Source organism: Sorex araneus, chromosome 10 (genome assembly GCF_027595985.1).
Source record: "Sorex araneus isolate mSorAra2 chromosome 10, mSorAra2.pri, whole genome shotgun sequence".
In the NCBI taxonomy this organism is placed as follows: Eukaryota; Metazoa; Chordata; class Mammalia; order Eulipotyphla; family Soricidae; genus Sorex; species Sorex araneus.
In genome coordinates this window covers 6,498,385-6,642,563 of record NC_073311.1, presented here as the reverse complement: position 1 = coordinate 6,642,563, position 144,179 = coordinate 6,498,385, and the positions used below count along the sequence as shown (strand labels likewise).

The following is a 144,179-nucleotide window of genomic DNA, read 5'->3' as shown; positions in this document are numbered from 1 at the left end:
TTCAGTGGTTGCCGCTTATGGATCTCATGCTTTTAGTTCGGTTGAGTCTGTGTCTAGGGTATATGCCTTTACCCCGCCCTTACATCTCTGGGAGAACCGAAACCCTGATGTGCCTGTTTGCCCATTACTTCTCATTCTCTTTTCCCACTTTGAGTTCTATCCTTCTCTGTCTCCTTTCTAAACACTGGGGTAAAGGTTGGTCGAGGCACCCCCCTGTTACTACAATATATCTCCTCATCCAGTGTTCTATGTTCCACAGAGAAGTGAGGTCATCCTGTTTGTCTTTGTTCTGCCTTACTTTACTCAACACATCTTCTAACCAGGTCGCAGCAAATCACATGATTTCATCTTTCCTTGCAGCTGCACAGTATTCTATTGTGTGTGTATATATATATGTGGTATATATATATATATATATATATATATATATACCACATCTTCATAATCCATTCATCTATCCTTGTCTCCTGAATTGCCATGGTATTGAGTGCAGCAATAAATAATGGGGTGCATATGTCCTTTTGAGACAGTGGTTTGTTTGTTTTTTGGGGGGCCATACCCGGCGATGCTCAGGGGTTACTCCTGGCTCTGCACTCAAGAATTACTCTTGGAGGTATTTGGGGGACAATGTGGGATGCTGGGGATTGAACCCAGGATGTCTGTGTGCAAGGCAAGTCATTGTACTATCACTCCAGCCCCTCAGATGCCCCAAAGTGGAATTCCTGGGTCATACGACTGTTCAATTCCAAGTTTTCTGAGAACTCTTCATACTGTTTTCCACAGGGCTCGTACCAGACAACACTGGGGAACTTTTCTTCTTCTGAGGGCCATTTGGAAACCTGTCACTCCCTTCGCATGCTGCGCAATAGAGGCAGACAGGCTGTGCGCAGAGGTAGCCAAAGAGAAGCATACGTGTCTATCCCAGCTCGGACCAGGACGAGACCGTGAGGTTTTTCTGACTTTCTGCAACCTGCTGGTCAGACATTCCCCATCCCCCGGCTAATGGAGCCAGTGAAACCCAGGGGCTTCTCAGCAAGGTTATCAAGAGGTTCTTTACCAGACACAAAAACAACCCACACGGGTGCTGGAGGTTGACTCCACCGCAAAGGGCCTGTGTTGCGCTGAGGTCTTAGCTCACCCTGGTGCCACCCACATATGTTAAGCCTGGTCCTGCCTCTGGGATCCCCTGAGTCTCAGCTGAGTGCGCTGTCCAGGGCACTCAGCCGGGTGTGTGTGAGCACCCCTTAGAGCTCAGGGAGCACCACAACCAGGTGTGTGACCCCAGCTAGCGGGAGGGGCGGAGGAAGAACGCAAGGAACAAATGCAAACTTTGTGTCTTGTTTTCTCCAGGGGTGATGAGCAGCCCTGCTGAGGGGTCAAGCGCCCAGCGCACAGGCAAGGATGCCCGCAGACTCCGACGCTGCAGACCCGAGGCCCAGACGTTCTGCCACTTTCTGGGGCGCTATTTCTGCCATCACAGGCGGCCCCCCAGCTCCTGGTACTGCAGGCCTGGGGTCGAAAGGACCGGTGGCAAAGCCGGAAGGGAGCCAGCACGGGCGCGCGGGCGAGCCCCCGCGGCGTGTCTGGGGGTGGGGGGAAGCGCCCAGCCCCCATGTTCAGCACCACCGAGTGGGGCGTACCTGAGCGTGCTCGGTGCTCGCAGGGCGTCCCTCCCAGGCGGCCAGGCAGCTCGGGAGCCTCCCGCTCTGTGGGCAGTCCAGGTGCAGCAGGTCTGGGCCGTGAGAATGGCAGATGTACTTCCCCTCTGAAAGAGCAAGCAGCCACGGTCAGGGTCTGCAGGCGCCCTGTCGCTCTGATACTGCCCCGCAACCGAGGGCCAGCCTCTGACTAGGGGAGGGGGAGGCAGGGCCCGTGGGGCATGGCAGGGCGAGGAGCCCCAGCGCGGGCTCAGGCCGCTGGACCGCCCTGCGGCGACCCTCTCAGAGAAATCCACCCAAGGAAAAACATCCCTCCACCCTAGCGGCCTTCTCTGAAATCTAGAGCTGGAGTTTTTTGTTTGCATGTTTGTTTGTTCTGATTTTTGGGCCACACCCAGCGATGCTCAGGGGTTACCCCTGGCTCTGCACCCAGGAATTACTCCTGGTGGTGCTTGGGGGACTATATGGGATGCCGGGGATTGAACCCGGGGTCGGCGGTGTGCAAGGCAAATGCCCAACTGATGTACTATCGCTTTGATGTACTATCACTCCAGCCCCTTGTTTGCATGTTTGTTTTGGGGCCACACCTGGTGGTGTTCAGGGGTTACTCCTGACTCTGTGCTCAGGAATGACTCCTGCTTGGCTCTGGGGGCCAGATGGGATGCTGGGGATTGAGCCATGGTCGATCATGTGTAAGGCAATTGCCCTACCTGCTGTACTATTGCTCTGGTCCCTTTTTCTTGTTGCTTTGTATTGCTTTTTTCTTTTAAAAATTTTATTATTAATGATTTGGTTTGGGCGCCATACCTGACAGTGTTTAGGACTTACTCGTGGCTCTGCACTCAGAAGACCATAAGGGGCACTGAGGGTTGAATCCCGTCCAGCCTTGTGCCACTGCCTGCAAGGCAAACACCCTGCCTACTGTAGCATCCTCCAGCCCCTTCATTGCTTTTTTCTTTTTGGTGCCAAGGACAGGACTCAGGGCTCGCTGCTGGAAGACACACACTCAACCACACTTGAAACGCAAGACATTATCATGAGGGCACTTCACAGGCAGAGTTTAGCCTACTAGACATTTGAGGGGGTGTTAAATGGGATAGAAGTCACACACTGGTTGCCATGCTCCCACACTTGGCTGTTGCGCAGGGATCCCAAATGACGTTTCGGGATCATGCAGAGTGAAGTGAGTCAGAGGGGAGTCTGAGGGCACAGACCCAGAATGGTGTCTAACATGTGGGATAGTAGGTGAATGGCTAATGCCCAAAGACAATAGGAATGACGAGAGGAGAAAGTCTGTGACTGTGGGGAGTGGGGGATAGGTCACTGGAACAGAGGTGGAGGGAAGTGCACAGATACCTTGGAGGACGGGGTGCAGAAAGGAGGCAAAGGATATGATACCCTACAGTAAGAGTACGTGAACCACAGTGGGAAGAAGGAGAAGAAGGAGAAGGAGAAGGAATAACTTTATAACTTTGGAATTCACTGTGACTCAATTAAAAAACAACAACAAAAACAAAATGACCTTGTGCCTGGGTTGCCCTTGGGCACATTTGATGCCAATAAGATGCAAAGCCACCCTCACACTATAGGCAGGTGCTCTACCACGGAGGTACTCTCCAGGCTCCTCACATAATAAAGAGTATTTAGCCTGTTTCCACGTCCTGGCAATTGTATTAAGTGCTGCAATGAACATAGCTATGCAAATATTCTTTTTTTTTTTTTTTTTTTTTTTTGCTTTTTGGGTCACACCCGGCGATGCACAGGGGTTACTCCTGGCTCTGCACTCAGGAATTACCCCTGGCCGTGCTCAGGGGACCATATGGGATGCTGGGATTTGAACCCGGGTCGGCCGCGTGCAAGGCAAACGCCCTACCCGCTGTGCTATCTCTCCAGCCCCAGCTATGCAAATATTCTTGTACTGTGGGGTTAGATGCCAAGAAGTGTTATCACCGGGTCATCTGGAAACTAATATTTTTTGCAAATCAAATTCATATTTTTCCAAATCAAATTCACCCTGGAGGGCAATAGAATGAAGTAACGTAATAATCTCATTTTTTTTTCCGTGATCATATTCCTAGTTACATGTGTGGTCAGGTGATCTGCCCCTGAAACTGGTTCAACAACATACACTGGTAAAGCTCTGTGAGTCTGTGTCCAGCCCCAGTGAATGTGCGTCATCTCATCAGAATTATCAAGAAGTTCCATTGCACAACATAATGAGATCAGATTCTTCATGATAATAAATGCTTTAATAAAATGAGGAAGGAAAAATAGTGAATGAATAAGCCAAAACCTCTGGTATTAATATGAACATGGTGAATTCCACCATAAAACAGTATAACATAAGTGGTGATGTAGTGATAGAAAAAAATGTGGCAGTAATAGGAGTATCAAATTAAATGCTTCAAACAGAACTGACTAAAGAAAATTCATGCATAATTTAAAAGAGAATTTATGACAAGATTCTTCAATTTGGGTATTTTGGGTTTTTTTTTGCCTTTTTGGGTCACACCTGGCAATGCTCAGAGTTTACTCCTGGCTCTACACTCAGGAATTACCTCTGGTGGTAATCGGGGGACCATATGAAATGCTGGGAATCGAACCTGGGTCGGCCGCATGCAAGGCAAACGCCCTACCCAATGTGCTAGCTGTGCTATCGCTCCAGTCCCAAGATTCTTCAATATGTACAAGTAGGATTAAGCAGAAGTTCTTTAAGTAATGAACAGAAATACTTATGAATCATCAAAACTTAGAAAGAACAATTAAGGTGTGCAGGATTTACTTGATGAATTTTCCCGAAAGACTCTTGAAGCAAGAAAAAAAATCATTAATGAAACTGGATTTAATTGCCATTTTCAATAAACAAAGCTGTGATTAGAGTTAATACATTGGCTTGTATTCTTTTGCAATTTTTCAGAGATTATTGCAGAAATTGGGTGAAAATGATCTAGAAGACGTGTAGTTGGTTTGAACAACCTAAGTCTTCATGAAACCCATGGTCCAGCAAAACACACTTTATTAGTTCTGTCTTCATACTCTCAGTGGAATGAGAACCCCACTAAAACCCATTCAGTGATGAACCCCATTGAAAGCATTTTATTTTATTATTATTATTTTTTGCTTTTTGGGTCACACCTGGCAATGCACAGGGGTTACTCCTGGCTCATGCACTCTGGAATTATTCCTGGCGGTGCTTGGGGGACCATATGGGATGCTGAGAATCGAACCCGGATTGGCTGCATGCAAAGCAAATGCCCTACCCGCTGTGCTATCATTCCAGCCCTCGTTGAAAGCAAGCTATGCCTTCAAGAGTCCCAATCTCACAGGGCCATTGGAAGAGAAAAGTGGAAGACGCTCTCCCCATCTCTCTTGTGCTGTTCTGCTTTGGGGCCACACCTGGCAGTTCTCAGGGCCTACTCCTGGCTTGACACTCGAGGGTCACCCCTGACAGGACTTGGAGGGTTATAGGAAGTGCCAGGGATTGGATCCAGGTTGGCTGCATACAATACAAATATTCTACCCTCTGTACCGTCTCTCCAGCTCCAAGACCCCTTTTATTGAATATTTAAATTTTGGGTCCAGGGCGATGGCCCATATAGGTGTGTGTGTGTGTGTGTGTGTGTGTGTGTGTGTGTGTGTGTGTGTGTGTGTAGAGGGGCGGTAAATGCTTTGTGTGCAGGAGTCCTGGGTTCGCGCCCCGGTTACTGTTGGGAGTGGCCCCTGACCATCACTGGATGTGGCTCTACCAAAAATTGACTTTTTCTTAAATTTTTACTTAGATTTTTGGGGCCCACACCCAGTGGTACTGAGGGGTTACTTTCTACTTGGTACTGGGTACTGGGGTGTTCCCCCATAAACAGGGGAGACCACTCGGTGCCGAGGACCAAACCTGGAATTCCTACATGCGTAGCACGTGGCCTGTCCTTTGAGCTCCCTGCAATCCTGCCTTTGTTTAGATTTGGGGGCATAATAACTATCCACCCACATTTTGAAGTTATTAGACCCCCTGCTTCCCCCCTGCGTTTCCTTGGGGGGCTATTGCGTCGGGGCGTCTCCCTCCCTCTCCTCCAGCTGCAGGCTTGAAGGCACTTTCTGTTGCTTCTCAAGAAAATGGGGAGCAGAGAGCAATGCCGGGAGGTCCTCGAGCCCCTTCTGGAAGACTCTGCCCAGCAAAACACATGTCACTGATATTTATAACTGGCCCCAATAGTGCTGGCATTAGTGTGACATCTGTCGTGGAAAATTAAACCTCCTGTCCGATAATAGCAAGAAGCTGCAGGGCCCTCCCGTCCCTGTCCTTTGTCTGACACATGCAAGAGTGGACAGCGCATTGGCCCTGGAGACAGGCTCCTCTCGGAGGCTTCTAGACCAACTCAGAGGACACACACACCGAACAGCCCGTTGAAGCCCCTGTCCGAGCCTCGGAGGCCAGCTGGGTCTTTCTGGAGCACCAAAGGCACAAACAATTGAACCCACATGGAGATTCTGGTTCCTCCCACTGCCCGGCTGCCGTCAGCCTGTCCCAAGCAGGTGTCACCTACCGGGTACGTGCGTTTTCTTCACCTGAAAGTTGATCTTGCCCGAGAGTTTGTAAATTGCAGTTCCCATCTCTGCGCCTGGGCTGTGCGCTGCGGCAGAGACAGCTGAAAGGGGCAGGCTCGGGGGGCCAGCCCCGGTGACCTGTGTGACTCAGAGACCACCAGGAGGCCGTGTGGTGCCCCCCTCCCCCAGCTCCATTTATTTTTCCAACAGGCCACCAGCAAGCTCAGATGCTCTGTTCATCAGGCTGTCAAGCTACTGCAGCCCTGCCCATAAATCACCGAGGAGGCTGGCGAGCATCTCCCAGGCCACGGCAGTGACTGGCGATGCCTGCAGAGTAAGCACACACACACACACACACACACACACACACACACACACACGCACAATGTGACCTTTGGCAGGTTGGGTAACCTCTCTGTGCTTCCCCTGCTTCTTTGTAAGTTGGGGAAGGAGGGGGAAAGAGGGCATCAGGGAGATAGGAAAGGGGGTAAGGTGCTTGCCTGCATGCAACTGACCTGCTGGACTGGGCTTGACCCCCAGCGTCCCATATGGTCCTCTGAGAACCTCCAGGAGTGATCCCTGAGCACAGAATCAAGAGTAAGCCCTGAGCACAGTTGAGTGTGCCCTCCCCCCCCAAAATAGAAAAGAATAGGGAAGAACATGAGTGCTTTTGGTGAGTATGAAGAGGGCTTGAACTAGAAGCTCAGAAGTCAGGTCGGCCATGGATGGCATCCTTGCTGTTGAGACAAACCCTGTGTTTTTCCTGCCCAGGGAATGGACGTTTAGGAGGCAGAGCAGGTGACAGATGGCTCGTGGTTCCTAATGGCCTCCAAAAATATAAGGAAGCCCCTTTTCTATGGTGGACTGGATCCTGCTCCCTCCTGTTTGGGGCTAAAGACCGCTGTACAAACAGGAAGATGGGCCCAGAGTGATAGCACAGCGGGGAGGGCATTTGCCTTGCCTGAGGCCAACACGGATTTGATCCCCAGTATCCCATCTGGTCCCCTGAACACCACCAGCAGTAGTTCCTGAGAAAAGAAAAGAACAGGAAAATGAAAAGAAGAGGTGTGGTTTCCATGAGCTTTCTCTACCCTGTCCCTAAGCCAGACTATTATCTCTGCACTGTCACCCGCACTGCCATGCCGGGAGCTCTGTGAGGACCTCTAGGAGCGGCCTCCTTCCTACCTGCAGCCCTGACTCTCACCCAGGGTGGCTCGGAGGCGCATATGAGATCTCGGTGTGGCTCCGGGAAGGCTGCGCTGGCCCCGCTGGCCCGTGGAAGGAGGCGGTCAGACCCGTGCAGAAGCCCCAAGCAGCACTGAAATAGCACTGAAATAGCACTTCCACTGTTCGGGGGCCGCTCACCCACCAGCAAGTAGCAGCACGCAGCAGTCACTTCTGTAACAGGACGGGATACTTCCAGGAGACCCCAAAGTTCTCAAGGGGATTCCCTGGTTTCCTCTGAGATTCTCAAATTGGAGCCTGCACACAGGAGAGGTGTCTGGGAGGTGGTTCACGGAATTCCCCCAAAGCTACAGACTAAGCATTTTCTCTTTGCAGAAGATGAGTGTTTTTGGATACAGTTGTGTTTTCCATGGCCAGAGATCATATCTAGGACCACATGCATACAAAGTTCTCACGCTACCATGGAACAACAGTAATTTCTTGTTGTTATATTTTGTTATATGGAGACTTACTCCTGGCTCTGCATTCAGGGATGACTCATGGCAGGGCTTGGAGGACCATATATGGTGCCAGGAACTGACCCTGGGTCAGCTGCATTTGAGGCAAAAGCCCTGCCCACTATACTATCGCTTGGGCCAGACAACATTTATTTTTATATAAAACAAGCTGGGAATATGAGGGAACGCAACAAGTACATTGACACCAGAACACAACACTGTGGCTCATTTTAATGACACTTACATAGCACAAATAGCAGTGCCAGGTTTTTTTCAAGTGCCCCCCCAGGAAAAAAGTGATTGGGAGGGTGTCAGAGAGATAGTACAGTGGGTAGGGCTCTTGCCTTGCTCGTAGCCAACCCGGGTTTGATCCCAGACACCCATATGGTCCCTTGAAGTCCCTGTCAGGAATGATCCCTGAGCACAGAGCAAGGAGTAAGCCCTGAGCACTGACCAGCGTGGCCCCAAACAACAACAACAAAAAGTGAGATTAAAAGTATAGATTTATTTTGGACAAAAGAGTAATGACTCTTGGACAACTGTAGCACTGTAGCACTGTCGTAGCACTGTCATACCGTTGTTCATGGATTTGTTCGAGCGGGCACCAGTAGCGTCTCCATTGTGAGACTTATTGTTACTGTTTTTGGCATATCAAATATGCCATGGGTAGCTTGCCAGGCTCTGCCGTGTGGTGGGATACTCTCAGTAGCTTGCTGGGCTCTTCAAGAGGGGCGGAGGAATCGAACCCGGATCGGCCGCATGCAAGGCAAATGCCCTACCTGCTGTGCTATCGCTCCAACCCACTGTTGGACAACACTGTGAATATAACAAAAATGCCACCAAACTATACATTTGAAAATGGTTAAAATGCTACACTCTCTGTTAAATGCTTATCAGCACAATAAAAAATTTTAAAACACTATTTAGGTAGAGTGGTAGAAGAAACCGAATAAACCCAGGCATATATGGTCACCTGATTTTCTGCAAAGGCAATTTAGTGGAGAAAGATTAACAAATGGTACTGGGGGCTGGGGGATGGAGAGATAATACAGGGGCGAAGGGGTTTGCCTTGCACGTGGCCAACTCCTGTTGTGTCCCCAGCACTATGCATGGTCCCCTGAGCACTGCCAGGAGAGATCCTTAAGCACAGTGAGGAGTAAGCCTGGGCACTGCTGGATGTAGCCCAAGGCCCTCCTCCCAGGGCCAAAGAAATAGTACAGTGGGCAGGGTGCTTGCCTTGCATGGAGCGGACCTGGGTTCGATTCCCATAAGTCCTCTGAATCCCATATGTCCTCTGAGCCCATCAGGAGTAATTCCTGCAAAACCAGGAGTAAGCCCTGAGCACTCCCAGGTGTGACCCCCTCAAAATGGAAAAGCCCCCCTGCCCCTGCCTCTGCCAAATATAAATGATGCTGTGATTATTGTAGTCTTATATGCCTTCTGCATATTTTAAAATAAATGTTGATTTTTTTACCCCTTGCTGGAGTGATAGCACAGTGGGTAGGGCGTTTGCCTTGCATGCAGCCGACCTGGGTTTGATTCCTCCACCCCTCTTGAAGAGCCTGGCAAGCTACCAAGAGTATCTCGCCTGCACAGCAGAGCCTGGCAAGCTACCCATGGAGTATTTGAGATGCCAAAAATAGTAACAAGTCTCACAATGGAGACGTTACTGGTGCCCGCTCAAGCAAATCGATGAACAATGGAATGACAGTGACAGTGACAGTGACTATACATGAGAATTACTTCAAAACAAATCACAAATCTAAGATAAATCAAAAGCTATAAAGTTACTAAAAGAAAGCACAGGAGGGACTGGGGAGCAAGCTCCGAGGAATCAATCACTTTCATTTCGTCTGTTTGATTTTGGGCTTTGGTTCTGCACTCAAGGATCATTCTGAAAGGAGTTAATATTGTGCCATTTGATAGCGCTCCAGAAAAAAAGAGGGTTCTGCTAGATGCACACCTGGTGCCTTGGGAAGTTCCTTACCACGTGGAAGGAGACCTTCCTGAAGATGAAGACACTCCAGAAGGGCAGAGAGCAGAGAGATGGCAACAGATCAAGATCTCGTCGGCGACCCTGAGCACAGCCATACCTGACAGCACTTCTCAGTATGAGAGCCAAGATACTCCCTGTTGGTGAGTCAGTTTGAGATTTTTTGTTTGTTTATTGGGCCACACATGGCCACGATGCTCAGGGGTTACTCTGCAGTCAGAAACCACTCCTGGCGCTGCTCAGGGGACCCTATGGGATGCATAACATGGAACCTGGGCCGGCTGCGTACAAGGAAGCTTTGCTATCTCTTCAGTGCCTGGAGTTTGTTTTTGTTGTGGGGCCATACCTGGCGGTGCTCAGGGCCTTTTGTGGAGGTCACTAAAGGTAGCGCTCATGTTAGGTCCCAGGGATGGACCCTGGGTCAGATGCACACAAGGCAGCTGCCTCACCTGCTGTGCTATTTCTCTGGACACAAGATCAGCTTTTCATAGTAGAATTAAAATAGTCTCATCAATAAAATGGACAAATTGTATAAAAAAATACAGCAAAACCTAATCAACAGGTTATTCACCCTGATCATTACTGTGGCTAGTAAAGGGAGATGCGAGCTCTCCAAGGACGCGGCTTCATAGCTTGCAAAACTCCTTGGTTAATGGTTTCTGCTCTAGGATGAGGCATTTACCCTGCTACTTAAGACCCTGCAAACATTTCTCCCAACCTATTCCCAACTTGGGCCCATAACTTTGTGATCACTCCAGTGATGGTAACGAATATATTCATCACCCCCAGGTTTCCATGGCCCTCAGTACTCTTTCCTTTCCCCCCCACATTGGCCTTCTGCCCCATCTAACCCTTCAATTGCTTTCTATCACTAGTAAACATTTTTCTGTATCCCGCCCGCACGGCAGAGCCTGGCAAGCTACCCATAGCGTATTCGATATGCCAAAAATAGTAACAACAAGTCTCACAATGGAGATGTTACTGGTGCCCACTCGAGCAAATTGATGAACAACAGGATTTCAGTGCTACAATGCTACTGCATCAATTGAATAATACCAAATGTACTCTTTTATTTTGGTCTGGCATCTTTCATTCAGCACAATTATTTGGAAATGCATCCATACTAACCTTTAGAGAATACTGATTGGTCGGGCTGACAAGAGGAAAAGAATGTATCCTCAAAGAAAATCAGATCTGCACAATCCTTCAACAGTAACTTCAACTTTGTAGGTTTAGCTCCTACAAAGAGCTAAACCACTAACGATGTGGTGCTTAATTCTATTTTCTGTCCATGAAATTAAGAAAAGTAAGCCATTTTGCATGAAAGTTGCCTAGAACGGACTGGAGACAGCTCAGTATCTGGCGTGCAGGCCCTGTGTGCGGGAGCCCCGAGTTTGATCCCTAGCACTACGTGGCCCGCTGACCACCGCCACCAGGAGTGATACCCAAGCAACCAGCTGGAAGTAGCCTTTCAGCACCTCTGTATGTACCCTACTAACATTTAAAAAATGCCTAGAATTATGCACTCACATTCCAGTTCAGGAGCATAGAGAATCTCGTATGGGAGGTTTTCTATTCCCCATTAGTTTATTAATTGGGGGCTCCCCGGTGGTGTTTGGGGGTGCCAGGCAGGCTCTGGGAAGCTGCTCCAGCTGGCACTGCTGGGGGTCACCTGGGCCCCATCCAGCCTTTTGAGCTGTCACTTCAGCCCCCAATTCTTTCATAACTGTGATTAAAAAGACCGCCAAGTCTCGGAGAATACACAACAAAGTGAAAGCAAAGGTCTCCCCTGCTGCACTAAACATTTTCTTCCTTGTTTTTTTTTTTTTTTTGTGGGCCACATGCGGCAGAGTTAGGACCTGGCCCTGCACTCAGGAGTCACTCCCGGCGGTGCTCAGGGGACCATGTGGGATGCTGGGGATCAAGCGTGGGTTGGGTGTGTGCAAGGCAAGCACCCTGCCTGCTGTGCTGTTGCTCCGGCCCTGAACAGATTCTTGGTGTTCCTGGTCCTTCATGCTTCCAGAACCCCTGTGAGCATGATCTGTGCAGACAGGGGACCTGGCTTCAGCAGACCAAGTCTTTGCCCTGAGGGAAGTTTGTGACAGGGAGGGACTAGGTCAGTCCCAGATGCGAGGGCCCAGCCCTACTTGCCTGACCTGAGCACTGTTTTCCGGTGCCGGCCAGGGGCAGCTGGGATGAAAGCAAGTGACACCACACTTTGCTGTCCCTGTGTCTTAGTGTTAAGGGGGAGTTTCCTTTGTAGCCGGGTTATTTCTGTCCCTAGCCTCAGGCCAGCAAAGGATGTTCTCTTTCAGCGCTTTCAGTGTCGCCTGTGAGAACACTGAGACAGCAGGCGGGCGCAGACGGAAGGCGCTGCCCCAGTTCCAGGCGCCCAGTGTTTCCCCCACTTCTACCGGCTCCCTGTGCGTCCTCTGAAACACCCTCTTCATCTCTCCGACCTCTGTCCCTTGATCTGAAGGTGGTGGAGGTCAGCAATTCCCGCGGCAGGACACAGACCCCTGCCCTGATGCATGTCTCCAAATATTGTCTTAAATTTCAGTAGTTGGGGCCGGGGATGTAGCTCCTGCCTTGCATGTGTGAGGATCCCCCGCCTCACATAAAAATAAAATAAAATTTCAGGAGTTAAATGTTATGACATGTAAGAAATAGGACAGCACACCACATCATTGGTTTGTCATGTAACATTCTGTAGGATGATACAGTTATGTCCCTTCCTCCCTCTCTCTCTCTTTCCCTCCTTCTCTCTACCCGACCCTCTCTCTCCCTCCTCTCTCTCCCCCTCCCTCCCTCTCTCTCTCCTTTCTCCCTCCTCTCTCTCCCTCCCTCTCTCTCTCCCCCTCTCTCTCCCCCTACCTTTCTCTTCCCCTCCCTTCCTCCCTCCCTCCCTCCCTCTTTCTCCCCTGTCCCCCTCTCTATTCCTCTCTCTTCTCTCTCTCTCTCTCTCTCTCTCTCTCTCTCTCTCTCTCTCTCTCTCTCTCTCTCTCTCCTGCCTTCCTTTCTTCCTTCCTTTGGTGGCTTTCCGAGCAATGCTGGGGTTAAGGGGTCACTCCTGTGACCTTGAGCTCTGTGGACAACCTTGGTGTCTGACTCAGGGACTCCCGAGACGCAGTGCTGCATTCCCACGGGTGTCAGAGAGACGGCAGCACAGCCCGGGTGACAGTGCAAAGGCAGCCATGTGGGAGCACTTTGGGTGAGCAACGGCCACAGGTGGGACAATGGCTGCTTTCCTGGTGGTGCTGGGGATGCTCTGGTGCTGCTCCGGCTCACCTGGCCTGTCACTCTCACGGGCCCTCGGCAGCCCGGGTCTTCGCGTCTGTGTGAAGCTGGCGCGCTCAGCTGTTCCTTGTCGCACAGGGAGCAGCAGTGGGTTGCCCGGCCTCTATTTTCAGTTGTTCTGACGGCAGATCACTACGTTTCTTTTTTCTTTTTTCTTTTTGGGTCACACCCGGCAATGCACAGGGGTCACTCCTGGCTCTGCATTCAGGAATCACTCCTGGTGGTGCTCAGGGGACCATATGGGATGCTGGGAGTCGGCCGCGTAAAAGCAAACACCCTCCCCGCTGTGCTACCACTCCAGCCCCTACATTTCTGATCAGAACAAACGGAACCAAAGAAACTCCAGAGCAGAAACAGCTGAACGGGCGACTGAAAACATTCCAGGTCAAGCCCCAAACACACGCTGGCTCTGGGGTCCGCCCTGGCCCTGTGCTCGCCTGCACACCTTCCCTTACAGACGACATGGACTGTGGGCCTTCAGAGCGAGAGGCTCCAGACAGGAAGGGAGGAGAGAGGCTGGAGTCCCAGGCACAGGGCTTTGTTTTGTGGCAGAGTCAGGGCCACGCCCGAGGGTGCCCAGAGCTGAACTCCCAGCTCATGCTTCATGCTCTAGAGCATCCTCTGGCAGTGTGTGAGTGTGTGTGTGTGTGTGTGTGTGTGTGTGTGTGTGTGTGTGTGTGTGTGTGTGTGTGTGTGTGTGTGTGTGTGTGTGTGTGTGTGTGGCTGGGGGGTGGAGTTTGGGGGGAGGGGAGCCTGCACCAGCCACACCAGCTCAAGCACTTTAGCCAGATACCACGGATCCAGCCCTTAGCCTGGGGGGGGAGGGCTAGAAGGGAGAGTGGGGGAGGGGGAAGGCGGGCTGGAAGGGGGAGGCAGAAGATGGAAAATGCTTTCAGAGCTTTTAAAAAGAAGGAGGAGGTGGTGGAGAGGGGAACTGGGACCACAGGTGGTGGGAAATGAACGCTGGTCAAGGGGCGGATGTTGGGACATTGTCTGACTGAAACCCAATCATGAACCACTTTATAACTGTGTCTCACTGTGACTCGGGGAAAAAATAGATAATTGAATTAAAATAATAAAATAAATAAAAGAGGGAAATGACTTTTTGGTTACATTTTCCCCAGATCCACTGCCTGGAAATGGTAAACCATGATAAACGAACACAGTAAACCATGATAAAAGTCCAAGATGTTAACAAGACTCACAAGAGAAATTCAAATATTTCCAGACGCCCAGAAAATAAATTTGGTGAGCTAATGAATGAGAATATTTTCAAAACTCAGGGCTGGAGCAATAGCACAGCGGGTAGAGCGTTTGCCTTGCACGCGGCCGACTGGGTTTGATTCTCAGCATCCCATATCCCTGAGCACCACCAGGAGTAATTCCTGAGTGCAGAACCAGGAGTAACCCCTGTGCATTGCCGGGCGTGACCCAAAAAGCAAAAAAAAAAAAATAAATAAAAAATAAAAATTTAAAACTCTAAGATTTGGAGGCCAGAGAGATAGTACAGCAGGTCGGTACTTGCCTTGCATGTGGTTGAGCCAGGTTCAATCTGGGCACCACACATGGTCCCCTGGGCACTGCCAGGAGTGATCCCTGAGCCCAGAGCCAGGAGTAAGCCCTGAGCACCAGTGGGGGCGGCTCCCCACGAAACAAAACAGAAAAGGAAACAAAACTCTGAACAGAAGTTCTGAAGCAGGGGAAGTGGCCCCACACGAGTCTGGCACAGGCGGGACCTGGAGCAGATCCCTGGCACCGTCAAGCCCTCTAAGGCCGGAGATACAGCAACTGCATGAAGAGCTCGAAGCCGGACTGTCGCTCCTCTAGCCCGTCCTCGCCCCGCCCCTGTGGTCCCCTGAGTCCTGGGTTCCACACATGGACGCGCCCGCAGGGCTGCATAGCCAGGCGCTGGGATGGCTCCCACGGACCACAATGTGTGTGTGTGTGTGTGTATTTGTGTGTTTGTGAGTCCACGTGAGCGTTTTGAGTGTATGTGTATGTGAGAGTGTGTGTGTATGTGAGAGTGTATGTCTGTGTGAGAGAGTAGAGTGTATGTGCAAGAGCGTGTCTGTGAGACAGTGTGAGTATTTGAGTGTACATGTGAGGGTGTATGTGAGTATATGTCTGTGTGTGAGAGTGAGAGTGTATGTGAGTGTGTGTCTGTATGAGAGTGAATGCTTGAGTGTATGTATGTGTGAGTGTATGTCCGTGTGTATGTCCATGTGTATGTGTGTGTATGTGTCTGTGTAACAGTGTGTGTGACTGTGAGTGTATGTATATGTGTTATGTGTGCCTGAGTGTGTGTGTGTGTGTGTGTGTGTGTGTGTGTGCTGCTGGGGACTGAACCAGGGCCTTACATATGCAAGGCATGTGCTCTATCCCTGAGTCCTGATCCTCTTTTGTTGCATCCTAGATTGCTGCTGGGACTGAGACTGTCTCCCCAACCCCTTTAACAAAGTAGGCATGTGGCAGGGCCTCACAGCCAAGGGGTGCATTTGTGATGGGAACGGGGGGCTGGGGGGGAGATTCACAGACTCTTAACTTCTGCCTTCTCTTTCTCAGTAGATCCCAAGGGCTTCAATCAGAGGCTGAATTACAACAAGAGACTCAGTTCCGCGCTGGTGCATGTGTGGGCATAGCTGCTGGGCTGGGAGGCTGAAATATTTGCACTGCCGAGTTCATTAATAGCACAAGTGTGCTCCTCAGAGCTCCTGCCCTCGCCGGAGGGGCTGGGACCAGAGGAAGCTGCAAACAGTCTCTCCCGATTCTCTCAGTAGCCCCAGCAGGAGCCGAGATGAAAATAACAACTCAACATCTGCAGAGCAGAATTTTGTTGCCATTTCTGTTTTTATGCTTATGTCCTCAGAAAAGAAAGAATCGTGTTGAGTCTGGAGACGCTCCCTCCTGTGACGTATTTTGGTCATTCCAAAGGTGTTCCACTTTGAATTTTCCAGATGGTCTGGGAAACCGTTTCTGAGGAATGCAGCTCATTTACGAAGCTGTCCAGCCCCCAGGTGTGCCAGAGGGCTGCGGTCCTTTGTTCAGAACCCCTTGTTGTGCAATTAAAGTGCTGGAGCTTCACAAGTGAGATCCATAAAATCTCAGATTCTCCCTGGTCTAGAGCTGAAGCAGCCTCGCCCGCAGAGAGGCTGTGCCCTTGGGACGCAGCCCCAGGAGAGCACTGAAGGTGGGTGGGTGGAGGGGAGCTTCCGCTCCTGCAAGGCAGAAATGAACATTGGGGCGATTGCAGCTGAGGGTCTGGGCAAGTGATGAAGCCTCCTGGAGCTTCCTGGTCGCGGTGGGAATGGGAATACTTTCAGGGAATACTTTCAGGATGGCCGCATGGACCACAGACAGTCAGCATCTACTCCACGTTCTCGATGATCAGGGTGGGAAATGGACAGACACAGATACTCACGAGAGAGAGAGAGAGAGAGAGAGAGAGAGAGAGAGAGAGAGAGAGAGAGAGCACTTCCATAGAGGCAGGCAGGCAGTGGGGTGGGGGGTGGGGGGAGGGAACCTGGGGACACTGGTGCTGGGAAACGTGCACTGGCTGAGGGAGGGGTGTTGGAACACTGTATGACTGAAACCCAATCATAAACAGCTTTGCAATGGTCTATCTCACAGTTATTCAACAACAAAAATAATAATAATAAAAATTTTAAAATCTAAAAAATAAATAAATAAAAAGATTGGGTTTGATTCATAGCACTGACAAACTAAGAGAGATGGGGAGGGGAGGGGAGGGAAAGAAGAAGAGAAGGAGAGAGAAGAAAAGCTCCTGCCATAGGGCCAGGCTGGGGGCGGGAAGGAAAGTGGTGGGCGGGAAATTGGGGACATGGGTGGTGGGAAATGACACTGGTAAAGTGACAGGTGTTGGGACATTTCAGGAAACCTAATCATGAACAAATTTGTAACTGTGTGTCTCATATTGATTTAACAAAAAATATGACTGGAGCGATAGCACAGTGGGTAGGGCGTTTCCCTTGGCCGACCCGGGTTCGATTCCTCCGAACCTGGCAAGCTACCGAGAGTATCCCGCCCGCACGGCAGAGCCTGGCAAGCTACTCATGGCGTATTCAATATGCCAAAAACAGTAACAACAAGTCTCACAATGGAGACGTTATTGGTGCCCACTCGAGCAAATCGATGAACAACGGGACAGTGACAGTGATATAACAATAAGAAAAACAAAAAAGGAGAAGGAAAGGAAGGAGAGGAGGTATTCTCTGATTTAATTATTATTTTTTAATTTTAGTTTTATTTTTACAAAGTTGTTCACAATACTTGATTACATTCAATATTCCAACACCAATCCCACCACCATATTTTGAATTATTCCACCTCAATCCCCAAAGGCTGCCCCCAAAACAGAACATTATTTACTTTGTGTTGCCTGTTACGAAAGATCTGCTAAAGATGATCCCAAAAAGTTTTCTGAGAGGAAAGTATGTGAAGACTGTTGTATCACCCTGGAGCCACCAAGCCCTCATATGAGAAGTCTCGAGGCCATCTAAGATTTTCAAAGGGTGATACGGCAGGCATTCCATTTTTAACAGGACGGTGACCTCGGGGTCCGGAGCATCTCTGCGGCGTGCGGCTCTCTTCCTCTCCCGAGGGTTGTTTGTGAGTCTCTGGGTCATGGCCATTCATGAACTTAAGTGGGGCCAGAGGCAGTTGATTTAAAGTTTGGCCCAGGTGGTTTACCTGCTTTGGGAGTCTCTGAAGTCAAGGACAAGCCCCTGGAGGAAGTGCTCCCTGGAGACCTTGGGCTTCCTTTACTTGCCACTTCAAGGTAAGGGGACAGACTTCCTCATCAAAGAACATTCCTGGGCCTGGGATGTGGCTCAAGAGGTGGAGCACTTGCCTTTGAGTCTGACCCAGGCATCTCTCTGAGTGTAAGTGCTAAGCCACAGTCCTCCCCTTCCCAGGCCTGACGCGCGTCTCTTACTGTTGGCATCCAGGTGTGAGGCAGAGCTGAGCCAGAACCCAACTGAGTGCAGGGCGGGGACACAGGGGCAGACCCCTCCCAGGCTGTGCACCCACCAGGTCAGAAACAGAGGGCTCCAGATCCAGCCCCTCCTGTGGGGTCCCTGTGAGCCTTTTCCTGGGGGCTGCAGGGAAGGTGGCCCCGTTCCAGCTTCTGACTGGGGAGCTCTTTCACCAGAAGGGCTGTCTGGAGATCTTGGAGAGAATATTTAACCTCTTGTTAAATTTCAAAGACTGATCGTCTAGCACCTTTGGGATCGTGAACATTAAAAAAACTTATTTTAGGGGGTGGAGAGACAATACAGAGGGCACTTGCCTTGCATGTGGCTGACCTGGGTTTGATCCAGGCGCCACCTACAGTCCCCTGAGCAGAGAGCCAAGAGTAAGCCCTGAATGCCACCAGGTGTGATCCCAAACCAAAAAAAAAAAAAAAAAAAAAAAAGGCGCAGTGGAAAGGGAAAAAGAAGAAAGTTTTAAAAAGGACTGGAATCTGACTGTGGCGGCTCAGCATGACGCTTAACCACACACACACACACACACACACACACACACACACACACGCACACACACACATGCACGTGCGCGCTTGCGTTATCAAATAGAAGGAAGGGATTGAGAGGAGGGTAGTGCTCAAGGGGCGGAGCACGTGCCTGGCTGGCCCCAAGCACAGTAGCTGCCCAGTCGTCTTCAGAGCTGTCCCTGACACCATCGTGCCCCGTCTCCCCACCAGCACTGGGCGGGTGCATCGGCAGGAACACAAGCTGGTTCCCTGGAGCAGCTCCCTGTCTGCTGAGGTGAACGTCTGGGTTCCTCTCAGGGCTCCTGGTACTTGGGGAGTGACACGCGTCTCCTCCCTCTTAGGAAGGGGAAGGAAAACTCCCCAGACCCTCGCAGGATGAATCAGAGAGGAGATCGGTGCCAAACACACAGAGCACTGACATGGAAGGAGACCGGAAGGTGCCAGAGGCTGAGACACGGCGGCCGTCCAAAGAGACTGGCGTGGGACGCAGGAGGGAGCCCTCTCGGGGCTGCCCAGCCTGGCCAGGAATTTGATTGATTTCACCTTGTGTTTTTGCTTTGTGGTCACAGAACCTGCAGTGCTCAGGGCCTAACTCCTGGCTCTGTGCTTGGGGGTCACGCCTGGTGGGACTGGGGACCAGACCGGGTGCCAAGGATGGAACCTGGACCCACCAAGCAAGGCGAGAGCCCTTCCTGCTGTCCTATCTCACAGCTTCAGTCTTCAGCTTCCGATTTTTGTTAACGGGTTCAGAAAGCTCTCTTGGCGACCAGTGGCCGGCAGACTGGAAGGCCATGGCCTCAGGGTCTGGAGTCATGGGAAGGGTTTTACAGGGAAGGAGCCGCGAGGGAAGGGCCAGTGCAGGGATGAGCGGTAAACTGCCCTTTGGAAGGTCCCCTGAGCACACCCCTTCTTCTCCATCAACCTAACAAAGGGGACACAAACAGCCTCTGTCTCTAGCTTTGCACTGCCCTTGTCTAATCCTGAGCTTTGGGTGGCTTCACCCTACGGTCACTTCTCCCTTCATTTCTGTGGAAGTTGGGGTTTAGAACCCAAACCAGCTGCTTCCTGCTGACATAACACTTTATCTTTTTTTCAAAAGAAGACTTCTTTTTATTTTTTTATTACAACGTGCTCTTCATGTTCCTGGAGCGAGCAGACGCCATCGGGCTACACTAGCACTCGACAGGGACAAATGAAGACGTTACTGGCTCCCACTCGAGCAAATCGATGAATAACGGGATAACAGTGATACAGTGATTTTTTTTTTCTATTGAATCACTGTGTAACAGACCCTTACAAAGCTGCTCATGATTAGGTTTAAGTCATACAGTGTCCCAACACCCATCCCTCCACCAGTGTACATTTCCCAGCACCTACCAGTGTCCCCAATTTCCCTCCCACCATCACCTCGACCCCCACCCCTCACCCCCAGCCAGCCTCTATGGCAGGTGCTTTTCTTCTCTCCCTCCCTCTCCTTCCCTCTCCCTCCCTCCCTCTGTCTGTCTGTCTGTCTCTCTCTTCTTTGTCTCTCTCTCTCTCTCTTTCTCCTTTTGGGCATTGTGGTTTGCATACAGATACTGAAAGGTTATCAGGAATATCACTTTATCTACTTTCAATTTCAGTTCTTTTTTTTCTAAAGCGGGCAGGGCCGTCACAGAGTTCAGGGCTTCCTCCTGGCTCTGTGCTTAGGGATCACTCCTGGTGGGCTTGGGGAACCGTATGAGGTGCCGGGGGTTGGACTCAGGCTGGCCACATAGAAGGCAAGTGCCTTAGCCACTGTGCTGTTTCTCTGGCCCCTCTGCCCAGGGTTTAAAAGGACACGCCACTGGGCATTTGGGCTCTGAAGAAAAGACAGAGCAGCCAGAAAGGTGTAGGGAAGAGGTCAGATTAAGAAATCACATTGAGGTGATGCATTAGGAGCAAAGACCTTTACTTGGCAGCCCTGACTCTGCATGACTTGGGACTTGCTTAAGTTCCTTTTTCTCTTATCTTAAAATCTGGCCTCTGCTTTAAAAAATAAGATAAAAAGGGGCTGGAACAATAGTACAGTGGGTAGGGCATTTGTCCTGCATGCAGCCGACCCAGGTTCAATTCCCAGCATCCCATATGGTCTCCTGAGCACTGCCAGGAGTAATTCCTGAGTGCAGAGCCAGGAGTAACCCCTGAGCATCGCCGGGTGTTTCCCAAAAAGAAAAAATCAAACACGCAAAAAATGAGATAGAAGGGTTGAAGATGCTTTTCGTAAATTCCCTTGGAATGCTAATCCCCCAAAAGATGCTATATGAGGGTATATATGCCCTGTGGGCACTTGGTCTGGATTCAGTTCCAGCACCACAGGCGGACGTCCTGGGTGGGCTGTATGTGGTCCTGGTGGTGCTGGCCTGGGGCCCTGAAGCACTGCATCCTCCAGCTGTCACAGTGATGTGAGCCCTGAGCCCCCTGAGCACTGTTGGGGAGCCCCCTCAAAAAATGAAAATGGGGCTGGAGTGATAGCACAGCGGGTAGGGCGTTTGCCTTGCACGCAGCTGACCCGGGTTTGAATCCCAGCATCCCATATGGTCCCCTGAGCACTGCTAGGGGTGGTTCCTGAATGCACAGCCAGGAGTAACCCCTGTGCACCGCCAGGTGCGACCCAAAAAGCAAAAAAAAAAAAAGAAAAAAGAAAGAAAATGGAAATAATTATGCTGCTACATTAATGAGGAGCTCCGAAATAATGTAACTATCCTACATTTAAATGGTACAGGGATACGGTCAGAGCCCGGTAGGAAACACACAGGAATATGGGAGAGTGGCTAATGCCTGTCTTGCACGCGGCCAACCTGGCTTCCAGCTCTGAGCCCATCAGATCCAGGAGCACAGACTTAGGAGGAAGCCCTGAGCACAGCCAGGTGTGTCTGCTACCCCTCAAAACCAAATGAACAAACGGAATAGTGAAGGTGACAGTGAGAAGAATAAAAGGAAATTTGAAAGGAAAAATTAAAATTCAGTACTAAGCCTTCATTTCAATTTTTCTGGGGCTTGGGGCCACACCTGGGGTGCTTGGGTACTGCTGTGTTCTTAGCCCCGTGGGCCCTGTGTCCGGCCCCAGCCCACACTTCATTGTCATGGGGACCTCTAGGTAGGGTGGGGCGGGGCATCAAACTTGCAGCTTCATGCTCTCGAGGCCCCTGCCACTGAGGTCTCCCCAGCCTCATCGGCTGTTTCCAGGGAGGCCTGGCTGATGACCGTATCTTCACATGCTGGACAGTCTGTTGGGATCAGGGCTGACTTATGGCTAATCACTCGCATAAGGTGCAGTTCCGTGGGTGATGAAGAAACAGAAGCTCAGTTCTGCACGATGAGGCATTTAAAGAAGAGCATCGGCTTCCCTGAGGTCTGCGCAACACTGTCCCAGGGAGTCCAGAGAGAGCCAGGCCCACGCAGGGAGCCCGGGCTTGGTTACCTTTCGCCACCCCGAGCCCCTGCACGCCCCTCCACAGCCCTGAAGACGGGCCCGACCCTAGCTGCACGTAGCAACATCCCACGCACAGGCGACAGCCGCTGATCAGCCAAGCCAAAGGCCCAGTGACAGTCTCAGCTTTCCAAGGACGAAAGGGGCACTCTTTGTGATTTCTTTTTTTTCTTTTAAATTCCAAGATGTTTTAATTCCATGAAGAAGTTAAAGTTCACTGAAATGAAGAGCTGTTTAAATTTTTTTAAAAAAGGGTTACCCATTCTCTCTCTAGAAAACTTTGAAGCCAAATGCCTAAGATTATAAAAACAGCCATGGTTTGTAATACCTTCAATTATTCTTTTATATTTATATGGAATTTTTCTTTCCATTTTCCCTCAACCAAGTTAAATCGCGTTTTAAAAAATCTTTCAGAATGTGATTTCTACCGCTAAGCCCATCCTCATCCTTAGTAGCAGAAAATAAAACTGTGGTGGGGGGCAGAGTGGTGTTTGCCTTGCACGTGGCCCGCCTGGTTTGGTCCCCAGCACCAAATATGGTCCCCGGAGACCTCCAGCATGATCCCTGAGCACAGAGCCAGGTATGAGCCCTGAACACTGCTGGATATGGGTTAAAACCCCAAAAAATGAAAAAAGAAAAGAAAGCTGTAGGTAAAACAAGCCACTGGCTGAGAGAACTTTATCTCTATCACTTCTTTCTCCTTTTCAAGTGTGTGTGTGTGTGTGTGTGTGTGGTGGGGGCGCTGGGGTGGACAGGAGCAGGGGTGAACACACCTAGAGGTGCTCAGGGCTCTGCACTCAGTGATCACTCTGGGGGGGTCCAGGGAACCCTGTGCAGTGCCGAACAGGAGCCTCTCTGCTGGACTCAGCCCTGAGAAACTCGGATTTCTGATTCTTTGAGATCAGGAATGCGAGTAGGGGAGCTGGTTCTTCTTAAAGTATTGTCAGTCATTTCAGGTGACCAAGACTGGAACTATGCGTGTTTGCAGACTCTCTCTGGAGAGCATTGATGAGAAAAAGTCACACCCGCATCTGACACTTGAGCTGTGAACTGTCTTTAGGTTGGTGTGTCTGAGAACCACCTGTTCGCCCTAAATCCCCTCCCCTGCCATGAATCACTGGCGCTTTAGACCTTAACCCTCAGAGCCAGAAGCTATATTAATAGACATTCTTTCTAAAAAAAAAAAATGTTTTAAGCCCAGAAACTCTGACCTCCTATAGCACTCGACAATTTCTAAGAATAGACACTGTCTCTTCAGAAGAACACAGTTGCTTTATTAAAGGGCAAAGAAATCAGCATCCAACACAACCGTTAACAACCTCTCGAAGGACACACCCGACCAGTGGCCAGGGTGCTGTCTCCTTTGTCCATTTTCCACTGGAAAAATAAAGCAGCCTATTTTAAAACTCAGCAGTAATTTAATGCAAATAATTTTATTCTTCCAAGTGAAGAAATGTGCCAAAGAATGTTTTCTTCCACCTTTGTTTTTTAGTCCTTGATGGAACATTTCTCTATGAACACTCAGTGAATTCCTTAGAGAAAGCTGATGTCTAATCACCTACTAATTAACTGGGACCTTGGTTTTCCTCATCGCTGGAACTAACGTTTAGCCCTAATGCACTGTTTGCATCAAAAGCTCTCTCGCTTCCTAAAACAGGCTCTTTGAGCCAGACAGAACATTTCAAGAAGTCTTTTTATATATTTCGCTAAATATGAGGGATTGATTTATACTCTAAAAAGAAAAAAAAATCAAAGGATCTGGATATCTTACCAGTTCTTATTTCTATGTCAATTTTTTCCCCCTAAATGTCATTTCCAGTGTTTCTTAGGAATCTGGACTTTTAAGGAGGAAGTCCAGCTAAGATGATAATATTGACTTTTCCAGATACTTTTAATCTTCTTTAAAAGTGGACTATTGGATGGTAGATACAGCTGTGTTAAGATTTTGGTATATTTCTGACCAGCCCCTCCCACCGCTGCCGAGATGTGACCCCGGGGCCGCACGCGTGTGCGGCTCCTCTGCAGCTGCACCTGCGTGAATCCAGACCCAGCTGAACCAACTACAACATGGACTGCTCCTAGCAGATTGTTTCCTGCCAGAGAACTAAGCTGCGACCCCATGCCCCCGCCCGGGAGGGGAAAGGTATTTCTCTCTCTCGCCTGTCCCTTCCCGGGGATGAAGGGCGTGGGGGCCGCCATATTATGACGACCACAGATGGGGTTTACAAGCTTGCAATGATCGAATATCTGGAAGAAATCTCCCTGGACTTAGTTGTTAAAGTACAGAAATAGAAAACCGCATGGCCGATACTGTGGCCGCGCGACCTCATTTCTCTTCACAACAGGTCTGACTCTAGTGGGGTGCTCCTAATAATAATGGTGAGGTTTGTGTTGAAATATTGAATGTAACCAAAGTAAACAGAAAGTAAAGTGAAATTTATCAGTTACAAGGCGGGGGGGTGCGGGGGTGGGCGGGATGGGAGGTGTACTGTGGTGTTTTTTTTTTTTGTCTTCGGTGGTGGGATATGGGTACTGGTGAAGGGATGGTTTTTTCAGCATTGTATGACTAAGACTTAAGCCTGAAAGCATTGTAATTTTCCACATGGTGATTAAATAAAATAAAATTAAAAAAAAAAGATTTTGGTATATTTCTCTCCTAATAGTATCTAGTCTAGCACTTCTCACTTTAAAATCCTGAGAAACTGTTTTCTGAAGCACTCACTGAATGACCAAATGGCAGAGGAAGTACATAAAATGTTCTTCTGATAAACAAAATAAAAAGACTATCTCCAACTGTTTGTGATTCTGAAGAGACTGGGTTTTACACTGACATTCAGATTGCTTATTCTGAGTGAAAAAGAAAAAAGGTGAAGTGCTTTACAATAGTGAAGTTGGGGTTTCAGCATAGAGCATTCAAGCCACAACCTCCACCACAGTGCTCCCCCCAATTGTTCTAGTGTCCCCCTCCACCTCTAACCTGTTCCTCCTCTGCCCAATAAGCTTCCAGGAAGACCAGCTGGTTGTCGCCTCTGGGCATGCTATTTCCTTCTATTATTCCCTTACTCTCTTTATGTCCCACATTACAGTGGTATACATACATACATACATACATACATATATACATACTCAGTTTCTTTATCCAATTGTCTGTTCTTTTGAGCACAGGCTGTTTTCAGACTTTGGCTAACATGAATAGCGTTGTAATAGTGTAGTATAGAACTCCTATGTTCTATAATGAACATGGGAGTGCAAATGTCTTTTCTGGAAGGTTTTTAGCCCTTGGGGTAGATGCCAAGAAGTGGAATTGCATCACATTGAAGCTTAGTTCTTAAGCTTTTTTCAGAAGTGTCTATAGTTGTTCTTCTAAGAGGCTGGACTAGTTAAACATTCCCACCAGCAGTGAAAGGTGGAATTCTTTCCCGCATCCACGCCAACATTGGTTGTTTTATTCTTTGTGATGTGTCACTGGTAAGAAATGATATCTAATTGCTATTTTGAGTTGCATTTCCTTGATGATAATATAGAGCATATTTTTTCCATGTAACTTTTGGTCATCTGTATGTCTTTCTTGAAGAAGTTTCTGTTCATCCTTTTCCATTTTATTGATGGGGTTGTTTTTTCTTGTGAAGTCCTACCACTGATTGTCTTTTTTTTTTTTTTTCTTTTTGGGTCATATCTAGCAATGCACAAGGGTTACTCCTGGTTTTGCACTTAGGAATTACTCCTGGAGGTGCTTGGGGGACCATATGGGATGCTGGGAATCGAACCCGGGGTGGCCGAGTGCAAGGCAAACGCCCTACCCGCTGTGCTATTGCTCCAGCCTTCATCACTCACTTTATTCCTTTTAAAAGTTTACTTTTTTGTTTGTGGTCCATGCCATACCCGGTGGTGGGCTCACTCCTAGCTCTGTGCTCAGGGATCTTTCCTGGCAAGCTCAGGTAACCATGTGGCTGACCAAATCCGGGTCAGCTGCATGCAAAGCAAGTGCCTTACCCACTATACTATCTCTATGGCCCCCACTCTTATTTTTAAAAACTATTTCTTTTTTGGGGCTGGAGCGATAGCACAGCGGGGAGGGCGTTTGCCTTGCACGCGGCCGACCCGAGTTCGATTCCCAGCATCCCATATGGTCCCCTGAGCACCGCCAGAGGTGGTTCCTGAGTGCAGAGCCAGGAGTAATCCCTGTGCATCGCCAGGTGTGACCCAAAAAGCAAAAAAAAAAAACCAAAAAAAAAAAAAAAAACTATTTCTTTTTTTTAAAATTTAATTTAATATTTTATTTTTAATTAGTGAGTCAACGTGAGGGTACAGTTACAGATTTATACATTTTTGTGCTCATGTTTCTCCCTTACAAAGTTTGATAACCCATCCCTTCACCAGTGCTCATTCTCTACCAAAAGTAAACCCAACATCCCTCTCCCCCCACCCCACACTGCCACTATGGCAGGGTATTCCCTTTTGTTCTCTCTCTCTGATTAGGTGTTGTGGTTTGCAATAAAGGTGTTGAGTGGCCATTCTGTTCAGTCTCTAGTCTATATTGGGCCCGCATCATCTTTCCCCTACATGACCTCCAATCACATTTTACTTGGTGTTCCCTTCTCTGAGTTGCCCAAAATGAGAGACCAGCCTCCAAGCCATGGAGACAACCTCCTGGTACTTATTTCTACTATTCTTGGGTGTAAAAACTATTTCTTAAACAAAAAAATACAAACTCTTTACATTAAAATTGAGAAATTTATTGGTACTTTTTCATGAGGTGATAAGCAGAATTAAAGAAGAAATATACAGCTTTAAATAGTTGAAATCATCCTAAATCTTCATGACAATTATACATTTATGGCTAAAAATAAAAAATAGACTTTAATAATTAAATCGTTAAAAAAATTTGCTCAATAATTTATTTGAAATTAAACCAATACAAGGATAACTGGGATCTGGGCATTTAAAAAAAAATGAAATGATGTCATTCATCCTTCTCAAAAAAATTGTGACCCTAGTAATAAACAGTGGTTCGGTTTGGTTCCTCACTCACAGAAGCAACCTCTCCTTTCTACCACTTAAAACTGTCAACTGTCAGTTTTTTTCTGATGTGTAAGGATGCCAGCTTTGGCTCCAGGTGAAATGTTTCCAGAAGGCAATCAGAGACCTAAGACATAGCCCTACTCAGAAAAGCGAAGGATCAGTATCTCGAGTGTAACTGTCATGGCTTTCTTGAGTGCTCACTGAGGTCAAATATCCTCATATAAAGATTAAAAGGTAAAATTACATCTTAACAGCAGCCAAAAATTTATATACTTTGTATGTATTTACAATACTGTACATATTTACACAATCACAACAAATACTGAATTGTAGAAACAGGAGATCACCTATAGAATTATTCATTTAACGTCTCAGCTTTATTTTCTTGTGCAAAGTGGAAGTTTTCTCAAACTCCTTAGAAAGCTAAAGACAGTCAACATTGCGAAGGCCACCATCCATTGTTAAAGAGCCAAACCTAAAATACAAAAGAAAAAAGTCAATCACAGAAAACTCATTTATTTGACCCCTTATGTATTAAAGAATATGAATACTTCCTTGGAGGAAAGAATGCTATTTTTTTTAACTCATTTGCTATATTTCTCATGGAAAACAAGGTCTTATTATTGCAAATATATAAAAAAAATATAATTCCGTGATTGAGAAGAATGCTCTGGGGGCTAGAGGTACAGCTTTATATAGCTTGCATGTGGAGCCAGGTGTAAGCCCTGAGCAGTTTGGTGTGGCCTCTCTGTCCCACCCACCCCCTGGCAGGACAGGTAGGGAGGGAGGGGAGGAAGGAAAGAAAGAAATGGGGAAGTGACAGAACCTAGAAAGTGTTGCTAAGTGCTAAGAACTAGATAATTCCTTTTTGGCAGGCTGGGATTTATGTGTAAAGATGCAGAGTTGGGATATGGGCAGTAAGAATGAAACCTTGCTAGACAGAATGCTCTTTGGGACAACAGTGGACATAAAATTAGATGAACAGACTGTACTACTTGAATTCGAGTGTAAATTTATGCCTGACTTTTGCGGTAACAAGCGTTTACAAGCCACTGAGACTAGTTAGTGGCAGGACCAGCTTAACTGTGGGCAAAGCAAGCGTGGCTGCAATCCCTGTCACAGACGGCAGGAGCCTGGGACTACGGAAATCGGTAGGAGGTTCCTGTCACAGTTCACAGTGAGGGTGACAGGAGCACCCACTGACGTGACTGTCCAAAGGAGCAGGAGAAGCATGGGGCCAGAGAAGAGGAGGTCAGAGGGGAAACTGAGTTGGGAAGGATGACAGTCAAGAGATTTTAGATATTCACAACCTGACGGGACAGAGAAGTACCCACGTGAAGACTGTACTTAAGACCTGGACTCTGTTGCTGGCACTTGTTCCTGGCACAAGTCCTTTAGCAGTCACTCAACGTCCAACTGATGACTGCACCGTGTCGTATCACCTGCAGATTGCCCAATGAACTACAAACTAAAACGTCAGGGGAGAGATTTGGACATGTCTGGGGATTGGAGGTATTTGGCTGTTTCTCTGTGCGGGGGCCAATGCTGGCTGTGCTCTTTGGGGGTTACTCCTGCTCTGGGCACGGGGATAAGTCATGTCAGAACTCAGGGGATCGAATCTGGGTTGGCTGTGTGCAAGGCAAGGGTCCTACCTGCTGTACTACCTCTCCGGCTCTCATGCCCTGCAGGCGCTTTGCAGGTGGCCCTTCAAATGACACAGCACCAACCAAGTGCTGGCATCTTAGGAACAAGTCTGGGGCTACAGTGGAAAGGCATGGTCCTAAGCGAGAAACTGTCATAAAATGTAATGTGCAAAAGATTTCATTTTCACAAAGTGATCTTAATAATTATATTTACCAATGCTTCTAGAAAATAGAATTAATGAGCTGACTTGTCTTTTTCCAAATGACTGAGAACACATTCAGAAGCAACACCAAACCCACAAAAGTTCTGACATTATATTCATTTCCTACTAGCCTACTAAATACAAGAAAACCAGATTTAAACATTCTCTCTCACTCAATGAGCGTATATAAAAATCACCAGGCAAGAATGAACTTTGTACTACTCACCTTTCTAAAATATGATTATTTTCAGCAAGTTCTTTAACCACTCCTTCCATTTCTTCTTTTAATTTCTTCATACTATACATACAAAATAAAGATAAAAAACCTCTATTTAAGAAAGTATAAATTGGGGCCAGAGCGATAGCACAGCAGGTAGGGCGTTTGCCTTGCATGCGGCTGACCCGGGTTTGATTCCCAGTATCCCATACGGTTTCCTGAGCACCGCCAGGAGTGATTCCTGAGTGCATAAGCCAAGAGTAACCCCGGTGCATCTCCAGGTGTGACCCAAAAAGAAAAAAAAAAAGTATAAATTATTTTTTCTTCCTTTCTTCTTCTTTTTTTGCTATTTGGGTCACACCCAGCAATGCTGAGGAGTTACTCCTGGCTCTGCATTCAGAAATTACTCCTGGCGGTGCTTAGGGGACCATATGGGATGCTGGGAATCGAAAAGGTCGGCCACGTTTAATGCAAATAAATGCCCTATTCACTGTACTGTACTCCGGCCCCAAGAAAGTATAAATTATTTTAGAATTGTACGTATATTGCTGTTAGCTCTCTAAATTGACCTAAATAATTTAGATAGCAAACCTTCACAACAAATATAAAAAATTCTAAATATTGTGCACTAAAATAAAAATAGCAACATTAGAGTTAGCAAACAACTAAGTTCTTACCCAAGAGTCATTTCCACTAATGTGTTGGAACATGGATAAACTGGGGTCATGGTATGTTTCATTCCACTGGAGGCGGCAAACATTTTCTGAGGTAAAGTTTCTTGTAACTGAAATATCAGAAAAACCACAACAATTACAGAACAAAGTCTTTAACTGTATGTTGTTTTAGATAAAATATTAATTCTTTTTGTTAATTGTGGATACCACACCCAACAACGCTGGGGTCCACGTGACAGTCTATCATTTATGACATTGTTCCAGGCCCTTTTTATAAAGTATTTTTCTTCTTCTTCTTTTTTTTAATCACACCCAGCAATGCTCAGGGGTTACTGCTGGCTCTGCACTCAGGAATTACTCCTGGCAGTGCTCGGTGTACCATATGGGATGCTGAGAATCAAACCCGGGTCGGTTGAGTGCAAGGCAAACGCCCTACCTGCTGTGCTATCATTCCAGCCCCTAAAATATTTCTTTTTCCATTGACTTCTCTTTGGTTCACAATATTTGGGGGACTTTCAGGGGGCTAGCTCATACCTCCACATGTGTGAACAATCATCAGTCCCATCACCACAGAGCCCCTGACTCATCCCTGCCCTCACTGTCCCACAGGGAACCGCTGGGTCTAGGAGTCAGGTTTTGTTTTCAGATATTTTAGTCGTAAACATCTAAGTTCTCAAAACATGACTCAAAATGCTTTCCACAAATGGGCAAGAAGATCTGAAAGAAGCATATTATATTCTAGTTCTACCTTGTCAATCATACCAAATATAAGCAGAATTTTTCCTACTAGGAAAATAACTTGAAAATGACTTTATATTTTCAATACTTTGGGAATTGTACCTCATTAGTATAGTCTTGATACTTTGATACTTCTTCTTCAATATCAAAACACTGATTAGTTAGTGATAATAATTGTTTCCTTAGATGAAGCATCTTTCTGAAAACCAAAAAGTATCAGTTAATAAAATTATTATTTAAAATACACAATGAACATTACAAGTTGTGCAGTCAACACTAATCACCCTTCAAGTGTTCACTTGCCTCATCCAGTCTTCTGATTTATCCAAAAATGCATCATACTTTTTAACACACTCATCTGTGAAGTGGGTCAGAGCTTTTGTTGCCTGGTAATATAATTTTTGCCTGTAATTCAGAAATAATCAGAGGTTTAAACCAACACAGCCGCTTCTATTTTCAAATATATAAATGAATGCTTCTTGTAGTGACTTGTGAGACTGTAGTATATGTGGAAAAAACAAGTTTCTAAGATAATAATTCTAGTATTATATCAATGAGAAAGAGAAGGTTCACAATACAGAACATCCAAAAAAAAGCCGAATGAGGTTAAGAGAGCAACCAAGGATGGTTTCTACCCCGTGTCCTTCTGCCACCAGAGCACCAGGGCAAAAGCTGCCCCCTCATTTTCCCACTTTAGAAACTCTCAAACAGAGATCAGAAAAGAGATCCTCAAAAACCATGCACATCAGTAACAATTCTATAAAAATCGAGATGAACAGCAGTTTGCTTTTATTTTGGGGGCACAGGTGGCTGTGCTCAGGGCTTACTTCTAGCTGTGTGCTCCTGGACCACTCCACGTGCTGTCGGTGATTAAACCTACGTCAGCTGCACGCAAAGCCAGAGCCTTGCCTGCTAGACTATCTCTCTGACACTAAAAAATTCTGAAGACTGGGATGTGGCTTCCTGGTAAAGAAATAGCTTGCATATGTGAGACCCTGACTTAAAGCCAGGCAGGGAAAGGCCACTCAGATGTGCCATGGGGAATATTCAGCTAGCAGTGAGTGACTGGAGCCTGGCAGTGTTCGTGGGGCCAGGTGTTGGATTGTGAATGTGCCAGGCAAGTGCTCCAGAGCTGATATTTTAGCTCTCTGGACCTGAAATATAATCTTTATTGTAATTTTAACTTTCAGGAGAACTGTATTACAAACATAAAAATAATTATTAAATATAACCCAGATACTTACTTATCAAATTTGTGGATTTGTTCTTCATTATAAGCTAATCCTAAAAAATATGAAAATATGTAACTTTTATAAATATAGAATCATAAGAATCAGATATGAGAAATGTTTGGTTTTTTGAAATCATTACTTAAAAAAGATAAGTCAAATGTCAAAAGTGGTGACCCCTGGGTCACAGTGGCCCACCAATGTCATTATTTGGTCTGTACAATTTTTTTTTTTTTTTTGCTTTTTGGGTCACACCTGGTGATGCACAGGGGTCACTCCTGGCTCATGCACTCAGGAATCACCCTGGTGGTGCTCAGGGGATCATATGGAATGCTGGGATTTGAACCCGGGTCGGCCGCGTGCAAGGCAAATGCCTACCCGCTGTGCTATCGCTCCAGCCCCTGGTCTGTACAATGTTAACAATAAAAATAACCAGTTGACATTTAAAAATCAGGGTATTTCTAAGAAAACCGATTTCTCTAGCTTCCCTCAAGAAGCAAGCAACAGATGAGATGAACCCGAGCAGTCCTTCCTTGACGGGGTAACTCTCTTTCTCTATTTCTCAGGCCCGCTGACCAAGCTCGTTTAGCGCTCAGGGGTCGCTTCTGGTGGGCTGGAGGATCATGTGTGGTGCCTGGGATCGAATCTGGGTTGGCCTCACGCAAGACAAAAGCCCTACCCACTGTACTATCCTTCCGGCTCCAAAAATGTATATAGAAATTGAATTAACAACCACTAAGACCAATTCATTAAATCAATAAGCAAATTCTACTTACTACGTTCTGCTTTGTCTTTTTTGAACTGATAGTAAATCTCTGTGATGCAATTTAGGAGAACTTGTAGCTTTTCAACACTATTTAAGAAAAACACATAAATTAGCTGATGTGAGAAAGAACATTAAACATGAAGAGCAAAAACTACCAACTAAACTTATAACCTACTGTCTATCTTTTGGATGCGTGCCTTCTTGATGGGCCCACGTATCCGCCAGCAGTCCACCTGGAGACAATCTGCTTTCAATATCCTGGAGACTGGTCTCTATGGTTCCCTGAGAACTGGAAAGCTTAAAAAAAAAAAAAAAAAAAAGGGCTCATCTACATCTTCCAAAAATTCAGAAATAATCCTAATACTGACTGATCATGTCTAAAGACTGAATCAGGGGCTGGAGCGATAGCACAGTGGGTAGGGCGTTTGCCTTGTATGCGGCCGACCCGGGTTCGAATCCCAGCATTCCATATGACCCCCTGAGCACCACCAGGGGTGATTCCTAAGTGCATGAGCCAGGAGTGACCCCTGTGCATCGCCGGGTGTGACCCCCCCCCAAAAAAAATAAAGACTGAATCATACTTCTTTTGTAGCGTACATCAATTCAAAGTCAATCTAATTGTTTTCTTCAAATGCAAGGGTGATTAGGTTTATTTCTGACCTCGGGTCCATGGTCTAAGGACAAGCATGCAGCTAGTCCTCATATACTTTATCGACTCGTTCTAACACTGCCAAGGATAGCTCAGGGACAGAGTGTGTGCTCTGGACCACGACAACTGGGTTCGATCCCTGACATGGAAACTGTTAAATTCATCTTACTTTTCTTCTGTGCAACACTATCTCAGAGATATGAAATTCAAAGAGGAACATTAGCACAGTTCCAAATATAAACGAAGGTATACAAGTTGTGCTTTGTTTAGAGGCTGAAGAAAAGTTACTATTTAACAATGGAAAATGAGAAGACACTTCAATTAAGAACCTGATACTTTAAGTTCAGTGAATTATCACGTTTCTGCAACATTACTGAGCATTTGTAAACCTAGTGAAGGTTATAGACTTTCTGAATAAACCTTTCTAAATATTTTCTGGCACACTTCTCCAGTGCCTGGGTTCGGCCCTGTGACAGAAGTGCTTGCCTTGTGTGAGGCCCCGGGCTGCATCCTGATACCTCCCACCTGAGCTGAGTGAGGTCCCGGCAGCTCTGCACCTTTGGGCCTCTGCTGAGTAATGGAGTACGCAATCTCTGGCCGCCCCAACCAAAGATGTGCACAAGCAGTAAGGCGAGGTTTGTGAAGACGGTGATGATGGGGTATCACAACTGAAATTTGGGACTAGGGCTGGGGAGGTAAGGCCACATAATGATCCCTTGAGCAGCACCAGGGGACACTCCCGAACACAAAGCCCTGGCATACATACCATCAGTGAACACTATGCCGCAATGTGTAAGCACCACAACCCAGAGTGAAACTTGAGCAAGCACATGTGCACTACAATCAAAGTCTATGACCCCAAATGAGCACCATACATGTTTTAGTACCAAAACCCCGGGCACTGCAACAAAGGGAAGGGGAAAAATTGGTTCCTATTTCATGCTTTTCTAATAAAGTGTGAAGTGGTAGTTTTCACTGCCATAACCAAAAAAGGTCATCCTTTATCACATCTTTAGTACTGTGATTTTTTTAATGCCTTGATAATTTTAAAGACAAAACAGTATCACATATTTTGCATTATTATCATGGCTATACAGTTTTATAAGAGCTCTATTCACCAGATCAATTCATTCCAGTTTCCGTCTGTGGGGATGTGGCCAAGAAGTTAACAATCCTTGCTCAGGGACTCTGATTTGTGGCTCTGCCTGGCCTCCACCCTCCGGCACTGCTGGGCATGAACTTGATGGCCCACAAGGCTACTGGATGTAGCACACCCAAATAAATGTTTCTAAGTGTTTTTAGTTTTGGGTCGTGCCCAGTGAATCTTGGAAAACCACATGGTGTGGGGATGAGAGTGGGTCTCCGACATGCAAAACCTTAGGCTTGTTTTCTCAGTTCAAAAAAAAAAAAAATTTTTTTTTCTTTTGGGTGACACCCAGCGATGCTCAGGGGTAAGTGACCCCTGACTCTGCACTCAGGAATTACTCCTGGCAATGCTCAGGATGCCAGGGTCAAACCCAGGTCGGCTGTGTGCTCTACCTGCTGTACTATCGCCCTCAAAATATTTTTTTGTCAACTGCAGACTTAATTTTTTTCTTACCAATTCAAGTTATTTTTTAAAAATAATGTTTTTTAATCTATTTCCCTTCCTCCCCCCCCCTTTTTTGGGGGGGGGTATCACATCTGGCAATGCTCAGGGGTTACTCCTGGCTCTGCACTCAGTAATTACCCCTGGCGATGCTCAGGGGACCATATGGGATGCTGGGAATCGAACCTGGGTCGGCCGTGTGCAAGGCAAATGCTGTACCCGCTGTGCTATTGCTCCAGCCCCCCCCCCCTTTTAAACGCAGGGTGTCTGGGCCACACCCAGCAGTGCTTGGGGCAGTCCCGGCTCTCTGCTCGGGGATCGTTCCTGACAAAGCACAGGGGACCAAACGTACTGCTCAGGGTCAGACCGGACTTGGTCATGTGCAAAGACAGCGCCTTCCACTTTTTCTTTTTTTTAAAGTCTAAAGTTCTATTATGGGTAACATAGGCAAGACAATTTTTTAATTTATTTTGGTTTTTGGTTGGGCCAACCTGGTTGTGCTCAGGGCTTACTCCTGGCTCTGTACTCAGAAATCATTCAAGGTGGCTCAGGGGACCATATGGGGTGCTGGGGATTAAACCTAGACTGGCTACTCGAGGCAAAGGTCCTACTTTGTACTCTGGTCCCAACCTAGCAAGATTATTTGAAGTCAATACATTTTTTAGTTTTTGGTTTTTGGGCGACACCTGGCAATGCTCAGGGGTTACTCTTGGTGGGTGATTGTGGGACCATAGGGAATGCCACGGATTGAATCCAGGTCGGCAGCATGCAAGGCAAACCACTCTACCTGCTGTACTATCTCTCCCCATTACATTTCTATTTAAATAATTTCCGATTGTGGGGCTGGAGCAATAGCACAGTGGGTAGGGCGTTTGCCTTGGACGCGGCCGACCTGGGTTCGATTCCCAGCACCCCATATGGTCCCCTGAGCACCGCCAGGAGTAATTCCTGAGTGCAGAGTCAGGAGTAACCCCTGTCCATCTCCAGGTGTGACCCAAAAAAAAAAAAAAAAAAAATTCCGATTGTGGTTCCTCCCCTGTCCACCTATTACTTTACTTCTCCGAAGTATGAATCTGGATCTTTAGAATGACTTACTAACAAATTCTGCTTAACCCAGTTGTCCTGTTTGTCAACTTCTGCCATCTTTTGTTTCGCTTCTCTGATCTGTACAAGTCAACACAGACAGGATCGCTGGAATCCTTTTCTGGGGCATGGGGGTCTTGGGGGCCACACCTGGCAGTGCTCAGGGCTTACTCCTGGCTGTGCTTAGTCATCATCCCTGGGAAGACTTGGGAGACCCTATGCGGTGCCAGAGATTGAACCAGGGTAGACTGTGTGCAAGGCAAGTGCCCTACCTGCTATACCCATGGAACAAGTTATTATTTTTTTTACAGCAATACAGAGAACAAAAAGCAGTAAGGAACCCAGATCAGAGGGAAGAAAAACAGCGAATGTATGTAAAAAATGTAATAAATTTATTGCTTGTAACATTAAGTCTATTTAAAAAGTACCATATATATGTGTGTGTGTATATATACATATATATATATAGTACACACACACACATACACACACACACACACACACACACAAACCCACCTTGGGAATACCTACATTGTGTTATCGAAAAGTAAAAATAAATGCAAGTTCATAGGCTAACAATCATTTAATAAAGTATGTAAAAGATGACTAAAACAGGCAGTGCTCAGAGTCACCTGGTGAGCTGACTGAACAGTGATTCCCAGGCCTCCCCTGTGACTCAGTAAGGTGGGCCTGGGCCCCCGAGCATGCACTGTGGGTCCTGTGCTGCTCTGGGAACCCTCTGAGAGTCAGTGCTATGGATACCACACAGAGCTTTGAAAAGTAATTCACTGGGGGGTGTATTATTTTTTCTTTCCCCCATTCCAAATCCTTGTCACTGCTGTCTGATGCGCAGGCATCAGACACTGTGGTGCCAGGGCCCACACCGGAAGCACTCCAGATGGCCCTCAGAATGCCGAGTGTTGCCCAGTGCATGTCTCACGGCTGCATGGCAGCTGCTCTCTCACTGGAGCCCCCACACTGTCTTTTCTATTTACAAATTTCATTTTTGTGCTGGAAAATAAAATTAAGGTTTGTTAGAAAAGGAGGCACACAATGAAATCTAGCGAGGAAGAATTAGCCTCAAGTTAAAGGTGATTTTTGTTCTGTTTTGGGACACACCGAGAGATGCTCAGGGATTCAGGAATTACTCCTGGTGGTGCTCAGGGGACTACATGGCACGCCGAGGATCAAACCTAGATCAGCAGCATGTAAGGCAAGTGCTCTACCCTCTGTACTATAGTGCTGGTCCCAATTTTTATAAGACTGATTTTAAACTAGTTAATCATTCCATGCTTTGATTCTCATAGAAATCTAAATCTTCACAAAAATATTATAAAAAGAAACCTTAGCTTCCTAAAACAGACAATCAAAAAAACACCACAACATACAATTTCAACTCAAAATGCTCAAATGATGCAAACATTGGAAATAGGCATAGATTTACTATGCAGTAGTAAAGTGAGTTAGAAAACAAGATGAAAAACAAACAAAAAACAGAATATGGCTGCCAGATAGGCAGATATAGTAGAAAACACCCAAAACATTTTAAGACATTGTTTCTTTCGGTTTTTTTTTTTTGGGGGGGGGTCACACCCGGCGATGCACAGGGGTTCCTCCTGGCTCTGCACTCAGGAATTACTCCTGGCAGTGCTCAGGGGACCATATGGGATGCTGGGAATCGAACCCGGGTCAGCCGCGAGCAAGGCAAACGCCCTCCCACTGTGCTATCGCTCCAGCCCCGACACTGTTTCTTTCAACAGCTGTATTCTTTTTGCTTCTGGGTTATACCCGAAAGAGCCTGTCCCGGGCTCAGCTGGGCACAAACGAAGTACCCAGACCGAGCTGTTGTCCGCTGCACAAAGAGCAGGTGCTGAAGTTAGCGACATTTTCCAAAGGTTTTTGATCCTCACACAATAGAAATTCGTTTTGTTTTAACCCAGTATCACTTAGATCTATAAGTGATCCAACCGGTGGAAGAGCCATTTCCTCATGTGACGCATTGTGACATTCTATTTCATTTACTCCAGTAACTGTGACTGACCGAACGTGCAGCCTCAAGCCCCAAGTGCAGTGCTCTGCCACTACCACTCAGCACACACTGCACTGCGGTCTGAAACAGGGTACATTTGTGTTCAGTGCAAAGCAGAAGATGTCACAACGCATTTCATTAGCAACAAGAATACATGAGTTCTGTAAGGAGTTCCTAAAAACTAGAAAAGGTGCCCTCTTTCAGATTTCAGCTATACCCATTTTTTTTGAAAGCTGAGATCTAATCTGGCCAGCAAAAATTAAATTATGAACTGAAGTTTGTCACAACTTTGAATACTTACTCTCAACAATTTTGTGTGTATATCAGAAATTTCCCCTAACTCTGCTGCTTCTAAATTGATTTTCATCAACTTTTCATATCTGTATGAAAAATAAGTTAGGAAAATAAAATTAGTAATTAAAATACTACTCTATATTATTCTGTTATAATCTGTTAAGAATGAAATATTGACTGTAAAGCCTATGAATAACGGATTCCAAGAAAACCCGACATATTCCTGAAGAAGAAATTTTATGTAGTTCAATTTATAAATAAAGAAAATAAATTTAAATTTAAATAGTTGAATTCCCAGGACATAAGTCAAAATAGAAAATTTCAGACTTAATGAAGGTCAATAATAAATAGACTCTATTTAATTATTATATTCCCTGTATATATAAATTGTGTAGTCTAATTTCTGCCTCTATGAGGAAGTAACTTTAATCAAAAGTTGCTCTTGAAAACAAACACTTAGAGAGCATACTACATAGTTAAGTACAAGGAAAATATAATCAAACAAATTAAACCACATGAAACAACTTTTTAAAAACATTTTAACTACTAGAAAAGAATGTACTCACACTTTCACAGTTTTTTCAATGTTTCTGATGCAGAAATCCAATGTGATCACAACTTCTGTCTTTTTGTGAACAGTTTCATTATAGTCATCTTTAACTAATTCTCTAAAAATAATTTTATTCTCATTAGTTCTCTGAAAGACTTATTTCCCCTTATCTATCACTTCTATAAATTATAACACTCCTGACATATTGCAAACTCCATTCAGACTGTCTTTCCTTTTTTTTCTTTGTCAAGGGTACAGCTGCTGGGGCTCAGGCGGCCCCCAGCTCCTTGCTTTGGATGGAGCTCAGAGAGAGGAGACACTCTCGCAGCGGGGACTGAACCCAGGACGCTCAAGCAAAGCATGTGCTCCAGCCCTTTGAGCTATATTCCAGCTCCCAATTCATACACTTTAGGACTCTTATCACAGAAAACATTTCTGGGGCATAAACTATTACTACTTAGTAAGTTAATAGTTTAGAAATATAGAACATTAATATTATGTTGAAGAATAAAAACTAATTTATAATCTCAGAAATAAGCTATACCACATTATATCTTGTACCACTAGAATTTTTACTATATATATTACACTGCTTTAAAAAAATTCATGCAATCTCTGAAGAAGTAGGACAACACAGCAAATGTATAACCAGAGGGATCCTGGACTATGTCAAAGGGCAACAAAAAACCCGAGACCTATTTTTCTCTAGTCAATGAGCTAAGAATGGGATTTACTTTTTACTAGGAGGTTGATTTTTTTGGTGGTGCCAGAGGTTTTATCTCTGGTACCACTGAACTACATCCATGGACCTGGGATTTACTTTTTGAAATGTAAACACAAAATAAGAGAAAAAGCAGAGCCTAATATAGCCCATAATACAATATTGGCTAATAGACCAAAGACAATATAGCTCCCAAGTTGATTCCTGGCACCATATATGGTTCCTTGAGCCTGGAGTAAACCCTGAGCATAGTAGGGCCCTTCCCGATCCCTAATAATAAAACAAAAGAGTAATCGACATTTTATTTTATTTTGGTGACAAAAGATAGGAATTTTTTGGGTTTATTTTTGTTTTGGGGCCACACCCGACGATGCTCAGTTACTTCAAAATGAACTCAGAGAACCATATGGGATGCCAGGGATGCAAATTAGGTTGGAGGCATGCTGTACTATAGCTCTGGCTCCGAAGTAAGATAGTTTCTATTGAAACTTACTTAGAAAAGTGTGAGAGAATGGGAGATGTGCTCATAGGCTTCTCCAGGGCGCAAATAAGCGAGCAAAGCAACACCAAGACAGGCAAGTGAGACACGTTCGGTTCGAGGGAGTATGTGGGCTTGGACATCCTTAATGACATTTTAAAGAAAAGTTTGCCAACAGTGTCTATGTTAAAAATTACTTTTGGGCACCAAAGACATATTTCTGCAATAGAGCATTTGCCTTGTGTGAGGCCCTGGATTTGATTCCTATCACCACCAAAAAATAATTTATCTTCCCCTCCTAACTTAATAAACTAAAAGCTAATAAGGTACAGAAGTAAAGGCTCCATGGAAGAATGGCTAGGTTAAGCTAACATCAAGAGCAAATGTGCGGTTCTCAGCAATACTACAGGAAAAAAATGCAGACAGCACTTAGTTTCTAGGAACTACTTAGTAAATGTGTTTAATGAAAAAAGAAGCAGAGGTTGACAAATCGGGTATATGAACACACAACAAAATAATATACATTTATGCAATAAACATGAAAAGTGACAAAAAATATATATATATTTTTTGTTACAAGTACTAAGAGCAGAACAGAATGATGGATGAAATGGCTTTGTATGTGTTTCGGAAAGAAGGGAATGCTAGACGTAAGCTAGGTGTATATAAATCATCACATGCACCAAAGCTACAGAGCACTACCATCAAGGATAGGAACTCTGAACAAAGGTCCTTACAAGTGTGTATAAAATTAAAAAGATTCTCCAAAAAGACCCTGATTTTTTTTCTTTCTTTTGTTTTTTTTGCTACACTGGACTGTGTTGAGGGCCAACTCCTGACAGGCTTGAAGAACCAACCATATGGGACGCCAGGGATTCAAGTCAGGTTAGCACATATAAAACAAACACCCTATCTGCTGTCCTTATCTCTCTGGCTGCGAGAGACCCTGATTTTCTGCTATGATGACATGCTCTGGTTATCACAGCTTAAGCTTAAAGAAAAGTTCAAATCATCCTCTTCCACAAAGCATTTTTTTTTTCTTTTAGGGTCACACCCGGCGATGCTCAGCAGACCATATGGGATGCTGGAAATTGAACCGGGTCGGCTGTGTGCAAGGCAAATGCCCTACCTGCTGTGCTATCGTTCCAGCCCCTTCCACAAAGCATTTTTAAAATCACTTTCAGGGAGAGAACTTAACTAGATGGTCAAGTATAATCAGAGGGGCTGGAGCAATAGCACAGCAGGTAGGGTGTTTGCCTTGCATGCGGCCTGACCCGGGTTCGATTCCCAGCATCCTATTGGTCCCCTGAGCACTGCCAGGGGTGATTCCTGAGTGCAGAGCCAGGTGTGACCCAAAAAGCAAAAAAAAAAAAAAAAAAAAAAAAAAAAAAGTAGATGGTCAAGTATAATCAGAGTAAGTGATTAAGTTTTTTTCTTTTTTAAAGGCAGTTAAATTGTCAGTTGGTAGACTGGCAAAATGGCTCAGGAGCACATCATCCCTGGATTCAATTCCCAGTACCACAGGAAATAAAATTAATACATACAGAAGTAAATCACTGGTCACAGAAAGTGATGGAAAGTGTGTACTCATATAGCCTGACTTCATCTGTATGAAAAATCTAGACCAGGACAATCTCTAGTCAGAAAACCTCTCAGCGATTGCCTAAGGCTGAGAAGCTTTCAGTACAAATAGGCATGACTGCTAATGGGGGTTAAGCTTCCCTTGGCTGGTAACAAAAATTTCTAAGAGCCTCGGTAATTGTTGTGTAATTTTGTGAATGTGCCAATAGTCATGACGTTGAATAAATTAAATGGTTGAATTACATGGTATGTGAATTAAGTCTCAGGAACAATGTTGAAATAGAGGAAGACTGAGGAGATAACCCCTAGAAAGAAGTACAGGTCGTACTAGATGGTAACTAGGCTAAGCCCTAGTGATTGAGAAATGACAAGCAAAACAAAACAAGGTCCTCAGAACAGTGATTCATTTATTATCACGCTGTAATGTGTGGGATATGTTTTATTTTTTTGACTGGGAGTCACACATGGGGGTGCTCAGGGCTTATCCTGCACTCAGGGATCACTACTGGCAGGGCACAGGGGGCATTATGTGGTGCTGGAGAACTGAACCTGGGTAGGACATATGCAAAGCAAATGCCTTACCCACTGTGCTCTCTCTGGCCCATAGGGATGTGTTGGATATCATTGGTTTGTCCTGCTCCCCTTGCCACGAGGAGCTTAGGTTTATCAGTCACACCCATCAAAGTGCTCCTGAGTCACTCCCATTCCTTTGTTTATCTGTAACCACTTCTACCAGTTTATCTGCTCTTCCTCTAACCAAACTCTTAATTTGTAAGGTCAGACCTTGCTAGGACAGTGTAAGTTAATATTGTATTTAAGTTAATATTGTCTTTCTCCTCTCTTATGTCTTTTGAATAGTTTACCTTAAAACAATATCCTTTTTGTATGGACAAAGAAAGACATTAATATGCTTTGGTAACATGGGATTTAATTGGCTTCAAATATTATTCATTCCCGGGCATCTGCTTTCTTGACTCAAGCCTCAGCTGGCCTTACTTCCTAGCACCCTCAAAAGCAGGGTCCCAACGGGGGACGGGACGGACCCAGGGCAAGCGGTGAGTTGTGTGCTACCCTGGCATCGAGATGGGCCTGGCCAAAGCACCTAACGCTTAACTATATGTTAAGAGCTTGGTCATGGGCTTGTCATGTCATGATCCAAAAGCAACGACGAGACTAGGGCCCTGCTAGGGATAGGAAAGACTAATCTGGCCTGAGCGCTGTAGTCTGGGATCGCTGTAGTCTGAGATCGAGGTGACCCCGGAGAGCAATTCTATAAAGCTTATAATATGAATACTTATACTAGTCTGACAAAGAGAGGAGAAACACACCCATGGGGTTCTGCTCTTGGGCGGATGTCCTGCTGAGAGAGATGCTGTCCTAGTGAAAGTATCCCCTAAGGGACAGAACTTTACCCCCTATTGACTGTAACCACACCTATTGTGTAAGCCCCGGCATCCGGGGAGGATGTGGGGGATTTAAGGTAGATGTATGAGGGGGCTGGGGGCGAGTTTGAGTGGAGGCAGAGAAAAAGAATGAAATAGCATGGGGGAGGAAGAAGCTGGAGGAGAATCAGAAGAGAATGGAGAAAGAAGTTTGGAATGAACTGCTGAGACCAACCATCTTGGCTCCGTTCCGTTCCTTCCTTCACCTGCCTCGTCATCGCCATTCAACCTCCCCGGGGTGGGGGAAGCGGCTGGAGACTACCGAACGCGGGTGGTGGGAGAGACAGCACCGCTGCCCTGGGCCCTGTGCCTGGCTCGGTGCGGTGTCGTCGCCCCCCTTTTTGTTTTTCACATAGGGATGCTTTAAAATTCAGATACCCTTTGTCCTACCTCACAAGCTACTATAGGAATACAGTGGGGAAAAAAACAGCTGTGAAATGTTTTGAAAGATAAATATAAAACATAGATATTATAATAAAAAAAAATCATATACCTGATCCTCCCTAGCTTCAAGAGCTAAAGTATCAAAGAGTGGGTTGTTAACTATCATTTAAGAGGTCTAAATGAATGTCAACTTTCAAACTTCAATTTATTACTTACATCAACCATCGTATCCCCTTCCGCATTAATTCCTGATAAAGCAACAATGTACTGGCAATTCTACATGCATAACACACAACTCCAGTGAATGCCTAATGAAGAAATACAAAATATCCATTATTGGTGCTGTATGTGGATAAGTAAAATCACAATAACTGCCAACTTCTATAAACTAATACTGATACATATAACAGAAATAAAAGTATCACAGTTAAGATTAATGTTATAAAATGCACTGTTTCCAAGGATGAAATTTCCTTAAAAGTTTAAGGAAAGTACAACGAAAAACAAAGGCAAGATAACTGATAACATATAACAATTTAAATGATAAATTACTCAAATCATGTGGGTTTACAGTCATAATATATTACGTTCACTATTGGCAGGGTAACTTTAGTTCACGGGAAGATGGCAATCTAATTAAAGCACTAACCTTTGCCATGCTAGCATCCCCATCTAAGTCATAGCGCGGATGAATCTTAGGGAGGGAAACTGAAATACAACGTAAAGTGATTAAAATGAGAAATCATTTCCAATAAAATGCCTTTTTTTTTTTTTTGCTTTTTGGGTCACACCTGGCGATGCACAGGGGTTACTCCTGACTCTGCACTCAGGAATCACCCCTGGCCGTGCTCAGGGGACCATATGGGATGCTGGGATTTGAACCCGGGTCGGCCTCGTGCAAGGCAAACGCCCTACCCGCTGTGCTATCTCTCCAGCCCCCTAAAATGCCTTTCTTTTAAATTAAACATTAAAATAGCAACATTGAAATCTAACACTAACCTCTAAAATTAAATTAAATATTACTGGGAAAACCTTTTTTGTGTGTGTACTGGGCATTGAACCCAGGATCTCACACATGAAGGCCTGTTTCTACCACTGAGCTATATCATTGGTCCCACTATCAAAAGTCTTGACTGTTCTTGGAGCTGGAGTGATAGCACAGCAGGTAGGGCGTTTGCCTTCCATGTGGGTGACCCCCGTTCGATTCCCAGCATTCCATATGGTTCCCCGAGCATAGTCAGTAGTAATTCCTGAGTGCAGAGCCAGGAGTAACCCCTGAGCATTGCTGGGTGTGACCCACAAAAAAAGCGCCCTCCCCCCAAACTTCTTTACTGTTCTTGATTTAAAAAAGCAGCAAACAACATAGGCAGTGGGGCCGGGAAGATACTTTAGGAGGTAAAGCACGTGTCATGCACACTGCCGAGGCAGCAGCAACCCTGGCTCAAACACACTGCACTCTTGAGCACAAAGCTCAGAACAGCCCCTCACTCTCCTTCAAACCCCCACCTACATGAAGTGAAAGTTTCATACAAATTATCTACACTGCTTACAGGAAGCTAATTTTTTTCTTAAATATCTCCCAGAACAACAATCTCAGCACTCAACTTTATTTTTCTGCTAGTAGGGTTACAAGTGAAAATAAGTCCAATGCAAGTCTAATCTTTCCATTGCCTGGCAAAGTGACTTATTTCCACTAGACAAATACAGTACTTATTTGCTGAAATCCATCAAAAGCTTGGTGTTAGTGGCACATTAAAAGCTGAGAGCTAGCCAGCCACGCCTACCTCCCAAAGTCGCCACCATGTGACTCACCCACTGGAGCTGCTCTACCAAACAGAACAAACTCCGAGGAGACGCAAGCCAAACAGCTAAAATTCATGGACACACGGTGTCCGGTTCATACCCTACATCATCCCTTGGAAAATTTAGGGTACCCTTGAGAGGGGAGTGGGTGGAGTCACCACCCCTGAGAGGGAAGTGGGCGGGGTTCCCAACCTGCTGAAGCCTTGCCAATGGCTCAACTTCACTATTTCGCTAATACTCACTGCAGACCAATTCAGGTACTCTGGTGTCCAGACTGGGGTCTTCTTGCCCTACTTCTGCAAGCCCAGGCAGCTCTGCCCACCCCCACAGCAGCTCCCATTGGCCCAGACACAGATCCTGAGGTCTCTAGACCAAGGGCACACACGAGCCATGCAACACCTCCACATTCCTCAATACTGAAATTGAGGAATTTCAGGAGCTCATCAAATTGAATGGGAAAGTAACATAGAAGCCAACTGAACTCAGCAAACAAAAACAGTAACACAGAAGACTCAACTAGCAACCAAGAGCTGAGTAAATCTTTAGAACACTTAAAGACCTGAAATATAACATTTTCACATAAAAAATGATTTAAAACTTATTGATTTTAATACTGGAGCTTTGTTATTCAATCAATTTTAACACTAGAATTGTATTAACAGTTGTGGCTTTTTTCTACATTAAACAAATTTGCTTACTATTTAGAGAAGACATATGACAAATTATTTTATCATGGCATAAAACAAAATATTCAAGGCTTTAAGTTTTATCACTAATCTCTTTCATCTAATTTATAAAATTTTAATGCCTATGCAAGTTCTATATTAATATCACCACCAACTTTATGAAATGACAAATCATTTTTACAATTAAGAGATTTTTCTTATTGACTAGAGAGAACAAAGCAAGAAAAAGTCCATCTCACTTTTTTCGTATATCAATCCTATGATTTTTTGAGGCTCCCGGCTTACAACGAAGATTGGATTTTCCTCAGTAGTTTTAGGAAAATTCTGTGCCAGTTTTCCAGGTTCTAGAACTAAGCGTCGTCCTTCATATATAAGTTCTTGGTTGGAAGAAATGATTTTGGTTTGTTTATATACCAGTTCATGAAATACAGTAGCACTGTGTGAGAAACAATTTAAAAAGACAATAAAATAATTGGGATAAAATAATGATAAAAAAAATTTTTTTTGGGGGGGCCCATCTGATGACGCTCAGGGGTTACTACTGGCTGTGCATTCAGAAATGACTCCTGGTGGTGTTTGGGAGACCTGTGTGGGATGCTGGAGACTGAAGCTTGGTTGGCTGTGTGCTAGGCAAGCATCCTACTCACTGCATTTTTTTTTTTTTCTTTTTGGGTCACACCTGGCGATGCACAGAGTTACTCCTGGCTCTGCACTCAGGAATTACCCCTGGTGGTGCTCAGGGGACCATAGGGGATGCTAGGAATCGAACCCGGGTCAGCCATGTGAAAGCCAAATGCCCTTCTCGCTGTGCTATCGCTTCAGCCCCGCTACTCACTGTATTATCTTTCCAGCCCTGAGAATAATTTTTTTTTTAAATGATCATTCATTTCTAGTTTTTAACCAGTCCATAGAAACACTGCTCTGATGTGGATACAATACTATAAAGACTATTAAACTGAAACTTCCATACAAGCTCTCTACAAAGCATCACTTTAAAATAATTTCTATTTATATACCTCTACAGGGTATATGCAAAATACAGTCTATTTAAAAAAAAATTAAGTTTAGCCAGCAATAGCCACACAAAACCTATCCATTTACATTTCTTACTTTTTTATATATACCAATTAATAACCCATTTCTCACAAAGAGAATTTGTGACAAAAAATTCTGAAAAGAGAATTACCACAAGAACATTTTGTCTCCACCAGAAATAATATACGCAAGCTTTAAGCAAAACCCACATTTTATTTAGGTTAAAATAAGCTAAGTAGCTCCTAGAAGAGAGCGACACAGGCTCTCTTCACTAGGGCAACTTGGTGGGGCTGGGTGAGCCCCCTCCCCATAGAACCCACCCCCGACAGAACCCAATCGCTGCCATGCTCATGGATGCTCTCCACAGGCTCGGATGAGCCTTACACATGAGTGAATCTGCAGAAAAAGCCAGGTATGCAGGACCGGTGACTGAAACCTCTAAGCTCACTGGCAGCAGGAAAAGGCCTCCTCCCCGAATCTCCCAAGTTCACCAGCAGCTTGGCAGTCACACCCACAAACTGCCTCTGACACTATATACTCTCATCACTGGCCAAGATCCAGACTCAGAAATAAAGCTTCAGGAGGAGAGTGACACAGGGCTCACCCACAAGTGAATCTGCTCTACTAGCGTATTCTAAGTTTTAGAAGTTCTGGGCCTCTCACACTCCACACCACTGATGTACTAAGAGCAGCACACATTTGATTGATTGTAATCAATCAAATCTCTTATACAAGGGTTTAATAGCTCCAGGATGAAATACAACAGTCTTCACACAGTTTCCTCTGAGGAAACTTTATTGGATCATTATTAGAAGATTATTCATAACAAGCAACACAAAATTGTTTTGGTTTTGCTTTGTGGGGGCATGGTTTGGGATCTGGGGTGGAAACATTTGAAATATGGTGGTGGGAAGGTGCAGTGGTGGTGGGATTGGTGTTTGAACATTAAATATAATGAATTATTGTGAATGAACAACTTTATAAAAGTAAAATTTATAAAAAAACAAGTTTGGGGCTGGAGCGATAGCACATTGGGTAGGGCGTTTGTCTTGCACGCGGCCAACCCATGTTCAATTCCCAGCATCCCATATGGTCCCCTGAGCACCGACAGGAGTAATTCCTGAGTACAGAGCCAGGAATAATCCCTGTGCATCTCCAGGTGGGACCCAAAAAGCAAAACAAAAACACCTCAAAAACCCAAGCCTAGTAAAATAGATTTTCTTCACCAAAAATATTTTAATATTTAATAATGGAGAATCAACAATAGTGTGCTTAATAGCATCACCTTTGTTTGTTTGGTGTTTGTTTTCAACCACACATGGCTGTGCTCGGGTACCATCTGTGCTATCAGAGATTAAATCAGGGTCCGCTGCCTGCAAGGCAAGGGCCTTAACCCTTGTACATCTCTGTGGCCCTAAGCATTAATTCCAGAATCAGACCATGTGAGTTCAAATTCCAGTCTCTTTACTTGCACTGTTTATTATCACAAAGTTCACTGTTTCCTTTGTGCTACATTTCCTAATCTATAAGGTGGAAATAATAGTACCCACCTCATAAAACTGCTGCTAGGATTAAATAACTTTTAACATTTAAAGAAATAACATTCCGTGCAACACAACTATATGTAATAGCATTTATTAAATTAGGTTTCAAATGATATTTTGAGAAAAAAGGTATATTCTGTCTAAATAGATCTGCAAAATCAAAGCAATGGTTTAGCAACATAATTTTGATTTGTCTCAGTCATAAGCCTCCACTATAATTTAGTTTGGATGGCAACATAAGCTATTATTTTTCATATGAGAATATGATTTTTCTTTTCCTTTTTTCAGGATGGTGGGTTTGGGCCACACCTGGCCGTGCTCAGAGATCCCTCTTGGCAGCGCTCAGCAAACCAAATCTGGGCTGGCCACAGGCTAGGCAAGTGCCTCACCTGCTGTACTATTCTCCTGTCTCTTCAGGACAGGATACTTGATAAATCCTGGCCATTTATAGATAGTTTGTGGTTCTAAAATTATGCAATGAGAGAAATAAAGTACAGAAATAAAGTCTTGCAGATGATGCTTTTGCTTCAAAGAAAAGTGGAAAGGATCTTAGTAAGTTCTCAAATATAATTAAGAAGGGAGGCTGGGTTCCACCCAACAATGCTCAAGGCTTACTCCTGGTGAGCTTGGGGGACCAAATGGGGTATCAGAGATCGAACTTGGATTGGCAGGATACCAGGCAAACGCTCTATAAACTGTATTATTACTCCATCCACTCAAATGTAATTTTCTAAATGAGAACTGGATGTCTTGAGTCAAGTGGAAGTATCTATCTTTGCTATTTCCTTTCATAATTTTTAATGTTTCTTTTGGCTTTGGGGCCACATCTGGTTGTGCTGGGAATTGAACCAGGAATTGAAACGTCATACTCACTGTACTATCATACCGGCCTCTGTAATTTTTATAAATATAACATAATGATACAAGAAAAATACAAAGAGGTACTTACGTATTGTAAGTATGAATATAAATCTTATGAGCTGTCATATGTTGTAGTGAAAAAACATGAATTATCATTCGGTGAAGTATATCACTTGTTTCTGCAAAAAACTGGTCAAAACCCCAACACTTTTCCTGATCTGCCTCAAGGATGTTTGCAAGAACAGGGGTAAGTAGAACCTGAAGACCCCTAAAATAGAAGCGAAAAGAAATATGAAGAGTGAACGAATTTGTTCTATTTTGTCAAGATACAAATATATAATATCTACCAGCTGCTAATATTATCAAAATTTTTTTGAGGAGTGGGGGAATCACACTTGATGATGCTCAGGGGTGGTGATGCTCCTGGTTCTGTACTCAGGAATTACTCCTGGTGGTTGTGGGTGGACCATATGGGATGCAGAGGAACTGAACTTGGGTCGGCTGCGTGCAAGGCAAGCATCCTACCCACTGTGCTATCACTCCAGCCCCCTAATATTATTCATTTTTTAAAAAATCTTTTTTTTTTTTTTTTGCTTTTTTTGGTTATACCCAATGATGTTCAGGGGTTACTTCTGGCTCTGCACTCAGGAATTAGTCCTGGCGGTGCTTGGGGGACCATATAGGATGCCAGGGATTGAACCTAGGTTGGCTGCATGCAAGGTAAACACCCTACCTGCGGTACTATTGCTCCAGCCCCAATTTTAAAAAAATCTTAATTAAACCTGTTAACCTTTCAGAAAGCCAAGTAATATTATTTTAACAGTATCTATCAATGAGTCATAGGTCACAGTATTTTTATGTTATTCACTGGTTATTTCCTGTGATTCTTTTCTCAAGTTTCCTGATTTTTTTTCCCCTAGCACATTTAATAGGACATACCTGGATACTTCTTTAGGAATGAATTAGTGCCCTTCAACTAAGAAACTTTTGACTGTATTTTATTTTGTTGTTGTTTTGGGGGGCTGGAGTGATAGCGCAGTGGGTAGAACGTTCGCCTTGCACACGGCTGATCTGGGTTCAATTCCTCCATCCCTCTTGGAGAGCCCGGCAAGCTACAGAGAGTATCTTGCACGCACGGCAGATCCTGGCAAGCTACCTGTGGCGTATCCAATATGCCCCAAACAGCAACAAGTCTCATAATGAAGACATTACTGGTGCCCGACAGAGCAAATCAATGAGCAACAGGATGATAATAACAGCGACAGTGATAGTTGTTTTGGGGACACACCCAGTGATACAAAAAAACTAAGTCCTGGTTCTGAGCTCAGGAATTACCCCTGGTGCTTGGGGGGCCATATGCGATGCCAGGGAGTGCATCAAGCTAGTTAGCAGCGTGCAGCAAAGCATCCTACTTGCTGTACTATCTCTCTAGTACTACAAACTAAGAAAAATCTTTGAGTTAGAACATTTTTCTAAAAATAAAATGAATGCCCTGTTATTTTACTTTATTTAATCTTTTTTCATGTTCTCACTGAATTGTAAACATAGTCAAACTCCCAGATATGAAATTTCAAATAGTCTTAAAATGTAAACATAACTGTGTCAGACACTGGTTTCCTTGTGTTAGTTTTAAAAGTATGCAGTGGACATTCTTTAGGTTAACAGGTAGCTGTTCTCCCTCTTCTTTTTAAACTTTTTTGGTGGGGGGTGGGTTTGGGCTTACCCTTGGATCTGTGCCCAGGGAATCACTCTTGGTAGGGTTCCAGGGACTATATGGGGTGGAGACAGAACCCAAATCAGCTGAATACAAGGCAAGCGCACCCTATCTGCTATACTATTGCTCTGGCCCTATTCTCCCTCTTCTTGTAAGAGAATTTGTATCTCTCTGCTCTCTTGCTTCCTACAGGAGATGGTCAGGTGGTAGCATCTAAGATTGTTAAACGAGAGACCAGAAATCTTTGTTAAATCAGAGAAGGATATATTTCTTCCCCTGAGCTTTCAAAACCATGAGAATGAGTCTGGAAATGCCAGATGCCACCCTGGGAGCAGCAATACCCCCAAACAAAACCCACCACGATGGAATCAATTTCTCAGAAATCAATGTACAAAAATATACTGTAGGCGCCAGAGTGGTAACATAGTGAGTAGGGCAGTTGCCTTGCATGTGGCCAACCGAGTTCAATCCCCAGCATCCCATATGGTGTCCTGAGCACTGCCACGAGTAATTCCTATGTGCAGAGCCAGGAGTAACCCTGCGCATCACTGGGTCTGACCCAAAAAGCAAGCAAAAAAAAAAAAAAAAACCATAATTGTATTAACTTGTTCTATATATTTTCTATATACATATATGTGTTACACATACAAGACAATTCTAATATTAATAAAATAATCATGAATCATCATGCAATGAGGTTGGTAAATCATAACCTGGATCTCTCTGGTTTCTCTGGTTTTGAGATTTTTTACAATCCATTACTCCTATTTATAAAGTTTTCATGGAGGTTCAATACAATAGATATCAAAGTCCTAACCTGGACCCCCACACTGTCCAGAATTCTAAGTCCAGTGAATAGTAATTTCAAACGTGTGTCCTATGTTCTCACAGAAACCTTGAAATTACTGACTTGGAACACAATCTAGCTTCTTGTCACAAAGACTGAGAACATGAACCAAAGCATACGCTTCTCATAACATCTGGTTTCCTCAGAACAGCTTGACTGAAGTGTTGTGATTCCAGTCCCGGAGGCTCCCAGAAGCACGGAGCTGAGGCGGACCGGGCCACTCACCGGGAGAGACTGCAGGATGCAGGCATGTCTCCACTCCAGTCGATCGGGCCGTTCTCGGCTTTCTGCACTCCGGATATTGCGCCTGAAGGCTTCCCTGTGATTATTTTATACCTTGGAAGTAATAAAGCAGAGTAAGGTAAGCAGTTCATCACTACACAGTCAACCAATGGGCTTTGCAAAATTATTTCCTCAGATGCACCTACAATTATCTACTAGACGAAACTTTGTGACTGATGTTCACGGACTCCATAAACAATCAAAATACTTTGAATCTGACTGACTGAAGTAGAATAGTGGTTGTATGATTTACTTTATATATGCCATAATTAATTTTCATTTGAGATTTCAGAGTGCCATATAACAGCATCTTGATGTTCACAACAAAAATATAAATTTTTCCATCTGAAAAAATCGAGCAAAGACAAAAAAAGTCATGTTACAGAATGTCTCTAGACCATGGGGGGAAAAGCATCTAATCCCTCTTTACCCATATTACCTACAGGCATAGTCAACTAGACTATGTATATATATATATCAACAAGATTCTTTGCATATCAAAAAATACACATTTAGAAAAATGTATATACCAAAATTAAAAGGCAAATAAGATGTGACACTGATGTAGGTGATAGAAGTGAAGATGAGCACTGAAGAAAGAGATGGGGGTAGGGAGGCAAAGGACTTGTAAAATGCTACAGTGAATCAATGAGAGCAGCTTATGAGATTCCAGCATTTTCCTCAACAAAATCTGAACCTAGCAGAGAAATGAGCATCATGTCCCAAGGCTGGAGAGACAGCTCAGTGGGCTGTGTGCATGCTTTGTGGGCAGGAGGACCAGGCTCAACCCCCAGCACTGCCAAGCATGACCCCTGAGTGCTGAGCCAGGTGCAGTCCCCACACAGAACAAAATAAATCCAAAAGAACATGCCTCCCCAGATCAAAGAAAAAACACTGCAGCAGAAGTTATGTTTATAGAAAGTATTTCTGACATTTTTAATGTCTATACTGTGCTCTGAGCGATTTGCTCTTTAGCAGAACAAATCAGTGCATTGATGTGGATTGCTGTGGTGTCCTCAGCTGAAGCAGCCAGGATTTCTGCCTTAAGAGATTTTTCTTCCCTTTTTTTTCCTTCGAGAAAAGCAAGTTAAGCCCAGGGTTTCAGATATACAAAGCACGTGTTCTACCACTGAGCTACATCCTCCACTCTTAAGAAATTTTCCCAAGAAGGAAATTTACGTAAATTATTAGCTGCATAGATAGGACAACGAGATAGTAAAAGGCTTAAAGTGATTGCATGCAGGCAACCCTAGTTTGAACCCAGCACTGGACGGTCCCTTAGTGGCACTGAAGGCAGCCCCACCAGCACCAGCAGATGTAGCCCAAAACTCTCAGCCCTGCAAATTATGCTGTATCCATGGGAAGGATCTGATGGCAGAGGAATAGGTAGATATTTACGAAATAATTCAAGAAAGAAAAATGAATGATGGCAGAATTCTGAAGAATGCTTAAAAATCCGAGAAAAAAGGCTTAACTAAATTTGAAAAGATCCATGAGTAACTCATAACTGGTCAACAAGATGCTGAAGAGTCACCAATGCTATAGTGTGTAACAAAGTACGTTTCCCTTTACAGTACAGTAAAACAGTCATTACTACTCTGTGCATCTCTGCACATTCACTAGCATCAGTGTTGAAATAGTTCAGTTTCTATGCAAACAGAAGCAAAATCTTGTGTTTTTTTTCTTTCTTTGCTTTGGGACCACACCTGGCAGTACTTGGGAGCTCCTCCTGGTTCAGGCCTTGGCAAAGGCTCCCAGTGGTGCCAGAGAGTGAACTCAAGGCTCCTGCATGCAGCCCTGTGAACCATTTTCTTGGACCTAAAAATTCTTTTTTTTCTTTTTCTTTTTGGGTCACACCCGGCGTTGCACAGGGGTTACTCCTGGCTCATGCACTCAGGAATTACTCCTAGTGGTGCTAAGGGGACCATATGGGATGCTGGGAATCGAACCTGGGTTGGCCGTGTGCAAGGCAAATGCCCTACCCACAGTGCTATTGCTCCAGCCCCCTAAAAATTCTTCTAATGTATCTGTTCAAGTTGTGGTCAGCCAAATCATCAAGTTTGCCTAGTTGCTTATGACTCCTAGGTTTGCATTATTAAGGAACACAACTTGCATTTAATATGCTTTTAGGACAGCAAAAGGCTGATAGTGCTTTAAATCATATTTATAAAATAGAAGTATGAGTAACTGGTATCATAGGTACCATTTTGTTTAATGAGAGGCTCTATTCAGGAAAAGGCTTTTTTTGGTTTTTAGTTTTGGGGCCACACCTGGTTATGCTCAAGGCTCACTCCTGGTGAGGCTCCTGGGTCTATGGATGCCAGGGATTGAACCCGGGTCGGCCATATAAAGGGCAAGCACCCTACCCACTGTACTATTGCTCTGGCCCTGAAAAGATTTTATAAAAACAGCCCTTCCAGGCTGAGATGTGATCCCGGGGGCCGCACACACGTGCGGCTCCTCCGCAGCTGCATGAGCGTGAATCCAGACCCAGCTGAACCAAATTCAACATGGGCAGCTACTTGCAGAATGTCTCCAGCCAGAGAACCAAGCCGAGACCCCATGCCCGCCCAGGAGGGGAAAGGTATTTCTCTCTCTTGCCTGTCCCTTCCCGGGGATGAAGGGCATGGGGACGCCATATTATGACGACCACAGATGGGGTTTACAAGCTTGCAATGATTCAATATCCGGAAGAAATCTCCCTGGACTTAGTTGTTAAAGTACAGAAATCCAAAACCTCATTTCCGTTCACAACAGGTCTGACTCTAGTGAGGTGCTCCTAACAATAATGGTGAGGATTGTGTTGAAATATTGAATGTAACCAAAGTAAATAGAAAGTAAAGTGAAATTTATCAGTTACAAGGGGGGTGGTTCGGGGGTGGGCGGGATGGGAGGCGTACTGTGTTTTTTGTTTTTTTTTTTCGGTGGTGGGATATGGGCACTGGTGAAGGGATGGTTGTTTCAGCATTGTATGACTAAGACTTAAGCCTGAAAGCATTGTAATTTTCCACATGGTGATTCAATAAAAAACAAAACAAAAAAACAAAACAAAAAAAAACACAAAAAAACAGCCCTTCCAAAGCAGTCTCAGGTAACTATCTTTATCAAGATAATTAGTAAAGTTAATGGCTAATTTCTTCCTGTGAATATCTATTATCCTTGTTAAAAAACATACTGACATCCAATTTGTTAGGGAAACTTTTATTTCTCAGACCAACAAAAAGACATGCTTCACTAAATATTCTCATATAACATTGTTAAAGTGATTATTTTAGTCATATTTGCCCTTAAAAAGGCAAGTTCAGAGAGCTAGAGGTCTGAAAAAAGTGCTGAGATTTAAAAGAATGGTGGACACATCAAGTTTGCAGCGAATTACTGTCCCTAATCATTCACTAAACAATGCTCAGAATTCCCTAATTTTGGTTTTCTATTTTTGGCCATACTGGCAGGCAGTGGCTCAGTGATCATGCTTGGCTAAGTCTGAAGGATTATTTGTGGTGCTAGGGATCGAACTGGGGTTGGCAGAACGCAAGACTGTACTTAATCACGTATACTATCTCTCCAGTCCCAACCAATTAGTTTTATGTGTATTAGTGTTAGTTTGTCATTAAATGGGGTCATTCATTACTTTTGTTTTGTTTTGTTTATAGCTGGTGGGCTCAGGGCTTACTCCTGTCTCTGCACTCCTGGCAGGGTTCGGAGGAACATATGAGGTACTAGGGATTAAACCCGGGACAGTCACATGCAACGTTAAGGGCCTAACCACTGTACTATCACTCTGGCCCCTCACTAATTTTTTAAAACAAAAAGATGTATAGTCAATTCAACAGGTGACAATTTAATTTTTTTGGTTGCATGTGGGCCACACCTAAAAGTGTTTAAGCTCACTCCTTGGCTCTGTACTCAGGAATCACTCCCAGTGGTGCCTGGAGTTTGAGCCTGGTTTGGCCATGTGCCCTACCCACTATACTCTCTCTAGGCTCCCAATGGGTGAATTTATGAATGAATTCCACATCTCGACATTCTCTTTCCTCCATTATTTAGTTTAAAAGAGTGATTTTTGTTGTTTTTTGAGCCACACCTGGCGGTGCTCAAGAATCTCTGGGTTGGGCCTGAGTGATAGTACAGCAGGGACTGTTTGCTTTGCATGCAGCCAACACGGGTTCGACCCCTGGCATCCCATATGGTCCCCTGAGCACCTCCAAGAGTAATTCCTGACTGCAGAACCAGAAGGAACCCCTGAGCATTGCCAGATGTGACCCAAAAAGCAAATAAATAAATACATAAATCAATAAATCCCTAGGTCTGTGCTCAGAGATCACCCCTGCTGGTGCTCAGAGGGGGACTGCATGTGGTGCCATATATTGAACTGAAGTCAGCTGTGTGCAGCCTCCACCCCTGTGCCATCTCACTGGCCCCTAAAGAGTGATTTTATACAAAGTAATTATTTTCTAAAAATTATTCATTTATCAATGAATATTAGTAAAACACATTCCATCTCTAAATGCATTCCATTTACTACACTAAGGAAAACAACATTATACTACAGGTTAATTTGAAATGCTATTTTTTTTAAAGGGTAAGAACATTTCAGCTCTATTCTCTTTTTTTCTGCTTTTTGGGTCACACCTGGCAATGCACAGGGGTTACTCCTGGCTCATGCACTCAGGAATTACTCCTGGCAGTGCTCAGGGGACCATATGGGATGCTGGGAATTTTTTTTTTATTACTAATTAGTCCCCATGAGGGTACAGTAACAGATTTACACATTTTCATACTTGTGTTTCCCTCATACAATGTTCGAGCACCCCTCCCTCTACCAGTGTCCATTCTCCACCACCAAGTGAACCCAGTATCCCTCCCACCTCCCAGTCCCATCCCCTGCTCCCCGCCTCTGTGGCAGGGCATTCCCTTTTTTTTTTTTTTGCTTTTTGGGTCACACCCAGCAATGCTCAGGGGTTACTCCTGGCTTTGCACTCAGGAATTACTCCTGGTGGTGCTTGGGGGACCATATGGGATGCCGGGGATTGAACCCGGGTCGGCCGCGTGCAAGGCAAACGCCCTACCCGCTGTGCTATCGCTCCGGCCCCCATTCCCTTTTGTTCTCTCTCATTTTGGGTGTTGTGGTCTGCAATAGGGGTATTGAGTGGCCATCGTGTTCAGTCTCTAGTCTACTTTCAGCATGCAAGGGATGCTGGGAATTGAACCCGGGAACGCCCTACCCGCTGTGCTATCACTCCAGCCCATCAGCTCTATTCTCTTATCAAATTTCAATTATATAACACAATGCTATCAACTGTGGCTGCCATACTTAAATAGTAAACAAAACCAGACCACTTAGGGTAAGAATTATATTTCCTTTATATCTGGTAACTATTTTCTTCAGTTATATGGAGGAAATACCCTGGTAAGTATTATGAAATAAAATAATAATTTATTTTTGTTTTTGTTTTGAGGCCCTCCAGAACTCACGGCTGCTTCTCCCGGAAAGGAGCATAAAATGAGGCCCCCATAACCATGCCATCGGACTCCGCACCAGGGGTACCCCAGAGGGGGCGGGTGAGAGTCCTCCCCACCCCAAGGGACCCAGCCCCAGCAGCCAACCTCCACTACCCAACCGCTGCCACACTCTAGGCTGCTTTCCACACGCTCGGACCGAGCCTCACTCATGAGTGAACATATTCCTGGGCACATCATCATAAGGGGAAATTATATATATATATATATATATATATATATATATATATATATATATATATATGTATATATGTATATATATATGTACACACGCACATACACATGTATATACATATATACACATACATACATATGTTATATTATATATGTGCCTCCTGGAGAGCCTGGAAACTACCGAGAGTATCCTGCCTGCACAGAAGAGCCTGGCGTATTCGATATACCAAATATAGTAACAATAACAGGTCTCATTCCCCTGACCCTGAAAAGAGCCTCCAATCGTTGGGAAAAACGAGTAAGGAGAGGTTGCTAAAATCTCAGGGCTGGGACGAAAGAAGACGTTAATGGCGCCCACTCGAGTAAATCGATGAACAACGGGATGACAGTGATGATGATGATTTGAGGTCAAAACGTAAGTTTTCAGGGGCTATTCCAGGCACCGTGATCAGGAGTGACCCCTGTAAATGCTGAAAGAACCAAAAACAGTGCCAGGGATCAAACCAGGGTTGGCTACATGCAAGGCAAGGGTATCACCCTATACTATCTCTGGTCCTAGCAGCTTATTTTTAATAATGGACTAATATTGGATACCACTGCTACTTTGTATGCAAGATCTTTAAATACTTTTTTAGATTAAGCTATATGCTTTAATAAGGCGGCATTCTCATTAAAAACTAACAGCTGAAAATATAATGATTAAAACAATTTCCATTAATGTACATCTCCAACATTATGAAACAAAGAAAAATGTTTAAAAACTACTTCTAATATTAGATGGAGAACTCACTTACATCACTTCCTTATTTCTACGTGGTCCTTCAAATGGTCTAAATGGCAGTGATCCAGTAGCTGCATGGTAAAATGTTACCCCAATGCTCCAAAGATCAACAGTTGCTCCATATTTCTTTTGATGATCTTTTCTTAGCACTGCTCTCTCATACATATCAGGATGCTTTAAAAAAAAAAAAGAAAGAAAAATTACTAACATACTATATTACTATATATACATAGTATATTACTATACTGTTGCTATTATAGGAAAAACTCCAATATTCAATAATTTTCTAATAATTCCATTTCCCCAAGACTGTCCTTGTCCTCAAACCAACACCGTCATCACTACTACCACCTACTTCTGAATTTTAATCACCCCACTTTATATTTCAAAGACAGAAACAGGAGCAAGCAAACATCAACCATCCCTTATGCCATTTACCAAATACCAATGTGAATACACACTGCAGCCTTGCCTTCCAGTTACAGCAGCACTGCTTCAGCAAAGGCCAGCTTTTCCACTATACTCATCCATCACTGTAACTCCAGAAACCAGGGCCTGCAATCATTGCTTTTATTTTATGCATTAATCCCACCCCCCACCATCAGACCAGTCCTTTCAGCTTACATTCTTTACTATCACATTGAAAAGGAAAAAACCTGAGGGCTGGAGGAAATAGCACAGGAGTCAGGGTGTTTGCCCTGTAAGCGGCCAACTCCAGTTTTATCCATGGCACCATACCGGCCCCTTAGGACTGCCCATCTGGCCACCTGCTCCTGACTAAGAGCAAAAGAAACAGAAAAAAGGAAAATATCCTAAGAGCTGGGGGGATGGTATGAAGAGCTGAAGCATGTACTTGGAACACTGAAACCCCAGGCTTAATCCCTGAGCATCGTTAGTAGTGGACTACGAACACTGTTCCAGGAGTAACCTTGAGCAACACTCTGAAAAAATTAAAGCCAACTCATCCCCTTCCCCCATCCTAAAGAGCTTGGGGATGTAACTAGAGCATCTGCCATGCAGCCATGAAGGAAGCCACAAATCTGATGCCCTGCGCCACCCTCATCCTGAGTGTGATCCCGGCAGCACTGCTGTTGCTGGGACCCTCAGTGTCATAACAAATGGCACAGTTAAGTGTGTGAGTGCTGCAACCAAGGTGTAACGCTATGACATAAGTGTGCATGAGCACCACAAGTGATCCCTCAGCAAGCCTAAGGATGTGATGTCTAGTCACTCACCAGCTGCAACATCAACGAGAATGGAAAGGGAAAACAAAAATCTTCTTTGGGGAGGGGGGGCTGGGTACGCACATCAGGTAATGCTTAGGAGTTACGTATGGTGGTGCTTGAGGGACCATATGGGGTATCAGGGATTGAAACCAGGTTGGCTGTGCAAGGCAACCACCCAACCTGTTTATACTATCTCTCCAGCCCTTACAGAAAACAAACACTTTTTAAAGTGTAGAAGCCCTTAAATTACCTCCACAACTATCACCCAGATCTCTGCATGTCCCTATTTTCTAGTTTACCATAGCAAAATATCTCTATGACATTAAGTATCAGCTAAATGCTTTATTTGTTGCTTGTTTTACCTTTTATAGGAACCACAACAAGTGATGTATAGAGACTATAGAGACTAAGCTATTTTCCTGGCCTTCAACTCTCTAATTATCTCTACCTTAAGCCCTGGATTTACACGTTTTCTTGAATGCAAAAAGAGCACCAACTTGACATACCCAAAATAGATTCTTGGTCTTCCCACCAAAGCTAATTCCTTCTAACTTTGATTTTTGACCACACTTGGCAATGCTCAGGCTTCCTCCTGGCTGTGCTCAGGCAGAGATCAAACCCAGTCAGCCTCCTGTGAGGCAAGCACCCTGCCCACTGTACTATCTCTCCAGCCCCAGTTTCTTCTAATTTTATCCTCTAAGTAAACAGTAGGTCTACCCAGGTGAACATAACCAAAATCTATCAGGCAGCCTAATTTTTTCTCTTCATTCCTCAAATGCAACCCACCAGAGCAGGTCACATAGCCTCTGAGATGACTACACTTCTTAGACCTGACCCAGAGGAGTGGCCTGACAGGATTCTCTGGGCCTCTAGTGACCCAGACCAGATGCTGGCGAGGTTAAACACAGCCGAGGCTCCGGAGCATCCATCAGCACTACAGTCCAGCTGCAATGAAGAGATGGACTGTTAGCTTAGAGCTGAGCAATCCAGAACTTCTGGTGGACATTTAGTTCTACAAGGAACCACCAAGGTTGCTTGTTTAGCCTCCTGACACCACCATGGAGGTTATATATGTCAGCTTTTAAGATCCTTCAAAGATAAAGCTGAAAGAAAGCACTCTGGGGTGACTCAAAGGACTGAAGCACATACTTTATATGTGGGAGCCACAGGCCCAACTCCCCAGTAGGGCCTGGTTTACAAAGCACCGCCAAGAGTGGCCCTCAAGCACCAACGTGGGATTAGCCCCCAGCAAGGCAAATGTGGCACAACTCCCTTCATACTTTACTCACACCCTTCCTCAATTAAAAAAGGATTAAAAAAGGAACAAAGAATGAATTTGGAGGGGCTGCAGAGAGATTATCAGTAGGGAGCTTGCCTTGCACACTGCCGACCGGGATCTGCTCCCCATCAGCGCCTCACCAGTTCCACCAGGACTGATCCCCGAGTACAGAGCCACGGGTAAGCCCTGAGCACTGTCAGGTGTGGCCCCAAAACAAGAGAGATTCCAAATCAAAACAATGCCTTAAGTGGTATTGGGCTGTGGCTTAAGAGACTATGAAAGAACCAATGCAGGTAAAACTGTGGGAAAATGTTTCCAAATGTGAGTCTAGGGCTGGGGACCTAATTTAGTGAAAGGGCACTTTCCTTGTGTAAGGCCTAGGTACAACCCTGGGGCTGGGGTATAGCTGGAGTCTATGAGTCTGACTTCCAAAGACAAAGGGTAACAAGCCCTCCCTTGATTTTTTTGTTGCTGTTGCAGAGGGAGGGAGGGATTCTTTCAGAAAATACACTTGAATGAGAAATCAGAAGAGGAGATTAAGCAGGGGTCTGAACTGGGTGCCTCAACCTCTGCCAGAGTCTGAGTGGTTTTGCTGGTTCTGTAGGCTAGCACATAAAGTAACTTGTCCAAGAAGCACTAGCCAGATCTTTGACCTAGCAATGAGTAATCAGTGTATAAATGGTGCTTTGGATAGGTGAAGATTATCTGGGTATTTCTGACATTTGGAACAAAAGGTCACAAACCTGAGAAAAGTAAATACAATCCTAGATGACAAAGAAGGGGCCTCCTCAAAAAACGTAGGGATACACTGCCTATTTGGCATGGCTGTGACAAATATTCCCGAGGTGCTGGCAGGCCAGCAGAAACATGTGGGTCTGACACATCTGTCCCCAAGGGCTCTCTCTTCTGATGCTACTGTGGCTGCTGTTGCCGAATCTGGGCCTCTGCATCCAGACTAGAATCATAAGCACAGGTGCTCTACCAACGTTCTGAGATTATATTATTGAAAAAAATATTCACCATATTGAAATAAGGTGGAAGAAAGAAATGTGAGCGTTTTCTTTGGACTTTAGCACGTGTAGGGGAGAAAATTTAGTATCTAACCTAGAAATTCAATTTCTGTTTTTGGGCCACACTCAGTGGTGCTTAGGGATCACTCCTGGAGGTGCTCGGAGGACCATATAGGTGCCGGAGATGGAACCTGGATCAGCTGTGCGTAAGGCAAGCAATTTACCCCCTGCACTATCTCTCTGGCCCTTCCAGCACATTTTTGTTGCTGTTGTTTTGGGGTCACGCCCGGAGTGCTCAGGGGTTATTTCTGGCACTGTGCTCACGAGTTACTCCTGGTGTTGCTCAGGGGACCATACTGGGCCCAGGAATCAAACCTAGGTCGGCTGTGTGAAAGGCAATTGCCTTACCCGCTCTGGCCTCACTAACGCCTTCCTTGAACAGAATCTTTTGTTTTCAGAATTATGATGGATTTGGCTCTATAAAGAAAACTGGACAATGGTTTTGGAAACTTTAGTGGTAAAGAGGTAACTGTGTATATTAAAGTCGTAAGAGGGGCCAGAGAGATAGTAAAGGGGTTAAGTTGCCTGCCTTGCATTCAGCTGACCTGGCCGACCCCAGTTTGATCCCTTTTCACCACATGTGTTCTCCCGAGCACTCTGGCTGAGCTCAGAGCCAGAGTCAGCGCCCCCGCCCCCAACCCCCTCAAAGACAACCGTAAGAGTTAAGACATTTGGAACTACATGACACAAACTATAATAATTCAATTAAAAAATAGAGTTTTCTCAGGAGGTAGGGTGGTAGAAGAGAACTCTGGGACATTGGTGAAAAGTTACTGACACTGGTAGGGTTGGAGCACTGACATTAAATGCCTGTAACTCTTACGAAAAGCTTTGTAAATCAAAATGCCTAAATAAAAACTGAAAGTAAAAAATATATATAGCAAGTGCTTTACTGAAAATGGATCCTTTATTAGCTAAGTGTTTCTTAAGTATACAAGTTTTCTTTTAATTCATACTGGTGGTATAATTACAGAATTTGAAAATGATGTAAATTAGTAGTATAAGTATTTCTATAGTGCCAGGGATCAAACCAGGGCCTCACGCAAGCAAAGCATGCACTCAACTACGAAGTTATATCCCTGACCACTTTATTAAGAATTTTTTGGGTCATGTTTTGTTTTGGGGCTACATTCTATGGTGCTCCGTAGCTACTCCTGGCTGTGTGCTCGAGAGTAATCTCTGAGCATACAGCCAGAACTAGTTCTAGCCAGTGCTAAAACTTTACACAGTGCTGGGATTGGCTGCATGCAAGGAAAGCACCTTACCTCCTGTACTCTCTGGCCCCTAGTAAAAATTTTAAACAGATCAACAGCATCCTTAGAAACCAGTATAATATCCTGTTACACCCCATTTTTATTAAAATAATTCAGAAATTTTTTTGTCATAAAAGTTATATGTATAGAGAGCTGGTTGGCCAACTATCCATATTTATAATATCTCAAATGAAATTATTAGTGATGGACTACTTACCAAATATTCTTCAGTGCCATACAGAGAAACAAATTGCTCATCATCTTCTAATTCTCTAGCTGCACCAAAATCTGTCAGTTTGTATACAGACTGTCCATCTTCCCCTATAACACGCATAATATTTCCTGGCTTGATATCACGATGCACTATGCCATTCTCTCGGAGATGATTCATTCCACCCACTTTAGCAATAAATATAAGACAAAGAAAATCATCAAGTAGTATACATGTCAAATGTACATGTTACACAACAAGGTATTTTTCCATAAATCGGTCCAAAGATATTTCAAATAAAAATAGATGGTATTTACATATCTATTTGAGAAATAAAGAATATGTATTACAATGAAAAGAAAAAGATCAATACAGCATAAAATTCAGTTTTTCTTAATTACTTTTGGGAAAATGGAACAAGATGGTCTAAAGCAGATGACTTCCCGAATGATTTTATGTTTTGTTTTGCATTAAGGAATTATGGAACCCAGGGGCTGACACGGGTGACATGTGTACCAGTGCCAAGTCACATCCTCACTCTGATTACACTTCACAAATGTGTCCTGCCTGCACAGCGCCCATGCTAGTCTCTGCTGCTCTAATTTTTGTGTATGTGCTGCATGCTTCCTGGATACTTTTGGGAAGCAATTCTTTTGGTTTTATATATGTAAGCCATCTGCTTAAACTTAATGATAAAGATTCCAAGAAAGTGTTTCATCAGTTCTAGTGTTCTTTTTTTCTCTTTGTCCACCAGAAGCATCTCATGAACAGAGCTGGAGTGGCCTCTGAGCACCACTGGGTGAAGCCAAAACATCAAAAGAAGGAAAATACCCCCAAATAACCAAACATAAAACCCCAAAGAACCCTAGAAAAGTAAACTTAATATACAACATAAAAAATAATAGAGGCAAAGTGTTAGGCATGTTAACATAGAAATATATGTATACACACATATATGCATATACATAATTCCATAAAAATGCACATAAATGTGTGTATATATGTGCATATTTAGGTGTCTGTGTGTATATATATTTTTTGGGGAGGGGACTTTTTTTGGGCCACACCCAGCAATGCCCAGGGTTTACTCCTGGCTCTGCACTCATGATTCACTCTTGATGGTACTTGGAGAACCATACAGGATGCCAGGAATTGAATACAGGTTGGCTGTGTGCAAGGCAAGTGCCCTACCTACTGTACTATTTCACCAGCCCTCAGAAACATATCTGGGGCCAGGCAGGTATATAGCTCAGCAGTACAGCACCTGCTTTGTGTATAACGAGGCTTTGGGTTTAATCCTTCAGACCCAGCATTTCTTAGGGCTGGGCTGGGGTGCACTGTTACAGCTGGTATAGCACAAGCCTCACACCTATCAGGTCCTGGTTTTGATTCCCAGCACTGGAAAAAACACAGATTCTAATGTGCTTCAGTACAATATAAAAAAGAACATTTTCCATTAAAAAAAAAAAATTTAAGTAAAGCTGATATGGTTAACAATCACTAGCAATTTGAAACATTAGTTTGACAGCTGGTAGATGAATATGAAAATACATTAAAAATAATCTTAGGGCTATCAACATACAATTATGAAAATTCAGGACTTAGGACTTAGGTATTGATGACCTGTAACTTGACTTCAAGTACACTGGTTTGTATTTCTCAGTTTATCCTCACCTAGTTGGTCTCCACATGACTTCCAGTATCAAGATCAACCCATACCTTACCCACTATACTATCTCTCCAGCCCCAAAGGTCTATGTTTTTAATGTAAGAAATTAATTTTAAAAAATTCTTATGTCATTAACTTATATGCATATTTAATATGTAAATTTATATAGATTTAAAATAATAAATAAACATACCCACATCTCGCAAAACAATTAAAAATTCAGACTCTGGTAGTCCATAGGCATTAGAAGGCTCTTCTAAAACAGTGTATAAACTTCCGCATGGACAAAATTCCATAACAAGTACCTTATGTCTTGTTGTTGTCTGGAAAACAAAAATCACTGATTGGGACTTAATATAAAAAGTCTAAATTTTATATCATACTTATCTGATTAATTTAAATGTAGGGTTTGCTACACTGATGAAGCCACTTCAACTGCTTTCCCAGGAGTCACTATTTGATGACTGTACACATGTAAAAATAAACATTTTTGAAATTCCTAATACAATGTTGGATTATTGGGGGCTGGATAGCACAGCGGGTAGGGCGTTTGCCTTGCACACGGCCGATCCGGGTTCGATCCTCGGCATCCCATGTGGTCCCCCAAGCACCGCCAGGAGTAATTCCTGAGTGCAAAGCCAGGAGTAACCCCTGAGCATCGCTGGGTGTGACCCAAAAAGCAAAAAAAACCAAAAAAAAAAAAAACCCAAAAAAAACAATGTTGGATTATTTCTTGAAGAGAAACCAACCACAGTGAAAACTGGCTATAACTGAACTATAAAATCATTGCTGATGTTACACTGGATTTGCTAAAGTTATCTTTAATTTCTAATACTTCATAGCACATTTAGGACATTAGAGCTGTTAACTAATCTCTTCAACATCTGAAATTTTTCTCCTTAAAAAGTACTTTTGCTTCAAGGAATCAGTTTCTAGTGCTAAAAACATAGGTAGCAGAATAGCTGAGGTCCCTCTTGCAGCAAAGTTCTGGTCTGCTCACTTGTATCTGAGCTACAAGATCTTAAAACTTGACTTTAAAGTGTATTTATGGGGCCGGAGCAATAGCACAGCGGGTAGGGTGTTTGCCTTGCACTCGGCCAACGCGGGTTCGATCCCCGGCATCCCATATGGTCCCCCAAGCACCACCAGGAGTAATTCCTGAGTGCAAAGCCAGGAGTAACCCCTGAGCATCGCTGGGTGTGACCCAAAAAGCAAAAAAAAAAAAAAAAAAAAAAAAAAAAGTGTTTTTATGATAAGATAATCATGAATTTGAAACAACTTTATAGTAAAAATATACTGCTAAATTACATATGCACACTAAGATACAAGCCCATTTCAGATAACTAAAATCACGAATGAGCCTTCAAATAATTATTTAACTCTAATTTTTAACTTCCAACTTTTAATCCTTTTTACCTTTTATATTTTTCTCTACATATCTCCACTTCTATAAAATATCTTGAATTTCTCTATTGAATAGAGATAAAAAAAAAAATCTTACTTCTCCTGGTTTGTTTCTGGGCCATATCCAGCTGTGTCCAAACCTTATTTCTGGCTCTGTGCTCAGGGCACACTCCTGAGGGGAGTCATACGTTGTGCCCCGGATTGAACCGAGGTGGGCAAGGCACACAAGCTACCTGCTGTACTATCTATCTCTATGGCCCCGAAGAAAAATAATTTTAAAGGAAAAAATTGTTTTTCAATAATGAAAATATGCTGATTGTAGAAAATTTGGTCAATGTCCATTATTACACACACAGATAATTATGTCAGTATTCTGGTGTTTTTCCTTCTATAACAAATCACACTGCTTGTATCCTATTCTGTTTATCTTAAGGTTATCTATTGTATATGTATTTGAATCCTGATTTTATAACATTATTTATAAGCATATTCTGAATAGAATATGCAGTAGAGTGTCTTAAAGTGGCACAAAGTATACAGAATATGCAGCCTAATAAAAAGTCCTCTTTACCCAAAGAGCAATCTGGTGTTTAACCCAGAGAGCTTGCAGGAAGTGATCTCTGGGCCTCTGGAATGTTCTCTCTGACAACTTGCCTTTGTTTGTTCGGGCTTGACCACAAGATAGTTGAACAATGTAATAAAATATGGGGATTTTAGGATATGCATATCAGTTTCAACTTCTGGAGGAAACTGAAACTAAAGAATTAACTCAAACTTCCCTATAGCAGGAGAGGTTATAGACCAAAGGTCATAGTCATACAGGGTGTGTTTTAAGAATCAGTAAAAAACTGTGTAAACCAAAGGCCCATATGAGTATTCAAAGTTGGCAATGCTCTGCACATACTGTTAATTCATCAGGCCTGGAAGAATCAAGTTTTCTTGTTTTGTTTTGGTTTTTGGGTTACACCTGGCGATGCACAGGGGTTACTCCTGGCTCTGCACTCAGGAATTACTCCTGGCGGTGCTCAGGGGACCATATGGGATGCTGGGATTTGAACCCGGGTCGGCCGCGTGCAAGGCAAACGCCCTACCCGCTATGCTATCGCTCCAGCCCCCAAGAATCAAGTTTTCTTAAGGACAAAAATTCAGATTTAGAATCCGTTAATATACTGTCCAAAATGTTTCCTCCTAGGCATTTCCAATCTTTTTTTTTTCCAATCTCATATATTTTTCCAATATTAAAACTGGAATAGTAATTAGTGTTCTTTCGGTAAATTTTCTTAATTATTCAAGGTTCTAGCGAATTATCAACGAGGGTTGTCACAGACACCCCCAAAGCTGATTTGAAGCAAAGGCAGCCCAAAGGATTCCTAAATTTGTAGCTGATGTCTAAATGAGTACAGACTTAAGAGAACCGTTTCTGCACAATTCACCAAACTCCTCTGCAACTGCCGTCAAGTTCTGAAAAGGCAAGCAGTCTGCAGGGATACACTCTCTAAACTCAAGTCTGGCAGCCTCTGGGCGAGCCTCTACCACATATTCTAACTCATTTTACCTTTCTTTACTATAAAAGGGATGGCAATGAACATCTTATGTATACACTAAAGCATCCTTCTTATTACTTCTTAGTAATCATCTATATTAGGGAGAGGTAGAAATTGCCAAAATTATTTCCCAAAGGTGTGGTTTTTATTGTCCATGCCTAAAGGTATTAAGACAGATCTCTATTTCCATTGTTTCTTTTTTGGGGGTGGGGGGTGGGGTGGAGACCACACCCAGCAGAGCTCAGGATTGACTCCTGGCCCACTGTTACTACTGCTCCAGCCCTGATTTTCATTATGTCTAGCAATTTTCCTACGAACACTAGTATTTTTGCTATTTCCTCCTAAAAACTAACATTTGGTGGTGAGGGGAGGAGGGTTCTACCTGGAGGTGCTCAGGGGCACACACTCCAGTCTACTGAGCTCTCTCGCCTGCCCCAAACCTATCTTTTGTAATTCTACTTCACACACTAATCTCTGAACACATGAAATTTTATTCTCTTACAAAATCTTTTCGGTATTGTTTCATTTTGTGTCAATATGACTAGTTTTAAAAATAAAATAAAACAGTATAAAAATATTCTACTTCCCTTTACTTCCTTCAATGGAGGCGAGTCCCCCAAGGGATGCTTAGTGGGTCCGGGGCCAGTGGAGACGCCAGGTCCTTATGGCTAGTGGTTCAATGTGGGGCCCTTCGGTGCCACGGGTCATGACGGTCACCCTAGCAATGCTCAGGGACATCCAAGGAAAAAACCTTGTGGCATTTGGGGATCCTTGTGTAGGGATCAAAACCAGGTTAATCGGGCCAGAGCAATATGACAGCAGGTAGGGCATTTGCCTTGCAAGCGGCCAACCTGGATTCGAACCCTGGCATTCCATATGGTCCCCGGAACACCTCTAGGAGTAACTCCTGAGTGCAGATCCAGGAAACAACCCCTGAGCATCGCCAGGTGTGACCCAAAAATCAAAATAATAAACAAATAAATCATAAACAAACGAACAAAAAACAAGTTAAGCACATGTGCCCTAACCTAACCCCTAACTCTATCTCTGGGGTGTTTATTAACTTCTTTGTGATTCCTTGATACTTAATAGTCAAGAATCTGAGAATAAATTTTTCTCATTTAAGGAAAACACACACAGAGGTTTGGACAGAGAGAACAGCGGGGAGAGCATCTGCTTTACATTCAGCCGACCCCGGTTCAATCCCCAGGATCACACTTGGCCCAGTCAAGGAGTGATTCCTGAGTACAGATGGATCGGACCCTCACTCCCCAAAATAATAAATATATAAGGGTCTTCAGGGACAGTATGGAGATAAGGGACTTGCAGTGAATGAAAATTACACCTGCTGGATCCTCAGCATAGACAAGGTCCCCCAAAAACCGTCAGAGTGACCCCCGAGCAGAGAGTTGGGAATAGTCATCACTGAGCACTGTAGTGTGGGGCCCAAAAAGCCCCAGACATTGTTTTTCACTCAATTATCAGATTATGTCTCCTCTAATACTGTTACCATAATGAGATGAACTGAAGTTTGACTACTTACCTCCTCTTCAATAGCAAATAATTTGACAATATTTTTGTGATTGAGTTTCTTTAACACTTCAAATTCTCTCATTTGAACATCCACTGGACGAAGGAAGCTTATGTTATTAAAAACTTTAATAGCAAATAAGTCACCAGTTTTCTGGAAAAAAACATTGTGCTTATTAATAATTTTATAAAGATAAAAATATATCAGTATAATTAGTTATATACATTTGTTTTATAAAACAGAGCTTCTTAAACTTTTTTCCACTTGAAACACCTATTTGTCTGAGAAGTTTTGTTTGTTTTGGGGTCACACCCAGCTGTGCTTTTAGCTCAGGGACCACTCCTGGAGAGGTTGGGGGGTCAGGTAGGGTGCTGGGAATTGAAAACAGGGCAGCCGTGTGCAAGGCCAGTGCTTTACCACTATAACCTCTCCAGTCCCTCAGGAAATTTTTAACATGACCCTGGGTATAGAGGTATAAAACACATGTATGTAAATCAAACACTTATTGTTTATAAACCATAAAATTTTCAGACATTTTTAATAACTTATGCAATTCTATATGGGTTTAGGAAGCAAGGGTATAGAACCCTCACTATCTCAGAAGTAAAGGTAATCTACTTTGACTTGACTTAAAAATAAAGTAAATCGGGCTGGAGTGATAGCACAGCGGGTAGGGCGTTCGCCTTGCACGCGGCCAACCCGGGTTTGAATCCCAGCATCCCATATGGTCCCCTGAGCACCACCAGGGATAATTCCTGAGTGCATGAGCCAGGAATGACCCCTGTGCATCGCCAGGTGTGACCCAAAAAGCAAAAATAAATAAATAAATAAAATTAAAAAAAAAAAGTAAATCATCATTCTTTTCAAACAGCACGTACTGGGATGTAGAAAGATTATTCTCCTCTATACAACACACAGTCTACTGATGCACACTGGAGCTATGCCCACATCTCGACCTATTACGTGTGTACTCTAGGCATTTTCCCCCTCAGGAGAAGCCCATCTCCTGAACTTTCTTTCCCTTGAACATGTATTGTTCTTTTTCTCCCTTCACATTTCTCTATGGAAACATTCTCAATAGAACCTTACTTTAAAAAAGTCCATTTATAACACCCAGCAGAAGAACCCTGATAATACCAAACACTCTCTACTTTTGTTTTACGCAAGAAATTCAAAGTGAAAGTCACAAGGGTTTCTGAAGGAATAATTTATTTTGGTTTTTGGACCACACCCTTTGGTGCTCAGGAGACCACTGAACCTGCATTAGCCGCCTACAAAGCAAGTGTCCTGTCCCCGAACTACAGCTCTGGCCAAGTATACCTCTACTGCATGATCTGCACGCAGAAGCCCTGGATTTTCTTCCTTTCTTTTTCTTCTGGACCATACCTGGTATGACCATATGGGAAGTCAGAAATCCAACCCAGGACTGTAAGGAGCTAGGCAAGTGCTGTATCTGCTGCTGTACTCTCTCTCTGGCCCAGAAGCCCTGGGTTTGATTCTCAGTACTGCCGGAAACGGTTCTTAATTATAGAGCTGGGAGTAACCCAGAGCACTAACAGGTATGGCCTTCCCTAATACAATGCAAGAACTTTTAAGATCCATTCCTTAGCTGTGACAATATGTGCATATGTGGGAGAAAGAGTTGCAGTGTAAGGTTAAATTAGACAAACGCCATTGGATTGTAGCTCTGCTAACTTGGGTGACTTTCTGCCACTGTGCCTAGATAATTAACAAACTGTAGAGAAGCAAAGACCGTTCCTCTTCTCTACTCACTCCCGCAGCACTCTTCCCTCCGGCCCCCACCAAGGACTAAGATGGAACACAGATTTACAGAGCACCACTACAAACAGGACAGAATCTGAAGAGATATATATGCTCAGTTACCTTGAGAACCGTGATTTACAAGGTTATTGATAACTAGTTGAATTTTAGGCACATAATACTGTAACACCAACCCTACCACCAGGGCCAGCTTCCCTCCCCTGGTGTCCCCATACACCTCTCCTGGCCCCCACCCCAACACATACACCTTGGCAGGCACATTACAAAGTTCAGTGGCTGCACTTTGAATCTCAAGTTTCCAGGATTGCCGAGTTTGTGCTTTGGACATACAGCTCTACTGCTCTCCCACATCACAGTCTAATCAAGGCTGACCTCTGTTCCCACAGTTTCCTTTTCTCATCTTCCTCCCCCTCTTGATTTCTTTCCTTCTCTGTCCTTCTCCCTAAGCTCTGGGGTTAAGGGCAATTTAAGCACCCCCTTCACTACAAAACATGTCCTCATGCCATTATCCACAATGGTAAATGAGATCATGCTATATCTGTTTCTTTTTCTAGCTTACTTCACCAACATATTTTCTAGTTCCGACCAGGTCGCAGCAAATCGCATGATTTTATCCTCCCGCACAGTTGCATAGTATTTCTCTTCATAATCCATTCATCTGTCACTGGACACCTGGCTACTGTATTGAATGCAGCAATGAATAATGGTGTGCATATGTCCTTTAGAATGAATGTCATTACGTCCTGGGAGTAAATGTCCAAAAGTGGGGTTGCTGGGTCATATAGCAGCTCAAGTCTGAATTTACTGAGGCCTCTCTATGTTGTTTTCCACAGGGTTAAAGCAGACAACATTCCCAACACATGACCTTCTCATGTTCTTTACTTTAAGGCTAGTTTCCAGACTCTCCCACCTCCTCCAATGACTAAGTGAGATACTCAAAACTTAATCCCATGATTAAAGGTTTACCCCATGATCCAAGCTGGCGAAAAGATCGCTTCTTTGACTTTGGGGGTCAAGCACACTCCTCCACTCAAGGATATTTTACAGTTCTCTGTATTGTTCCAACATTGGCACCCTCTAACTTTCCATACAGACTAACCACTTATAAACACTATCCTCTTCCCGTCAACATCCCAGTATCTCAAGGTCATTTCTCGATAAAACCTCACTTCCTGTAGAGCAGCATCAGAAGGCAACATCTAGAGGATCCTCCCTTCCTTCCTTTTCCCTCCCTTCTGTTGGATAACACTGGGTAGTCCATGCTCATCCTGGTCTTCCTGGACTGATGACTCGGGAAAATGAAGCTGATCTCTTGACAGCACCAATTTCTACCTCGGCTGCGGGAGAGCACCAGGCCTTACATGCGAACGCCCGCCGCCTTCATGTTCACCATCATACCCCAATGTGAGAAGCCAGGCATATTGTCCATGCCTGCTCTATCTGTGCTCCTTTACACTACACCTCCCATGTGGCCAGAGCTAATCCCTGAGGCCTACAGACCAATGAATTATGGCAAATGGATATTATGCATGTCACATTCTCTCCCAGAAAACCTTTCTCCATGTACCTATAGATTCTCATTCTCTTTTCCTATGGGCTGTTCCCACGTGTTCTGAGAGAACCAAAGCAGTTTGTTCCCTCCTACAATATTTTTCTGTCATGGGCGTTCCCTTTGCTATTAAAACTGACAACGGCCCAATCTATACCAGTAAAGCTTTTTAAGCTTTTTGTGACGAATGGCAAATTAAACACATTACTGGAATCCCTTATAACCTACAGCGACAAGGCATAGTTGAGCATGCCCACAGGACCCTAAAACACAGTTATTGGAAAACAGAAAGGAGGCATGTTCCTACTTTGCTCCTTGTCCTTTGTAAAAAACTAAGGCTTGCGGATGGGCGTGTGCACTCGTGGGCTCTCCAGGCGGCTCTGTCTCACCGCCCGCGTTCGGTGCTCTGGAACCGCTGTGTATGGGCTGGATCGGGACGGCTGTTGGTCAAGGGCAGGGGAAGGAAGAACGAGGACCAAGCTAGTTGCTGATTAGTTACCATTTATTCAATCTTGCACCGTTCCCATCTCTAGCACTTCTCGATCGGTCCTTTCTCCCGATCTACTGCAGCACCTCTCACTTCTCTAGTCTCTCCTCCTACTTCTCTCTCCCACCTTGCCCTCTAGGCTACATCCAGCCAGGTAGCAAAATCAAGATAAGGAAGCCCTTCCTGAGGGCAGGGCATTCCAAAGCTCTTCCTGACTCTTAAGGTTTTTTCCCTTTCCTTAGTCCAAACACTTATTAACATCTTAATACTAGTTGTTTTTGTATGGACATAGCAAGAGATACATTGAGGCTTGCAAGGCAGCTCTCCTGGCAACATCTTGCCAGACTCAACTACAGCACTCAGGCCAGATTAATTATTCCTCACCCTAGCAGGGTCCAAATCTAGTTATCACTGTTTGGATCATGACAACATTTGTTCATGATCAAGCGCTTAACTTATAGTTAAGCATTAGGCACTTTGGCCAGGCCCATCTCGATGCCAGGGTAGCACACAACTCACCGCTTGCCCTGGGTCCGTTTCGTCCCTCGTCGGGACCCTGCTTTTGGGGGTGCTAGGAAGTAAGGGCAGCTGAGGCTTAGGTCAAGAGAACAGATGCCCAGGAGGAAAATATCATGTAGAGTCAAATGAGTCCCAGGTTACAAACAAAAGCATAGCATTTGCTAAGTCTTCCTGTGTCCATACAAAAAGGACATGGCTCTGAATAAACTATGCAAAGGACTCAAGGAGAAGAGAAAAACAATATTTACAAGTCAACAGAACACTAAGAAAGAAATTACAAATAAACACAGAGGAATGGGAGCACTGTGATGGGAGTAACCTAATAAACCTAAACTCCCTGAGGTTATGTAATCCTACAGACCTTGACATTACTCTCTTTAGACTCTTTAAACTTCCCTCAAAGAGAGCCCTACTCAGCAGCTGAGAGGTGTTTTCAGGAAGGTGCATGGGTTCAGGACACAGTTAATTCTCCTATTTGGGTTAAAACTGACAAAGAGTGGGTAGCAGGGAAACGCCTCATTTGGGGAAAAGACTATGCTTTTGTTTCAACACATGACAACCCCACAAAGAAACTTTGGGTTCCATTATATCTGGTCAAGAATCGAATTCATCTGCCGGGTTCAGCCCCCAGACCCTCAACTCTCCAAACTCCAGCCCGCCAAACCAATTCCAGCTGGAAGTCACAAGGAAATCAGAGGAGGAGTCAGCATCACAGGACCTGTGGAAAGTTTTCTAACTCCCTTTCAAGACTGCTCCGCCATTCCCAACAATCTGTTGGGCTCCTCGAATCTCTCCCGAGACACACTGCTGTGACCGCCACCACTGCTGTTGCCGGAACAGCTCTTCACACCGTGACCCAGACACTTGATTTTGTCAAAACATGGCAAAATGACTCTCACCTGACCTTTGGACAGTGTAGGCTACTGTCAACCATGATGCTGTACCACGACTGGACACTTTATCAGACACTATTCTGGGTTCAGGGGTGGGTTCAAATTTTAAATTTTTGGGTTTTGCAAACAGAAAAGTGGGAGATGTTGGGTAACATTGGGTTGTCCTTGCCCCTCCCTCAAGGAGCTTAGGTTTATTGAGCTACTTCCACAACAGTGCTCCTGAGGCACACCGAATTCCATCAAGCACTGGTAATCTTATATTGCTTTTCCTTTTCCTTTATGTCACTTGCATGGTTCCTTTAACAATGTCCTTTTTATACAGACACAGAAAGACAGCTATGCTCTTGTAATTTACTGCTGGGCACCCGTCATATTTACCTGGGGACTGGAGTGACAGCACAACGGGTAGGGCGTTTGCCTTGCACACGGCTGACCTGGTTCGATCCCCAGCATCCCACATGGTCCCCTGAGCAATGCCAGGAGTAATTCCTGAGTGCAGAGCCAGGAGTAATCCCTGTGCATTGCTGGGTGTCACTCAGAAAGCAAAACAAAAACAAAACCAAAAAATATCATATTTACCTGATTTAAGCCTGTTTCCTTTACTTCCTAACACCCCCAAAAGGAGGGTCCTGACGAAGGGACTGGATGGACCCAGGACAAGTTGTAAGGTACCCTGGCATTGAAAGGGGGCAAACTAAGCACCATAAGTATAACAAGTTAAGAGCACAGTCATGGAACAAACTCTGTCATGACCCAAAAGAAGTAACTGAATAAGAACCCTGGTGGGGTTAGGAAAAACTATCCTGGCCTGAGGACTGTGGTCTGGAATATATAGTGAGACGTCCCCAGGAAGAGCCAACCTTTAAGCTTAACATATCTCTTACCGTGTTCATACAGAATGACTAGAAATATTATCAAAAATAAATTTACTATGATCATTCAAATGGATTACTAGCTGAGGAAAGGAGAAAGCAATACACCCTGGATGGAATCCCGCCCTTGGGTGGATCTCCTAGTAATCTGGAGTGCTGAACCCTCAGATGAGAGTTTGTCCTTGAGTTAATCTTCTGGAACTTCCCCTGAAGGAGGGGCTTTACCTGTTTGTTGTTATGACAATGTTCAACCCCACCTATGTGTACCCCCACTCTTCCTGATTTCTACATAATTATGCTATAGAGGATATAATGAAGTAGAGGGCTTTGCGTTCTATGAGGAGAACAGGATGATGGCACTACGCTGACCGGGACTACGACCAAAACTATGACTACGATTGTGCTGTAAGGGAAATCGGACTATCCTGGAGGGGAGAGAGGAATAAACTATGACCAGCCTGGGGCCCTATTTCTTCATTCCCAATCCTTTGTCTGTTCATCGCCAGGGCCAGCCAGGGGAATGGCTCTCGGCCACCAAAGGCTTCTGTGCACGTGATCCCTCACCTCCCCGCACTTTTCCTTTTTTGACACTCACACTCTCCTCCATTAAATACAGGCATAATAAACACTCTTCCCTGATCACTTTCTGACAATACAAAAACAGAGCAAGAATTTATAGTTGAAATATACCATATGTCTATTTGTTCAACTGGAGTAAGAACACTACCAAACACCTGCACAAACCAAGAGGGTAAGTTTTTGGGATTTTTTTTGAGGGCACATGCCCTACACTTAATCTAAAACAAGGGGAATCCTGGTCTGAGAAAACTTAGTGCCTAACTTGCGAGCACTTGGTTACAAGGTGCAGCCCCTGATGCTCCACATGCACCAGGTACGATCCTGGCGGCTCTGCCCTCAGCAGACTCTGGAGCAGGGCAAGTATTTTCTGTCATGCCAAATGGGGGGTGAGCAACACGAAACAAACTCGAACCACTAACAAGCTCTCCCACTAAAGAAAGGTATAGGCAGCACGGCCAGGCTGTGTGACCTCTGGCCAGCATGTGTGTGAGCAAGCAAGGACCCTGGGTGAGATCACAACCGTAACTGTGTGCCTCAACGAAGAGTGTGTGCCATGGTGAGCACGTGCGCAAGTACTGTAACTAAAGAATGAGGATCCCAGTGAGCACCACAGAGAAGGAAGAAGCAAGTCAAACACCAGTCAGGTGCGTGTGCATCCCCAGTCATTGCAACAAAACCATCATCATCATCAACAAAGGGAAAGGGGAAAAGGGAGGGAGGGAGGAGAGAGAAGTGGGGACACAATAAAAAAGGCTAAGAATCTTAACAGAGGGAAGCAGGGGAAATAATAATTTTGTAACATATGCTGTGGGGCTGGAACAATAACACAGCGGTAGGGCATTCGCCTTTCACGCGGCCAACCCCCTAAGAGAGCCCGGCAAGCTACCGAGAGTATCGCGCCCGCATGGCAAGCTACCCGTGGCGTATTGGATATGCCAAAAACAGTAACAATAAGCCTCACAATGAGAGATGTTACTGGTGCCTGCTTGAGCAAATCGATGAACAACGGGATGACAGTGACAGTGAACATATGCTGTGATCTCTGCTGTATTTTTTAAAATTGTATTACTAAACATCATACCTGAAGATATGTGAAAATGAACTATTTCCCCTTATTCAGCTGCAGTGACTCATCACTCACTGTGTCAAAGTCAAAGCACATACGAGTAACATTTCTCGATCTACGTGCACATATTTATATACACCTGGCAGAGCAACATCCTTCCTACAGTTCTCCTCCCTTAACTTCATCTCAGTTCTCACGCACAAAACTACCCAGCCACTTACATTAGTAACTAAAAGCAACTGAATGAAAGAGACAGACTGAGAAGTTATTCCCTCTGAATAACAAATAGTAAACTTGGGGGCCTGATTATTCCAAACAGTAACACGAAAGGATTTAGCTAACACCACTATCAAAAATTCTCACATAGATATTATGGGGAAGTGGGATTTCCTGTGCATAATAGTCCTACACCACTGAAATTGATATCATAGGAGAAAACACTTTTTCTCAAAACATCCCTGGGAGACTGTTAGGGACTGAATACTAAACTGGGTCTTAGCAATTCTTCTTTCAAAAATCTGGGCCACTGGGGCCAGAGTGATAGTATAGAGGTTAGGGTGCTTGCTTTGCATGTGGTCATCCCAGGTTCCATTCCCGGCATCCCAAAGGTTCCTTTGCACCACCAGGCATCAACTAAAGGACAGCAAACCCGAGAGTGTACTGGGACTGAATATGCAAGCACCCCAACCTGATGTACCACCTCCGTAAGCACCATGGCCTGGCATGAACTCAATCCACATCTTAACAACAACAATGAAGGGAAGGGGGGGGGCAGGAAATAAAAGTAAACAATCTTGACTCTGTGTAAGCACTTACACAAAGAATTCTGAGTGTCTAAATAGAGGACAAAAATAAGTGAAATATTTATTAGTGCCAGGTATTTTAAATATTCCTCGCCCAATCTCTATCACAACCAAGTATTTGCCGCTCCAGCCATTTCTCATTTACGGTCCTCTTGAATTATATATATATACATATACGTATATGTATATATATATATTGGGGTCACACCTGGCGATGCACAGGGGTTACTCCTGGCTCACGTACTCAGAAATTACTCCTGGTGGTGCTCGGGGGACCATATGGGATCTGGGAATTGAACTGGGTCGGCTCCGTGTAAGGCAAATGCCCTACTTGCTGTACTATTGCTCCAGCCCCCTAAATATTTCTATACTAAATCTAAAACTCTTGTGGGCTAAGTCCACTGCAGTGTCTGATATCTAAAATGATTCCAACATTTGTTCAATTAATTTGGAAGACAGAAGGTCAGATGTGTTTTCAATACTAAATCCTGTGCTGTCACCATTTCCCCCCACTCTTGGCACAAACCACAAACAAAAACAATTCCTAGGACAGGAATGCCCAAGATTCACAATGAACTCGATGAAGGACCCAGAAACCATACTGAGCTTTGATCAAAGATGCAAATGATTCAGGAATCAGAGGGAAAAAAGCTAAAAGCTGTGCATATGACACTGATTCATTCTCTATAAACCACAGAAGCTGTTCACAGCCATACTCTCTCCCAGAGGAAACAGCCCTCTCCGTGTGAATACTTATCACAGTGTCACTGACAAAACTGACTACTAATATCCAGGGTACAGGGATACATGAAGGAACTCCTCTATACTAAATGCTTCCTGTGTTTGAAAAGAAGTTAGGAGGCTGCAAACATATTTGGCTCTAAACAAATTTACAGAGTTGAAAAATTAGTAATCATATGAACCAGAGAGATAGCTAAAGGGCTGAAGTGGCTTGATTCCCATGGGTGAAGGGCTCCAAAGTACCACTGCTGTACCCTTCGGGGTCCCTAGCACCACTGGGGAAACCCCCCCACAAATAATGTGATTATATGCATTATAATGTTTTTTACTCCATCATTTTATCTTCTTTCCCAGAGCAGAAACTTAAATCCTTTAACATTTTGTTTGGTTTGGCTTTGGTCCACACTTGGCAGTGCTCTGGGGTTACTCCGGGTGGTGCTTGGAGGACTATATGGTATGCTGGGGCTAGAACCCAGGTTGGGCGCACGCAAGGCAAACACCCTATCCACTGTACTATCTTTCGGGTAACACCCCTTGACATTTTATTTCAACTTATTTTAATGATTCTGTCCCTCTGTAAACTCTGTTATCTTTCTGGTTCTTCAAGAACCTCTAGAATTAGTTATTTTATTCTGTTCTCACATCTACTAACAAATTCAGAGGCCCTCCTGCCAGAATATATAGACAGCATTTTCAACCTGGACTCTGCTGGTAATTTCCTTTTCCTCCCACGTCTTGAAGGATGCTCTTACTGAGGCAAGAAGCTTGGGGAAGTGTCTTAGAATTATCCTCTCTTGGGTACACTTTGATTTGTTCACTCCAACTCTGCTACAGTGAACACTCTGTCACTGCATGGGAGGCAGAGGTTGAGGAGAGACTACGGAGGTTCACCCTAAAGCTCCCCAGCCATTCTTTCGGTCAACCTGCTGTTTTTCCCCACACTGCCCTCATCGAGGGGATAATGATCGATTAACTCTGACACGTGCTGTAACCACAAAACAGGTATGTTCTTTAGACAAAATCACCAAGTCTCACATTAGCTAACAAAAAATACAGTGAAAATAGAGTGAAACAAAACAAAAACCTTCGTTTTCTCTATACCAACCTTATGTCTTCCCCGAAAGACATTTGCAGTAGCTCCTTGACCCAAAATGTCAGATAAAAGCCACAGATGATTGGAAGTGCTCTGCATCTCGGCTTGATCAGGCGATTCTTGGTATATTAAGAGAAAAGGCGAAATTCGCATGTTTGACTTAAGGAAACATTTAAGAAACATTATCTACTCAATCTCAAGAATAGTAACTAAATTGATATATACAAAGTTCAATGTTACTATATAAGTTTCTAGCTATATTAAAGGCTAAATGATTGCGTATGCTATGCTCAAGCCTCACTGGTCACTGATATCACTGATACGCAAATGAATTTATTTGTCACAGGTTAAAAGAGAAATCTATTTTCCTTCTAATTTAGTAAGTGTCATTGACAATGACAGTGGTCATTTCTTTCAAATGTCTTGAAAGTTAAACCAATGAAAAATTCAAAAGTATTTTGAAAAGAAATATGTAAAATACAACAAAAACAGAGGAAAATGACTTTGTTTCCTGTCAGGGTACAGGCAGGAAAGCGGTTATGTGGAAAGCCTCCATATCTTTTGCTCAATTTTGCTGTGAACCTACTAACTGTCGTAAAAAAAAAAAAAAAAGCCCAGGAACCAGGGGTCTAGCTCAGAGATAGGGAGCTGCTCTTGTGAAAAGCCGCAACCTCAAAACCAAATTAAAAAGAATTTTTTTGAAAAGGGCACTCATTTATTATTCTTCTTTTCTTTAACCCCTACCCCTGGCCTTTAACACTGGAAGGTTACCTGGATGTATAGTAAAAATATCTGAATTTCATGTCGGAATTGTAATCAATGCAATACAGGATAAGCACTAGTCCCACCGCGGCACCTGCGGTGTTACCGTCAACGGTAACCGGAACACACCAACATCTAAATTAGGACTGGGAACATAAAGAATGGCCGTGGGTCTAAGTGTCACCAACTTCGGATCATTCAAGACGTCCTTATAATTTCACCAACCAAACCACGGACACACAGTTTGTTCGAAATGAGCAAGAACAAAAAACCCAAACCACCTCGTCACAAATAGGAAACAGCCGCCAAGAGAGACGTCTCCAGCGGGAGGGAGCGCCACCCCGCAGGGGGCCGACACCCGGCCCGCGCGTGCTGCGGGAAGAAGCGGCCCGGGTGGGCTCCCGCCGCGGGAACGCCTCGCAGGGACCCGCCGGGGCCCGGGTCAGCGCCTCGCGGACCCGCCGGGGGCCCAACGTGACTCAGCAGCTCCCGGGGGCAGTTCGGGCCCCGGCGCGCCCCGGGAGAGCGGCCCTGTCCCGGGCGCAGGCGCTCAACAAGTTGGGGGACCCGCGGCCGTGCCGCGCGCGCCCTCCGTGGGGTCTGCCGCGCGGGCTCTGGGGGCGGGCGGCCCGGGCGCGGGCGGGCGGCTCGGGGCTCGGCGCCGTCCCGGGCCCACGGAACCCGCCCCCGGCGCGGCGCTTCCGGCAGCCCCCGGCGGGTCGGGCGCGCAGCCCTGCGGCTAACCGTCCGCCGGCCCCGCCGCCGCCGCGGGCGGCCGCGCCCAGGGGCCCGAGGCCGAGTGCGCCCCGCGCCGCCGCCGCCCGCCGCCCGGCCCCGCGCGCCCGCAGCCCGCACGCCCGGCCGCCCGCGAGGCGCCGTCGGGGGCCCGGGGGTCGGCCTCGGGGCCCGCCCCGCCCCCGCTCTGACTCAGCAGCCGCCCGGCGTCCCCGCGGCCGCCGCGCCCGCGCCCGCGCCCGCCGCCCGCCGCCCGCGCGGCTCCCGGCCCGCGCCCGCCGCTCACTCACCGCGCCCGAGCCCCGCCGCGCCACCGCCAGCGGCTCCCGCGGCCTCCGAGAGCCTCGGGACACTTCCGGCTTCTCCAGCCTGGCCGGGGGCCACGTGACCGGCGGCCCGCGCGCGGGTGCGCGTGCGCACGCCGCCGCCGCTCGGGCCGGGGCCTGGGCGTCCCGCGGCTGGGGCAGCAACCTCAGGTCAGTGCCCGCAGCGAGGCCCTCAGCTCCTGCTTACCCTCTAGCGTGAGGTCGGAGGCGGGAGCTCTGCGCAGTGAGCACGGGGATTTCGATTCTTTGGGGGCCGGGGCCCCACACCGGCTCCTGGGCTCTGGCACCCGCCCGTACAGGGGGCCCGGGGAGCCGATCCCAGGTGGGCTGCGTGCGAGGCCAACGCCCTCCCGCTGTACTGTTTCTCCGTCCGGTAACGGGTGTCAGCGAGACGAGGGCGGAGTGCAGGGACAGCTGGTTCAAAAGGGACTTTGAACCGAATACAAACACCCGGGTCAGGCGGGGAGTGCGGGATGCCGAGCAGGTGTGGAGCTTGCAGTGCGCCTAGTCTGCAGCGATCGACTTAGATCTGTCTTAAAGGCTACGGTGACAGCAGCGCATGGCATTATCTCTTCAACATTCTTAATAAAATTCAATATAAAATTCACTTAACTTCCTCTTTTAGGAGGTTTTTTTCTTTGTTTTTTGGGTCACACCCGACAATGCACAGGGACTACTCCCGACTCATGCACTCGTGAATTACTCCTGGCAGTGCTCGGGGGACCATATAGGATGCTGGGAATCAACCGGGTCGGTCGCGTGCAAGACAAGCTCCCTACTCGCTGTGCTATCGCTCCAGCCCGTTTTAGGAGTATTTTTGAAAAATGGGCTTAACCCTAGTTATCTAGCCATCTCAAAACGGTTGTTTCCTGGGGGAGTTCCCTTCTGCCCATTTCTGCACCAAAGCTTTTCTCCAGAGCAAAACCACACTACTGCTGTCTCTGAAGGTGGGGCTGGCGGTAGGGTGGCAGGAGGGACGTGTTCTTCCCCTATGGAACAACTCCAAAACCAGAGATGAGATGGGAAACCATGACAGAGGCTTTTGAAGGCTGCAGTTACCAAGATGCTCCTTGTGAAATATTAAACGTAAAGTTTGGAGCTTGTTTTTTCAGCTTCCTTAAGCATATTAACTCTTATGCACAAGGAAGCTAACAAAAGCCCACACTAAAGCCTTGTCACAAGGTTTTGTTTTGTTTTTTTTGCTTTTTGGGTCACACCCAGTGATGCTCAGGGGTTACTCCTGGCGGTGCCTGGGGGACCATATGGGTTGCCAGGGATCGAACCTGGGTCTGCCATGTGCAAGGCAAATGCCCTACCCACTGTGCTATGGCTCTGGCCCCTTGTCACGAGGTTTTATCAGAAAGTTGAAATGGAGTCAATCTAAAAGTTCTGTTCACTGTTTGCAATTCAGTTCCCCCCTATTATAAGGAGGGGGTATTATAAGGACTTGTCACAGTCCGTTAGAACACTAAACTCCACAGCTCAAAGCTGTTTGGGAGGAATTGTGATTAACTGAGCCCAAGGCCCCCATACACACTTTTACAAGTAATAGTGATGCATACTGCAAACACCAAAGTGTATCTTAAAGCTGCATTTAAAAATAGCATTTCTTTTCAGATTTAATCTCAGGACAGAACTGGACCAGACATTCCAAGACCCTGGTGATACAACAGGTGATTCATTTGCTAACAGGTGAGACTCACCCTTGAGGCGATTCTCAGGGAGCTTGCTTTTGGAAATGAAGTACACAAAAAATAAGATAAATCTAACTTATCAAAGTGCTGTGATATTTCCAAAATAGTGCTCTGGGCACTTCAGAGAATTGAGAGGCATTATTCGACATGATTTCCTCATATTAAATATGATGCGTTATGGTTCTCATACCATGTATTGATTTCTCAGTTCAGAATATATGTAAATCTTATGAAGGGCTTTAGAACCAGAGGGCAGGCCAGGGTGGTAGTTTGAAGGGTTGGAAAAAATTCTTTGCATGTAGGAGCTATAGACTTGATCCCAGCACATGGTCTCCCGAGTGGCATGCTGGGAGTAGCACCTGAAAACTTCTAGGTGTGCCCTCAGTAGCCAGGGAAAAGGAGGTGGTGTAACCTTATGTATATAGAAATAATACAGTAGTAATAGCTTTTACTAAGCCTTTGTGTGCAGGTACTATGTATGCACCTTTGTGCTTAACTTTATCCCTACCACTGCGTAACTGTCATAACCCTGTTTTTAAGTAATACCAGCACCAAAAAGTAACATAACAATTGTATCCCACATTTTGGCAAAAATTTGGGGAATAGTATCGGATGATTATGCAAGCTCTCTTAACAAATCATACTTGGGCTTTTAGACTTTAAAATTAAAAAGAGAGACAAGGGAAGAAATTTCTAGTATTAAATGGGCAGTTACTACTTATACGCATGATAAATAGGTATAATGTGCTTTAAGTAAACCCAATAAAAAGAAAATTGGGATTTAATTTAATTGGATTTTAAAATTTAATCAACATTCTCACAGGCATTTCCCAGTGCCTTTCAATTTTTTTTTGGGGGGTGGGGGTCAGGGGGCTGATTGGGAGACCATACTTGGTGATCTTGAGGTTCACTCGGAGGTGCTGGGAGACCCTGGATTGCCATGGGGTTGAACCCAGGCCCACTGCATACAGAGTATGTGCTCAGCTGGCTAAGCTATCTAGATGTCTGGTCTCTAGCGCCAAGATTCAATTTAGCAGAACTAAGAGGCATATAACCTTTTAGGAGCATAATTAATAAATCATCATAACTTTCACGTGTAAGCCTTTAAACTGATAGGGAGAAAAAAGATGAGGAAATAAGGCTCAAGTGTGTGTAATAATACCAAAAGAGACTTGGTAGATTTCACTACGTAAAATTTATTTATTTATTTATTTTTTATAAAAAATGTATAACACCAGGGCCTACTCTGAAATCAGTTAATTTATGAAATCACCTCTTTTGTAGAATACACAATGGCATTAAAACAGTGTAAAGAATGTAGTCGCTATCTACAAAAAAAAAAAGAAAAAGAAGTTTTGATTGTGGTATTTCCCCTGCACTTTATGGGTTTACATACATCCAACAAAATTAAAATCTTCAAACATTTTATATTCAGCAATTTTTAAAAAGTACACTGTTTTCCTGCTATGGTCTTTATAAAGGGCTTAAAGTTTCAAGTAAGAACAAAAAAAGGTACTAGGATAATTCTGCTGTTACCTTTCAGCAGCATTTTTACATAGAACAGTTTGAACTGGCATGCAAACAACTTTTCTTGTTGTCACATACCTGTATTCTGGGAAAAAAATCACACCCATTTTACAGAAAACTCCCAATACATATACTGCAATAAGCTCAAAGCAATGTTAAAAAGACCAGTGTGAATGGCACACAAAAATTGCTTCCTTATAAATTATTAAATGGAATTCCTCATCATGAATTAGGCACCGGGGATCCAGTTCTTAGGGCTTTGCTCTCTGGAAGAATACCTGTAAAAAAAGTACAAATTAGTACTAATGTCAAAAGATGCTACCTCTCAAGTGAAGAATGGCTCCAAGCTGCTGAGGGCTTATTACTCTTTCATAAGATATAAAGGATATTTAAAACATTTCACAACTTCATCAAATCCAAACTAACTTAAGAAACTTCTAGACACTTTGAGAAACTCTAGAATTTATAATATATAATACATAATGTAGAAAACTAATGAAAATATGGCATTATCTCTAGAGCTCTGAGATTTAAGTGGTTAGAGGAAGAAATGTGCCTTTTCACTGATTAGTAGTACTGTCAAAATTAATGTGGAGAGGGGCTGGAGAGATAGCACAGCGGGTAGGGTAGGGCGTTTGCCTTGCACGCGGTCGACCCGGGTTCGATTCCCAGCATCCCTGAGCACCGCCAGGTATGATTCCTGAGTGCAGAGCCAGGAGTGACCCCTGTGCATCACCAGGTGAGACCCAAAAAGAAAAAAAAAAAAAAGTGGAGAAATGGTTAAGTTAAGGGAGAAAACCAAGCAGTCAATGTCCTAAATAAAAATAAACCCAACAGTTTTAATTCCTTAAAGAATTTCCCTCTCCTCCTCTCCTGGGCCAAGATAGCTCAAAAGGATGAAATGCATGCCCTGCATTTGAGAAGCCCAGGTCCAATCCCAGCAACACATGGTCCCCTGAGCACTGAACTGTGTATGTTCAACAAAACCTCCAACAAAACCACTCTCCCCCAAACAAATTTGACATTGACACTGGACAAGTTGGCGAGAAGTTTTGTGAGGCAGTGACCCAGCATTACGTATTTGTTTTCACAGTTAGGTATATGGTAAGTGAACACAGAGAATAGGGTAGGGAGATGGCGTAAAGGGCTGGACTGCAAGTTTTGCATGTGGGAGTCTTGGGTTTAATCCCTGGCACCACAAGATTCCAAGTCAGAAAGAGCCCTCCCACACAACCAGGTGTGTCACCATAACAAAAAAAGTGAAGTAAGAGAAAACGGTAAGAAGTTGTTCTCTAGGAATGAAGACTACACATTCACCATTGTTTCTCTTATCTGATAAAGCTATTCTAAGTGGAGAGAAAAGAATGATCATTATATATATAATAATATATTAAATATATTACATATATTATATATATATAACATTATGTATTACATATATATGTGTAAAAGAAAGCCTTTTACAAGGAGGCCATGCTTGAGGTAAGCCTAGAGGAATAGCTCGGATTCACAAAGGAGGGTATTTGCTAGTGAGGTAGGACTTTGGAGGGACAGCAAGAATGGTAAAGACTGTTCCTGCAAGAGAGACCAGAAAGTGAGTCAGATGGGGATATGGGGCTGAGGCCCAATACACCAAACTAAGAAAAGGGACTTGTTTAAGTCTTATATAGGCTTCTGGAGACATAAGGAAAGAGTGATTTTCAGAGGATTGCTAAATGTTTTGAACTATCAGCTTGGCTGGAATAAGGAAGTAAGGTCAGAGTAAGATAACTTGCTTACACAAGAGGAGCAGCAGTAAGGGCAGAAAGGAAGTGATGAGAGGAGGAAATAATCAGCATTACCTAAGATATCAAGCAGGCAAAAGGAAAGAAATGAAACTTAGTTTTTTCCAACTAAAGACTATGGCCGGAGAGAAGCTGGGTATGGAAGAAAGACATTTTATAGATGCGGTGTGGATGAATCAATAAATTTGGAACCGGGGCTGGAGCGATAGCACAGCGGGTAGGGCGTTTGCCTTGCACGCGGCCGACCTGGGTTCGATTCCCAGCATCCCATATGGTCCCCTGAGCACCGCCAGGAGTAATTCCTGAGTGCAGAGCCAGGAGTAACCCCTGTGCATCGCCAGGTGTGACCCAAAAAGCAAAAAAAAAAAAAAAAAAAAATTTGGAACACAACCCTGACAGATCTGCTGTTAGTTATCTCAATAGTTTTCTGAATCCTTTCATCAACAAATCTGATCATTTATTAAACAGAGGTTATCTCCCTAAGTACTTTCCTTTTACAGGAAATAACACTCAACACTGTTCACAAACTCAGTTGAAGCTGAAGCTGAAAAACGACTACCGAGGGAAGAACGGACAAAGATGTCAGAATCAGAATCAAAGGGTGGCAGCCGGCAAGTAACATGTTAACATGTTAACATGAATTTCACTGAATGGGTTAAGGCCAGATTGACTAACTTACCTACTACCAAAAAATCAGCACCAAGCTTTACCGTCACATTTGTTAATAAAGGCAATCAATAAAAAGAACTTTTGGGGCTGGAGTGATAGCACAGCGGGTAGGGCGCTTGCCTTGCACGCAGCCGACCCGGGTTCGATTCCCAGCATCCCATATGGTCCCCTGAGTACTGCCAGGGGTAATTCCTGAGTGCAGAGCCAGGAGTGACCCCTGTGCATTGCCGGGTGTGACCCAAAAAGCAAAAAAAAAAAAAAAAAGAACTTTTTCATTCCAACACACTGTAATTTTATTCCCAGTTCAGGTGGGCTGGGGAAATCACTTATGCTTGGTATTTGCGACTGTCAGCATAGTGTCCAATAAATAAAAAGCAACTGTGGCTGGCTGACTAGGTTGAAGCAAGACGGTCTGCCTCACTATTTCACTGTTAATATAAACTCAATTGCTACTTCTTGCAAAATTGGACTTTTTTTTTTTTTAATTCTGTGTTTTTATAAATATAAGAAGAGCCCTGAAGTCAAATCAGAGGATTCCACTTTTTGTCCATTTGAAAGAATCTATTCCCCGCCCCCTCCTCTCCCTCCCTCCCATTTGAAAGAATCTAAATGTTTCAAAATAAGATACAACCATGTAACTTGTACTTGTTTTTGTTTCTAGTTCCTTACAACTTATTATGAGCAAATGTTTTAAAATATTACTTAAACACAGTATAATATTTTAACTGTAGATTTGTGGGGTTTTTTTTGGGTGCTACGGATCCTATCCAGAGCTTCACACATGCCAAGTGCTCTACCACTAAGCAATAGCCTTGATCTGTAACTGCAGACTTTCAGAAGCAGGTTTACTACATAACTAATACTGGCCAAACCGAAATCGGATGCAGTATCCTATAATATCTATTATCTCTTGGCTCTGAAACATTACCTAACTTTATGAAGCTACGTACGTTTTTCAAAGACCTACCTTTAAGTAGTTTTTAAAAACTTTAGCATCAGGCTGCTGAAGCGCTTGACAAAACTCCTGTAGGGGGTGGGTTAGGTATAAGGGTACATGGAAGGGGAAGAGAGAAGAAATCAGTTTATATTAAATTCATCGAATCTTGGCCAGGTAGACAGTACAGGGTTAAGGTGCTTGCCTTGCATACAGTTGACCCTAGTTTGATCCCTGTGGCATCACAGAGTTTCCCAATTCCCTCTGGGAGTAACTCCAGAGCATTGCCAAAGGTAGCCCAAATCTCCAAGCCCCCCCCCCCACCAAAATTTCATTGTAATTCAAATATACAGTATTCTTTGAAGATTATTATTAAAAACCAGAAAGTGACTTCTTTTTTGCTTTCTGTGCTATACCCAGCAGCGTCGGACTGCAGTGATAGCACAGTGGGTAGAGCGTTTTGCCTTGCATGCTGCTAGCCCGGGTTGAGTCCTCCGTCCCTCTCGGAGAGTATCCTGCCCGCATGGCAGAGCCTGGCAAGCTACCCGTGGTATATTCAATATGCCAAAAACAGTAACAAGTCTCACAATGGAGACGTTAGTGGTGCCCGCTTGAGCAAATGGATGAACAAGCAGGTAGGGACTGAACGGAGCTCTTCCACATGTGATACTCAGCCAAATGGGGTGTGAGAGGTAGGGTTTTCCTTGTTTTTTAGGGTGACAGGAGTTGGCTTCAAGCTTGCAGTGCTCAGAGTTACTCCAGGAACCCTCCTGGCGGGGCTCAAGGGACCATATGTAGTGCCACTGACTGAACCTGGGTCCGATGCATGTTAAGACAACTTCCCTACCTGCTGTACCATTTTTCCACCCATAGGAGCTCAGTTGCTAATTCCTTTTGTGTGTGCGAGTGCCAGGGAAAGAAACCAGGTCACTTATATCCAAGGAATTTGCTTTTGCTGCCAAGCCACCTCCTCAGCAAGATTTCCTTAACTGAGGCCTAACAGTAATATCTATGTTATGTTTGTAATCATACGCTGCTTAAACGTTTCATTCAAGGACCACGACATCCATGACAAGTGACCGTCAGCACAGCTGTGCAGGCTCTATTTGGGAAATCATGCTTGATGAAATCATAATAGATCTAATAAAGTTTATTCTTGATGTCATGTAACAGTGTAACACATTTTGCTTTTCCTTTCATTCATCAAAGAGTGTTTCAAATCTATAGTACTTGTAGGGTAGCTTTTAGGAAAAAAATTCTGTTTCTCACCAAAAATGTTACCTGGCATTTTCAAATGTAACACCTGTCAGAGAGGTGGCTTTCCCTCTGAGACCAGGGCACTCCTGACAGAACTGACACACGGGCCGGGAGAGTGGGACACTAACAACGTGACTGCTGCTCTCCCCTCGTCAAGCGGGCAGTCGACCAAGTTACACCAGAAGATAAAGACAATCCTCTTAAATATAATGTTGCAAAAATGTCATCAGAGGACACATGATCCTTATCTTTTATCATAAAATTACTATGTAGAAATAGTAACTTTGCTTTATGTTAGCAATCTGAAGGAATTTAACACAAAACCAAATGGGGGCTCTGGGGCATGGCTAAGTGGCAAAAGGCACCTGCTTTGCACGAATTCGATGGTGTCACCCAGTGTTCCGAGCAGCCCTGTCCTGGCAGCAGCCCTGTCCCTGGGACCCCAGCACCCCAACAGCACAGATGTATGCACAGCCTGGTGTGAGCATACTGCTGCCAGTCGGGCCCACAAGCACGTGTGAGCACCACAAGAAAGGGAAGATCGCTCAGGTTTCCAAGCACCACAACTGCAAGTGTGCAGCTCCTGGTGAGCACAGTGTGCGAGCATTGCAACCAGGTGACCTGCAACCATCAGAATAGCGGCAAAAGGAAGGGCAGGAAGAGGAATCTCTCTTCAGGGAGCTGCCTGAGCTGTGTTCAGACAAGGGCCTGGACAGGGCTGAGGGTGCCACTGCAAACAATACTTGGCCTGGCTGGAGCCTGACAGTGGGACTCGGGCCAGCAATGCAGCGCTGACCAGCCTGGCAGTACGAGAGGCCAACAGGGTGGCACCCAGCATGACTGGGGAGACAGAGGGAGACATCTGGAACACAGCCCTTCTAGACTGCAGTTACCCCGAATAGCCCCAGTCTGCTTTACTGCTACTGCAGTGAGAGTACTGTGGAACCAGCTTGGGACACCCGCCTGCGAGGCATGGGCCCCACCCCTCTAACTAAATCCTTAGTTAACACAGAAAAACAAGAAAAGAAAAGATGCTACCACTTCTTACCTGAATTATCTCTGGTGCTACCTGCAAAGAAGGCAGGTATTCTTGTTGAAGATACTGAATGCATTCTGGGCCCTGAAAAATTCCAAGATAGTTAAAATGGAATTATTTTCTTCCTTGATATGTGCAAAAAAAAATTAGAACATGTATAAATATATGTTTGGGTTTTGGTTCACAACTGGTAGTGCCCGGTGGCTGGCTGTTGCTTCTGGCTGTGCTAGGGGTTTAGGTTTCTACTGAGAACAGGATTCTGACACAAGCAAGTACTCCACCACTGAGTCACATTTCTGGCCCCACACAAACACATAGATACAATACAGCAAGTGACAGGAATCACTCTTTTAACTTGAAGCCTGGTTCTGGCAAACTTCTGGTAACTTGGACAAGTTAACCTCTCTGCGCTTCAGTTTCCCTGTTTGAAAACTGTAGTTGTGAGGCTTAGATGACTTAAGGAATGTAAATCTGAGGCTGGAGCAGAGTAGAGAGGGTAGGATGCTGCTTGTCTTGCGTGCTGCCGGCCTGGGTTTGATCCCAGCATGCAGTGGTCCCCTGAGCACTGCAGGACTAGTTCCTGAGTATAGACAAAGGAGTAAGCCCTGAACACCACTGGGTGTGGCCCAAAAACCAGCAAAAAAGAATAATAGGAATGTGAAGTTTCAGACTAACAGTATTCACTGCATGTTGATATTGCTTAGTGTTATACAGGGCTTCTAAACTCAGGCACTCACAGAGCCTAAAGATGCACTGGAAGGAGACAGCCCAGCCCAGAGGTGTTCCCATTCCATCTTCTGCTAAGTGGACCGGATGCCTTTGGGACAGAGCCAGTAGCGATCATCCTCAGAAATTAAAATAAAGAGCAAGAATAAACAAGGTGACACCTGCCATTTTGTGGGCAGAGAAAAAGCCCAACATCACATCTCCAAAAGGACACGATGCTGCAAAATCTTTCCAGGTAGACTGGTCCAGGCTGAGGACTCTGGCGCCATCTCAGAATGGGGGGAGTGTGGATTCCCCAGCAGCCTGCAGCCACGCTCCACACCCTCTGACATAGAAATGGCCCGGCTCCACAACTGAGGCTAATCAAACTGCCAAGCCACCAGATTGTTCCACATCTATATTTCCTGGACCGTGAAGCTGTGTACAACTCCAAATTTCATAATACTGTCAGATCAGGAGGCTCACAGCAAATCTGACTGGGAAATTGCATAGAAGCCCACCAATCCCCATGAGCTTAAACAATAACACAGAGTCTCAGCTAGCATCAACAGCATGGCAGATCCTCAGACAATGACTTTTGTGACATCATTATGAGAGGTAGCAATTATCGTGGATTGACTCTTACTGATCTAAGTTTTGATAATTCCACTTGCCTTTGTGTTGTAACAAACAATGAAGTAAACTGCTGGTGCCTGGAAGGGGCAGGCTGGGGTGGTGGGTAGGAAACGGGGGACACTGGTGGAGGGAGAATCAGACTGGTGGTGGGGTTGGTGTTGGGACATTTAAGGCCTGAAACTACTGTATTATGAATAACTTGGTAAATCACAGTCTTGAAATAAAAACATTAAAAAACAAAATAAAACATGAATAGGTGATTTCGTGGCAGATAAGAACAAAAAGCACATCTCCTTTTTCCTGCTCACCAAACCAAGGGAAGAAAAATTTAGTAGATGAGGAAATTACAATCCAGGGAAATAGTATGTTTTGCCCAGTGTGCTCTGAATTAAATCTGTGTTAAAATGCAGGTTACCTGACTTAAAAAGGAATTTTTTTTAAATTAAAAACTAGAAGGGAGGGGCTGGAGCAATAGCACAGCAGGTAGGACGTTTGCCTTGCACACGGCCGACTCGGGTGCAATTCCCAGCATCCCATATGGTCCCCTGAGCACCGCCAAGTGTAATTCCTGAGTGCAGAGCCAGGAGTAACCCCTGTGCATTGCTGGGTGTGACCCAAAAAAAGCAAAAAACAAAACAAAACAAAAAAACTAGAAGGGAAAGGAAAAAAGCCCCTGAGGAGGAGAAACTCAGAACTTAGTATAGGACTAAATTTGCTGGTCACCTGACTTTTAAAACCACTCCTCTTCCTCTAGATGCCCAAACATTAAATCGCTTTTCATTTTTTATTTTTTGTAAACCTAGAAAGACTTCTAAAGATTAACACCTGTAATTCCTTAAATCCCTTCTATTTCCCTTCCCACCTATCTCTTCAGTTTATTCTCCCTTTATTTCCTGCCCATAACCTCAAATAATCCCACTATTACCACTTTAAAATGAACTGTGGCACTTGTTAAGTCAGGGAAGTAAACTCGTACCTCAAGAGGAAATTAGTCAAGTAAATAAATGAGGAACTAAAACACTGAAGCAAAACATTCTCAAATGTTCCATCTGATTCAATTCTGTGTCTAAATAAGAGCTTCCTTTCAAGGATAAGGTAAACATTTCTAGACTGTTAGACCTCATTTTCTTTTTTTTTTTTTTTTGCTTTTTTGGGTCACACCTGGCGATGCACAGGGGTTACTCCTGGCTCTGCACTCAGGAATTAGCCCTGGCCGTGCTCAGGGGACCATATGGGATGCTGGGATTTGAACCCGGGTCGGCCGCATGCAAGGGAAACGCCCTACCCGCTGTGCTATCTCTCCAGCCCCTAGACCTCATTGTTTTTTATTCCACATTCCCTCCACTCTCTTGACAGCAGCGACATCAACCCATCTCTTCTCAAGACTTTTCCTTTTCTCTTGGCTTCCATAGCCTTTGGTTCCATTTCTGGCTTTCTCTGGACTCTTAGGTTAGCCTAGCTGGCTGCTACTGCGGACTTAGAGAATCCCAACATTTCTACCATGTCACTACTCATTCTAATTACTTTACACCCATATTCCAAACTACTTTCAGAACAATTTCTTTCCTTTTTTGGCTTTCCGGGTCACACCTGGCGGTGCTCAGTGCTCCTGGCTCTGCACTCAGGAATTACTTCTGGTGGTGCTCAGGGGACCATATGGGATGCTGGGGATCAAATTCGGGTCGGCCATGTGCAAGGCAAATGCCTACCTGCTGTGCTATAGCTCCGGGCCTGAGAGTTGGCTCAATGGGCTGGGCATATGCTCTACACGCTACAGGCCCAGCTGAGTTTGACCCCGGGCACTGCAGCGGTCCCCTGAGCACAGCTGGGAAGTGACCCCCAGGCACATAGCTGGGATTAGACTGAGCACTACCAGCTACAGCCCATACCTTCCTGCCCGACTACAACATTCCTAACGTCCCAACTTTTCATAGAAAACACAAACTTTATCACCCAACCCTGTACATACCCCCGACCCAGGTTAGCGATTACCCCTACCTCCATATTGGGCTAGACAAAAAGCACTATTATTTCCTACCAAATCTGTCATATAGGATCTGTTCTGTCTTCATGAAGAGCTGTGATTCATTGTATAGAACAATTCCTCATCAGTCTGATGAGCTGACATCTATTTAAAGCTGGGGGGGAGGTAGCTGCTGCTGCCAAGGGTTATCTGTGCATTTGGAACATCGTCTGCAGGCCATAAAGTACAGACTTCCTGGCTGTGGGCACAGGTAAGCAACATTCATGTTTGCTTCCTCATTGTGCCAACTCCAGACCACAGGATCTTGTGGCCCTAATACAGCTAATTCGCCATCCCTTATATATAGGTTAACAACAAAACAAAACAAAAACAAAACCCCCAAAATAATCACCTCTTTCCTGTGGCTCCTTTATTTATTTTTATTTTTTATTTATTTTTTGCTTTTTGGGTCACACCCGGCGATGCAAAGGGGTTACTCCTGGCTTTGCACTCAGAAATTACTCCTGGCGATGCTCCTTATGGGGTGCTGGGATTCGAACCCGGGTTGGCCGCGTGCAAGGCAAACGCCCTACCCGCTATGCTATCGATCCAGCCCCTCCTGTGGCTCCTTTAGATTGTCCTAATAGGAAAAATTGCATCTTCCTCTTTAGATCCACACTATTAAATTTATTACAGATGTATTCACCTCTATTAAAGTCCTTACCCAAAAGAAATTAAAAAATTAAAAATAAAAAAGCTCTTACCCCATCCTACCACATTATTTATCTCGCTTGATTTCAGGCACTATAAACATTTCATTCTGCTATATATCACTCCCCATATAACAAACCAGCTCCCAAACATATACCCCTCCATCCTAGCAAATAGTGGGCAGAGAACAACACTCCTAAATTGAAGAACCATGAAATCTCTCATATTGAAACCAGTTCAAAACAGGGGGTGAGCTGAACAGAGACTGGTCCAAAAGTTTAGCTTTTTAGGGGGCAAGGAAAGCTGCCCCTGAGGCAGCAGCAAGGAGGGGCAGCACTCCTGTGCGGACATCCTGATTCTGAAAGGCTGGACATAGAAATTTTTGTTAAATTTAACTACCTAATTTTTAAATTTTTAAAATAATTTCAAGTTATTTAGAATACTATATATAAGGAAACAACATACTATTTAGACTAGGTCATACTTACTTAGTTCTATCACCCCAAAATGATGAACAATTACAAATACTGTTTGATTTCCCAGCACCGGGAGGAAAAAAAGATACTGTCATTTTGATTCCATCTTTTCTTTATTACCCAAAAAAAATCATAACTTTTTAAGATACAGTGCTGGACAGATAATAGAGGGGTTAAGGTCTTGCCTTGCATGCTGCCAACCCTGGTTTACTCTGATACACAAATGGCTGCACAAGCACCACGAGAAGTAATCTCTGATTAGCCCCAGACCATGTCTAGTGTGACCTTACACCCTGAATAACGCTACATCTTTTTGGACTCCGGGGCTTAGGAATGTCCATCTTGTGGGATAAAGCTGGAGACTCAATGCTTGGAGCTTCCAGATGTGCCAGACACGATCATGGCAACGCTGCTGCCTGAGATTCCCAGCAACATAAATGTTTCCAGAGCACCTCAGGAAAGTGTGTGTGTGAGCACAACTAGAAAGGATCATGAGCACTGCAACTGAAAATGTGCAAATATCAAGACCACTACATGCCACCTCAGTAGGCCTAGGTTTGAGCACTGCAGCGGACCCCAGCAAAGCACCGGTAAGGAGTGAGGTCCCGGCAAACACAACTAAGTGTATGTGTGAGCACACCCAGGTAGGTGTGTGACTTGGTCATCACAGCATCCAAGAAGAAGACGACATAAAGGCAACTGAAGCCATAAAAAGCAAGCACAGAAGGTAAATATGAAGGGCACGACGGGGCTTACCCGTTTGAGATGAATTGTTTTCAGTGTCACTGCACACTCAGATAAGGCCTATGGAAAACAAGTTGAAAAATGTTAAGAGTCAAGTTTCAGTTACTGATCCAATACTCTTTCCTCTTTATTTCCCTGTCTACTGCTCCTTAACATTTATCTCTGAGAAGGGACCAAGGAAAGCAGGGTAACAGGCAAACTGAAAAAGTGGGTTGGCAAGGAAAAGTAAGAAAAAAGGAAAAACAGTTTTAATAAAATTAAAATTAGGCATTCCACTTATGGGAAGCCCACACCGTGTATAGAATCTTAATATTTTTGGACTTTGATCTAGCTCTCCCTTTCTCCCGAGAATCCCATGTTCTCCTTAGAACTAGTGTCTTCTCAATAAAACTTGTAACTTCACTTAATAAACAGTCTGAGTATTTGACATTAAATACTCTAACAATAAGCTTTAAATTACCCTGAATTGTTAAGAGGAGAAAACAAAACACTCTCTTTAAATTTTTTGGTTTTTTTTTCCTTGGGGGGTGGTGGTGAGTGGTGTCATTCCCAGCTGTACTCAAGGCTTATTTGTAGCTCTACACTCGGGATCACTTTTAGTGGGCTCGGGGTTACCATGTGGGGTTCCAGGGGTGAAACCTGGGTTAGCCGCATGCAAGACAAATGGCCTACTTGCTATACTATCGCTCTGGCCCCAACAACCTGAAGTTTAACTTAAGTATAACTATTAAAGTTGCCAGGAAATTAATAATCCAATGAGACTTTAAAGACTGTTCCTAGGCCCATGAAGATAGCTCGAAAGGTGGTATCACATGAGTGCATGCTGAAGCCTGGGGTTCAGTCTCCAGCACTGCATGGTTCCCCACGCACCACTTGGGAGACCCTCTGAGGACACTGCCAGGTATGACCCCCCCAAAAAACAAAGAAGGTGTTTCCATCACAGACACGTTCATGGTCCCAAAAAAGATCCTGGTCATTAAAATAACATATTCAAGGTTAGCACTGAAATTCAGGGGGAAAAAATGTACAGAAGGTATTAGCAACTTTTGAAAAATGAATTCTGATTTGAAATTATTCCATTGTAAAGAATCAGTTAAGCCTAATCTGATCAACCTGGCATTAAGGAAGAAACTGTGACTGGAACCACGAGATCTGTGATGGAAAGCAAGATTCTGGTGCTTACCAATACTGTCTGTGCGTCTGCCAGGTCAAACGTCTGCTTCAGAGGTGCTAGGAAACACGCGGGCACAATGTGCTTGTAAACAAAACCCGCGAAGCCCACAGGCCCGTCTTTACCACCTGCCAAGAGAGTTTCAATTTTCATCTTGATTAAAAAGAAAATTAATTTATCGCTGGGGAGAATTAACTGCCAGCCCTGTCTAGGTTCCATTTCCTCTCCTTGTAAGAGTCTTGGAAGCATTCACCTCTATGAAGCCATACGCTCAATCCTGAGACTTTGTGTGCACGTGCAAAATAACATCTTGGAGAGACAGTACAGGGCTTAGGGTCTGGCCTGCATAAAGCTGACCCTGGTCTGATCAGCGAGTAAGGTCCTTGAGCACCGTCAGGAGTTGCCCTGAGTGCAGAGATAAAGTTAAGGGGCATGGTCTGAGTCAGCCCCAGGTCCATGGCAGCCTAACACCCCCTAGTCCTGAGGACCCTCAGAAGAATTGCCTGCTTGGAAGGGAGAGAATTGCCAGGAGAGGCTCTGGATCTCCTGAGCGTGGCTGGGGAGGGAAATTTGTCTTACCCCAGAGTTCTACCAACTTTGAAAGGATGATAAAACATGTTTTCTGTGCAATTGGATCTGGGTATTCGACCGCTCCTTGGATGACCGTAACTAGCACTCGTTCTACATTCTCTGCACCTACACAGGGAGAACAAAACAAGTTTAATTTCAAAAGAAACCAGAAGTGAGTTTGAAGCTCTAATTTCTACCTAATGACAAGACCAAAACATTTCTGAAATTAAGATTCCTTCCTTGATTTGTCTTGGGAGCCACACCCAGCTGTGCTCAGAGGACCATGTGTGGTGCCGGGGTACATGCCCCACTTTCCTCGCTTTTAAATTAATTTAGCACCTTCATTTTTAAGTATAAGCCACTGAAAAATCACTCTTCCCTTATTATCTAGTTTTCTGGATTTCCAACATAACAAAATTCTCTGTTAATCTAAAGACCCATTTGTTTTTCAAGTTCAAAATGGCCACTCAATCGTCAGAATGATTCTGGTAAATAGTCACTGTATTATTTATACTATTAAGGAACCAACTAAAAAATTAAGGAACCAACTAGAAAAATAACTTCGGGTTGCCTTAGGGTTGGGGAAATGGCCCCAAACAAAATATATACTTTGTTTTTTTTTAGAATATATATTTTGCACATGGGAGTCCCAGATCAATACCCAGCTCTGAGTGGTTCCCCCAGCAAAGTTAGAGCTGGGTGGTCTTGGAGCACTGTGCTAGAAGCTACCCCCCTCCTTGGTACTATCAATGTGGCCCAAATCCAAAATACAATGAAGAGGAATACTCTATTAGATGTTTATCCAAATGATTTGAAAATATCAATTTGAAAATTTTTCTGTGAGCTGGAGGTAGCATAGCAGGTACTCCAAGTCACTTGCCTTGCATGAGGCTGACCGTGTTCAATCTCTGGCATACCATATGTCTCTCTGGTCCCTCTGAGTCCATCAGGAATAAGCATTGTGCATTGCTGAATGTAGCCCCAAATCCGTGACTCCCCCCCACCCAGAAAAGGAGAAAGAAAATATCTATGTACCTGCTACTCTCCATGGTCAACCACCATTATTCAATAGTCCAAACATGGAATCAACTTAAATGCCCAAAGAGGAATGTATATAGAAGTTGTGGTCTAGGCAATGGAATGCCATTAAAATCATCGATAAAATTTGTGATAATACAGCAGGAAGGGTGCTTGTCCTGCATGTGGCCAACGAATTTGATCCCTGGCACCTATATGGTCCCCTGAGCCCGTCAGGAATGATCCCTGAATACAGAGACAGGAATAAGCCCTGAGTACTGATGGGTGTGGCCCTCCAACCCAGCCAAAAAAATACTGTAACATCTGGGACAAAATAGATGGATTATAAGGTTCATGTAAGAGAAAGAAGGAAATGAAAGAGAATGACATGACAGATGGGTTCACTCATGTGGAATATAACTAAAGTAAATGATCTAACAAAATAAAACTTAAGACTCCATAAAAACTATGGCTGCTATCAGAGGTAAAATAACAAGAATGCATCAGTGGAAGTATGTTTTGATGGATGGATCTGGAACTTTGAGTGGGTGAATCTTAGATAACTACAAAGAAATGTTAAGTTATATGCCCCAAATTTTATAACATTGCAAACTGATTGATAATGCCTTAGGGAAAAAAATGATACAAATGAATTCTAAGACTTTTATGTGAAAATGAAATCCAACCTGAAAATCAACTATCATTCAAGAGGCCAACATGTAGTCACCATGCAGACACAGAGGCCAGACAAAGACTGAAACACACGACAGAGGCAGCAAACATCCCCACCTTGATTCGCTATGACTTCGCTCATTCCGCTGCCTGTGACCGTCTGAAGAAAAGCAAAGTAACTCCTCCGCAGCATCTGCTTCTCTAAAGCGGCAGACTGATCGTTTTCTTCTGCTGGCCGCAGCAGTACTTCAAAAATTGCATGCAGCAGAGGCATGAACATTTGTTGCAAAAATGGGGATACCTGTACCTAAAGAAAAGAAATAACTATTCATTCTTCAGAAATGAGCAACAAAATTGTTTTCATTATTTTTTCTCTTTTGGGCCATGCCCACAGTAGTACTCAGGGCTTATTCCTGGCTCTGTGCTCAAGATCCCTCCTGGAAGGGCCTAGAGAACCATATGGAATCTTGAGAACAGAACCTAGGTCAGCTGTGTACAAGGCAAGTGTACACACCGTAGTATCTCCAATCTAGGTGAGAAAATTAGTAACAGAAACCACAGTAAAAGCTAATAAAATCCTTTCTCCAGCTTCTATTTAGAATCTGAACATGATTCAGTTAGCAAATACAATGTTATAATTCACAGGGGCCAAGGGTGCACATGCATGCTTTGCATGCACAATACCCCGCTCAATCCCAACACTGCATCTGCTCCCCTTGCACCCGGCTCCCTCGAGCCACTGAAGGCCCCGGAGCACAGCTGGGACTTCCTTGGGACTTAGTACTAAACCATCTAGCCGAGTTGGCAAGTAGCACCGAGAGAGGATCTGGGCCCCCCAAACAGGAGAGGCAACCCCTCCAAAACAATCGATACAATCTACGTAACATATATGTATACGGTCTACCCTGAGGTGGGTTCAACCCGATTCCTATAGTTTGAGATTCAGGTTAAACTAATAGAGTCAGGCTTATTCCACAGTAAAAGACTGTTACAAAAATATTTTCAAATTTATATTCTCAAATGAATTTTACTGCTAAATATAAATTAATTTATATGATGTCCCCTGGGGCTTTAAACGCCCTGGGACTTATTCCTTAACCTCTGTGCCTCAATGTCTTCATCAGCAAATTATAGTATATTCAAGTAAAGCTGTTATAAAGGTCAAATGAATTAACATACAAGGAAATGTTTTAAATAGATTTTTGACATAGAAAAAGCAAGAACAAGTGTATGTGTTATGTGCAAAGCTCATGTTTGGCTAAAGCTTCTCCTACACAAAACTGACCTTACCACGTTATTACTTTTATTTATTTAGTTTTGGGGCCACATTTGGTGGTGCTCCAGTCCCCAAAGTTACTTTCAAACTGTTTCTTGGGGCACATTCCACTCTGGCATCCCCCTCGTCCCAACTCTGGGTGTGCAGTCTCTCGAGTACCCCAGAGCTCCGCTGGGGCTGCGCATGCTCTTTATTTATTTATTTTATTTTTTGCTTTTTGGGTCACACCTGACTATGCTCAGGGGTTACTCCTGGCTCTGCACTCAGGAATTACTCCTGGCGGTGCTCAGGGGACCATATGGGATGCTGGAATTTGAACCCGGGTCGGCCACGTGCAAGGCAAACGCCCTACCCGCCGTGCTATTGCTCCAGCCCCTGCGCATGCTCTGTAGAGCAGACTTCTGGCTTTTCTTTCCTCACGATCTCTCCCTCTCTCTCTCACCAGAGAATCCCATTCTCTTTAGCATTTGTATCTGCTTGCAATTATCTTGTTCCAGAAACATGATTTTGTCAACATGTGGCAAAATGACTCTCAGCCACTCTGGACAGTGCAGGCCATGAGTCAAATGCGACACTGAATGCTGACTAGACACTTTACAACAAGTGCTGCTCTGGGGCCAGGGGCAGAGTGTAGTCCTGAACAACCAAGGGAACTGTTCTGTGACTGGAGTAGTTCCTTTTAGTCACCTTCCCCACCGCCCCCAAGATATAATGGGTCTGCTCAAATGTGGGACCAAATTAGATACCATCTGCAGGACTTAAAGGGAAATATACCTCTAGACAGTCTTGCCTTTCCGGATGAGACTGCTCGAATGTTTAAGGATAAGCTCCAAGGAATTCAATGTGAGAATTAGCGCAGGGGATTGCGGATGCACTGCAGGGCCTCAACTCGAGGTCACGGTGGCAAAGCAACACCCACACTCTTTGCAGCACTGGTATGGCCTGATCGTGTCCGGTTTATTGGTTGTAGGAGCGAGCCTCCTGCAGAGAAGCCTAGCTAATGCCGAGAGCACAGCTGTTGAGGCTATTTTTATTTTTTGCATTTTGCAAACAGAAAGGGGGAGATGTTGGATTCCCTGTGGCGCTGTGATTCTCCTTGAGGTGAATCCTCAAGGATTGAGGGTTCGGAGACGTGGCTCCAGAGATGGGGAGGACAGCACCCAAAGGGGCGTCGTCTCCCATAATTAGTAACTGCTGGGGTTCTGTTCATCATTTGTCCTTTCAGTTCAAGCAGCTCAGGTTTGACGTGGGGTCATCCTTTCTCACAGGGAGCGTATGCTGACTGTCACACGCGCTCAGTGCTCCCGGAGCTTACGCTAACTGAGTTACACCCAAACTGCCCCCAGAGCTTATGCTGAGTTATACCCATATTGTGCTCCCAGGGCACACCCAGTTCCAGAGAGAGCACTCCAAATCCTCTGTGTTTATGTTTAACTTCTCTTTTGTATTTTACTTTCCCTATCTTTTAACTGCATTGTATTCTGTTCTGTCCGTCTCCCTACCCTTCATGAAGTAGTTTCTCTTTCCCCGTGGGAGGTGACAAGTGGAATGACTATAGGTTCCAAATGCACCCAGGAACCCGGTCACTTCAGGATGGTGACACAATTAAACATTTTTTAATTAAAAATTTCAATTATTGGCTCTTCAAGCCCCTGTTTTCCCTTGAACATGTATCTTATTTGTTAGTCTCCATGTTTCTTGCTTATTTCCACCCTGGGGAAGGCTGTATTCACTCTTGAACACTATATCCCCTCTTTTTCTCCTCTCACATCTTCCTAACCAAGTTTTGTTCAATAAAATATATCTTGCTTTGCTTAAAAAAAAAATATTCAACTGTTAACTGGGCACACAAATCACAGTGCTTTTTGCCTTTTTGAAATAGTACTTAAAGCCATTTTCTTTGTTTTTCAAAAACAATTATAATTTTCATCTATTCCACACAGCCAATAAAGTGTGTTTTTATTAAAATATCTAGTACAGGGGCTGGAGCGATAGCACAGCGGGTAAGGCGTTTGCCTTGTACTCGGCCGACCCGGGTTCGATTCCCAGCATCCCATATGGTTCCCTGAGCACTGCCAGGAGTAATTCCTGAGTGCAGAGCCAGGAGTAATCCCTGAGCATTGCTGGGTGTGACCAAAAAAGCAAAAAAAAAAAAAAAAATCTAGTACATTCTTTATATTAGGCAGTCAAAGAGACGTTGGGGATAATAAATATACAAATGATCTATGTCCTCAAGTAACCTGTATTTAAAAAAAATACAAAATGGCAAAATGTAACCATAAATGTTAAGCTAAATATACAACTTGATTTTTAAGTCCAGGGATTATCTGAGTTCTTAAGTTTATGGCTGGGGCCGGAGCAATAGCACAGCAGGTAGGGTGTTTGCTTTACATGCGGCCGACCCAGGTTCAATCCCCTGCATCTCATATGGTCCTGCAAGTACTGCCAGGAGTAATTCCTGAGTGCAGAGCCAGGAGTAACCCCTGAGCATTGCTGGGTGTGACCCAAAAAGCAAAAATAAAAATAAATAAATAAATAAATAAAGTTTATGGTACCTTAAATTTGGCGGTGATCTGGTTGATAAGAGGAATGAACTCCTGGAGGTCTTTTGCTTCACAATCTTTGAGCATATGTTCCGAGGCAGATGGAATGAACGGAAGAACTTCTTCCTCCAGGCAAATAATCATGCGATGAAGGAAAGTGCGAACTCCACTTCTGAGAATATCCTTTTGCAAGGGACAACTGAGGGCTGGCAGGAATGTCTGTAAACAGTCCAGATAAACTTCTGAGCAGCCACACTGCTTCACAGTCTGCTTGTTGCTGAAAGCCTTGCTGGTCCGACTATGAGTAAAATCAGGTAAACTAGTTTTCAGTTTATTTTTCAAATTTATGAGGTAACCAAAACCAATGCAAATTATAAAAACTGACAAAACTAAGAGGTCAATTTTTCATTACGATTACATTTAACTCATATGGTTATTTGTAAACTACTGCCCCCATTTCCATTAAATGGGTTATTATGTGGGTCTAATGAGTACAACTAAAATTTTTTTAAAAACCCAATAAAATATGCAGAGAAGAAAAAGACCTATTTAGGGTTGTTTTTTTTTTGGGGGGGGCACTAAGTTGTACTAGGTAATCACAATGCATTTAAATTTAGAAAACAATCTTTAGAATCAAGTGAATATAACTACTCTAATAATAGCTTTTGCACTAAGTATCTTATAGAGCATTTTCCTTCTTTAGCTTCTAATTAGCTATTTCAACTTTCGCACTGTTACTGTCTGCCAATGAAAAGGATGAGTAAAGAGAAAGGGGCCGAGAGAAAGTCTGGGTGGTCTTCAGGACACAATCCTAATGAAAAACAAAAAAAACAGTATGGTCTCTTTAAACTAAAAATCAATAAAAAAATAAAATAAATTACCCAAAATATCTTTTAAGGTCTCTTTAAATTTTGATCAGAAATGTCTCAACATATCATTGGCAGATAAACCCTTCCACTGATCCTGTTAAATACAGAATCAATTTGTGCCAAAATACAAGAGTTAAGAATTTTGGTGACTGTCAAGTTAGAAACACATAGTATTATGTAAGTCCCAACTGAGTCATATAACTCAGGAGATTTAGAAAAGTTCAGACAATTCTCTGCACAATCCAATTCTTTTGAGGGGATCAGGTGGGGAAGCAACATCAGGCTATGCTCAAGGGTACTCCAGGGACCATGCAGTACCAGGGCTCTAAGCCAGTGCCTCTACATGTGAAGAGCATGCTCCAGCCCTCTGATATATCTCCCTGGCTCCGGACAATTCAATTCTGGAATCTGGGATATATTCGCCCAAGTCTAGAAGATCCTTAAGTAACACCATGTTACAATCTGAACTGCAGTCACCCACCTGGCAAATCCAACAGCATGGTTGAGACAGTCTGCTAGTGACGCCTGCCTTTCTTCATCTTGAGCCAGCATTAACTTTTCTAACAGAATTTTAAACTTCTCCATTAAGGGAGCCAGCAGATTTCTCATTAATGCTTGCTTCCGCTCTGCAGGGTATTCACTATTAACAATCAGCACTCCAGCTGTCTCATAAATAAACAGTTGGTCATCACTGCTCAACAAAGACTGGTAACCATTCTCCTAGAATGAAATTTAGCTCATTGAAATTTTTTTTTGCCAGTTCCTCTCATAAGTAAGTATAAGAGGGACAGCAAAAGTAATCTATCATACCAACTCATTATTACAAAGAAATAATCAAGTACTTACAAATACAAAAAAATTTCTCCAGGATCACAAAATGAAGAGAAAGAAAACTGAATTAGGGCAGTCAAAAGTTCATGAATCTGATTCTACTTGACAAAATTTTGTATGGGGTCATATAAGTACTAGCCTTGCAACTTGTTTTCTTTGGTAAGTCTTATTTTAAGTGCATTTTGAGGCTAAAAATGAAGTACAAAGGTGCCTTGAGTATTGGTATACAGGCCATAGAAGTCAGTATTTTATACTGCCTGAAAGTTGAATAGTAACAAAAACTAAGTAAGGCATACATAGACAACATCATTTCTCAACAGGGAACCATATATCCCCAGTGAGCCATCAGGATAATCAAGAGAGTGACAGGTGAAGATCCTACAAAGAGCAAACCACAGAAAGGAAACAAGGTTGAATGGGGCTTGCTGGGAAAAGGTTAAGGAACACTGACAAACACAACAGTTACTCAGTGGGTTGAGCCCCTGCAAGAGGCCCAGTTGAAACCAGGACTGCATGGTTCCCAACACCTGTGGGGATGACCCTAAGCACAGAGCTAGGGGTAGCCCCGCCATACCAAATGGCATAGCCCCCCAAAACAAATAAAAACGTTAAACAGTCTTATTCAAATATATGCACATATCCCACTTAATAAGCTTTGTTACTTTTTACAATTATGTTCAAAGGACAAGAGGTGGGGGACAGACTAAGCCTTCTTGTTAAGGAACAATATGTAAGTGGGAAGGGTGCCTTGCATATGGCCAAAACTGGGCTCAGTTCCTCCCACCCCATATGGTCTCCTTAGCCAGCCACTAGTGATCACTGAGTGGAGAGCCAGCGTGAGCTCTGAGTACATACAGTAAGCCCCCCAAACAAAAGCAACAGCAGAAACCACAAACAAACAAACAAAACAAAAAACAAAAGCAACAACAAAAAAGAAATAATATATAAGATCAGAGCAATAGTCCAGAGGAGAGGGTGTTTGCCTTGCACATGGCTGACCCGGTTGGATCCCTGGCATCCCATATGGTCCCTCAAGCACCTCCAGGAGTGATTCCTGAATGCAGAGCCAGGAATAATACCTGAGCATTGCTGGGCATGGGCCCCCCCACCCCCCCCAAAAAAAGAAGAAGAAAAATAATATGTAAACATGGTCTAAAATGGGGATGATCTCAGTGTACAAAAAACTCCTTACATTTAAACAGGAAAAATTCTTTATCTAGAATATAAATCATTTACTAAGTATCACTAGGACTGATATATTTTTTCTATTTGAGAACAAAATAGCTATACAATGAACTCAGAGTATACATAACTCAATGAAAGACTCAATAATCAGTAAAAGCTATATGAATCAGGTGTTTTTGTGTATGGAAAAGAATTGTAAGTTAGTACAACTTCCAGTTTAGAATGAATGGAAATCTTCAATACTCGTAAAGTAATAGCTAAATATGACTTTTTAGATGTCTAAATCCTATCCGTTTGTGTGAACTGTTAGGCAAACTGGCTGTAACTATGTGAAGCACTTTACTAGGTTTTTGTAATATGTAGACAAAGAAATTGAAACAAATTATTTCCTTTTGTGCAACAATACTATATAATCTTTGGTATTTTCTTTTGTTTTTTTGGGGGGTTGGCTATGCTCATGGCTTACTCCAGGTTCTGTGCTCAGAGATGACTTCGGTGGGGCTCGAGGGACTATATGGACTGCCAGGGATCAAACCGGGGTCTGCCACATGCCAAAAAAGTACCTTACCCGCTGTACTAGTAATTTCCCCAACCCCTACACACTTTAAAAAAATTTTTTTTAATAATTTTTTGTTTTTCTGGTCACACCAAGCGATGGACAGGGCTTACTCCTGGCGCTACACTCAGGAATTACTCCTGGCGGTGCTGGGGAACCATATAGGATGCTGGGAATCGAACTCGGGTTGGCCGCGTGCAAGGCAAATGCCCTACCCGCTGTGCTATCACTCCAGCCCCTGCTATACACTTTTATAACCTAAATACTTGTATATACAAAAAAGCATTTTGTGCTTAGCCCTTTTTAAGTGGCAACCCCAGTAAAACTTCAAAGAAGTGGAAACAAAATGAGGTGATCTTAGTAACTTGCTTTATATAAAAACATGTCAAGTCAAAATTCACTTAAAAAATTATCTCAGCAAACTAGTCTTCAATAGGAAGCTTATCACAGGGGAGGGGGGGGACTAAGGTGGGGGAAACAGCGGAACAATGGCGGGGGGTGGGCACTCGGGAGGTGGCGTGACTGTGTTATGCACGAAAGCTACCCACAGTGTCAAAAAAAAAAAAAGTACCTCAATTGGCCCAAAAATAGCATAGAGGATAGGGGATTTTGCTTTATCTCTGGCAACACATATAGCTCCCTGAGATCCACAAGAACTATCACTGAGTCAGGAATAAGCCTTGAGTACAGCCAGTATGATCCAAAAAACTGTATCACTGTATCACTGTCATCCCGTTGTTCATTGATTTACTCGAGCGAGCACCAGTAATGTTTTTATTCCTCCCAGCCCTGAGATTCTAGCAGCCTTTCCTTACTCATCTTTCCCAAGATTGAAGGCTCTCTTAGGGTCGGGGGAATGAAACCTATCGTTACTGTTTTTGGCATATCGAATATGCCACGGGTAGCTTGCCAGGCTCTGCCTGTGCGGGTGAGACACTCTTGGTAGCTTGCTGGGCTCTCCTAGAGGTATATACATACATACATGCATGCATACATACATACATGTATGTATGTGTATGTATATACACCACTGTATGACTTGTTGCCTACTGTCTGAACGCCATCAAATATGGTGTGGTAATTATGGAAAATGGGCAGAAGTGTCTTAGAAGCGGCCCGGAGTGTGGCAGTGGTGGATAGTGGAGGTCGGCTGCCAGGGCTGGGTCCCTTGGGGCAGGGAGGGTTCTAACTGAGTGAAGACACTGGCTCGAAGTCCCAAATTTTCCTTGTGACTAAAAAATACACATAAAATGTGAACTGAAAAATAAATATTATTACCCAGTCCATGGTATCTTATAGATAGAAAAGAAGTGAAACACCAAATGCAAAGCCTGAATGTAGTTTAGAGCAAAATAAAAAGCCTAATTAGAAACATGATTAATAAGAATTAATCACAAGCGCTGTTTTCACTCTGGCACAAGTTCCTGAAATTATATTAAAAATGTGAAACACCACAGTTGAAAAGCAAGCACTTTGCTGGGGTCCTGAAGTTCCCCATCACCCCAAGCCACCCAAGTATGTAACAATGCACTTCTACTGATTAGAAACTATCTTGCTAGCACCTTTTTTAAAGTGATTTATAGCAACTTAATTCTAACCACTTACATAATAAAAGAAAAAAAGGCAGAAAGTAAATTACAGATTAATTACAAGAACAGGTTCTCTTCAGCATGAAAATGCAGGTTGCCAGTTATCATTAAATTGCTCTACAGATACAAGCATTGTTAGTCCAGTTAGGATCAAGTACACTACTTGATCCAAAAAAACAACACAAACGACCAAACCAGACCCAAAGTATCTCAACTTAGGGGAGCAGAGATACAGTACAGGGGTTAAGGTTCTTGCCTTGCATGTCGCCAAGCCCAGGTCCATCCAGGGCACCACGTGATCTCTGAGCACAGAGCCAGGAGCAGCCCCCGGGCACTGTAGGGTGTGGCCCCCAAACAACAATAACAAAGTGTCTAAGGGACACAGAGATGACTGAATGGACTAAGTGCATACTTTGCATGCAAGGGCCCAGATTAGATTCTGAATACCGCATGATCCTTTGAGCACTTATGAGAGAAAATCCAGTGTACTGCTAGATGTGGCCCCCAAAGAACACCAACCAAAAATGTATATTAAATCTTTCTAGTGAAAGGGAGAGCAAAGTATTTCAAGCTCGGGCAGAAGAGATAGTACAGTAAGAGGTTAAAAGCCATGCATGCAACTCCACCCAGTTTGGCCTTTAGCACTGACATTACATGATCCCAAGTAACACAGGATGCAGCCCTGGACAGCCCCTGATCACCAATAGGGTGGCCCAGATAATCCCCAACACTGCAAGGGCTGAACAATGAACTATAGGCGGGTCTGTTCGGCTGTAATCACTGTAAGGGGTCCCCATGCTTCTTGACCAGGGTTTGGGAGACCACCTCGGCCAAAACAACAACGAAAAAACAACATGATAAAATACCAAAGTATCCAAGTCAACAAGCCCATAAAGATTTTCACTCTAAGCCTAAAATTGCAATTAAAAACATCAGTATAGAAGGTCCTGAGCAATAGTGCAGCGAGCAGGGCATCTGATTTGCACATCGTCTACCAGGGTTCAATCTCTGGCATCTCATATGGTCCTCTGAACACTGCCAGGAGTAACCCCTATGCATTGTTGGAAGTGGCCCCAAGATAACTCTCTCCCCACTCAGAAAAAAAAAAAAAGCAAAAAAAAAACTAGTATAATAACAGCAGTCACTGAAAATGGACACGATGATTGTTGTACTAAACAGACAATAATTTGGTAAACTTTTTCTTCTCTACAAAATTCTCATCAATATTTAAGAGCATGAAGAACATACTTATCACACGCCAATCTTACTATTCCGACTGCTTTCTAGTTCTATGCTCTGTCTCCTGTATTTCTATAAAGATCTGGTCAGAAGTACTAATCTTATATGCCACCACTTCTTCACTGGGGGGAAACCCTCAAAGGCATTAATACTACACTGGAAGTTAGAATTTCAGTTGTGATTACAATCATATTGTTACACATTAAAAATCTATCTAATTTATAAACCAATATTACTTTGATGAAAGTGCTTCTGAAAAGATAAAAAAAAAATAGAGGCACATGAAGCCCCAATATCATACAGGGAAAACACATACTTTGAAAGGATACTTACAGGTGGAGACAGCTCTAATAGGTCTTGTATTCTATTCAAAATGTCCTCAATGAAAGGATTCATTTGTTTACTGAATAAAGAAAAGAAGGAAAATCAATTATATAAATAATTTTGCTTGACAACTGCTGTAAGCACTGTAAGGACTGTCCTCTCGTTGTTAATCGAATTGCTTGAGCGACACCAGTAACGTCTCCATCGTGAGACTTGTTGTTACTGTTTTTGGCATATCAAATATGCCTCGGGTAGCTTGCTAGGCTCTGCTGTGCGGGTAGAATACTCTCGGTAGCTTGCCGGGCTCTCTGAGAGGAATGGGATCTCTGAGAGGAAGCCGGGTCAGTTGTGTGCAAGGCAAACATCCTACCCGCTGTGCTATCGCTCAAATACCAAATTCCTCTGGAAGGGAAAGTGAACTTTTTGACCTGAATTTGGTCCTTGCACCCCATATGGTCCCGAGTGCTGTCAGGAGTACTGAACACAGCACCAGGAGTTATTTTTTTTATTTTTATTTTTTTGTTTCGTTTTTGGGTCACAACCGGCAATGCACAGGGGTTTCTCCTGGCTCTTCACTCAGGAATTACTCCTGGCGGTGTACAGGGGACCATATGGGATGCTGGGATTAGAAGCCGGGTCGGCCGCGTGCAAGGCAAATGCCCTATCTGCTGTGCTATTGCTCCAGCCTCAGCACCAGGAGTTAAATACTGAGCACATCCAAGTGCAACTCAAACCCTCACCCCCGCTCCAAAAAAGTTCAATTATAAGCAAGCCATATAAGATTATAAGGATTGACTATGATTTTTAAAAAAATAACTCTTTATAAACTTAACAGTAAATTTTTGTACAAAAAAGGGTACTATAAAAGAATAAAAAGTAGATTAGGTTAAAATGTTTCTTTAAGAAACACTCTTTAGCATTTAAAAGAAGTCATAAGGTGATTCATTTATTGCTGGGTAATCAATATCATTAGTGATATTACATATAAAAGTTACTGCAAACAAATCACATTCCAGTGATTAACAGAATGGCTAGTGAGATGGAAAAGAAGTTATAAAATAATGGTTCAAACAGTGAACACCTGAGTTTTTGAAAAAAGTATTAGAAGGGGTATGGTGCTGCCAGCAGGTCAACCTGCATCTGTGGGGCGAGTGCATCAGCAGCCTGATGGTGCCTTCAGGCTTCCTGATACCCCCAAATTGCCGCTGTGCCTTTGGCCATACCCCAACAACTTGGGGCCAAGTTTACCAAGAAATTAAGTGGCAAAAGTTAGGTAGGTGGGAGACACACCCACAAACCACCTCCGGCTCAGCTATATAAGCTCACTTACTGGCCGTATTTCAGAGACCTATAAATCTCGAAAGAGATCAAAAGCCGAAGTTAGGGCCGGTGGCGCTATGAGCGGCGGGCAAGTGGGCGCTCCTATAGGGCATATGCCAACAGTTTGTATCTCTGGAGAAGATGGAAATGAGGGCCATGATCCAGAGACACACAAAGGAATCTCCAAACCGAGCAGCTCGCTGCAGAGGTTTCTCCAGACCCTCACGTGACCTCTTATGCTGTTCATAACAAGCAATACAAAAGGAAGTATGGGGGAAGATTGCCATAGACGGGGAGGGGTGGAATGGGGTGGGGGGATGGCAAAGCTGAAGGGCTAGGGATAGATCATTGTATGACTAAAACTCAAACAGGAAAGCTTTGCAACTGTATGTCACGGTGATAAAAAAAAAAAAAGATAATAAAAAATAATAACAGAAAAAAAATTAGAACAGAAAGCCAAATCTACCACAGATTCTTAGGCCACAACAATCTCATTCAATAAGCTTGAGAATAAGAATTAAACACCAGAGCTGAAATTTTGCACTTACTTGAGAGATTTGACAAATCTAGAAAACAGGTAAGCAGTTCTGCTCCGCACTTTAGCACTGGCATGCCGCAGGCCTCTGTGATCTAAGAAAGCCATCTAAGAAACAAGAGAGACTTGTCTATTTCTGTGATTTATCGACACAGTAAGTTTTTTTTTTTTTAAATAATTTATTTATTTTTAATTAGAGAATCACCGTGAGGGTACAGTTACAGATTTATACACTTTTGTGCTTATACTTCCCTCATACAAAGTTCGGGAACCCATCCCTTCACCAGTGCCCATTCTCCACCACCCGTAAACCCAGTGTCCCTCCCACCCTCCCCAATCCCATCTCCCCCCCACCCCACCCTGCCACTGTGGCAGGGCATTCCCTTCTGTTCTCTCTCTCTAATTAGCTGTTGTGGTTTGCAATAAAGGTGTTCAGTGGCCGCTGTGCTCAGTCTCTAGCCCTCATTCAGCCCGCAACTCCCTTCCCCCACATGGCCTTCAACTACAATGTAGTTGGTGATCGCTTCTCTGAGTTGCCCTTTCCCCGGAACGTGAGGCCAGCCGCAAAGCCATGGGGTCAACCTCCTGGTACTTATTTCTACAGTTCTTGGGTATTAGTCTCCCACTCTGATATTCTATATACCATAGATGAGTGCAGTCTTTCTATGTCTGTCTCTCTCTTTCTGACTCATTTCACTCAGCATGAAACTTTTCATGCCCATCCACTTAACTACAAAATTCCTGACTTCCTTTTTTCTAACAGCTGCATAGTATTCCATTGTATAGATGTACCAAAGTTTCCTCAACCAGTCATCCGTTTGGGGGTATTCGGGTTTTTTCCAGATTCTGGCTATTGTAGACAGTGCTGCGATGAACATACATGTGCAGATGTTGTTTCGATTGTACTTTTTTGCCTCTCTGGGATATATTCCCAGCAGTGGTATTGCTGGGTCAAATGGGAGCTCAACCTCTAGTTTTCTGAGAATCGTCCATACTGTTTTCCAAAAGGGCTGAACTAGCCGGCATTCCCACCAGCAGTGTAGAAGGGTCCCTTTCTCCCCACATCCTCTCCAACAGCGGTTGCTTTTGTCCTTTTGGATGTGTGCCAGTCTCTGACACAGTAAGTTTTGTTCTGGACCACCGCCAACCGTGCAGCGCCAGCTCCCACACAGAGACCCACTCCACCCCTCTGCCAACTCCTCAGACTCACGAGACATTCCTGTTCACATCAAATTTTACTTCTTGGCTCCTAGATGGCCGGAACCAAGTGTAATTGTTACACATACTATGTACAAAAAGATCCTTGAGAACTTTACCTTATACACTACATACAAAAAAAGAGACCCTTGAGAACATTTTAACAATTAGACAGCTATGTCTAATTTTGAAATAATGGAAGAATTAGTTTCACTATGTTTAAGGGTTTGGGAGAACTTTTGGTTCTGGAAAAAGAAAATACTTTCTGTTCGTTAGATGAAATACATAGATAAAATTTTAAGTTGGCATTAAAATGTATACTTACTAGCACACATGGAATGTGTTGAGGTTCAACTGTGAAAAACTTTTCATATCTAACAACAGTTTCAAAAAACTCCAATGTCACAGATGTATGCTGATAGGAACTAACTCCGGATGTAACCAACTGGAATAAGGAAGAGTTAAGAATCTAACCTTAGTTATTGCAAAAATCAAAATGACCCAATATTAATAGATATAAAATATAGCAATAAACCCAACTCTTTTTAGTAAAATAAAAAATTGGCTCAAAATAAATCATCTTCAGTACACTTACAGTTCGCATCATGTCCTGCAAAGCACTGGCCTTTGAAACGTCGCCTGAGAAGTGAGCCCCGTGAGACACCGGGAGAGCTTCCGCCAACATGTAGAGCAGCCGTATCGCTACTTCAACTGCCATAAACCGCGCCGTCTGCCAGTTCCTACCAAAGAATACTATGTCACTGAGAGTGAAACAGAAGTTTTTGTACAAGTAGTAGTGATGCACAGGATAAAAAGACACAAGGCAAGAACACTGTTCCAGAGATAAAACATAAGGTCTTAACAAGTAACACAGATTAACCATGTGGATTACTTATTACAGACCATCATCAGGGAGATAAAGATTGATTACAAAAATCAGTAAGAAACTTACTGCAGTGTGGAACTAAAGACTCTGCGAACAGAAGCCAGTAGTAACTCTGGTGAAACTTGAGCAAGCCTGTCCAACAGTAACTTCAATTGCTTTCTATATTCTACAAACATGGCTTCATCTTCACCCTAAAATGTAGTTTAATTCTCATTTAAGACACTTAACATTCATGTAAGTGAATTCAACATTTAAGACTTAATGCATACTTTTTTAGAATTGATATTTATTTGTATAAAAAATTTTTTGTATGTTTAATAAACTTTCCCTCCTGCTCACAAATAACAGCTGAACATAGTAGCCTGAGGCCTTAATAGCCTAGAGCCAGAAGAGAACAAGGAGGGGGTTAACGGTAAGAGGCTAAAGTCCTTCAGTTATTTAGTGCCTGCTGCTATGGCAAGCGTGGGTGGTGATTTGAAAAATGTCAAATATTGGTGATGGGAGGATGCAATGGTGGTGGGATTGGTGTTGGAATAGGAAATGTAATAAATCATTGTGAAAAACTTATTAAAAATTAAAAATGTTTAAAAAAAAAGCCAAAACAGTTTATGCTGGGTTTTTGAGAGAACTTTGGCCCACGTTTTCTAATCCAATGTATTTAGTGTCCACTGTAAAAACTATAATATGACTGAAGATACTACATGCTATAAGCCAGGCACTTTTTAACTGCACAATGTGCTGGTAACCATCACCAAAATTCTTTAACAATCCAAGTTTTTTTTTTTTTTTTGAATGCCCGAAGCACAATCTCTAGTATAGCACACAGCTAACCAGTACGTGTAATAAATAAATTGCTAAAAAGCACCAGTTGACCCTTGTGTTTGATAGGAAGCTGATTCACTAGCCACCTTAGCAAGACCATTAACCACAACAATCCAGGCCCCAGAGACAGCATGTCTGAGGTTCCCTACTAACAAAAGCCAGTGGCCTACAAGCACCAATACTATTTACAAGGTTTGGGGTTACAAAGAGACCAAGGGACAAAATACCAAAAATGAAGGGTCATGTGGCTCCCAATGATTTTACTAACATCAAGCTCAATATGCACAAAACTAATCTTTGAAATATCTCATTCTCAAGTACCCAAAATAAACAAATCAAATCAAATATGATCTACATAAACAAAACTATAACTAATTCCTCCTGAACACAAAAAACTTACTTCATTTTCAAAGTTATATTCTTCATCATAAGTCAATTTTTTCATAACGGCCAACATGATTGCCTATTAAGAAATCAAACATCTTTTGTCAGTTTCCTTTAATTTGGTAACATTTGAAATTAAGCTATACTTCAAGACAAACCACAGGCAGAGTCAATTATTGGTTCAAAAGAAGTATTTAGAAGTAAATTACCTCTACATTAGCTTTTTGCTGATCTGAGAGCACTGAAAGCTGTTTAAAAAAAAAACAAAAAACAAAAAATTTAGGTTTTCTAAAGTTATACTTGCTTATCAAGATATTTTCCTAAACCTAAAATTTCCAATTTTCCCAACCAGCACCAACGCCTGGTGCTATATCACAGGTCAAACATGCATTAAAATTCATGAAAACAGAGAGAGCAAGCGAGAGAGAGAGAGAGAGAGAGAGAGAGAGAGAGAGAGAGAGAGAGAGAGAGAGAGAGAGAGAGAGAGAGAGTGTGTGTGTGTGTGTGTGTGTGAGAGAGAGAGAGAGAGAGAGGAGAAAGCACCTTCCATAGAGGCAGGGAGGGAGGGAGAGAGAGAGAGAGGAAAGGAGGGAGGGAGGGAAAGAGGGCAGGAGAAGGAGAGAAAAGGGGAGGGAAAGAGGGAGGGAGAGACAGAGAGAGAGACAGAGGGGAGGGAGGGAGGAATGGGGGAGGGAGAGGGGAAAAGTGTCAGCCACAGAGGCAGACTGCAGAGGTGGGGTGGGAGGGGAGATGGGAGGGCCACCAGGGATATTGGTGGTGGGAAATGTGCACTGGTGAAGGGATGGGTGTTGGAACAATGTATGACTTAAACTCAACCATGAACAACTTTTTAACTGTATATTTAAATGTACATGATAATTCAATTTAAAAATGTTTTAAACAAAAAATTTCAAAAAATAAGGCAAAACAAGTCCAGAAACCATTAAGAGATACAAGAAGATTAACCACAATGATTTTAACTTTCTTCAGACATTTCTACATAGCCTAAAGTTCATAAAAATATGTATAGCTGTGCATTTTATTCTTTCATATATTTTATGTTGAGTATTTTTTTTTTTTTTTGCTTTTTGGGTCACACCTGACGATGCACAGGGGTTACTCCTGGCTCTGCACTCAGGAATCACCCCTGGCAGTGCTCAGGGGACCATATGGGATGCTGGGATTTGAACCCGGGTCGGCCGCGTGCAAGGCAAATGCCCTACCCGCTGTGCTATCGCTCCAGCCCCCTATTTTATGTTGAGTATTTTATGAAGTCCAGTTGAGGACCTCCAGAACCCAGCCATGGCCATGCTCAGGCCACTCTCCACACGTTCAGATGAGCCTCACACATGGGGCAGCTGGCAGAGGAACCCAGGTGTGTGGGACCCAGGGCAGAGATCTCCAAGACTGCTCGGATCGGGACTGGGCCTCTTCCACCTAGATCCCCCATTTTCCAGTAGCTAGGCCATCACAACCAGAGACTGCCCCCTGTGCCGTGTAATTCCATCAATGGCCAACATCCAGAGACTATAAAACCAAGCTCCGGGAAGCGCGTGGCAACATGACATCTAATAGCCTAGTTCTCCCTCTTAGAGAACCTGACAAGCTACTGAGATTCTACTGCCCACTTGGGAGAGCCTGGCAAGATCCCTGTGGCGTATTCATATCCAAAATACAATAACAGATATATACATACCTCTCGGAGAGCCCGGCAAGCTACCAAGAGTATCCCACACCTACAGCAGAGCCTGGCAATTTACCCATGTTGTATTCGATATGCCAAAAACAGTATCAATAGGTCTCATTCCCCTGACCGTGTAAGAGCCTCCAATCTTTGGGAAAGACGAGTAAGGAGAGGCTGCAAAAATCTCAGAGCTGAGTGTAATAGAGATGTTACTGGTGCCTGCTCGAGTAAATCGACAAACAACGGGATGACAGTGATACAGTGATATAAGGGGCTTTCCGTGCACTGCTCAGGGGACTGGGATCAACTGTTCCTACTGTTTCGTGCAACTTGGTCGGCAGTTCACAGCTAAGGCCCCAGGAGGGCTGCAGTACTGCTCGGGCCCAGGGGTGCTGGGGACCAAGATGCAGAGAGAAAGAATCTCCATGACTGGGGGCTGGAGCAATAGCACAGCGGGTAGGGTGTTTGCCTTGCACACGGTCGACCCAGGTTCGATTCCCAGCATCCCATATGGTCCCCTGAGCACAGCCAGGAGTAATTCCTGAGTGCAGAGCCAGGAGTAACCCTGTGCATTGCGCCGGGTGTGACCCAAAAAGCAAATAAATAAATAAATAAATAAAGTTAAAAAAAAAAAAAAAGAATCTCCATGACTAGTTCTAAAGCTTGAAATCAAGGACATTTTAGAATCTAGCCTATTCCTTTTTCTGGCTTCGAAGTTTAAGGGGAAAAGGATTAAACTATGTCCTTTCTGTATTATGTACATCAAACAAAAAGATTCAAAAAAGGACTGACCTGTTTCAAAATATGAAGATAATCATAACAAAACCCAATGATGTTGGAAGAGATATCATCATCCTCATGGATCAGCAGCTGCAACATCAGCGCCACTTTGGTTTCGATAGCCTGCAGCGCGTCCTGTGCATTCTTGACATCCCCATTCTTGATGGACTTAGCCCAGCTGACCGCCAGCGACTGCCCCATCCCGTTCACCAGCCTAGACAGTCTGGCCAGGAAGTCGACATCTTCCTCCTGTGAGGAGCAAGGACAGGCCTCAGTTTAAAGCCACCGTCTAAGAGTAACTAACTGTACTATGAGCCCACTGATGTGCAGAAGATTACATTTTTATTCATTCAGTTTTGGTTTTTGGGTCACGCCCAGCTACACATAGGGCTTACTCCTGGCTCTGTGCTCACAGACCACCCCCCAGGGGTGCTGCTCTGGGTACTGAAGCTGACCGAATCTACGCCTGACCCGCTGTACTTTCTCTCTGTTCCTCACTGGATTAAACTTTTAATGAATAACATTAGGCCAGAGACAGGTGAAGCGGTTGAGAGCATGTTCTGCCCGCAGGCCTGTTCTCACCTTGGTACAGTATAGTTCCCTCAAGCATTACCCAAGCAACCCTTCCCTCTTCAGCAAAGAGCCAGGAGGAGTCCTGAGCACCACAGAACAGGGGCTGCCATCATTTAAGGCACTCTCAAGGCCCAGAACTTTATTGTGACGTTTTTCTCTCAGAAGAAAGCAACATGACACCTGCCATAACCATGCCACCAGACTGCACGCCAGGCTGTTTCACTCAGGGTGCCCCACTTCTGGGGCGGGAGAGAGCCCTCCCCACCCCAAGGGACCCAGCCCAGCAGCTCCAGAACCCAACCACACGCTTGGACTAAGCCTCACGTACGAGTGAACGTATTCCTGGACTGCAACCTCAACTGTGGCCAAGCAACACATCATAAGATGATTTTCCATAACAGACAATACAAAATATATTATTTCAGTTGTGCTTTGGGACAGGGCTTGGGGCTTGGGATGGAAACATCCCAAACTGAGTGGTGGGAAGGTGTAATGGTGGTGGGATTGGTGTTTGAATATTAACTGTAATCAAATATTGTGAACCACCTTATAAAATAAAAAAAAAATTTAAAAAAATATTGTGACTTTTCAGTAGTGATTTGATACTGTAGTCCCAGGGAAGGTTTCCCCTTAGGAAGAAAAGAAACAGAAAGCACGCCTCGTTTCAACCTACCCTATTCTCATTTCCTAACTTTTTGTTCGTTTGTTTCTGGGCCACAGCAGTGGTGCTTAGGGGCTATTTCCTGACTTGATGCGCTGAGGCGTGGGGTGGGGTGGGGGTGTCAGTCCTGCATGCAAGGCATGTGCTCCAACCTCGTCACTTCTCTCTGGCCCAAATTTTAAAAGTTTATACAAAAACTCACCTGGTCAATGCTGAAAAACCCAGCAGACTGTAAAACTTGACACAAAGACTCTACCAGTTTCATTTTCTCGACAGGCTCCATCCCTTTATTCACAACTTCAAATAAACAGTCACATGCCTCTTCCCGTAGAACTTCTACTGACATGTGACCTAGCAGCATGTTTATAAACCTGGCACAATGTGGAAATGAAACAGTTTTACCATTTTCAGGATCATCAGCTTTATATAACATATTCTGCAGGTTTAGAATATTAAAATATCAGTAAACTTACCTATCATTGGCTATAAGGGATAAGTCTATCCAAGAGACATAAGCCCCAACTACTTCAAGGCACTGACATGTGACTTCTGAATTAGTATACTGATAATTTTGTAGGATTTGGTACCATGATTCCACCAAGTTTGGAATGCACTGTTCCCTCATGGTATCTTTTATTAGGGTATTCCTACGAGCTTCCTAAAGAAAAGCAAGACATCTTATTATAACAAAATGAATCACTTTACACTTCACACTTGGTATCTGAAAAGCTGCAGCAATTTCCTCACCACTCAAATTTCTGAATTTATTAACACATTCACTGTCAATATTTCCTATCTAGTAGCTCTAACGTCATATCCTACGATTCTTTTTATTTCCTTTCTGCTATATTCTTCAGAGTAGACTAATTTCTTATCAAGCACACACTATAAATATACGTTACTTACAAATTTCTGATAAGCATGTAATAAATTACATGATATTTAAAGAGAATGACAATAACTTAAATGCATAAGTATGTTAAAAACAAAATGACTATTTCTATACATTATTACTTAGCTACTTTACTGCTATTTTCCCCAACCCCTGTATTTTTTAATAAGGAGAAAACTGTATCAGGAAATAAAGAAATAAAGACTAAGAAGATGAACTATATGATTAACTGAGAACACAGAAGAACCCAAAACTGGTTCTTCCTCACACTATATAGCTCTGATAAATACTAAAGAAATAAAAATTCTTCACTAGAGAAAGTGCTTATTTAGTTAATTAAAAAAAAAAAACCTAAAAAAGTAAACACCTAAGGCTATAATTATAAACTTTAAACCTTTGTAAAGCAAAATTCAAAACATTGGGTAAATTTATAAAATGTCTTCCTGCTCTTATTATTTTTACTATATTGCCCCTGTTTCCTATAAAATACACTCTAAAAACTTTGTGGTAGGAAGTTACTTGCCTCTGATGTATGTACCACATCACGATCAACTAACTCGGAATCAATAGCCATGAGGATTCGAAGATATAGATCCACTCCTCTTGGATTTAGGTCCACAACTGAGAGAATGTCAAAAAAAAACTTGGGCCATTTTGTCAGATATTCTGTTACAAAGAGCAAGGCAAAGACTTGGGCTGCTTTATTGCGTATAAATGTCTTCTCTGGCTGAGGACTCAACATCTGACAAACAGAAATACACAGGTTAAATATAAGTGAAAAAGATTCAAATACATTTTTTCCTATTTATTATTCACAGGCAAAAGTACAAATTTCAACACAATTTAGACTTGTGCAAAAAATATGTACTTGAAATTAATAAAGTATTAAACAAGTGGCCAGATAAAGAATCACCAAATGAAAAAACATACAAGATGTTATTTCTTAATTTTTCAGGAAAAAAGTGTCAGAGACCATTTTAATAGTCCCTGTAATTTTTTTCTAAGAAAAAAAAATCATTTTTTCCCTTCTAGTTAAACTTGCTCTTTAAGGGAAATAAAAACTCTAGCTATACAACTGATTTATAGACTACTGTTAGTTAAAATAAGATTATGGTGAATAAACAATTCTACTGGTCCCCCCCTTTTTTTTCTGCTTTTTGGGTCACACCCGGCGATGCACAGGGGTTACTCTTGGCTCTGCACTCAGGAATTACTCCTGGAGGTGCTCAGGGGACCATATGGGATGCTGGGAATCGAACCCGGGTCAGCCATGTGCAAGGCAAACTCCCTACTATCACTCCAGCCCCCTCTACTGGTTCTTTTGAAAAGGACCCTGTGACAGGCTGGAGAGGGCCAGAGGGATCATAGAGAGGTTAAGGCACTAAACCTCTTGTATGTGGTTGATCTGGGTATAATTCCTAGCACATGGTCCACCAAGCACTTCCAGGAGTAAAACCTGAGCAAAGAATCAGGAGTAAGCCCACAGCACTGCTGAGTATGGACCCCACCCCCAAACCCATCTTCCCACCAGATGCATAAGAAAAAAGAGAAAAGGACTCTAAAGAGACTGCCAGCAGGGTTCACTGATTTTTGTCTGGGAGTGACACCCCATTGGGGTCAGGGGTTATTAAGAATTCAGTGGTCACTCCTAGGGGAAACTGTTTAGTCCACTGAACTATCTCTCTGGGTACTCTGTGAATTAGAAAAAAAAATTGTCAAAACAATACACAAAAAATCTAGTTTATAGTCAAAGTTTCCACAATGCCATGAAGAGAAAGAGTAATAAGTTTCAGTTATTGATGGATTTTTTCAATGATTCCTGCTGCCATCTAACCAGTAGCTATTCAAAGTTAGCACTTAAAAGGAAAAGCTACAGGGATCATATAGAGAATGGACAAGCAATGTCACTGAAAAGTTGCACACTGTTGCAGGAATAAAAAATCAGATATCCAGTACTAGGGTACTAAATTATTCTACCTGAGCTTGAAGCCAAGATATGAGCGTCTCCCTAATCAGTTGTTGTTGCACAGTAGTTAGTTCTGAGTATCTGCTCAAAACAGAGAAGAAAAATAATAGTTACATTTGGTGAATAGCTTTAAAAAGTTAGCAGTTTTATTTATTTGAAAAGAAAAATTTGTATCGCACCTGACTGCTTAAAATTCCCTAAGTACACTGATAATGCCACCTATACTAGTGTATTAGTCGGGCATCAATCTCAGTTTGAATTTTGGTTTAGTCCATGTTTAAACAAAATGGAAGTCAACAATTTTTCAGAAGAAAATATGCCCGTGCTTTTTTTTTTTTTTTTTTTTGCTTTTTTGGTTATACCGGGCTATGCACAGGGGTTACCCCTAGCTCATGCGCTCAGGAATTACTCTTGGCCATGCTCAGGGGACCGTACAGGATGCTGGGAATTGAACCCGGGTTGGCCTCGTACAAGGCAAATGCCGTACCCACTGTGCTATCGCTCTAGCCCCAATATGCCCGCTGTTAAGACAGTGGCTTACAGAACAAATGAGTAAGCTAAGGATCCAGGGAGCAGTGGTTCATTTACTTAATAAAAGCAGGGTTTCTGAAGACAAATATGTGTCCATTTCATGTTCCATGTCCATTTCGTGTTCAACTCTGACAAAGTAGCCACACAGGAAACATGCTTGGTATTGCTAAGTCTTTTCCAGAGAAATTGGAAATTCAATTTTTTTCTGTGAAATGGCTTGATTTTTTCCCCCTTTTCTTGTCATGTTGGTAACAGAATTCTGGGCCTTTACACACTCAAAGCATGCACTGTACCACTAAGTCACATCCCTAGCTAGAAATAGGCATATTTTTAAAGAAATCAATGAACTTAGAATTTTAGAAACACTTTGGGATAAGTCAAAGAACATCTAGTCACTATATATGGCATACATTATGAATTTAAAATTTGTATTATAGTTTTTTCCAAAAGAGAAGAAAAATTAAATTAATTAAAATTACTTTGTGAGGGCCATCTACCAAAAACAATTATTTTGTTAAACTAAAACGTTTAAAATGCCCCTTCCCCACAAATATAATTTTAAACATGAGAAAAAGGTCTTACTTGTACTTAATTTGATATTCTAATACTTGAAAGCAGAAAAACTTTACGTGATCATCACTACAAAGGAAAAAAAGAAAAAATTAAACAGAAAACAGGGAAATAAATCAGAGGCAAATACTAGTAACACAGTTGAAAAGTTTTTCAAAATATGTGTTTGGCTTGTTTTCTACCTATTGATCATTTATTACATTCATATATATTTGTTTAAAAGCTTTGAGAACTTTGACATATACCATATTTATAAAATCTGTTAAGACCAAAAATAAAAAAATTAGGAGGTACCTTAAGCATAGTGATTTGCAAAGAACAGGCATTTCTACTAGTTGTTCGTATTACTGCAACATCTACAGTTCACAACAAAAAGGCTTAGTACAGTGAAAGGAAAGGTAGAAGGCCAGAGCACGAATCAAACCAGAGATGAGCATCAGAGTCAAACTTAAGAGTTTAACCCTAGACAATCCTTCTGCAGTCAAGTCCAAAGCATGCAAGAAGTCAGACAGACTGGCAGTCCAGCTTCAAAATTCATACCACAAATGTATCAATTACAAATATACTGCTGTCTACACAGGTAAGAGAAGCAAAAATCAATATCCACCAATTATCCACTTCCAGCTGCCTCTCTAGAGTTATCACAAAATGAATTATCTATAACTATCAAAAAGCAAAGCAGGCCCCTGGGTGAAATACAACAATTCTTAACCTCTTTCCCCTAAAGGTACTTTTTTGTAGCATTTTCAGTGGTTTTACATAACAAACAATACAAAATATATTATTTTGATTTTGCTTTGGGGCAGGGGTTGGGGTTCAGGATGGAAACATCTGATATATGGTGGTGGGATTGGTGTCTGAATATTCACTGTCACTGTCACTGTCATCCCTTTGCTCATCTACTTGTTCGAGTGGACCCCAGTAACATCTCTCATTGTGAGAGTTATTGTTACTGTTTTTGGCATATCCAATACGCAGGGGTAGCTTGCCAGGCTCTGCCGTGCGGGCAGGATACTCTCGGTAGCTTGCCGGGCTCTCTGAGAGGGATGGAGGAATCGAACACAGGTCGGCTGTGTGAAAGGTGAACGCCCTACCATTGTGCTCTCGCTCCAGCCCACTGAATATTAAATGTAATAAAATATTGTGAAGTACTTTATAAAATATTTATAAAAATACATTATAAGATATTTCATTATCACTGTCATCCCTGTTCGTCGATTTACTCGAGTGGGCACCAGTAACATCTCTATTACACTCAGCCCAGAGATTTTAGCAGCCTCTCCTCACTCGTCTTTCCCAATGATTGGACGCTCTTTCAGGGTCAGGGGAATGAGACCTACCGTTACTGTTTTTGGCATATCGAATACGCCACGGGTAGCTTGCCAGGCTTATATTTGTAAGATATTTAAAACATAAAAAAAAAAAAAAGCAAAGCAGCCAAAATCTGGCCAACCTTCTTCAGTGAACAACAACCTGCATATTTAAGATCATTGTCTGTCAATGAACAATTTTTCATGTATAAAACTAACCTGTCTATGTAAAATGAAGCCACTTTCTTAATTTAGATGGTATAGGGGGGAAGGGAATTTTTGCTTTTGCTTTTGGTGTGTGTGTGTGGGTGTGTGTGTGTGTGTGTGTGTGTCACAGATCCAGCAGTACTCAGAGCTTACTCCTGGCTCTGCACTCAGGACAGAATCTTGTCAGCCCAAGCGTGGACTCTCTTTCCAGCACTGAGAGTAGGTTCCCCGCGCCCGCCCCTCCCTGGTTTCTGGGGCACACCCGGTGGAGCTCAGGGGTTGTTGTGGTGCCAGGGTTACTCCAGAGCTCCACAGTCAAACCACCACTCCAGTTCTGTAAGCCACACCGGGCCCAGGAAGGGTTCAACATCAACATTCATACAGAACCAAAGGACCCCATGCAGCCAAAGCAATTCTGAGAAAAGAACCATGTCCCCTAGCTTCAAGCTCTCTTACACAACAGCAAATCTAACAGGACCACACATCAAGACCAATGGAAGAGCCCAGGAGAAACCACACATACATGGATGACTAATTAATAAAGACTGTGCAATGGAGAAAGAAAAGCCTCTTCGCGTGCAAAACCATAACACCAGATCTTGTTGATGATACATGCCAACCTTCCCTGTCTCCCTCCTTGCTGCTGCCACGACCAGCAGGGGTGCATGCTCTGTGGTGAGGCTGGCCAGGGGTCACACATCTGGCTGCAGTGCTCCTGCACTCACGCAGCAGCCACGGCTTGTACATTTTATTTGTGGTGCTGACACACACGCTTGCCACGGTGCCTGCACACATCCCGGTGGCAGTCCTCGCCAGGCTGCCATGGTACTCACACACACACATGCTCCCAGGGTTGCACTCCTAGCTGCAGTGCTCACTTATCTTTTAGTTGCAGGGCTTGCTGGGGGCTGCAAACTTCGCCTGCGGTGCAGGCAGGAGATGGCACACTTTGGCAGCACCTGGGGTCCCAGACAGGAGAGTTGCTGGGACCGCAGCAGGCACACTGAGGCAGCACCAGAGGAGAGCTCATGCCCTTATGCTACCAGGCAGGGACTGTTTGCAACTGAGCCACCCCTGGGGCCCAGTCTTCTATTTTGTTTAGAGGACTGTAGAAAGGATTCACTGTGCCTGATGCCAACCCAGAAACTCTCCTGCCCATTCCTCCCTCTTATCCCAGTAACTTTTCTGCAGCGTTGGGGATCAAACCCACTGAGCCACACTCCAGTCATAAATGAAAATTAACTGAAAATGACTCAAGACTTGGATATTAGACCAAAATCACAACAAAGAGAAGAAAGCGTACAGGTGGAAATACTCTAACACCACATTTTAAGGATCTATTTGGAGACAACTGTAATGGCGAGGTTAATGAACACAAGAAAAAAACAAACAAGGGACCCAAGGATGTCTCTGTGACAAACGGCCCTGCAATGCACATGAGGTTGTGAGTCTGAAGCCTTTTGCCAAAAAAAAAAATGGGAATGATCGGGGCCCTGCCGTGGGGAACCCCAGTGCCACAACAGCGGGTGCATTCTCCACCACACAGCCAGGTGGGTGTGAATACAACTAAATACAAAAAAGTGTGTGAGCACCATGGCCAGGAGTGTGATGCCCCACAAGCATATAGTAAGCACAACTTACCATAATCCTACACACAATAAGACTCTTACCCCAAGGGGCACTGCAGTGAATTGAAGTACAACCAAGTGTGTGTGCAACCCCTGCCATAGTAAAAGAAAGGCAGAACTAAAGCTTGGGAGTGTGTGTGTGTGTGTGTGTGTGTGTATACTTACATATATTTTTAAATATATATATATATTTTTATATATATTTTAAATAAATACGTTACAGCAGAGATGTGCAGTTAGGTACACAGCATAAGGCAAAAGTACTTTTACTAAGCAGTCTGCCTTGGAATGGCCAAAGTATTTGGCTATTTCTCTCATGTCTACATGGAATAATTTTTTCTTTGTTTGTTTTGTTTTGGGGCCACACTTGGCTGTGCTCTGGGCTTACTTCTGGCTCCACACTCAGATCATTGCTGGCAGGGCTCAAGGGACCATGTGTGCCGGGGATCAAACCCACGTCAGCTGTGTCAACAGAAATGTCCTATCAGCTTTACTATCCCTCCGGCCTCATCACCAAACAATTTTCTAAAGCAGAAATGAAAAGTGTTCTATACTTTGTTTTAAAAATATAGGAAAATTTAACAAGTTCATAGAAATTAGGCTTTGTCCAAGAGTGATGCAGCTTTCACTTTAATTACCTGTAGGTCCGCTGGGCCAGAGCTTCCGCACACACTTGCCAGGCATCTGGAGAAATCTTTAACTGCTCAAAGTAGGCCGCGGCCTGTAAGATTACAAAGAAGAAGGCACTTTGGGATAGTCACTCTTGCAGGAATTAAAAAAATATTAAATCAGTGAATCTAAAGAAAAAGTAGCTAAGTCATGGAATTCTGTCTTCTGTGCAACTTGGTGAATATCTCTAGAAAGGGAACTAAATGGGGGGAGAGGAGAGCGAGTGGAAGAAGGGGGGGCTAGAGAGGGACAGAGGAGGAGGGAGAGAGGGGGAGAGAAGTGAGAGGGAAGGAGGGAGAAAGAGACAGAGAGAGAGAGGGAGAGAGAGAGATCAGGCACGGGGCTCAAGGTGCTTGCCTTGCTTGTGGCTGGCCTGAACCCCTTGATCCCTAGCACACGTTTCCCCAGTACCGAACTGGGAACGGTTCCTTAGCAATGCCTGGTGTGGCCCCAAAACCAGAAAACTAAAAGAAAAAAAATTTATTTTTTCTTTTTTTCTGCTTTGTCCCAACCCAGAAAGAAAAAAGAAAAAAAGAAAGGAAGGAAGAGAAAGAAAAGAAATTCTCTGGTAGACAGTCAAATCTGCTTCCTTAAAAAAAGCAGACAATATAAAATTATACAGTACAAACTACCCTGGATTATTAGGGCCAAGAGAAAAAGTAGAACTGTTAAGTGCTATACAGTACTGAAGCGTATGCAATTATAGAATAACACAGACCCAGAGAGAGTACAGAGCTAAAGTGCTTGTTTTACATGAGGCCTACCCAGGTTCTGCCCTGGCACCGTATGAGCCCAGAGCAGAAGCAGCCACTAAATCCTCTACGTGTGGAAAAAGAAAACAAAAACAAAAACAAAACAAATACAAATTTTAGTTTTCCTATGAAACCCTAAGTTATTAAATAAATGATCATAGAAATATTCTCTGCACATCCTTTTACCTATTAACAGGAGTATTTAAATTCAACTGTCATAAATTCCCTATATAATTAGGTTGTGTACATGTATATATATTAAATGTATTCTGCGTCAAAATTTGAAATTATATTTTACTCTGGGTAAGAGTATTTTTGAAAACACACAAACACACAAAACCTCACTGCATTTACTATTTTCCTGTATTATTTAACACTGTGAAGGATGGGTTTTCATTTTGTCTCATGGCTGTTCCCAATGACATATTAGCTGCAGAAATTACTATATTACCTATAGTATATTACTATGTTATACTATACTATATATAGCCAAATACTGTATTACCTATAGAAATTAAGGACACAGAGTAGCAACAGAGTTCAACTGCTGTACAACAGTAATTCATGAAGGGCTGGGAATGTAGTTCAGGTCTCACATGTACAGGGAAAGTACATGTGAGACCCTGGATTTCAATCCCCCCAACCTGAAACAAACAAAAATCCATGAAAACCAGAGCTTCTTAGAGATGGCTCCAGGCCTCACGCCAGGCTGAGTTTCACTGGGGCACCCCAGAGGGGGCGGGTGAGTCCCATGGCCCAACTCAACAGAGCCCTGGCAGCCAAAAACTTCCAGAACCCAATTGCCGCCACGTTCACGGCCAATGTCCATAGGCTCAGGACGAACCTCACAAATGAGAATAAATCTGCTGAAAAACTCAGGTATGTGGGTTTTGTGACTGAAATCTCCAGGCTCTCACGGAGTCAGGAATAGGCAACTCTCCCTATCTCCCTGTTCTTCCAGACTTCCTGGGGTCGTGCCCACGAACTGCCTCAGACTCACAAATAAATCTTGGGAAAGAGTAACAAGCTCCCCAAGGTCACCATCCAGTTAAAAATTTAACTCCAGTGGTATCACCCTATTTAAAATTTTAGAGTTCCTGGAGCGCGAATGCAACCACATGACATCTCATACTCCATGTCACTGTTGTACCAGGAATAGCACGCCACATTCGATGAGGTATAAAGTAGAAGGCAATGGATCCCGATTAAAAAAATATATATATAGGGGCTGGAGTGATAGCTCAGCGGGTAGGGCGTTTGCCTTGAACTCGGCAGACCCGGGTTCGATCCCCAGCATCCCATATGGTCCCCTGAGCACCGCCAGGGGTAATTCCTGAGTGCAGAGCCAGGAGTGACCCCTATACATCACCGGGTGTGACCCAAAAAGCAAAATATATATATATATACATATATATATAAATATATATATTAGCATACAAGGCTCATCCTGTAACATGTTAATAATCTCATATACAAGGGCTTAAATGGCTCCAGAGTAAGGTACAACAATCTTCACACACTTTCCTCTAAGGAAACTTTTTTGGATCATCTTTAGTGGCTTATTCATAATAAGCAATACAAACTAGATTATTTAGGACCTGCTTTTGTGGCAGGCTTGGGTGGTGGCGGGAATAGTGGTGGAATTGGTGTTGGAATATTGAATATAATAAATTATTGTGAACAACTAATTTAAAAAAAAGAAAAAAAGAAAAGCAGAGCTTCTTTTAGGAATATCTCAGGAAGGACTTGCTTAAATTCTGCTTTTAAACAAGAATTTAACAAAATTTTTTCAAGTTATATTTTACAAAATAGTATCACATGCATGCCTCTACTGTTAAATAAGCAACCTGTTCTACATATGGAGGGAATTAATTGTGATTTAAATTTCTGGCTAAGGATACCTGCCATACTATTTAGGACAAAAGAGATACAAAAAATTCACTTGTTCTGTGCATAGATAGAAATTCTTTTCCATGGGGGTTTAAACTACCTCCTTTTAAACCCTTTGTCACAAAGCTGAAGCATAGATCTTATGCTATCCAATCTGGCTTGATATTGCATCATTATTATAAAAGCCCTTAACTACTAGGTTTTTCTATGACTTTCTTGTTTATTTTGATGTTCACTTCTTTGGAGGGGAGGGTATCCTTTGTCCCAAGCAGTGCTTGGAAGACTTGGGGGCCCCTCCCAGCTATACTCAGCTGTGTAGCACTTATAATTCACTGCTAGGGTCCTGCAGTTGAGGTGTGCAGGGCTGCGCCTTTAGCACTGGGGGATGGAGCATGCGAGGCTGGGAGTCTAACAGGTCCCGTGTGCACACAGCATGCATCCTGACCCCTGTACTGTCTCCTGAGCCCTATGTACTCACTGTTTTGGAAATCTTTTGGTTTGTTAGTAAGTTTCACCATCTAATAAGTGTTTTTATTTCTGGTGCCAGAGAGATGGGTCAGGGTTTCTTGCCTTGCATGTAGCCATCAATGGTTTGATCCCTGGCATTGCATATGGTTCCCCAAATACCATCAAGAGTGATCCCCTGATCACACAACCACCTGTGGCACTGCTGGTAGCCAGGGAGGTAGCTAAGTGGTAGATTTTGTGCTTTATTTGTGTGAGGCCCTGGGTCTGGGTTTAATTTGATAATTCATTAAGCCAGCCTGAAAAGGAAGTCTTAACAAAAAATGAATTCTGGTAGTCCTGATTCCGGTAGCCCTGAAGTTCAAGAGTTAGTAGTACCATAATCCAGTTTGGTGGCAAGGTACATCACTGTCTGTTAACTCCAAGTCTCGGTTATTTCTATTTCTCTTTTCTACATGGACCATAAAAGTAGCTGAACTATACTGGGGTTTTTGGTGGTGGAAAATGCACTGGTGAAGGGATGGATGTTTGATCATTGTACGACCGAGACTCAAAATATGAAAGCTTTGAACTATTCTCACGGAGATTAGATAAATAAATTTAAAAAAGAAAAAAAAATAGGTGAACTGATTCTGTTGCCATGTTAGAGACAGCAGAGCATCAGAAGGAAGATGTGATAAGAACTAGATGATGTGATGGGCGGGAGCTCAGAGGGCTTGCGTGTGCTTTACGTGCACGACCTGGGTTGGATCCCCACCACCTGCCCTGCACCGGGGGCCCCCGGTGGGTGTGGCTCCAAAACAAAATGCCCCTAAAAAAACTGACGGATAAAAAAGCTTCAACGTGTTCAGTGAATATTTAGTGTAATATTTAGTGAGAAAATTAATCTCATTTATGGAAAAAAAATCCTTTGCTATAGGGAGTATAAAGATGACAAAATGGTTCTCCTACTTATCCTACACTTTAAAACGCCCACGTGTCTTTAAAAATTTTAATTACAGGCTGATTCACTAGATTCTTCTTTTATCACACAGCTATAGTCATGATTATAGGTACAGGCTATAGTATGTTTAATTGTTTATATTTACCCAAATATTTCAGTACCTCATAATGGATTCCTGGACATGTAATCATTTTATGTAATCTAAGACACAACACAACCATAACTTCTTATTTAACACATTTGCCTAGACTAAATCACAAGGATGTTAGGTATCAGTAAGGTGAGTTTTAGACAAGTTTAGACCAAGCTAAGCAATGGGAAAATGAAATAAGCAAGTCCGTCAATATGGAATATCCCTCAACCCAACGCATCACAACTTTTAAAGAATTATAAACAATAGTTGCTGTGACATAGAGACCTGTTTTGAATCACATAAGATTTTAATATTTTACGGTCAGAGAGAAAGTACAGCAAGTAATGTGTTTGCCTTATATGTGGCTGACTCGGGTTGGATCCTAGGCACACATATGATCCCCCAAACACTGCCAGGAATGACCCCTGAGCACATAACAGGAGTGATCCCTGAGTACAGAACCCAGAGCATCATCAGGTGTGGTCCCCAAAATCAGAAGAACAAGGATTTTAATACTTTTGTTGAGCCAGGCAAAGAAAACAAACATCAAGAGGCAATGTTTCTGTATTCACAATGTACTCAAACGCCTCACATTCTCTACCCAAATCAGTATTTATCATCATGTACATCTTTTAAAATTCAAGATCTCTGTGGTAACATGCTTTAGAAAATGATTAAGCCAACTTTACTTACCCTTTGTCTGAAGTCTGAATCAGCATTTGGATTTAGCCCTAAGAGAGCCTGTTCATCCATCCCTGCTGCTATACTTGGAGTTTTCTGGCCTCTGATCCCACAGAAGAATCCACAAACATCTGCACAAACATACAAAGAATTGAATTGCAGGGGGAAAAAAAATAGATGCTTATCCAAAATATCAAGACAAGTTGACAACATTCCATAAAGAAGTTCAGAAGTGCTGCTTAGGAGAACCCTTCCCTGCCATGGGAGACTTCCTGCCCTTTCCCTTCTTTCTATTCTCTAAATAAAAGCTCTTCTGAATTCAAGGCAGAGGATGGGGGAGGAGTTCAAGTGTTAAAACCACTTCTTATGAAATAATCCAAATTACAACCAAAAGTTCAGGTCTCAGCATAATATTCTTGTTGAATATTCTGCTGAATATTCTTGTTATATGCAATTTCCAAAAGTCTGATGTATGCTACCAAAGTTCTAAAATTTTCTTATTCTTCAAGATTGTCAATAAATAATTTGTTTCTAAAAAGTAATCCATTTCTGGCCAGAAGACTCACTCAGTGAGAGCTGAACCCATGCTCTGCCTGCGGAAGGCCAAAGTTTAACGTCTAGCACAGCACTGGTCCCAAGCAGAGGTAGGAGCAGGAGGACCTGGCATCGCGGGGCATGGGCCCCAGACCAAGATAAATACCTTTCTACTATAAATAAAAGAAGCATTTAATTCATGCACAGTTTGTACTTATCATCAACAACTAAAAGTACAATTATACAATACTAAAATGAAAAGAGCAATATAGACTATCCTACACTGTAATAATCTGCCAAAGTCCACTTATCAAAAAAAGAATTAGGATGACTAAACAGAACCGTGGAATTCGATGTCCTTATTACAGTGATTACCATTTTCAGACCCTGTTCTTCCTCCCTGGGTCCTGGCCATCCTACCAGCCGGCCCTAGTCTTGTGCGCGCTCCCCTCCCCCCATTTATGCCATTTTCACCTGTGGCCCTTAGGAGATGGGGGGGGCACACAGGGGTCATACCCCACCCCTAGGTAAGAAGCCCTGGATTTGAGGATGTGCCTTTGCCTTCCCCCAAGTCTGTTGGAATCAAACGATAGGTCAGTGCGCATGTTTAAGGCCAGAGAGCTCAAGCCCTTCCCTCATGGTTCTATTACCCTGCAGACTCCAGCTTCTCGCTGCCCTCAGAACTGAGATTCAAACCCTTCTGAATAACCCAACACTCTGCACTCCAACACAGCAATGCCAAGACCTCTGCCTTTCATCTTTGTACACACTGCTCTTTGCTGGTTACTTGGTTAACCCCTGACTGTCCCTCAAAAGCCGGCTCTCAGAGGTCACCCTCTGAATAAGCTTCTTTGACCTACATTGTCCAATTCTCCTGACCTGGGTTAGGTGCCCCCATCTCCACCCCAAATGCTGAACTTCACCATCCTGAGCTCCATCCAGTCTTATTAGCCTCGAGGGGCAAGTCTTAACATTTTACACACACTTCACACCAAAATTTTAAATTTGCGAAGACTGAACTTTACTGTTATTTGCAAACTGGAACCACTTGGACAATTGAGACCAGAGAAATCTAAGAAACAGGGGGCAGACCATCTGCCTGAGGAAGTTTTAAAAATTTCAATTAGATATATAAAGCCTGCTGGCATGTAGTCGGCCCTCGATGAGTTCTTTGTAATTCAGAACTATGTACATACAGGAGAACTACTAAGAAAAATCTAGATTTATAATAATAGTGGACTAGCATTTTAAGATGAGAAACTACACATACAAAAAGGATGGATTTCCTTCCTTCATTTGGCAAAAAGTGAGAAAATCTGATTCACCTGGGGGAGGTCAAAATGCAAGCACAGGGGCTGGAGCAATAGCACAGCAGGAAGGGCGTTTGCCTTGCACGCAGCCAACCCGGGTTCGAGTTCCAGCATCCCATAGGGTCCCCTGAGCACTGCCAGGAGTAATTCCTGAGTGCAGAGCCAAAAGTAACCCCTGAGCATCGCCGGGTGTGACCCAAAAAGAAAAAAAATGCAAGCACAATAAAGGCAATTTAGCACTAACATACATCTCAATTAAAAAATCCCTCAGTAATATTTTTTGGTTTTGGGAATCACACCAGGACGTGCTCAGAGGTAACTCATGGCTATGAACTCTGGTGGGCTGGAGAGACCATAAGGATACTGAAGACGGAACCTGCATGCCTGCATGTGAGGCAGGCGCCCTAACCACTTGTACAATCTCTCTGGCTGTGAGATCCTTTAAAGATTCTAATTTGGTCTGGTTTTAGGAAAAAATGCTTAAGATTAGTAAAGTCTGGGGCTGGAGCCATAGCACAGCGGGTAGGGCATTTGCCTTGCATGCGGCCAACCCCGGTTCGATTCCCAGCATCCCATATGGTCCCCTGAGCACCGCCAGGAGTAATTCCTGAGTGCAGACCCAGGAGTAACCCCTGTGCATTGCCGGGTGTGACCCTCCCCCCCAAAAAAAAAAAGGTTAGTAAAGTCACTATGTCTCTCAATAGAAGTAGCAAGTAGTGCAAAAGAAAAAAGACAGAAAAGACTACTCAAGGAAACAAACTTGTTACAGTTGTCAGTACAGAATGAATCTGTCACAGAGAAAGAGGATAATATGCAACAGTGGAAAATTACCTAGGAGAGCGCCAGCCACCGCCGCGAAAAGCTACAATCAAAGGAGCGACAATTTTCCCAGGAAAAGTTACTCATGGATCCGTAAATAGTTTCTAGCTCAGCAAAGCAGTGCAAGGCTTTGGACATTTTGTTAGAATGCAGTGATCACTTCAATTATGCACCCAGCAAAGTTCCAGGAGGAAGACCAGCAACGTAAAACGATCAGGCCTTAACTTTCCTCTCTGGCCATCTAAGTCTGGACTCAAACAACACGGAAAAATTCCCGCACACCTCCTGGATTATATTCCAAGACCAGGTCCGAATCTCTTGAGCACACCACGCTGACAAGTCGCTTTAATAAAACGTAACTTCCCCCGGTGGCTAGTTAGCACTTTGCCCAAGTACGCGCTCGCCCTTTTTGTGTGCAAAGAAATAGCACGCTTTCCTACTCCCGCACGGCCGTGGGAGACGGCGAGCCCGGCCGGCCGGTAAAATGACCAGACAAAAATAACACTTTTGGGAGGGGAGGGAGGGTCCTGGGGTGGAGGGCTGCGGATGTGCGATCCAGCCGGGGGGGGCTGCACTTGAAACTGACGGACGCGCGCTCCCAGGTTACGAGCGAGTCGGTCACTTTCGTGCCCTCGGGGCCCGGCCGACGGGGTCCGCACCCGCGCCGCCCCGGCCCCTCCCGTCCTCCCGATCCCTCCCTCCAAGGAGCCTCGTGGCAACCCGGGTGATGAAACACCCGGCAACGGGCGGCCACGCGCTCGGGACGCGCCGCCCCCCGCCGGCCCCGCCCGGTGCCGGCAGCCCCCCGCAGCCCCCCGGAGCCCCCGGCGCGCACGGCCCCCGCCCCCGCCAACGGCCCCGAGCCGGGGCCCTCGGAGCCCGGGTCACCTTCCCCGTCACTGCATCCCGCGTCCCCGCCTGCAGCCCGAGGCTCGGCCGCCGCACGCTCCCGCCGCTCCGCGTCCCCGGGCGCCTTCTCCGGCGCGGAGCCGCTCGGCCGGGCGAGCCGGAGCCGCGGGCGGGGTCGGAGCCCCAGGAAGGGAAGGCGCGCGAGGGCCGGCCAACGCCGCCGCTGAGTCAGCGCGACGCGCGCTCCCCGCGTCGGTGCCGCGCGGCCGGCGCCACAGCCTCCCGCAGAGCGCGGACCGCAGCCCCGGCCCGGCGGCGCCTACAGCGCCCGGCATGCAACGCGCGGCCGCGCTTCCGGGCGGCGCGCGCAGGCGCACTTCGCGGCGGGGGGGGCGCGGTCGCCGGTGCCCGCGGTGCATGTCGGGATGGGGCGCGGGGACCGGGATACGGAGGGGCTGGGATGCGGCGGCGGGGCGGGGGGCGCGGCCGGGATTCCCCCGGGAGCGGCCGACGTCCCGCCGCTTCTGCCTGTTCCTTGAAAGCGCCCGCAGGTCGCTCAGATGGGCGAACTCCGGAGTTTGTCACCGAGTCCGGCCTCGTGCGGGTCACGCGCGCTGCCGTTTCGTGCCTCCACCTGCGCCGAACCCCGTAGGCGAGGGTCCGCTCAGGAGCGTAGAAATAATTGGAGTCTCTTACTCGGACTCACATTTTGTCACCCAAGAAAAGGAGAGCGTCCCTCAGCCAGTTTTAGTGGTCGGTTCCTTTCATTTCTTATATAAAATATTTTGAGTCACTTTTGCCTGATGTTTGTGATTATTTAGTCTTTAAAATGTCAGACTAGAGCCAGTGAGACATGGCCTTATTGGGTGGAGCACTGCTTTGCATGCAGGAGTCCTGGGTTTACTCTGGCACCACATAATCCTCCAGCAAACCCATGTACCTAGGCCTAGAGGGACAACTGAGCATTGCTTGGTGTGCACACCCCCCCCCCAAAAAAAAATTGAAATAATGAATGAATAAAACGTCAGGCTAGGGGCTAGGCGTGTCTCAGTGGTCAGCACTTAACTTGCCCTGAATTGAGTCCTGACACTTATGGTCTCCCTAGCACAAGGACCCCCCTAAGCACTGAGCTGGGAAAGACCTCCGAGTATCTCTGGTTATGGCTCCAAACTGAACCAAAACAAAACAAAATTCCCAAATACTTTGAATTCTAAATTTTAGTTTTGTCAACTCATTGTTTCTGGAGCGAATAAGGAAACACGATGGACTCCAACTGGAGAGAAACTGAGAGGAGTATTAACTTTGGTTATATCATCCCATAGTTTGGCTCATCTGTCCACAAATGGATTGGCAGTTTCTCAGGTCAGAGTAAATACAATATGTCAGTTATCAAGGTTTTGACAAGGGTTTAAGAGCATAGTTCAGCAGTAGAGCTCTTACCTGCCTATATGAGATCCTGAGTTTGATCCCTGCCCCCCACACACACGTTGACAAACTACAGTGTCATCCGTTGAGTAAGACAGGAGCAGGGTACCGAACATTGCCAGTATTTGGAAGGCAATTAAAAGAGAGAAATGAATTTTTTGTTTTGATTTGAGTTACACCCAGCAGTGCTCAGGACTTATTCCTGGCTGTTTGCTCAGGGATCACTTCTGGTGGTGCTTGGGAAGTTGAACCTACGGGTCAACTGCATTCAAGGCAAGTACCTTACACGCTGTACTGTCTTTTCAGTCCCCAAAAATAAATGAACTAGAGCCATACAGCTTGTCAATAGCTCCCCAGACTATGTCTATTCCTCTTATGGGGCAATACATTGAGGAGTCTTCCACAAGGAGTTCCCCCACTATGGGTTTGGGAACCTTGGGCAGAGGGCAAGGGAATGAGAGGTGAAAGGTGACCACTTAGGTCTGGCCTATCTTATGTTACTCTGTGTCTTCTGACTGTGGTTTCCCCAGTTCACAGTGTGTAGAAAGAGCTAAGTGCACCTTCCTTGAGTACAGCTGCTCGCGTGAAGGGACAGCTGATCAAGTTGGGAAAGGACCTGGTGTTTGTGGTCCTTTATTTAATAATAAACATATTATCACTATTTTCACTTAAATCATGTGTGCCTGGTATGGCAATACTTTTACATATTATCAACATTTTTGATCATTTATGTGACACAAACCATTCTAAAGCTATGCACTCACCTTCACAATATTTTGATGAGGTTGGTAATACCACTGTTGCCATATCGTAGATGAGGAAACTGAAGCAGACAAAAGTTAGGTAGCAGGCCAGAGTTGTGACTCTCCTTGGTAGAGCACATGCCTTTGCATTGAATCTCTGGATTTGATACACACACACACACACACACACACACACAGAGAGAGAGAGAGAGAGAGAGAGAGAGAGAGAGAGAGAGAGCGCAAGGCTGAGATTCGAGCATAATGTGAATCTAAAGTCTAGTCAAGACAGAATTGGTCCTTGTTTCTCAAATGAAGTTTGTTAAGGATGATCGGCATTGTAGTCAAAGTTAGTTCTTAGCAATATCCTAGGATTTGTTCCTTGTAGCAGTAAAACTCTTTTGGCCGTAGACTTAGCTCCATGGACTGGTGCACATGCCTTGCATGCAGGAGGCCCAGTTTATTACCCAGCACTGTGTAGACCCCTGAACATTTCCAGCAGTGACTCCTGAGCACTGAGACAGGATAAGCCCTTACCACTGCTGGGTGTGACCCCAAAACAAACACAAAGACAATATAATTTTGTTCCTGTCCCTGACTGGCGGAGTATTAGAAAGAATGATGATAGATAGCATATATTACATTATAGTTCCCAATCTTCATGTCTTTTCTGGTTTCTCTAAATCTTGTAGTATAATCATTTTGTAATTTATGATAAAGAAACCATGTTGGATCTATTCTAAGCAACTTTCCTAAGATACATAGTGACCAAATGGCTGCTTAAACCTTGGACTCTTGATTCAAGATTTCAATACTTGGGGCCTGCAGGTACCCTTTAGCTTTCTTAACAGGACTTCCCCATGACTGTATTCTCTCTCTCTCTCTCTCTCTCTCTCTCTCTCTCCTCTCTCTGTCTCTCTCTGTCTCTGTCTCTCTCCTCTCTCTCTCCTCTCTCTCTTTCTCTCTCTGTCTCTCTGCCTCTGTCTCTCTCTTTCTCTGTCTCTCTCTCTGTCACTCTCTCTGTCTCTGTCTCTGTCTCTCTCTCTCTCCTGAGCTGGAATCCAGGGATCACTCTGTGATATTCAGCCAAGTCAGCTGATGGTTCAGGCCCCCTTCCAGGATACAGTACTCCTCTGGCCTGTGGTGCTGGGGACCACCATTGTTACCCTGATGGTTCTTGGGGCCTCCTGGGCCACACCCAGTGATGCTTGGGAGACCGCATGGGGCTGGGGCTGGAGCCTGCCCCTGTACCTCTCAGTCCCTACACTGCATTCTTAACCATTCAGTTTTCTTTTTATATTATTCTCCCACTCATTATCCATTTCTACAGGCTCAGTTCTGCCAAGATGCCTTCACACTCTCTCCTTCCAGTCTGAACATTGGGCAATACCAAGTCAGAAGTCCAGAATTGACGCTTCTTTCCAGCAACTCAACCCTTTTTATTTTAATTTATTCTTTTTTATTGAGTCACCGTAAGATACAGTTACAAAGCTTTCATGTTTGAGTTTCACTCATACAATGATCAAACACCCATTCCTCCACCAGTGCATAGTTTCCACCACCAGTATCCCCAGTATCCACCACCCCATTTCAACTGTGCCCCCTGCCTCCATGGCAGACAATCTCCCCCGTACTCTCTCTCTACTTTTGGGCATTATGGTTTGCAACACAGATACTGAGAGGCTATCACATGCGGTTGTTTATCTACTTTCAGCACACATCTCCCATGCCAAACAATCCCTCCAACCATCACTGACTTAGTGATCCCTTCTCTATTCCAGCTGCCTTCTCCCCCAGCTCATGAGGCAGCAGGCTTCCAACTATGGAGCAAAATTCCTGGCCCTTGTCTATACTATCCTTGGGGTATCAGTCTCATATTATATTATTTTATATTCCACAAATGGGTGCAGTCACTCTATGTCTGTCCTTCTATTTCTCACTCATTTCACTTAGCATAATACTCTCCATGACCATCCAATGATAAGCAAATTTCATGACTTTATCTTTCCTAACAGGTGCATAGTATTCCATTATGTAGATGTACCAAAGTTTCTTTAACCAGTCGTCTGTTCTCAGGCACTCGGGTTGTTTCCAGATTCTGTTTATTGTGAACAGTCCAGCACCTCAACTCTAATATGCAAAATCAAAGCCACAATCTTTCCCACAAATTACATCTACCTCCTTGACATGGCTGTTCCTGCCACTCATTGAACCTCTCGACATCTTTGACATCTTCATGTTTCATGACCCATTTCTACTTCAGTGGTCCTACTTCTCATGTTTATCCTGTTTCATTCCTTAGTTCTTTTTCAGACTAGAGTCTCAGAGCTTCCCTCAGGACTTCAGGAAGTCAGTTCACGAAGAGAAGCCCCTCCATTACTTGAAGGCTGTCTGGAGGGGATGCTGCAGGTGATTTTATTTTTCCTTTAACTCTTGGATTTCTAAAAATTCACCACAGCACCCAAGTGATAATGATGGAGCGAGGAGACTTACTTCAATATAAATTAGAGGGCAAAGTCGTTCTCTACTCTGAGCATTGATGAATGCTCCTTTTCCTCAAGAAAAGGAGCATCCTTTCCTGGGCTGCAAAGATCACACAGGGGCTTAGCATTCAGCTGACTCTAGTTAGATCATGGGCCCCCACAGGGTCCCCCCCGAACACAGCCATGGTGAGCCCTGAGCAATGCAGCAGGGCCCAAGTTGTAGGGCCTGTCATCTGAGAATGGCCAGGAGGGACCTTGGATCTCCTAAGCTCTGCTTGGGAGAGTTTCTACAAAACCAGACAAAACTTGCTTTTCCAGATGACCTGAACTAGATTTTTTAAAAAACATGTCATTAGCTTTTTAAAGTCTCATGTATATAGCATATAGGTAATGGTATAAATATTGAGATAGATTATTTGTTTTGTTTCGGGGCCATACTCAGTGGTTCTCAGGTTGTGCCTGGTGGTACTCAGGAGTCTCATGATGCCAGGGATCAAACTTAAAACATGTTTTTCTGTCTCCCTTGAACTATCTACCTATCCACCAGCAATATCTTAGTTTGTGTGACTCTCGTATCTATTGGCCATGCTTTTTAATTTCATTTATTTTTTCAGTTCTCCCCTCCCTTTCAGTGTTGTTGTTGTTGGTAGTGCTGTCGAACAGCCCAGGGGATGTTCACATGCCCCATGGCATGTGTCTAGCTGTGTTACTTACCAAGGTCACACATCAGGGTGTGGTGCTCACACACATTTACCGAGGTGTACATTCCTTTGGTGTGATACTTACACACAGTGATCGAAGCACAAGCTCTGAGTTGAGGCATGCGGTTACGGCTGTAGAGCACTACAGGGTTGGGAATTGGTGAAATGCTCATACATGTGCTCGCCAGAGGCAATGTTTCTGAAAATAATACTCACACCGCCTTTTAATTTAGGTGCTTACTGAGGATGGCACCTCTTTTTGTGGTGCTTATGAACACTGGCTAAACCAGAGATAAAACAGCAGAGCTGCCAGGCTCAAAATAGCAGAAGTGCCTGGATTGCATTACTGCATGTGAGATGCCTGGAATTGAACTTGCAACCATGTGCTTGCAAGGCAGGACTCTAAGCCTCCAGGGTCCTATTAGTCAATTCTTGATACTGAACGTAAATCTTATCCTGACTCTGTTTATAAATAAGATCCCAGTCATTATTTCTGAAATATATTGAATTGAATTCAAAATTATATTATTGTGAGCTGATCACTGAGTTCTTCATCAATTTTTTCTTTATATGTTGAGGCCAGAGAGTTAGTACAGTGGATGGGGCACCTGTCTTGCCTGGCCGACCCAGGTTCGGTCCCCCACATTCCATATGGTCTCCCAAACACCGCCAGGAGCAAATCTTGAGTGCAGATCCAGGAGTAATTCCTGAGCATTGCTGGGTGTGGCCCCCCAAACAAACAAACAAACAAACAAAATATATATTTTTCTTTATGTGCTCCATTTAAATGCTTGTTAGGCCGGAAACCGTTGTCACCAAAAGCAAATTCATTATGGGATCTTGGCAGAGAGAGAGGATGGTAACTAGGTCAAGTAAACTGTCATTATTGGCCTAGTTTAATCATTGGTTTCTCTTAGAGGAAGTGAGTGTGAAGGTGGAAGCCCAAGGCAGAATAGAGCAAAAGAGAACCAGTCATTAAAATAAAACAATATTTTAGAGCCCAAAGCATTTGCATGTTTCTGTACACTTCTTTATAATGACACCTCTCTTCCATATGTCAGCTGATTTCTAATTGTTGTAGATATCTCAATGGTCAGTGTCTATTAATATTAAGAAACACTAAGAGATCCCTAAATCAGGAACCTAAAAAAATTCCATCTAGGCCTGGAGAAATAGTGGCAGGGCTCTTGCCTTACATGTGGCTGACCCAGGGTCAGTCGCCGGCACCCCTCATTATCTCTCAACCCCAGCAAGATGAACACCTGAGCGCAGTCGGGAGCAAACCCTGGGGACCACTAGGTGTGGCCCCCAAACCAAAACCAAAGTCAGTCCATTCGCCTGCTACAAGTCTAAGTTTAGAAGGTTCAGCTTGAAACTCGGAGCCGCCTTTTTTTTTTTTTTTTTTTTTTTGCTTTTTGGGTCACACCCAGCGATGCTCAGGGGTTACTCCTGGCTTTGCACTCAGGAATTACTCCTGGCGGTGCTTGGGGGACCATATGGGATGCCGGGGATCGAACCCAGGTCGGCCACGTGCAAGGCAAACGCCCTACCCGCTGTGCTATCGCTCCGGCCCCTTCTTGAGGTCAGAATGGGCGGCCTCCCCTTGCCTCTCCAGCAACCACACCCAAGTCCCTCTGCTACCACCATATAAGCTCATCTACTAGCCCTGCTCCAGAGACTCATAAATAAATATCGAAAGAGATCAACCAGACACAAAAATGTCTTAGATACCCAGTCCCAGTTGACATCTCTGGGACAACCTCGGGACTGCGGGGCGGGTGGGGGGGGAGGAGGGGGGCAGGGCGCTTGCCAGCTCCTGACCTACAAAGCTCTGGCAGCCACTCTCATACCCCAACAGCTGCTGCCAAGTGTCTATCCAGACAGCCTAGTTAAATATTTTGTATTTTCTGGAGCAGCTATGTGACATCCTCAAACTCTACAATACTAACATTCCAGTAGAAGCACACCAGATTGGATGGGATATAATGTAGAAACCAACTAATCTTAACTAACAAAAACATTCACCCAGAAGGCTTAACGTGCAACAACAGCTTAGTAAACCCTCAGACAAGGCCTCATTGTCCCCATGGTAAGATACAACAATTTTCACAAATTTTCTTTTACTGAAGTATTTTTTGATAATTCCATTAGTTATTTAGTGGTAACAAGCAATATCAAATAAATTACTTTGGGCCTGTTATGGGGACAGGCTTTAGGGGCGGTTGGAGACAGTGGTGGTGAGACTGATGTTGGAATATTGAATGCCTATAATAAATCATCATGAGTTACTTTGTAAAACCTGGTGTTCAAATAAAGTGGAAGATATTTTTTAAAAATTCAGTTTGGCATTTAGCAAAGAAGTATTTGAAATTTACTTGGTATTTGGGAAAATCATACACAAAAGTAAACCATATATTTCTTCAATTTATTTCTGGGCCAGTGGCTAGACTACTCTATGAGAAAATTTTGGTCAAAATGTGCACCTTGGATTATTTTCAGGCAAATAATGTTTTATTCCATTTGATAGTTTGATCAAGAAACATCTACTATTTGTACAGAATCTATACCAAATGCTTTAAAGGAACTAAGTTCCCATCTCAGCTATATTTGTGGTAAAATCCACATAAAGTTTGCAAAAAATAAGGGACTATGAGTTTATCATAGTTTAACTATGAGTTCTTCAAGAGTTCACAATTGTACTTGATTCTTACACCCACTCTGAATGAGGCAGGACAGGAAGTAGTACAATACTTTTTTTTTGCTTTTTTTGGGGGGGGGTCACACCTGGCGATGCACAGGGGTTACTCCTGGCTCTGCACTCAGGAATTACCCCTGACGGTGCTCAGGGGACCATATGGAATGCTGGGAATCGAACCCGGTTTGGCCGCGTGCAAGGCAAACGCCCTACCCACTGTGCTATCACTCCAGCCCAGTAATACAATACTTTTATGTTATGGATGATGAGGCTAAGGATAAAAAGGCTAATTGGGACTGGCGAGATAGTACAGGAGTGAGGCACTTGCCTTGCATGTGGCTGGTCCTGGTTCAATCCCGGCACCAACCATGGTCTCCTGAGTACTGCCAGGAGTGCTCCCTCAGCACAGAGACAGGAGTAAACGTTGAGGCGGCAGGTGGACCGCACCCCGAACAGAAGGTTGTGATTTTCCAAAGTCTCACAGACAATGAACAACACGGTTAGTTCTAATCCAGTTTTCCTGACTCCAAATATAGTGTGAATCTGGACTCCAAATATGACACCCCTCTCCCCCCCTCCAACCAGCTTGAATTAAAGCCCTTTCCTGTAGTCTGAATTTTATTGTTTCCGTGACAACAGTATATAGCATGCTGAGAGCTGGGAATCCATGATATTTTGCCTTCTCTGTACCTCAGAGTTACGTGCTTACTTTAACCAACCACCAGTTCCTGTGTTAAGGTCTCATCCTCAAGAATTTTTTTTTTTTAAAAAAATATGTTTTGTTTTGTTTGGGGGCCATACATGGCGGTGCTCAGGTATAACCCCTGGCCCTGTGCTCATGGGAACATAAGGGATTCGAGGATTGAACTCTCTTTCGCCACAGCAAGGCAAGCACCTTACCTGCTGTACAATCTCTTCAGCCCCTAGGTCTTTCTTCATGTTTGTTAAATCTGGTTCCCTCACCGCCAAAAGCTCTTCTATGATGGCTTGGCAGCGAGATCAGGTATTCTGTCTTATCTTGCTCCCTCCTACCTTCTGTTTCTCTCAGTTCTAAAAAGTTGGACTGGGGCAAGAAACCCGAGACACCAAATAGCTGCTTGAAATG

The 144,179-nt window shown here is 44.1% G+C and overlaps 2 protein-coding genes and 1 long non-coding RNA gene across 6 annotated transcripts; 1 reads left to right on the top strand and 2 right to left on the bottom strand.

Annotated features, from left to right (window-relative positions):
* Window positions 1–26,846: 26,846 nt before the first annotated feature.
* On the bottom strand, window positions 26,847–82,160 carry TBK1 (TANK binding kinase 1). Of its 2 annotated transcripts, XM_055117928.1 has the most exons (21): window positions 82,026–82,160; window positions 80,251–80,357; window positions 69,867–70,007; window positions 65,569–65,698; window positions 63,713–63,894; window positions 58,681–58,841; window positions 52,139–52,249; window positions 49,441–49,620; window positions 46,152–46,348; window positions 44,073–44,131; window positions 43,640–43,731; window positions 38,834–38,935; window positions 38,275–38,353; window positions 32,800–32,921; window positions 32,635–32,711; window positions 31,874–31,913; window positions 30,929–31,034; window positions 30,732–30,824; window positions 29,895–30,001; window positions 29,227–29,298; window positions 26,847–27,629 (listed from the first exon to the last, which is right to left on the bottom strand). In XM_055117928.1, exons 2-21 carry the CDS (start codon window positions 80,335–80,337, stop codon window positions 27,578–27,580), a joined length of 2,190 nt encoding a protein of 729 aa, XP_054973903.1. In that variant the 5' UTR covers window positions 80,338–80,357; window positions 82,026–82,160; the 3' UTR covers window positions 26,847–27,577. The 2 variants fall into 2 exon arrangements, 1 of the variants encoding a protein (XP_054973903.1); XR_008626931.1 differs by lacking the exon at window positions 82,026–82,160 and adding an exon at window positions 81,010–81,330 and having other exon boundaries at window positions 30,732–31,034.
* Window positions 82,110–90,968, top strand: LOC129399094 (uncharacterized). Of its 2 annotated transcripts, XR_008626933.1 has the most exons (4): window positions 82,110–82,211; window positions 83,679–83,753; window positions 87,567–88,621; window positions 89,673–90,968. It is a non-coding gene; the product is annotated as an uncharacterized LOC129399094 (long non-coding RNA). The 2 variants fall into 2 exon arrangements; XR_008626932.1 differs by lacking the exon at window positions 89,673–90,968 and having other exon boundaries at window positions 82,115–82,211; window positions 87,567–88,689.
* Window positions 84,932–135,360, bottom strand: XPOT (exportin for tRNA). 2 transcript variants are annotated; one of them, XM_055117927.1, is made up of 26 exons: window positions 135,070–135,360; window positions 134,194–134,224; window positions 131,531–131,649; window positions 126,624–126,706; window positions 122,853–122,909; window positions 121,751–121,820; window positions 120,293–120,515; window positions 119,355–119,535; window positions 119,084–119,252; window positions 117,660–117,896; window positions 115,393–115,431; window positions 115,200–115,262; window positions 114,044–114,168; window positions 113,687–113,831; window positions 113,417–113,536; window positions 111,908–112,002; window positions 110,049–110,118; window positions 104,797–105,035; window positions 103,459–103,744; window positions 99,745–99,934; window positions 97,948–98,064; window positions 97,381–97,496; window positions 96,210–96,257; window positions 90,975–91,046; window positions 88,703–88,759; window positions 84,932–85,560 (listed from the first exon to the last, which is right to left on the bottom strand). In XM_055117927.1, the coding sequence occupies exons 3-26, from the start codon at window positions 131,588–131,590 to the stop codon at window positions 85,534–85,536; spliced, it is 2,889 nt and encodes a 962-aa protein (XP_054973902.1). In that variant the 5' UTR covers window positions 131,591–131,649; window positions 134,194–134,224; window positions 135,070–135,360; the 3' UTR covers window positions 84,932–85,533. The 2 variants fall into 2 exon arrangements, with proteins under 2 accessions (XP_054973902.1, XP_054973901.1); XM_055117926.1 differs by lacking the exon at window positions 134,194–134,224.
* Window positions 135,361–144,179: the final 8,819 nt, after the last annotated feature.

Bases quoted from the DNA above. Each gene is read 5' to 3' on its own strand.
- TBK1 (XM_055117928.1), bottom strand. From the start codon at position 80,337: ATGCAGAGCACTTCCAATCATCTGTGGCTTTTATCTGACATTTTGGGT. The intron at 63,895-65,568 runs GTATGTTTATTT...TTATTGCTAAAG, and splicing joins AATTGTTTTGCGAGATGTGG to TGGGTGGAATGAATCATCTC. The intron at 27,630-29,226 runs GTGAGTAGTACA...TTTGTATTTTAG, and splicing joins AATAATCATATTTTAGAAAG to GTTTGGCTCTTTAACAATGG.
- XPOT (XM_055117927.1), bottom strand. From the start codon at position 131,590: ATGGATGAACAGGCTCTCTTAGGGCTAAATCCAAATGCTGATTCAGAC. The intron at 115,263-115,392 runs GTAATTTACTTC...ATTTCTTAATAG, and splicing joins AGCAAAAAGCTAATGTAGAG to GCAATCATGTTGGCCGTTAT. The intron at 88,760-90,974 runs GTAAGAAGTGGT...CACCCCCTACAG, and splicing joins TAGCACCAGAGATAATTCAG to GAGTTTTGTCAAGCGCTTCA.